The 144,179-nt window shown below is 37.9% G+C and overlaps 4 protein-coding genes and 1 long non-coding RNA gene across 5 annotated transcripts; 3 read left to right on the top strand and 2 right to left on the bottom strand.

Annotated features, from left to right (window-relative positions):
• Positions 1-52,783: 52,783 nt before the first annotated feature.
• On the bottom strand, positions 52,784-65,485 carry LOC149068504 (uncharacterized). Its single transcript, XM_089251570.1, has 2 exons — positions 64,444-65,485; positions 52,784-52,830 (listed from the first exon to the last, which is right to left on the bottom strand). The coding sequence occupies exons 1-2, from the start codon at positions 65,483-65,485 to the stop codon at positions 52,784-52,786; spliced, it is 1,089 nt and encodes a 362-aa protein (XP_089107696.1).
• A 3,148-nt stretch (positions 65,486-68,633) lies between these two features.
• LOC149068503 (uncharacterized) lies at positions 68,634-87,470 on the top strand. The gene is made up of 3 exons (XR_016195228.1): positions 68,634-68,739; positions 75,416-75,592; positions 85,292-87,470. It is a non-coding gene; the product is annotated as an uncharacterized LOC149068503 (long non-coding RNA).
• Positions 87,471-102,174: 14,704 nt separating this feature from the next.
• LOC149068502 (uncharacterized) lies at positions 102,175-104,523 on the top strand. The gene has a single exon (XM_089251569.1). The coding sequence runs from the start codon at positions 102,175-102,177 to the stop codon at positions 104,521-104,523; it is 2,349 nt and encodes a 782-aa protein (XP_089107695.1).
• A 5-nt stretch (positions 104,524-104,528) lies between these two features.
• Positions 104,529-105,167, top strand: LOC149068501 (uncharacterized). Its single transcript, XM_089251567.1, has one exon. It carries the CDS (start codon positions 104,529-104,531, stop codon positions 105,165-105,167), a length of 639 nt encoding a protein of 212 aa, XP_089107693.1.
• An 8,527-nt stretch (positions 105,168-113,694) lies between these two features.
• On the bottom strand, positions 113,695-138,875 carry LOC149068500 (uncharacterized). Its single transcript, XM_089251566.1, has 5 exons — positions 138,587-138,875; positions 123,432-126,394; positions 120,994-121,090; positions 115,133-115,190; positions 113,695-114,482 (listed from the first exon to the last, which is right to left on the bottom strand). The coding sequence occupies exons 2-5, from the start codon at positions 126,284-126,286 to the stop codon at positions 113,923-113,925; spliced, it is 3,570 nt and encodes a 1,189-aa protein (XP_089107692.1). The 5' UTR covers positions 126,287-126,394; positions 138,587-138,875; the 3' UTR covers positions 113,695-113,922.
• Between the last annotated feature and the right edge of the window lie 5,304 nt (positions 138,876-144,179).

Here is a 144,179-nt window from a genome sequence, read left to right as displayed (position 1 = left end):
GTTGAATTTAGAAATCTCCAGCTTGACGGGGGCCGTAGCTCCGACGTACAATCTGTCGCTAGACGTCTGAAACTTCCACGCCGAAGCGTGATTTTTTTTTTCGAATACGATATACTTTTATAAAGAGGTTTATTTTTAGAGGCTAGCAAACTTTTGTTGACGATTCTTTTCAAAACCAAAAATTCAACATAAGGCACGAACTGTGTTTTCACATGATGCTGTCGGCAGCACGTTGGAATAAAACAGCACCCAATCCGTTTTTTTCGTCCCCAGAGCTCGTCGTAACCGCTCGAGTTCATGCGCCATCGCTCGATTTAGCCCCTACCATCGCCACCCGGGATCGCGGCAGAGCTCGTCGCAACGCACGTCCGCTCGAGTTCATGCGCCAACGCTCGATTTAGCCCCTACCCTCGAAAAGACGAAAAAAATGTCACCCGGGATCGCGAACTATATAATATAAAATTAAAGCAATTTGCTATATAAGTAATCGAAAACCCCTCCCCCGATGAGCCGGGGATCGTCTTTGAGCCGCCCGTCCGATGAGCCGTAGCCTAGAAATTTAATTACTTAAATATAACACGATAAATTAAACATCAAGGGATAAAAAGGATTATAATATAGTATAATATAATATAGTATAATATATTTGAATCGAGGAGAAGGCCCGGCAGTCGCAACCGCTCGAGTTCATGCGCCAACGCTCGATTTAGCCCCTCTTTATAGGGTACGGCGGACAAAGCCTATTTAAAAAGAAAAAAAAAAAGCCACCCGCGAACCATATATAAAATCGATAAACCCCCCACAAGAGCCGAAGTTTTATTTTATTATTTTTACCGTGTCGCCTACGTAAAGGGGTATCTTCCGTACTTCAGGGACCGCAAGTACTTCGGGGGAGTGTAAATATACTTTGTGGCATAGGGAAGACACCACGACCGTCCGCCGCTTTGCACGAAACGAATGGAGCATAGCATTGATGGTTCCGAGTGTGGCTGCTCCCAGCGCAGTCTCAAAAAAATAAAGCGTTAAAATATTATCCATCTCGCCAGGGTAGAATATTTTCGATCGCAGGAAAATTAAATAAGGGATTCGGGGGAAAAATATAATATTAAAACAAAACAAAAAATCTCAATGTCGTGCGCGCCAATTGTTTTTTTTTTCTATCGCGGTTATATAAACGCCGTATTTTTGTTTTCTCGACGACATTATGGAAGCTGTATTAGACGTTCAGGGGGTCTATTACGCTCACGTCGTTATACAACGAGGTCGTTAGTGACGTCACGCCCTTAACGCAAATTCTCAACGAGCCTGATAACGCAAATCTCAGCGACCATTGTCAAAAACTTGATTTTTCTCAGCAACCCGGGGTATGTCGTTATCTATTTTACGAAAAACTCCCTGGTGCGAGAGTTGCGTTAGCTCCGAAAGGGATGGACCAATCGGATAATTTTTTCCGCTGCTGATAATCATCATCACTATCAACGAGTGCTGCAGCACGTGCGTTATTATTATTTTATTTACTCGTGCGCGTTGGTTGTCCCTAATTTTCTAAGCTACATTTTTTTTTAATTCATCCGGATTCTTTTTACTTTCATCAAATATTTGAGAAAAAGGTAGGCTATACACGCACATGATACTGGCGCGGGGAAATTTTCTAAATTATTACGTTTAAAAAATGATTTTCTATTGAAGTTCAATGATGTTATGAATTTGCAAAACGACTATCAAAAATATCATCATCATACATTACCATGTTTTTAACACATTTAATCTACCGTCTTGATATTAAGTCGAAATCAAGAACAAGTAACCTTTTATTTACATCATCAATTAGACAATTGGTTTCCTTATTTCACACATAAGAATGAAGTGCCACTAAATTTACACTGTTGTTGACATCTTTTTTATACTCCGATCAGAAAATGCACTCAAGGATTAGAAAAAATTTATTTGTTGATTAATAAAATTTACTTTGATTTTTTATATTGTACTTAGTGCGCAGAGTATAGTGTGTGTGTAATGGTGTTTACTGCATTACGCTTCTGTGTACTGCACAGAAAGTAGCAATACTTAATTGATATCACAAAATATCAATGTTATTAAACGAATTAAGAAGGGGAAAATCTGGAGACGTTTAAATATATATTAACGTCGATTTTGAACGAGATGTAAAAAAAATATTATAGTGAATTTCAAAATGTCTTGAAAACATCGCGATAGAGAGATTTACCAGTTAAATAATATTCTTATATTGAGATGAGTTTAAGATTAGAATAAAGGCATTTACATGCAAGATTTAAAAAAAAAACCGTTTTGTAGAGTGATTTATGTTTGTACCGAGTATAATAATTTATAACGATTTACCACTATGAATAATTTTTTCCAATCAGTATGTGTACAGATAACATTTTAAACGATAATCCTGTCTCTAAATCATGTTACTAAATTAAGGAACGTAATTCAGAGAATTATTATTCATTATAATGAACAATTTGATAAATTAATAATGAATGAATAATTTCCAATTCTAACTAATTTGTCTCCGTTGCTCTCACCTTCATCGAAAAATGTACGCGCGAGCGGCCATGTTTATTTCCGTAACGCGAACATAACGAGTGGTCTCCGGTTCTCGTTAGTTAACGTTTTACGTAGCGATGTCGATAGCGAAAATCGCTAGTAACGATGTGAGAAAAATCAACCTTTAGCGATGGTGACGTAAATCTATCCCACAATGCATCGCAAACCCCAAACACGTTTGAAACGCGGGCATAACGACATGAGCGTAATAGACCCCCAGTTCTTTTACATTCTGAGCAGCAGAAAATGGATATCGAAGGAGCTCTGTTTGATAGATCTCCATAACGGTAGCGTGTATCATAGCATATACGAGCCACCGTACGAAGAAAGGTTTCTGTCGAATAGGGATTACAGATGCATGCACCGCTACGTGAAAAAAGTGCACGGAATATCGTGGGAAGCGGGATTCAATCCCTTTTTCCGAGGAACGGTGGATATTCTGGGTATCGAACGTTCTTACGATCGAATTTACGTGCACTGTGCGGAACTTGAAACACGTCTCTATGCGTGCGGGTGGTCGCACGATTACCCGTTCAAACTAACAGCGTTTCCGACGGCAGATTTGGAACCCGTCACGCCCGTATGCCCCATCATACGATTCCTTCGTCTACGGAAATATGTCTTTGCGGCCACGACCACGGACGTATGCCAAACGATATACAGGTGTGCGCCCTCGCGAGGGCGAAGGCTCTAGCTGCCTGGTTGTTAGAAGATCCGAGCAGACTGGTAACTATCTTTTTGTTTTTACGACTCTTTTTTTTTTTTTATATATCGCGATGATAATTGTTTTGTTTTTATTTTAGAATGACGTGTAATGAAAATCTTAGCGCCGTCCTCTCGGGAAAAAACGTAAGTTTATTTATTTCATGTTAAAAAAACCCGTTTTTTTTTACGCGCGATCATTTTATTTCTTTTGATCCCGGGAATATTTTTATTCATGTTAAATTTTTAAAAATCGTATTTTTTTCTCTAGGATCTGGTGGAGTGATCTCCACGCTTCCGGTCCCTCGGCAGAGCTCGTACTGCACGTCCTCTCCCGCCGATGGTCAAAATGCAACTAAAAAAAAAAATCCGTCAACTATATAAGTAATCGAACCCCCCCCCTCCTCCCCCGATGACCAAGGGACGTCCTTGTGTCCTAGCCTCCTCCCGCCGATGACCGGGGACGTCTTGTGTCCGAGCCTCCTCCCGTCCGATGACCGGGGATCGTCTTTGTGTCCGAGCCGCCTCCTCCCGTCCGATGAGCCGAGAATCGTCTTTGTCCCCGAGCCGCCTCCTCCCGTCCGATGAGCCGAGAATCGTCTTTGTCCCCGAGCCTTCTCCTCCCGTCCGATGAGCCGTAGCCTAAAACTTTAATTACTTAAATATAAATATAACATATAAAATGATAAATTAAACATTAAAACATTAAAGTGATAATAGTATAATATAATATAGGATAAAAGGACCATATTATAGTATAATATAATATAGTATAATATAATATAGGATAAGAGGACCAAGTATATTATAATATAGTATAATATTGCGCTGGATCTATTGACTTTTTCCCATCTCGGAGCCGAATTTGTTTTTTTTTACCATACCCCGGGACATGACCGCTGGCTCGCTTTGCACGATGGGTGTGGGTAGAAAATTAAATAAAGGGAAGGCCGCAACGTCGCAGAAGGGTTCGTGCATGAAATATTCCGGGAGGGAAAATAATATACTGTATGACAATTCTTTATTTTTTTAGATATGGTCCCGTGATTCAATAGCAGCGTTTGCACGCAGGCCTCCTCGAGTACGAAAGTCTGAAATATAATATAATACAATATTATATTATATTATATTATATTATAGACTCGCGTGAGGTTAAATTAAGTATATTCACGCGGGGTAGAGGTAGACTCGCGTGGAGTAGTCGCAGAGGGACTCGCAGAGATTTAAATTAAGTATATCGTGCGGGGGGCAGAGGTGGACTCGCACGGGGTAGTCGCGGGGGCAGAGGTATATATGGACTCGCGTGGGGTATATAAGTATATCGCGCGGGGGCAGAGGTATATATGGACTCGTAGTCTCACGCGCGGGGCAGAGGTATATCGCACGGGGTTCGCGCGAGGCAGTTGCAGAGATTATATTAAAGATTAAATATATATAATTAAATATAAAAAAAGTATATATGTGTCGCAGAGATTAAATTATTCCGGGGGAATTTTTTTCTTAAAACACGCGATCCTCAAAAAAAAAAAATTGAGAACTGCCATAAAAGTTTTGCGCTGGAGGTGAAACGCCGTCGGGAGTAGAACTTCATCGAGCACAAGGTCGAACGCGGGGGTGGTACTATGTAATTTTTTTATCTGTGGGTGCTTAAATAAAAATCCATTGGCTTGTTCTAAAATAATATAGTATAGGACCAAGTATATTATAATATAGTTGCGCTGGATCCCATTCTATTTTCCCACTGTCGGAGCCGAAGTTGTTGTTTTTTTTTTTTACCGTGTCGCCCGGATGACACAGTTGATAAATGTGCAAGGATCGCGTGAATTCAGCGCCGGGGTGTAGAATAAAAGGATCAAGTATATTATAATATAGTTGCGCCGGATCCCATTCTATTGACCTCTCGGAGCCGAAGTTGTTTTTGTTTTTTACCGTGTCGCCACGACCGGTCCGGACCGCCGCTTTGCACGAGACGAATGGAGCATGGCATTCTCTCATACGAGTGTGATGGCGGAACAGTCTCAAAAAATAAATAAAGCACACCCATCTCACGAGGGGTCTAACTTGTAGAAATTAAATATCGCAGGGGGGGGGGAGGGATTCGCCGCACCGTCGCAGAAGGGTTCGTGTATGAAATATTCCGGGGATATAATGTAATAATTGTGACAATTCTTTATTTTTTTTTAGACGTGAAAGAAGCAGCGTTTGCACGAGGAGGCCCTCGAGTACGAAAGATGTCTGAAATATAATATAATATTATATTATATTATAGACTCGGTTAAATTAAGTATATTCGCGCGGAGTAGTCGCAGAGGTATATATGAGCTCGCGCGAGGTAGTCGCAGAGATTAAATTAAGTATATATGGGCTCGCGCGGGGTGGGCTCGCGCAAGGCAGAGATTATATAAGAATTTCCGAGTTGCAGAGAAAGACTATAATATAAGCGGGGGGTCGGACGTCTCGGTTTCCCGCGCGCACGTTCTCCTTGCCGCAAACGCCGCAACTGCCATTGCTAGATCCCTGCTCGGGGGAAAACTTCTGCTGGTGCGCTCAAAATAAAAATCCAAGGCTCGGTGCGTCTCGTCGGGATTCGGGGCACCTCCCGCGTATAGCATTCCGGGTGCCGCGAATAGTATGGCATAACAGGGAGATGTCCGGCTCTCTCCACCATTTTTTCTATAGGGTGCGAAAAGCTTTTCGCCGATCCGCATTTTTTTCAAAACACACAGACCACTGGAAAAAAAAATTGCTGGGTTTTATTTTATATACGCCTCGTCGCGCTCGAAATTTATATTATATCACTACTTGAGGCTCCATACCTTCAAAGTGAATACAAAAAAGTTTTGCACATCAAAAAATCCCACCCAGATACATGGTGGTTATAGTGCCGGACCCCACAGATTTCTGTGGCGCGTAAGTATATTCGCGCGGGGTACCACCTGCGCTCAAAATAAAAATCCTCGTTCCATTTTTGGTGCTTTTCTTCCGGGCGCGCGCTGTATTCGGCGGGAGCTCGTCTGTAAAAACAACCCTCGTGAAGCCCCACAACAACACTGCCGCCCTCAAAAAAAACGCTACCTATAAAAATGAAAGTGGAGCCGGGGGTATGTATATGAGACTTTATACCTTAGAGATTTAAAGGAAGCAGGTGTAATATTATTGAAAAAAAAAAAAAAAAAAAATTATATATATATATATATATATATATATATATTTTTTTTTTTTTTTTTTTTGAGAATTCTGCAACGTACCTTAGATAAATTTGTACCTTTCAAAGTGATGGCCCAAATACAAAGGTTTGCACCTGTTAAAATTAAGTATATTCACGCGAGGTAGAGATTAAATTAAGTATATTCGCGCGAGGTTGTATATATGGGCTCACGCGAGGTAGAGATTAAGTATATATGGGCTCGCAGAGATTAAATATTATATATATTTCCGAATTGCAGAGAAAAAGAAAGACTATATTATATTAAAGCGGGGATTATCGCGTAAAAAATATATCTCGGGGAAACCACCTCGTTCTCCTTGCTGCAAACGCCCGCAACTGCTTGGAGCAAGATCGGTGCTCGGGGGGGTGCACTCAAAATAAAAATCCATTTTCGGTGCGAAAAGCTTTTCTTCCGTCGGGGCATCGTTTCAGCATGTTCTCCACAGTGCCGGGTGCGAGCCTGGCGCCACCCCGGAACGAGACGTCTTCCGGGACGGCGCGGGTGCGAAAAGCTTTTCGCCGTTTTAAAAAAAAAAAAAAAAAAGAGGCCACTGGCGCTGGTTTTTTTTTTATCTGCGTGGCGAAATTTATATTATTATAGTAATCGGAACTTGAAGAAAGATCGATTTTCCACTGATAATCAAAGTGATGGCTCAAAAAAGTTTTGCACCTGCATCCCTCTGACAAGAAAATTGTTAAGATGCCGCTGTGCCGGGTCCACAGTGGCTGATTTTCTGTGGTTCGAGCAAATATGGACTCGCGCGGGGTTATGGAGGGGTGTTCGTGGTAAAGAACGCTCAAATCCAAAAAATCCATTTTTGGCGAAGGTGCAGACGACGCTTTCAGGCGCGCGCTTCAGCTTCGAGCATGTCGCTGTGAGCTCGTCTGCAGCACCACGAAGCCGTGAATTCTGCGCCGGGGTGTAGAATAAAAGGATCATATTATAGTATATTATAATATTGCGCCGGATCCCATTCTATTGACAAGTTGTTTTTGTTTTTTACCGTGTCGCCACGACCGGTGGCTCGCTTTGCACGAGACGAATGGAGCATGGCATTCTCTCATACGAGTGTGATGGCGGAACAGTCTCAAAAAATAAATAAAGCACACCCATCTCACCAGGGGGTCTAACTTGTAGAATCGCAGAGATGGGGGTAGAAAATTAAATAAAGGGAATGTGTGACTATTCTTTATTTTTTTTTTAGACGTGAAAGAAGCAGCGTTTGCACGCGAGCCTCCTCGAGTACGAAAGATATCATGTCACAAATATAATATTATATTATATTATAGACTCGCGTGGGGTTAAATTAAGTATATTCGCGCGGAGGTATATATGAGCTCGCATGAGGCAGAGATTAAATCAAGTATATATGGGCTCGCGCGGGGTTGTATATATGGGCTCGCGCGGGGTTGTATAAGAATTTCCGAGGTGCAGAGAAGAAGAAGACTATAATATAATATAATCGGGGATTATCTCGGGGGGTCGGACGCCTCGGTTTCCCGCGCGGACGTTCTCCTTGCCGCAAACGCCGCAACTGCCATTGCTTGGAGCAAGATCGGACAGCCCACTCTGCTGGGTGCGCTCAAAATAAAAATCCAAGGCTCGGTGCGTCTTGTCGGGATTCGGGGCACAGCTCCCTCCCGCGTATAGCATTCCGGGTGCCGCGAATATAAAAATTAAAGTAACAGGGAGATGTCCGGGAAGAACGCTCGTTCCACCATTTTAGGGTGCGAAAAGCTTATCCACATTTTTTTTTATAAATGTGGCGAGCCTCGTCGCGCTCGAAATTTATATTATATCACTTTGACCTTCAATACAAAAAAGTTTTGCACATCAAAAAATCCCACCTTAAGATGCATGCCGCCGTGGGGTTCGAACCCCACGGTGGCTGAAGTTGGTTGTTCCCAAGCCCCCGTAAGTATATTCGTGCGGGGTACATCTGTTTGGATACGCTCAAATCCTCGTTCCATTTTTGGTGCTTTTCTTTCGGGCGCGCGCTGTATTCGGCGGGAGCTCGTCTGTAAAAACAACCCTCGTGAAGCCCCACAACAACACTGCCGCCCTCAAAAAAAAAACCAAAAAAAACGCTACAAGTGGAGCCGGGGCAATGAAAAGAACGCTCTCTACCTCGTGTTCCACCATTAGGCTTGCGCGCGGGGGGGTGCTTTTCGTTGTTCCGCAAAAGGTCGGACCGTGTTGGCGCCGGGTTTTTTTTTTATACACGAGCGTCGCGATGTAGTCGCGATGCGGGGCGCGCTCGAAATTTACGTTCTTCGAAAGAAAAAAAAAATGGTCTCAGACGACGTTTCGATCCAGTCGTCACTGGAGATCTATCAAACAGAGCTCCTTCACTATACATTTTCTGCTGCTCAGAATGTAAAAGAACTGAACGTCTAATACAACTTCCATAATGTCATCAAGAAAAAAAAATACAGCGCTTATATAACCGCGATAGAAAAAAAAAAACAAAGGGGTTGTCCACGACACAACTCTATTGAGAGGGGGGGTTAGAGACTCTCGTATCAAAAATGTAGGGAAAGGTATCGTCAGTTTCAGAATTGACGTTGGCGCGCACGAAGGTTTATCTTTGAGATTTTTTGTTTTGTTTTAATATTATATTTCCCCCGTGCACGAACGGGGCAAATCCCTTTCCTTTATTTAATTTTGAAATTTCTGCAATCGGAAATATTCTACGATCGAATCTATATATGGTTCGCGGGTGGCTTTTTTTTTTCTTTTTAAATAGGCTTTGTCCGCCGTAGCCTATAAATAGGGGCTAAATCGAGCGTTGGCGCATGAACTCGAGCGGTTGCGACTGCCGGGACTTCTCCTCGATTCAAATATATTATACTATATTATATAATACTATATTATAATCCTTTTTATCCCTTGATGTTTAATTTATCGTGTTATATTTAAGTAATTAAATTTCTAGGCTACGGCTCATCGGACGGGCGGCTCAAAGACGATCCCCGGCTCATCGGGGGAGGGGTTTTCGATTACTTATATAGCAAAATGCTTTAATTTTATATTATATAGTTCGCGATCCCGGGTGACATTTTTTTCGTCTTTTCGAGGGTAGGGGCTAAATCGAGCGTTGGCGCATGAACTCGAGCGGACGTGCGTTGCGACGAGCTCTGCCGCGATCCCGGGTGGCGAGGGTAGGGGCTAAATCGAGCGATGGCGCATGAACTCGAGCGGTTACGACGAGCTCTGGGGACGAAAAAAACGGATTGGGTGCTGTTTTATTCCAACGTGCTGCCGACAGCATCATGTGAAAACACAGTTCGTGCCTTATGTTGAATTTTTGGTTTTGAAAAGAATCGTCAACAAAAGTTTGCTAGCCTCTAAAAATAAACCTCTTTATAAAAGTATATCGTATTCGAAAAAAAAAATCACGCTTCGGCGTGGAAGTTTCAGACGTCTAGCGACAGATTGTACGTCGGAGCTACGGCCCCCGTCAAGCTGGAGATTTCTAAATTCAACATATGGGCTTGAATTTTTAAACTTCGGGAGATCCGGGCGACCGCACTCGATGTCGCTTGAACGTGTGTTCCGTTAATTTTAAAGATTCGGTCACCGTAGACTTCTAGAGACGTACCGATGTCAATTTATCTAAAGGGCTTTGTATAAAAAAAAAAAAAAAATATATATATATATATATATATATATATATATATATAATTTTTTTTTTTTTTTTTTTTTCAAATCCCTGCACCCGCTTCCTTTGTATAAAGTCTCATGTACCTCTCTAAGATTACATCCTTCTAACAATATCTTTTACCAACCATGCCTCGATCATTAGCTTGCGCAGTTCGCCAACACGACCGCATCGGTGGAGGCGATTACGTTGTTTACGAAATCATCACCGACGATTTTATGGCAGGTGGCATCTCCAAGTTCTCCGTGTCTTCCTACGACCTGCCTGATTACGTCTCCTATTATATCTCGGCGGAACAGGTTAAAGAAGTGGCGTTTCTCAACCCCGAGTACGACACCAGAAATTTCGTGAGGACGAAGTTCGACGTCCCTTCGTATTTTTTAACGGCCATCGCGCATTTGAGCCCGGATTACGTCTGTACGTATTGGATGAGGTTTTGCCAAGTGATGGCTTTTCTACGAAAGCAGAAAGCACTTGCAGCGATGCACCGTTACTTGGACGGGCCGAAACCCAGTTCGTTCGGCGTGATCTGGGAAGACGCCCAATGTAAACTGAGGGGCTATCTCCCGATCTTGGGAGATTACGAAGAGGTCGTCGTAACTGAAAGCGAATTCTGGCAGGCGTTTGGCCATCCACGACCTTTGATGATAACGAGCAGTAAGTGTTATTTCTCGTTTTTTTTTTTAAATTCAATTTTAAGTTTTTTTCTTAAATTTACGGTTTCGATTTTGATTTGTTTAGGGAGATGAACGATTTTTTGGAGAGGGGAACGAGTAAGTTTATTCCCATAATTTTTATCCCGAGTTTTATATGTATATATATAATATTTTTTTTATCCTATCTGGTTTCTCTCTTTTTTTTCAGCACTGTGGCCTTTGATGAAGGCCACCAAATTGCAGACTTTGATAAGGAATTAATTTTAATTTTTCCTGTCGTTGTCTGCATTTCGGTAGCCAGAATGTTCCAGTTTTAACGAAAGCGTAAAAGGAGAGTTTTGAATCGATAACCTTGTTCGTTTATTATTGGAACAGACTGTAATCACTGCATTCCAATATGCAATAGAACACGTATGCACTGCAATACGTAATGCATAACAGTACGCAACCAGCAAAATCAGCAATGCACTGCAATCGGTGAAGCACCACAATAAGCAATTCCCCACAATACGCAATACAGCAAAATACGCAATACGACTACGTTATAATAAGCAATACAGCATGCGAGGCACTAAAACCAGCATTGTTCCACTATTTGCAGTGCACTACAGTAAGCAATACAGCACAATAGCAATAACCACTGCATTTTATTAAGCAATACAGCACGCGATGCACTACAATAGGTGATGCATAACAAATGCAATGCAACAAACAGCAATGCACCATATTTAGCAATACAGCACGCGGTCCACTATAATACGTGATGCATAACAAATGCAATGCATCACAAACAGCAATGCATAACAAATGCAATGCATCACAAACAGCAATGCATAACAAATGCAATGAATCACAAACAGCAATGCATCATATTGCAGTGCACCACAATGCATTGATGCATAAAAATACGCAATGCACCACAATAAGCAATACGGCGTAATAAGCAGTAGGCACGATATGATAATAAGCAATACGGCACACAACGTTCTAAATACGCAATACAGCACAAAGCACAATACACCACAATACGCAATATAGCACAACACACCACAATACACAACACACCACAATACGTAATGCACTACAATATGCAATACGTACTTCATTATATTAAACAATAACGCACGCGATACACTACAACCCAACAATACGCAACACACACCACAATAAGCAGTATAGCTCAATACGCAATACATCACTATACATCGTAATAAGCACCACAATACACCATAACCACTGAAATACGATAAAAAAAAAGCGATGCACTATAATCAGCGATGCACAATTATTTGCATTGCATTGCAATGAGAAATACAGCACGCGATTCACTATAATGCATAATGCATAACAATGCGCAACGCACTACAATCAGCAATGTACCACAATAAGCGATACAGCACGATACGCAATACGCACTGCATTATAATAAGCAATACAACACGTGATGCATCACACATTCTAAGCAATGCACCACTATTTACCGTGCACCGCAATACAGCATGAAACGTAACGCACCGCAATACAGCATAAAACGTAATGCACCGCAATACGCTATGTATCGCAATAAGCGAGGCTGCATTGCCGAGGGTGGTGTATTGCGTTTTGTGCTGTATTTCTCATTGTGGTGCACTGCATATAGTGGTAGTATTGTGCTTTATTGCCGATGATGGTGCTTTGAGTGTTGAAATTCACCGCATATAGTGGTGCATTACTTATTGTGTATCGCCTATCGTTGGGTATAACGTATGTATTGCGGTGCATCGAGTATTACGCTGTATTTATGGTGGCAGTGCATTACTTATCGAAATCAGAGTGGGAAACTGGCAATTGAATGACTATTTTGCAGGCATTTAAAGTGCCCGAGCAATACTTTGCTTGATAATTAAAAAAGATGTTATGAGTAGTAAGGTCCATTGGAGGAGTTTAGGGGAGGGGGGGTTGGACGCCGAAGCCGTCAGATGAAATAAATATTCTTATTCGTAGTTGTAATTATCGCAATGTAATTTCTGAGTTGGGAAGATAATTGTAATCGTTGACTTGAAAGAATGAAAGTCAAGTTGGCTTCGTTGAAATTCGGTAAAAAACCGGGAAATTTTTGAAGAAAAGTCGGGACAGTGAGAAAAACAGAAGAAACCGGGACTGTCACCTCACTAAAGTAATAAAAGCCCAATGCTCTTCTTTCACCTTATGATGATGTCTTAGGACGACCCATAGAGAAGATCATGGGGGCCCCCACCTAGCCTGCAGGTGACTGCCTATAGTTAATACTTACTCTTTGAATTAATTGTACCAAATTTCATTACCACGAGGCCGTCTATGCACTTTCGGCCGTGTCTGGGTTTGTCCTTGCGTTAAAACCCAAGAGAGAATATCGAATAGGTAGCCTGGACTTTCATTTTTCCCAGAAATAAATTTATTCAGTAAAAAAAAATGACTTAATTTTCTCCAGAATGGGACGGGGGAACTAGCCCCACAAAAAACGTAGTCATTTCGCATAATATTAATCTGTTCAAGGAGGGGACACTAAGAAAAAGTCTGCCCATAGCCAGGGCCGCAACTAGAAGCTAGGTCACCCAGGGCAAGGACGCATTTTGACACCCCTTGTAATGTTGAAGGAGAGGTTTCAGAATAAAATTTGCTCCCGGGGCATGAGACCCACTTGCTTCCCCCCTCCCCCAGTTGCGGCCCTGCCTATAGCCCGCTACGCCATTGGAGAGAGGGTTCTGATAAAATATATCTGCTTTTTGTAGGACAGATCACCGCGCAACTGTAGTTCATATTTTCCTTCCTAGATGTCAGCACAAGCTCAAATATTTTGGACTACTTTTTAGGATGATTTTGGCTGGAAATTTTTGAAGGATCTGGCAACTCTGCTGAAAATCCTTGAAATCAAGTCAAGATCCTGACTTTTTTTTGAACACGCCCTGCTGCATGTTATAATTGTTAGTAGGAATTGTGACTCAAAAAACAGTATTTAAGTGTCTTTATTGTCGAGATATTCAATCAAAATTGTTGTATCGAGATTTCGGATTCCATCATGACGACAACCATCGAAGATTTGTTGCCAGAATTGCTGCTGAAGATTTTCTCGCATTACATGGAGTCCGAGGGACATGCGAAATTCTCGAGGAATGTCGTACCAGTGTGCAAAAACTGGTGGAAGCTTTCGTCGACGCCTTCGCTCTGGGAAAGCATGGTCGTGGAGGATTTGGGCTATGTAATGTCTCTCTCCAACAGAGGGTTACTTCGCCATACCCGGAGCCTCAGGATATCAGATCCCAGCGACCCTGGATTCAAACGGGGTTCACTCGACCCCAACAGTCTATTGGCCGTGCTCTCAAACATCCGCGACCTCAAATCTCTTGAAATTTCATGCTGCAGCATCGACTCAAATACGACGCAAATACTAGATTCGGCCAAACACTTCCCAAATCTGGAACATTTACATATGGAATACGGGAGCCGTGCTGAATATAAGCCAATAACGCTCAATGAAGTGGACCCAAACTGAAAGAACTAAGCATTAGCGACTGTTCTATAGAGAACGGTGAACAGCTGGTTACAGAAATAGCTGCTAAATGCCCGTCACTCGAAGTGTTTGAGTGGAACGATTACTGTTCCAAGTTTCCGATTTATAAAGTCATGAGTGGATGCCCCCGATTACGAGAACTGGAGTTGCATATATGTGAGCTTGTTACCACAGATGGAAACGATTGCTTTGGGTTTGAAGATTTGACAGTGTTCAAGGCTGCCTTTTGTGATTTCCGTGGATTAGACGTGTGCAATTTACTAAAGAATTCAAACAATTTGGAACATTTAAAGTTGTTTTCCAATGACGGTTTGATTTTCAGTGACATCTCAAAGATCCCATCCAATAATGTCAGATTTCTTGACATAATGCTCAAAAATGGTAAGGATATGAGTTTGGAGGCTCTTGAGCAGACGGTGGACAAGTGGAAGCACACCTTGTTGCATCTTGAAATCCAGGGATGGCGAGGTGATATCACCAGTGTACTCAAAACATTCTTAGATGGTAATCGGTGTCCTAAGCTCGAACTTTTGAAGATTGGCCAAGGATACGTCGATCAGAGTTTCCTCACGGTATTCTTACAAAAGTGTCAAAATTTGAAAGAATTTCAAGGTTCTAGTGTAGATTAAAAAATTGGTATTGGTGGCTAAATTAATATGTGTAACGAATCAGAATCTGAGACAACACAAAGCTTTTGGTAATTATGTCTGCTAACATGGAAAAAAGTCAATGTGAAAATTATTTCAGGCTGTTTCTATCGAAATAAAATGTTTGGCTTATAATTTTTGTTTCTGATTGTCGTCAAGCCTTGCTTATGTACTGCTAGCGGATGGTGATTGGTGACTAAGGCCAGTACTACACTATAAAAGTTCCATAAAACATCTTTTAAAAAACTTGAAGAAAATAACACAATCCTATTGATTATATTTGCTTGAATGTAACCGATGCAATGGCTGGTTGTGTTTTTCAAGTTTTATAGAATATCATTTTTCTAAAAGTTTCCGAGTGTAATCCTAGCCTAAGATATCGGCATCTCAAATCTGGTATTTGGTTGGTTATGGGGGATGCCATTAACAGAATTTATGGTAGCCTGGCATTCTTGTTTGGGTTTATGATTAAAGCTGCAAGCTTTTTTTTTGTAAACTGTCAACAACACAATCCCACATAGAACTTGGCGAATTTTCTTTGGTAATTGGCGGTCTTTCAAATCACTGACTAGTACCTAAATTTTTCTATGTGTGATTTCTGAAGGCAACAGTATTTTTCTGGATTTATGTTTGTCCATCAATAGGACGAGATAAATCCCAGGTCACGGTGACTAAAAAATTGACATTAGTGAATTTTTCTGTGTGGTTACTTTACCCTAGATCAGAGGCGTAGCCAGAAATTTCGTTCGGGGGGAGGGAACCAAAGTGAGAGAATAGATTTGGCCATCTTTTTCTATTTTTTGGTAATTTTCTCTCATTTCGGGGGGGGGGGAGGCAGGCAGATCCCCAAGTGCCCCTCACTATGCCCTTACCCTAGATTACTAACTCTACGTCTCGGAAACTTATGAGTATGGACACTTAACAAACAGGTTTTATCATATCAGTTTTTTTATATCTGTATTCTTGGGCATGACCATTAGTGTATGCGGGAGTAAGCTGAATCCCCCCTCCAGAGGCGGATTTAATGGCGGGTGCACCGGGCCCCGAATGTTAAAGGGCCCAAAAAGTCCAAACTTCCCATTATTTTCTTTTGCGCCCGGGGCCTCGACCGACTTTAATTCGCCACTGGGTGCGCCAACACACCCACGGAATCACAGGTAAACGACAGAAGTGCATGCACATGAATTGAGAGTATGTGCAATAAATGTAATATCCAGTTTTTTGGTGAATAAAATACTTTCCACCCTGTGCCTGCATATTTGTGCCAATCATATGAATTATGCCTATAAGAAATCTATCCTGAAAATTGGGAGAATAATTTTTAGCATTTGAAAAGAGCTGGGGCGACACACAGTTAATATCTGACAACTGATAAATATTTTAGGGACCATATACAAGAAGCTCAATGTTCCTCCTAATTTTTTTTTTCTATGTACGATTTGTAAAGATTTACAAACAGTGCGGAAAGTGGTCATTGCATGATTTATTTTCCAGCTGTAACTGTGAAGCTATAGTCGTTCAAAAAAATAAAGTTAACTTGATTTTCTTACTCTGTGATTTATTCCTCCATTGATAATGAGAGCGGATACATTTTCTCCTTTAATTTTTTCTCAGCAAATTTCTGACTGATTTCATAGTTTCAATTTACAAATAACATAACGATTATTTTATAAACTTCCATAACACTATTTGAATTCACTAGTGTTGAAATATGATACTCTGTATATTTTGCACTTGAGATTAAATTAAGACCCTTGCTAGTTTGGCCAGGTGTCCAGTGTTTTCACTTTTAATGAACCTGTCCACATCATAAACAAACTTTGCCCACCAGGGGGAGCTAGCAATACAGATATTTTAAAAGGAAGCAACATTTTAATCGCAATGAACGCCCAGAACAGTAAAAAAAATACCCTAATAATTTGACCTGTCCCCGAATGAATCCACCCAACTAATTAGTGAATGCACGCAAGTTGGAATCATAATTGAATCCCTTGATGACAAGTTATGACAATTTAACGATCAACATAGGAGAGATCACGATCTCAACTGCCATGACCATCGGGTAAATATTGACGTATGTGACTCTGGAGATAAACAAAGAATAATGTTCATAGTGGTTGTCAGTTTTCTGATGCATCATTGTTTTCTTTTCGGTTGCTTATGACATTGCTTTCGTCAAACTCTGCAATTTTATCTTCATAGAATGTTCTTTAAAATTGTTCTTGTCAGGATTAATCTAATCGAATTTTTCCAAAAAATATTTACTTCCTTTTGAAAGAACAACCACTACGAACTTCATCCTCTGTTTATCTTGTGAGCTGAGTTCAGTCACAGTCGACTATATTTACCTGAAGAGCTTGGCCGATCCCGCTGTTTCGCTGATCCCCGGGGTAAGCTTTGGGTATAGAGGACATTAATCAATAGGATGCTTTCTCCGCTTGTATTCACTAATTCCTTGGGCGGATTCATTCTTGGTCAAGTGCAGGTCAGTAGTTGTAGGCTCGGGAACAGCTTCGGTATAAGGGTCGGCTTGGCGATTTTCGGTGCCAAAACACGTCCGACGACCCGATCAAAAGTCGCCAAGGCCGTTAGACACATTATGGGCGCCGAAAAAAAAAAATCGTCAGCATAAAAAACAACGGAAACCAACAAGCACATAATATAATTCAGGGCTCCCACTCGTCCTACTTTTCCTACTTTTTGGTAAAATGCCCTACTTTCTAGTTTTTGTCCTACTTTACCTACTTTTTTACCAAATTCTATCGACAAGATTTGTGTAATTGGTTTTAATTGAGCAGGAAATTATTGATATATTGCCAAATATTACAAATGTTGGAGAATTAATGATTATGATTCAATTAATTAACAATTAATGATTCTGCCAAAGTAGAAATAGTATTATTTTTAAGATAAATTAGAGGGGGGGGGGGGTTATGTGGACCATTTGATTGATTAATTTTTCATTTGTTTAGTTTGAGGGTTCAACAAGTATAGTAGTCATTAAAAACTTCTGTCTGGATGGAAAAATAATTTTGTATATTACTTCGTGATCTTGGACAGTAGTTTTCATCATTCAAAATTATGGTGCAAATAGGTGAAACAACAGTTTTCATTTCAAAGCAGTTGGATACATAGGCCTATTCTAGGTTTGGTGATTCTGGTGCTACCCTATAGCATTCAGTTGTCTCCTGTATTTTTAATTCATGAAGAGGCATTATCAATATTTACAATTCTCAGCAAAGAGCTAGAAATGGAAGTGCTTCATTTGTCAAAAATGATTACACTGGCATTGAACAGTAAAATGTGAACAAAACAGAAAAATTTAAATAATGATGAGCAAACGCAGTAAAACTATCTGGTTCACCTTGTCTTATATACGTCGGATCTTGCAATTTACACATTTTGCATTGTGCTTTCGAAAGTGGTCTCGAAGGTGCGTCATTCTTAAAAAATGTATGTCTTCGAAATTTGCTGTGCCTTGTCGAAGAGAGTTGACAAGCTCGTCACTTTGGAAGACTCCAAAAAAGAATGTAATATATATGAGGAGAGACAGCAGAGAATTATCTGTGGTTGCTAGTACGCTGTTTTGGCCAAAAATTGGTTTTGTAACCAAGTCATTTGTCATTTTGTTTTGCCTTGACTGAAATAGTGCTAGGGGAAAAAAAGTTAATTCAAAATTAAATTTTTTTCTTTAATTATTTAAAACTTTTTTTTAGGGATTTTTTTTCATTATGCTATGATTATGTTGTCTAGGGGGGTTACCCCCATCCTACTTTTTAGTCCTGCGTTTTCCTACTTTATCTCATTTTTTGAGTGGGAACCCTGTATAATCACTAAATATAATAATAATAATTAAAACAACATAAGGTATACAGACAATTTTAAATAAATAACAGCCCTTTCTGTTGTTTAAAAAATAAATCGCGCACGATCAGGGTTTAAATAAAACCGGGACCCTTGTTTAAATAATAAATCTATCAGGGTATAAATAAAATACGGGCACTGTTTAAATAAAGAAGAATATTAAAGGTACAACCTGAGAGACGATAGAAACATCTGATGTTGGTTTCTGTTGTTTTTTATGCTGGCAATTTTTTTTTTTTTTTTTGGCGCGATATATCCAATAATTAATCCGATCCACATACTACATTGTGAAAATCAAGAAAAAAGATCTCGTAGAAAAGAGGGAGAGAGAGAATCACACACACAGTTACAACAAAATGGCAGTTGGAAGTTTCAAAAGACGTGCTAGGAACAAGGAAAAACAACAACCAGCACTGTATCTGGCTGTATTTTTTTATCAGAAAGAACATTCTAAAACAATGACAACCCAGCAGGCCAGGGCAACGCAGAACAACACAGCGCGTCGGCACTGGCGACTTATCGTCGGGAAAAAGCCGCCAAGTTGGCACGTCCCTTATACTGAAGCTGCACCATCTTTACATCAAATATACCACTGTGTTGAGAAATGCAGTAGTAATATGAGTAGCAGTAATTTTAAGTATGTGGTGAAGAAGCAGCGTAAACACCCTTCTGAGCTCTAAGAAGTGGCGACTCCACTGTAACTCCGCGAAGAAAGGGAAATAAAAGCCCTGAGAGATATGCATTAGAGCCAACATTTGAGTCTGGTTTGGCTAGAAAATGTAGTCCACTCTGCATCTATTTACACAGTTTTCTTCTTTGCTGACTTCACTGTCTATGAGAGAACATATGAATACTCTTTTTCAAAAATGAAAAGTTCAGTTAATAATTCATTAATAATTATTTATAATTAGTATTTAATAAAATGAAGAGTGTAGTTAGTTTGTTAATAAATAACATCAAAATTCTTTTGGCCCGCGATGCCATAACTAGAAATTGTACTGGATGCGACTTTTATGCAGGTGTTTTGTCCCTGGTGCGTCTCGGACCATTAAGTTGGTCCTCAAACAGAGAGAAGTTGGCCACCCAGATCTAGATAATCTGATACTTGAAACAATACTCTTATTGTGCATAACATTCGAATATATCTAGCAATCAAAATACTAAATTGTAGGACTAGAATGTATAGGTGGCAATATACTTGAAAGTTGGGGGTATGATGATGTCAATTCGTATATACTCATATATATTAGATCAGTCAGTTTCACCTTTGGCACTGGGGGGCAATGCCCCTGGTCCCCCTCCCATATCTCCACCCATGCTAGAATGTTCTTTAATTTAGCCTCACTAGCTTGTATATGGTGCTTAAGAAACTCCTGTAACTAGAGATGTAAAATTCTCGAGATTATTCTTGAGAATATTCTCATCGAGGAGAATATTCTCTGGTAGGACTACTATTATAAATAACTTGAGAATATTCTTATAAGTTCTTGATGAGAATATTCTCCCGTTATTTATAATATAGTTACATATAATATCCTTGAGAATATTCTCTGGAAGGACTACTTTCATAAATTACTGGGGAATAATCTTATAGAAAATAATAAGAATTATTCTGAAGTTATTAATAATAGTACTTCTCCAGAGAATATTCTTGAATATTCTCCTCGATGAGAATATTCTTCAGTTACCGAAATCTTTCCAGAGAATATTATCAAGAATGTATGTATAATAACACGTATTATAATAATCTTGATAAATAACTTGAGAATAATTATTTTTTGATAAGAATATTCTCTTGTAATTTATAACAGTAGTCCTTTGAGAGAATATTCTCAAGAATATACTCTGTCCTTGTCTCTCTTCTTGTCAAGAAGATGGGAATATTGAAGTCTGTAGACCACAATATTAAAGTTTGAAAGCAAGAAAATTAAACCAACAGGGCTGAATTTCACAACTTTTAAAGAAATGTGGGTGATACAGAATTTAAGCGTATGTACACTGAAGTAAACAACAGTTCTGTATTTTCTCAGAATGAAGGTGATTATATAACAATATCTTCTCCTTTATCAATCAACTTTGATTTAATTTCTTTTGTTGTGAACTTATTTCTAAAAATTTATCTTATTTTAAAATAATTTTTTAAGGTTTTAATCTAAAGGTTTCTAAAATCTCCATAACCAAACTTTTAAAACCTCTCATCATGACCTGGAGAATATTCTTGAACTAAAAGTTACATTGGGGAATTATTATACCAAAAATTGTTTTGTTGTAAATGTTTCAGGCAATAAACACTGATTTATATTTCACAAAATATAAACAAAATTATTAAAAAATTTAAATTATTTAAATGAAAAATGAATATTCTCGATTATTCTCCAATTTTTACATCCAGGATATTCTACGGAGAATATCCTCACCTCACATCTCTACCTGTAACTTATTCTTAGTATAAAAGTAAGAATAACTAAGTTTAACTATGATATGGTTATTGTTCCAGATAATTTCTCACACAAGTCCTAGAGATGAGTAGAAATGGAAATAAAATGTGGGACATCACAGATTTATTCACAGAACAACTATTACGAACAGATTTCTTGGCAGAACGTGACCTAAAATTAGCGAGTGCTATCAGGCCTTTGTTTTTCAATACAATTTTTTCAACTCTTCGTCTAGTTTCAGCTGCGCTACTTATAAGGTAGAAACAGATTTTTGTTTTTAGAATGATCTTGACAATTCAAGTAATATCTTTAGATTTCTGGTTTGGCATTAGGTTGAGATGTCACCAAATACGCCTAGTTTGTCATAATTTTGAGGGGTTTCCAACAAATGTGTAATGTTTAATTGATGGATTAACCGATGCTACGTGAGAATTTTTACATGGAATGAAACTTTGGGCAGATCAGGAAACTTAAAACATCAAATTTGATATTTATACTCAGTAATTATGTAATTTATTAATTATTATTTATTTAATTAATTCTGGAATAATTTCCTTTGTTCATTATTATTTCTTTCTTTAATTTTTCATTAATTCTGGAATTTTCTGTCTATAATTCTGGAATTATCTCCTTTATTAATTATTATCTCCTTCATTAATTACTATTTCCTTCATTAATTTTATTTTTTTCATTAATTTTGAAATTAATTCCTTTATTCATTATTATTTCATTCATTAATTCTGGAATTTTCTTTCAAAAATTCTGGAATGATTTCCTTTAATAATTATTATTTCTTTCATTACTTCTGGAATAATTTTTCATCAATTCCAGATGATTTGTTTTTTTCGTTAATACCGAACTTATTTCTTTTATAAATGCTGGAATTATTTCTTTCATTAATTCCGGCATTATATTTCATTAATTCTGGAATTATCTCTTTCATTAATTTTGGAATTATCTCATCAATGCTGAGATTATGTCTTTCGTTAATGTTGAAACTATCTCTTTCATTGATTTTGGAATATCTCATGAATGCTGAAATTATTTCTTTCATTTATTGCTTTAAACTCTTATTTATGCCATAAGAAAATAACGGGGGGTATTGTGTGTGGTTTCACAGAGTCACGTGATCTTCCAACGAATGATGTTGAGGACAACGTTCTCAGCACTGTCAAGGTGACGACTGCTCTGACATCATACTTCCTCCAGTAATATAAGCTTGATGGTTAAAAAACTTGGCCAGACCACGTGGTTCTGAAAGGACGCTCTTCAGTCTCTCTTCTTATCGTTGTAGAGAGCAACAGGCCTACAACGATAAATCATTCAATCATTACACTTCACTCATAGTTAGAAAAAGTGGTGGCAGATGGCAGCACTACACATAACAAGCATTACACAGAAACAAACTTAACACATGTACACGCACATTCCAACATGTACCAATTCGTTAGAGGTTCCACAGAGAAATATGGACGAGGTGCATGTCTGGTTTAGTGGTAGTAGTAGTCCCTCTACTTAAAAATATGTAATCGTTCTTATAATTATATTTAAAAATTGTTACAGTAGTTGTAATTTAGAAAAAGGCTGGCTTTAGTTATTCCGATGCCGATGAAACACAATAAATGCTTGAAAAATAGTCAAAAACAGAATTTTTCTGTACAACAGTTATTGTATGTGGATGATGTCTTGACATTTCTTCATAGAAAGACAAATATTTTTGTAGTAATTTAGCATTGCCAGAATAGTTACATTTCTCATCAACAGATGACACTGAATATTTTTTAACTTCAGAGCCATCTTTCGATAACAAATCGTAACTACTTTAGCAATAAAATTTTTGACACTTAATGAAAAATCCTGTCTTTCTGTGCAAAACTGCATCGTCTTATACTTTTCGAATTGTTGAATTTTTACTTGTTTTTATTTCCTTGTGATCTTTTTATTGTTGATGATGATGGAAGAACAGTTGTAAATCAACTCGGTCACTGTTGAAAAGTTATGCTAATTCAAGTGTATTATTGATTGATGACGTGTATGTAAAATTCATAAACATCAGTGGGTTTTTTTTTCTGAATTTTTAAATTGTACATTACCGTCAACTTGAGAGGGAAAAACTGTTAGCATAAGATCAAAAAAATCATTAACATTTCCCGAAATGTATGCATGCTGTTGTATATCTCATTTTCTAGTACATTTCCAAAACTTTTTAAGTATTGATCAAAAATTATAATCATACTATATTATATACATCATAGGGTCGAGAGCATTTTACTAGCTTTTAGCTACTGCTCTCTTCCCTGTCCCAGCTTTCTTCATCACATTATGAATTAACTGTTCTACAGTGTCCATTCAAACATTTTTTCTTTCTCTTTGCATTTTCTTTCAAATATCGTAAAATATTTAATTTAATTGTAAACTGTAATTTGTATAGTATTGTCATAATTGGCTGGGGACAAATAAATTATGTTGTTGCTACATAGGCTAATTTCAACGCCTCGCTTATAACATACACGTCGGTTATTGCATGAACTTTTCGAATCACCTAGGGCTATGTTATAACCGAACTAGACTATTTACATTTAACACAATGTCAGAGGGGCAATGTCAAAAGTACTGAGCAAAATTACGACTTTCCACTTCAAGAAATGTAAATTACCTAGGTTTCACTAAATTTTACTAATTTCATGGATGTAAGGGGACAGTTGGCCCCCTCTCGATAGGAGGCTCTAGGGTAGAGAGCAATGTAGGCATGTGTAGTGCTTTCAATGACTTTTTCGCTTCGGTTTTTAATGGAGATAATGATATTCGATATACAGGTGTTGCATGGGGTAATAAAACCCTCAACGATATTCAAGTAGAAGACGTGGAGGTCCTAAATCTTCTAAAAAATGTATGTGCAAGCAAAGCACCAGGACCAGATGATATCTATCCCAGGGTCCTCAGGGAATGTGCTAATGAATTGTTGGGGCCAGTCGCACAGATATACAGGAGTAGTGTTGCTGAGGGTATCGTCCCAAGATATTGGAAACTTGCTAACGTTGTTCCGATATTTAAGAAGGGTAGTAGAGAAGCTGTGTCCAATTATCGTCCAGTGAGTTTGACGAGCTCCCTCTCGAAAATTTTGGAAATTATCATCAAAAGGCAGTTTCTGAAGTGGAGAGACGAGAATAATGTATTGTCGGATAATCAGCATGGGTTCAGGTAGGGGAAGTCATGTGTAACTAACTTCCTTTGCTTCTATGATTACGTGACTAAGGCTTTGGGTAAGCGCAAAAATATCGACGTTGTTTACCTTGATTTCCAGAAGGCATTCGATCGGGTCCAACATGGCAAACTCTTGAAGCGTTTACACGAGATTGGAATAGGGGGCAATTTGCTGAATTGGATAGAATCGTGGTTCAGAGATAGGTCGCAACGAGTTATGGGGAACGGGGAATTCTCTGGTTGGACAGACGTCTCAAGTGGAGTTCCTCAGGGAAGTGTCCTTGGCCCCATACTTTTTTCACTTTTTATTGACAAACTCTATCAGGGTATCGATGGGATTACTAGCAAATTTGCAGATGATGTGAAGCTAATGGGGGTAATCGGGAATGAAACCGATTGGGAGTTGCTCCAGACCAACTTCAGGATTTCAACAACAGGATTTCAGCATGGGCAAATGAATGAGCATGACGTTTAGCGTAGATAAGTGCGTTGTCGCTCATTTTTGTTCGAACAACCCACGGTTCTCTTACGAGTTGAATGGTGTCACTATCCCGGATGAAACTAGGGTCACCGATTTGGGAATTCTCATTGACGAGCGACTTAGGTTTTCTGAACATTGTTCAGCGGTGGTCATAAAATAGAATGCTTGTGGGGTCTCATTTTCAAAAAGGTCTCTTCGCGTTCTCCTAAAGTCATTCTTCCGCTTTTTCGAGGCTTAGTTCGTCCTGGACTGGAGTACGCTGTAAGGTTTTAGATCATACCTACAGAGGGACATAGACTTGGTTGAAGGGGTGCAGAGAAGAGCTACGCGTGTCCTTATTGGCACACAGGGCTTGAGTTATGGAGAGAGACTTCATTTTTTGAATATGTTTACATTGGATGAACGCAGGTGTCGAGGAGTTATGATCGAAGTGTTCAAAATTTTGAAAGGGATGGATAGGATGGACCATGAACTTTTAGTACACCGCCAATCGACTGCTTTTACAAGGGGACACCAGTATCGATTGGTGAGGGACAATGCAAGGCTGTGGTGTCGCAGGGAATTTTTCTCTAATAGGGTTGTTAATAAATGGAATAGCTTACCCCCGGAGGTAGTAAATTGTAACACAATTGACACGTTTAAAAAGAAATACGATAAACATGTTGGGGTAAATCGAGAAGCTCTGTCCATTCTTAGAATATGACAACCATAAGTATTCTTTATGGGCGTTGTATAATATTTTATCATGTGTATATATTGTTTATAATTTGTGCTAATTGCATTTTTAATTGGGTTGCTGTGTTTTTGAAATATATGACAACCATATTTTTATGGGCATCTTTTTATCAGCCACCTCGTTGGGCATTTTTTCTGTTGTGGCGTTGTATTTGTATAAAAAGTTGTAAAAAATCAAATTTATCATTTATTCGTCGAAATTGGCTAATTTCGTATTTATTTCATAAATTTCGCATTTATCGCGGTTGTTACGTAAATACGAAATACTTAATTATATTATATTAAGTTTATTAATATTTTCATAATTATTTTATTAATTTTTGTAGTGTGAACTAAAAAGCGCCTAGCGAGTTATTTTGCGAAATTTGGTTACGCCAAAAGCTCCGCCCCTCGTGACATCTTGCTATCTTTCTTGCTCTTAGTAGCCAATCACCTGCGTGCTGACGCCTATTGTGTCGCTAAGAGTGTAGGAATTGTAAATACGCGTACGGGCCGCTTAAGTGCTCTTAAAACTGCCACGTGTTATTTAAGACACCTCTAAATCTACCACAGACCACTTAAGTAATATGTAAATGTGCCGCGTGTCACTTAAGTGATCTTTGAATGTGGCATGAGCCTACTTGAGTGATCTTTGAATGTGCCATGAGCCTACTTGAGTGATGTGAAAATGTGCCACGGACCGCTTAAATGCTCTGGAATTGTGCGATGGGTCACTTAAGCGATCCGTAAGTGTGTCGTTTAGTTATTTTTACAAAATTATGTTTGGGTGGCTAGTCACATCAGATAACCCAGAGGGCCACATTTGTCCCTCTGGCTTTGGATTGAGCATATATAGCTAAAAGCAGCGGTCGGCAACCTTTTTTTGGCTGCGGGTCAAAATCAACCAAAATATGTGTATTAAGAAGACGTTTGGGGTATATCTATCTATCTATATATATAAAATTGATTTTCTGTCTGTCTTTCTGTGTGTGTGTGTGTGTGTGTTTTTCTCTCTATACAAATCTACAATTTTAGAACGATCGTCGCCGAATTTTGCATATATATATACCAAATTGGACCCGACTTGAACGATAGGCTACTTTAAATTTTTCTTCAGAGCAGGGCAAAAAACTGTCGGGCAACAATGGTTTCTGGGCCTCAACAATCACTTTCCGAACGTTCACTTTGAATACCGTGGTTCCTTAGCAATGCGTTTAAGACGTGTATATGCCTTTACAATGGTTTGTCATTTCTTCAACACTGTCAGTATATGTATAATATTTATGCCTTTATAATGGTTTGTCTCATTTTCAATACTCCCAGTAATGAGGTTTTTTGAATGACGTCATAATCATTATCAGCATTGCTTTGAGGGTCAGGAAAAGGGTGATCCTCATAGAAATCAGTGTTAAAATTGCCGATTTTAATGCAGAAATGAGGAAATTTGGTAGGGTTTTCGGTCACATCAATAATTTAAAAAATTGTATTAAATACTCGATTTTTGAAATATTGAGTTGGCTTAGAGATATACGAAGCCCAGAAAATTAAATATCAAGTAATTAGCCGGACCTACTTTCGAGTTGAACATTCACGCAATAACATGGATTTTAACTTTTTATTTATATCTTCTCAAGCATGAAAATTAATGTCTCCGTATTGTCTTTTAATATTCAACTGCATAAATGGATATAGTTTAGGTTTTTTTTAAATTAATTATGGGCCCGTAAAAAGTACATCGAAAAAATTCCACAGCTTTAATTAAGCATTTTTGAAGCAGAAACAGGCAGTGATGGATAACTTGAAGTTGGGGGGGAGGGAAGGGAATCGAAATGTGCCTAGAAAAATATATATTTATTTTTAAGGTTCTTTAAATCTAGATTTGTTTCTTTCATGAGTCGCAGAGGAAGTCGCCATATTGCTGAATTTAGACACGGTTTGCATGTCCCTCAAAGAGAGAGGGAGATATCACGTGATCCAAAAAAAGCCTCATTGAAGAAAACCCGAGCAACGCCGGGTATTATAGCTAGTGTTATATATAAATGTGAAAGTATGTCTGTTCTTTATACAAATCTACAGTTTTAGACCGATCGTCGCTAGATTTTTCATATATATCAAACAGGACCGGTATTGAACCGTAAGCTACTTTAAAAGTTCGTCAGAGCTGGGCAAATGCCCGAAATGGGCGAAAAACTGTCTGGCAACAATGGTTTTGGGGCCTCAACAATCACTTTCGGAACGTTTACTTTGGTTACCGTGGTTCCCAACAATGTGTTTCAGACGTGTATATGCCTTTAGAATGGTTTATCACATTTCTAATGCTGCCAGTATATGTACAACAGTTTATTCCTTTATAATGGTTTACCATTTTTTCAATCCTCCCAGCAATTGAAGAAAACCCGGGCAGCACCGGGTATTATGGCTAGTACTTAATATACCCGAATATAATTATACTTTATTTTACAAAACTCAGGTGTGTCATTTGGTGACCCGCGGGTCATAGGTTGCCGAAGCCTGGCTTAGAGGGTGGGTCGCAATGAATTAAAGAGAAATTTTGAGTTCTTAGCCTTCAAATAGCATTGAAATTAACAGAAATTTATTATAATAGCATATAAAGGTATTTTCTGATATTCTAATTTCTTTTTAAATATCCTTTGCATAAAAAAATTTTTTTTGTTGATCGTCTGGGGTACTTGAACACAAGGACGATGGTCTTGTTGAAAGGATACTACTCGTATATGAATAATGACGATGGTCTTGTTGAGAGGACACTATATGAATAATGACGATGGGCTTGTTGAAAGGATACTATATGAACAATCTATTTAATATCCACTCTTTCCTCCAGCATACTTTTCTGCACTTATAAAGCAGCCCCAAAGAAAAAGAAGGGGGTGGGGGATGCTGAATATAGGAAAGCGAGTTTCAGCTTGTCATTCAGGGCACAAATGGTTTTTTGGGGGAAGAAATTGGCTTTCATGAATGTCTTCAAACATTCCTGCCGAAAATGGGTACAGTATTTTTGAGCGTCTTCAAAAGCTCTCGCCGAAAAATGACATGGCCAGTTTGAGCGTCTTAAAAGGTTCTCGCCAAAAAGGGAGTTAAGATACAAAATACATAATTTATACTTATTAGTATTAGCTAACTTAGCTAGCTATCTTATTATACTAACACTAAAAACAACGCGACCCAAAGCAAAACAACGAAAATGACTATTTGGGGGAAAAATTCTAGACTGTTTGATAAAACTAACGCTAAAAACCCGCGAGAAAAATACATCAACAAAGCAAGGAAAACAAGCAAGATGGCCAATATATTTATATATATACACCACGAGATATTCCCTCTTACACGAGAACGTGGGCAAAAATTTGATTACTGACAAAGTGACAACAGAAAAATCCCTTTGAAAAGTACAAAAATAATGAAATGATAGCGAGAGACAAAATAAATTCGAACCGATCGGAAAATATGAAAATAAAAATTCTCTCACAAATCCAAAATGGTGGTTATATTTTCAAAACAGATCCGGTAGCTGAATACCAACTAAAACGAACACAAATCAAGAAGAAAACAAAGATAACACTGAAGAGATTAATTCGAATAAACAAAAATCACACTAATAAAATCACCGGAAACAAGGGAAATCACGAAAATTGCGACCTAAATAAAGACCCTACGAGCGAATAAATGAACGTAAGAAGACCTGTGTCCGATGCCGTGTACTTATATGTACGATTCCGTTGCTCAGCTTTGCCAAGCTGCCGACGAAGGGAGAGAGGGAAATAGACATCCGTACGTGGCAACAGCGAGGCGTCGAATAGGACGATTTATTTTTCACTTTATTTATAAATCAACTCTATATTAGAAGTGTTGAAGGTAATAATATCAATATATTGCTTACTGTATTGGTGATATATATATATATATATATATATATATATATATACATATGACAGCACAATCTTTTTCCAGGTAACTGAAGATACTTTTCAAAATCTGAAGAAGAATACTCTTAATTCTGTACAAGTCGAAATGCAACGATAATATTTGCAGCAATATTAAATCTGACGAGAAACATGGAGAACTGCAATGAATCTCTCAACTTGAATACATCTTCGACATTCTTCTAACTCTATCTAAATGGATGAACCATCATCTATGAGATCACATAATAAACAGGAAGTGAATGGAGACAATTCTAGTCGTATTCCAATCTCGGTAACATCGATTGAGAGGTATTCCGAACCTATCTCTAATGTTCTTTTCGATACCAAAGGCTTCCCGCATAAGTGTAAGTACTGCAGGAAAACATTTTCGAAACAGTCTGAGTTGAATGTTCACAAAAAATTTCACACTGTAGAGAGGTCAAATGAGTGCAACGTTTGTGGCAAAATGTTTTCTCGAATTGATAGTTTAAATCAGCACAAAGGAGTTCACACTGAAGAGAAGCCGTATGAGTGCGATGTTTGTGGTAAAATGTTCTCTGAAAGCAGCAGTTTGAACAAACACAAAAGAGTTCACACTGGAGCGAAGCCATATGAGTGTGATGTTTGCCATGAAACATTTTCTCAAAGCGAAACGTTAAAGAGTCACAAAAGAGTTCACACTGGAGAGAAGCCGTGTGAGTGTGATGTTTGTGGTAAAACATTTTCTCAAAGCAACACTTTAAAGACTCACAAGAGAGTTCACACTGGAGAGAAGCCATATGAGTGTAATGTTTGTCATAAAACATTTTCTGAAAGCGGAACTTTAAAGCATCACAAAAGAGTTCACACTGGGGAGAAGCCGTATGGGTGCGATGTTTGTGGTAAAATGTTCTCTCAAAGGCACAGTTTGAACAAACACAAAAGAGTTCACAATTGAAAGAAGCTGTATGAGTGTGATGTTTGTGGTAAAGCGTTTTTTTCAAATCAAAAGTTTAAGAAAAAACACACAAGAGTTTATACTGATAAGACTGCGTTTCTTATTCGGAAAGTTTTCTCAAAAATCTGTCATTTAAATACTCACAAAAGACTATGTTGAAGGTAAGCTGTCAATCAGGACTGGACAAATCCCATGCGCCAGATCACCATGGCGACTAAAATAGTGGTATTGGCATCTAAAGCTTTCTTTGTGTAGTTGTTAAATTGCAGGCTGAAAGCACCACAAAATGTTGAGAATTTACTGCAGCATATCTGCCAACCGGAAAGAGGGCCACTATGCCTTAAAAAAGTATAAAAAAGCATTATTTTGGACGTTTTAGTTCAGGAAAAAAAAAACTGGGGCCTAAATATCTTTTCTCTGGCGTCTAGATTTTTTTTTGCAATTTGTCCAGCCCTGTGTAAACCGTAAGTGTGATTTCTGTAGTGAAACATTTTCCCCCATTGGTGGTTTAATGAAGCGCGGAAGCGTCAGTCATAGACATGTGCCGTTTTTCATTGATAAAGATCCTCGATAATGCAATTTGGACAAGAAAATTTCATTTATTTTTTGTTTTTGAATATAAGCTTTGCCTTTTTATGCGTGTTTATTTGTACATAAAACCCTTCATTTGTCTAACTAATTTAAGGTTGGACAGGCTATGGGTTGTCATTTTAATTCAAATTTTTTTTTAATACAAATACAAGGCCACAACAGGCTGAGAAAAAGATGCCTATAACAAGTATGGATGTCATATTACTAAAATACGGCAACTCAATTGAAAATGCTATCAAAGAAATTATAAACAATATACAAACAAATACAACGCCACAACAGGCAAATTGCCCAACGAGGTGGCTGACTTAAGAACATCATGGATCCCCGAGCCATTTTTGGAGGCCCTACCTACTACTGCTGCTACACCACACCCCCCGCCCGCGGAACCCCCAACGAATCGGTACATGCGGGAATGTGCGTGTACGTGTAGTTAAACCTGACGTGCAGTTTTTTTGTTTCTCTGTAATGCTTGTTATGTGTAGTGCTGCCATCTGCCACCAGTTCCTCTAACTATGAGTGAAGTGTTATGATTGAATGATTTATCGTTGTAGGACTGTTGCTCTCTGTGGCGAGACTTTTTAACGGGAAGATCTCAGCTCGCATTTGCGCCTTGAAGTTGGGAACCACAGAAAACCAACTTCAGCCGACCACCACTGTGGGGTTCGAACCCGGATCCTCGCATCGCGAGTCCGTCACTATAACCACTCGACCACCACAGCGGCCATGTATATGTATATATACATGATAAAATATTATACAATGTCCATAAAATGTATTTATGGTTGTCTTGTTCTAAGTATTGATAACTTCTCGATTTACCCCAACATGTTTATCGTATTTCTTTTTAAACATGTCAATTGTGTTAGAATTTACAGCACCCGGGGTAAGCTATTGCATTCATTAACAACCGTATTAGAGAAAAATTCCCTGCGACACCATAACCTACAATTGCCCCTTACCAGCCAATACTGTTGTCCCCTTGTAAAATTGTAAAAGCAGTTGATTGACGGCGAATTGATAAATCATCATTAATAAATCCGTCCTGTTCATACCATTGAAAATTTTGAACACTTCCATCATATCTCCCTGACACCTGCGTTCATCCAATGTAAACATATTGTTACGATCTGTAGGCGATAGATGGCGCAATTTGTTCGATGGCTCTCAGAAATATCGAAATCGGTTGATGCCGGTTTCGGTTTATCGGAAAGGGATGCTATTGCTGAGAACATTCTAGAAAGTCCTACTCCTTCAGACATTGGTTCAACCCCTCCGTACGGTGGCGCCGCCGACTAGGAAGCTGTAAAATAGAATTTTGTGGAATGTTCTATTTCTCGAAGTTTCTATCAGGGTTATAAATAGTGCGGCGCTCACAAGATGGCAGGCTAAAAGACACTGGAATAGAGAGATTCGTTGAACAGTCAGTTGTGTTTAAACTTTACGAAAAAGTTGTTAGCTCTCTGATTAGCTTGTAAATTGCTGTTCTGTAAATAAATCTGTGTTTGTCCGTCGAACCGCTTCTTGTTTTACAATCCCGAAGTCTTGTGGAAAATTATCCGCAACAATATTCAAAAAATGAAGTCTCTCTTCATAACTCAAGCCTTTTACAGCATGGCCCAGCCGCAAGGTATCCTGATTATATCTCAAAAGGGACAGCGGGGGCTATGTTTGGTGTTTGCATAACTCAAGACCGTGTCTCAATAAGGACACATGTAACTCTTCTCTGCATCCCTTCAACCAAGTCTACGTAGCTCTGTAGGTATGGTCTGCAAAACCTGACGACATACTCCAATCCAGGACGAACCAAGCCTCGGAAAAGCGGAAGAATGACTTTCGGAGAACGCGAAGAGGCCTTTTTGAAAATGAAACCGAGCATTCTATTCGATTTTTTGACCACCGCTGAACAATGATCAGAAAACCTAAGCTGCTCGTCAATGAGAATTGCCAAATTGGTTACCGTAGTTGCATCCGGGATAGTGACACCATTCAACTCGTAAGAGAACCGTGGGTTGTTCGAACTAAACTGAGCGACCATGCATTTATCAACGCTAAACATTATGCTCCGTCCATTTGCCCATGCTGCAATCCTGTTTAAGTTGGTCTGGAGCAACTCCCTATCACTTTGATTCCCGATTACCCACATTAGCTTCACATCATCTGCGAATTTGTTAGCAATCCCATCGATCCCTGATCGAGTTTATCGATAAAAAGTGAAAAAAGTATGGGGCCAAGGACACTTCCCTGAGGAACTCCACTTGTGACGTCTGTCCAACCAGAGAATTCCCCGTTCACCATAACTCGTTGCGACCTATCTCTTAACCACGATTCTATCTAATTCAGCAAGTTGCCCTCAATCTTGTGTGAACTCTTCAAATGTTCACCATGTTGGACCAGATCGAATGCCTTCTGGAAATCAAGGTAAACAGCATCTACATTTTTTCCCTTACCCAAAGCCTTGATCACGTGATCATAGAAGCAAAGGAGGTTAGTCGCACATGACTTTCCCTTCCTGAACCCATGCTGATTATTCGACAGTACATTATTCTCGTCTATCCACTTCACAAACTGCCTTTTGATGATAATTTCCAAAATTTTCGAGAGGGAGCTCGTCAAACGATGTAGTCTCTGGAAGATAATTGGGCTCAGCTTCTGTACACTACCGTTCTTAAATACAAATACAAATACAAACACAACGCCATAACAGGCAAAATGCCCAACGAGGTGGCTGATAAAAAGATGCCCATAAAAATATGGTTGTCATATGTTTCAAAAATACAGCAACCCAATTAAAAATGCAATTAACACAAATTACAAACAATATATACACATGATAAAATATTATACGATGCCCATAAAGATTACTTATGGTTGTCTTATTCTAAGAATGGATAGCTTCTCGATTTACCCCAACATGTTTATCGTATTTCTTTTTAAACGTGTCAATTGTGTTACAATTTACTACCTCCGGGGGTAAGCTATTCCATTTATTAACAACCCTATTGGAGAAAAATTCCCTGCGACACCATAACCTTGCATTGTCCCTCACCAATCGATACTGGTGTCCCCTTGTAAAAGCAGTCGATTGGCGGTGTACTAAAAGTTCATGGTCCATCCTATCCATCCCATTGAAAATTTTGAACACTTCGATCATATCTCCTCGACACCTGCGTTCAAATATCCGAACATTAGCAAGTTTCCAATCCCTTGGCGCGATACCCTCGCTACTCGACATTACGCCTATAGATCTCGCGGCTGGCCCCAATAATTCATTAGCACATTCCCTGAGGACCTCAGGATAGATATCATCTGGTCCTGGTGCTTTGCTCGCACATAAATTTTTTTAGAAGATTTAAGACCTGCACATCTGCCACTTGAATATCACTGAGGATTTTATTACTCCATGCAACACCCGTACATTGAATATCGTATCGTATTCTCTATTAACCGGCCGTGGATCTACGCTTAAAAATACGTGTGGAAAAAATCCTTTCTACGGACACTTTCCCACGGAGCGGACGCGGGTCCGGAAGAAGTTTTAACTATTGGTATATAACCAGAGAGTAACAATAGTAGTATCTTATATATCTTTAGTCTATGGTATATACGGAGCCTTTCAGACGATGCGGAATTCGCCCGCAACTTCGAAGTGTTCATGCGGGTCCGGATGGCTTCCGTATGTGTGAAAACCTAAGTGCGGGCTTCGCATCCACACATACAGGTTTTGTACACCAACAGTGTGTAGGTTATATGGAGCTATTCACACGACGCGGGTCCGGCTGGAATTCGCCCGCACCTTTGGCTACTTTTAAAGATGATTTTGCGTGGAATTTTTTTAATTATTTGCCATAAATACCCTTATAAACACCATATAAAGGTCCCTGTTCATCAATAGGATGTACCCACATACGTCTATCCCTCCGTTTCTTTCTGAGATAAAGGAGATATAGCAACTTTAACTGCCTTTTGTCCACACTAGCAACGGCCAATGACGGGACCATGAAAATGTAGCCGTTATTGGGAATGAAATTTTATTTCCGAAAGAAAAAAAAAAACCGACTATAAAATTTGCGATCTATATAACACTTAAATTTATAAGCCGTTCTGTAATTCATTGCGATAATTATATAATTGACTAAATACTTTAATCATTTTTTAATTTAATTTAAAAGAAATTAATTTTTTTCTCTTTAAATTTTTAAAATTATTAAAAATATATAAATATTTAAAATTATTTTATTTTTTAAATTTTTAATCTTTAACTTTTATACATAAAATACTTTTATTAAACAACGTTATCCACGTACGGTGTTCACTCGACCGGATTAAGACGTTTGAAGGCCCCAAGCACTTGAATAGTTTTGGTATCCCCCCCGATACCTGCAAGTATATTTTCCTCGATATTGAGTACATAAACTAAAAGAAAAGTGAAATTTTACATTTAAGAAGTAACTAATCTAAGGATGGGAATTCACTTTAAAAGGTTTATGAAAGTTATTTTATAAAACTTGGAAAAAAGCAACCAATAAATTTTATCGGTTACGTTCGAGCAAATGTAACCGATCAGCTTATTGGTTGCATTTGTAAAAGAATTATTATAAATTTTTTAGAGTGTAATGCGGGCTTAAGACAGAATTGTGATGTGAATATTTCTAAGCCCAGACATTTTGAATGTCTCCACCCCTCCCCACTTTTTCTACTTGCAAAGTCTTTGATATCCCCTGAATTTTTTCTTTTTTTATTTATTTTATTTATTAATTTATTTATACAATATTGTTGGCCCTTGGGCCTATACAAGAGGATGCGATTGAGAATGACAAAGATATTGTTTGATGTTGGATAAAAAACTAGTGATAGAGGGAGATTCAACAATAGAGCTTGGGAGTTTGTTCCATTCACCAATGGTATGAGGAAAGAAGCTGTATTTTTTAAAGCAGTCAGTGGAAGCAAAAATAGGTTTTATTTTAAGGGAATGGTCGAGTCTTCTAGAGATGTAGGATGGTTTGGCTAAGATACCAGAAGTATCCATGTTGAACTGACCATGGAAAATTTTGTAAAGCAATGTTAATCGAGAGATGAGACGAAGAGTAGAGAGAGGGAGGAGATGAAGTTCATTTTTAAGTTCGGACACAGAAATGAAAGATGACCAGCAGTCGTGAACAAATCGGGCGGATTTATTTTGAATTGATTCAAGTTTGTCTATATTACTGGAGGTGTAAGGGTCCCAGATTTCAGCGGCGTAGGAGAGGACGGGGGATATATAAGTTTGGTAACAGAGAAGTCTGATATCCCGAGTAGAGTGTTTAAGATTGCGGCGGAGGAAGAAAAGTTTGTTAAGACACTTCTGGTAAATGTAGTCGATGTGTTTGTTCCAACGTAGGTCGGCTGAAATAATGACACCAAGGTATTTGATATGTGAAACTTGGGATAACGGTAAATGATTGATGGAGTAGGAGTATTCAAGAGGAAGAAGTTTGCGGGTAACTTTCATGTGAACCGTTTTTGAGATATTCATTGGCATTTGCCATAGGGAACACCAGTCGGCGATGGAAGCCAGGTTATGTTGGAGAAGTTCTTGATCAGATTGATGGTGAATGATACGGTAAATTACACAGTCATCAGCAAAAAGTCTAGTAGTGCAGTTGAGGGATTGAGGAAGGTCATTGATATAAATTAGGAAAAGTAACGGGGAGAGGACCGATCCTTGAGGGGTCCCAGACTTCACGGAGGCGGATGATGAGTTATGATCATTAAAATGAACAAACTGTTTACGGTGTTTTAGGAAAGCCTCCACCCAATTAAGTAATTGAACGTTAAGGCCAAGGCGGGAGAGTTTGAGGAGAAGTGTATCATGGGGAACTTTATCAAAGGCTTTAGAGAAATCTAGGAATACGATATCAGTTTGTAGGTTTTTATCAATGGCTTCAGAGAGGTCGTGGATGAAGAGGGCCAGTTGGGAGGTAGTAGAGAGAGATTGTCTAAAGCCGTGTTGGTTGGGGAAAAAGAAGCTGATGGAGTCTAAGTGGATACGGATTTCTTTTGCTACAATATGCTCGAAGATTTTACAGCAGGAGGAGGTGATTGCTATTGGCCTGAAGTTAAGGGGATTGGAAAGTGAACCCGTTTTGTGGATAGGAATAATTTTATTGATTTTCCAGTCGTTCGGGAGGGTAGCAGAATTTAGTAAAACACTGAACAGGATTAAAAGATAGTCGGCGACTTCATCAGCACAGAATTTAAGAATAGAATTTGGGATGTCGTCAGGGCCAACAGAATGGGGTTTCAGTTTTTTCAAAAGTTTCAGGATACCTTGTTTGGAGAAGGATATAGGGGGTGAGTTGTGGATAGAATCAAAAAAAGAGTATTGGGGAGGAGAGGGGTCTATTGAGAAAACCCAGCAGAAAGCTAAATTGAATTCGGTAGCCATCTCTGAAGGAGAAAATGTATATTTATTTGAACTTCTCAGGGAAGTGGGACCAACAGATTTAGGTCTAAGGTAACTCCAGAATTTTGTTGGATTGGTTTTTAAGTAATGGGGTAGAGAATGAGAGAGAGGTATCTGGACTTCTGGACGGAAATGAGGTTTCTGAGGTCTCGGGTGGAGGCTGAAATTATGGATTTGAGTGAATTGGATTTGTTAGTTTTATATTTGAAGGCGATTCGGCGGATTTTCCTCTTTAAATGAATAATATCTCTGGTGATCCACGGATTAAAAAAAGACTTAGGAGAAACATTTTTAATTGGAACTGTAGTTAAGCATTTGTCTATAATACATTTAAAAGAGGTCCAGAGGGTGTGGATATTGTTAGAAGAGGATATGGATAAGAAATCATTGAAGTGAGAGCGAAAAATATTTTGCATAAGTGGATAATTTGCCTTGTTGAAATTACGTTTAGGGGCGAGTTTGTAGGATGGGATAGAGTGGCGGAGGGAAAAGTTAATGACTGGGATATTATGGTCGGAGCAACCCTCAAAGATGGAGGTGGAAAGGACTGAAATTCGATTGGAGGTAGCAATGAGATCTAAGGTAGAGGGTGGTTCTTGTGGGTTCAAAAATGGATTGGACCAAGTTAAATTTAAGGAAGATATCTAGGACTTTGTTATTAATTCCGTGATTGCCGGACAGGGATTCCATATTTTTCCAGTCAATGCCGGGAAGATTCCAGTCTCCGGAGATAAGAATAGAATGTGTGTTATAAAATTTTTCAAGAATAATTTCCAGTTGTTCAAAAAGGTGGAAATCAGGAGAGGGAGGGAAATAGACAGAAAAGATGGCAAGTGGGGGACAGTTGGGTTGAAGCCATTCGGCTCCAACAATTTCGAGTTCGGAATCTAATAGAATTTCAGTTAAAGGGATAGATTTTTTGAAAATAAGTAAGACCCCGCCCCCCCCCCCCCCGAGAGTTTCTATCCTTTCGAAAAGCATTGTAATCGGGTGGCAAAATTTCGGAATTAGAGATTGTATTATTTAGCCATGACTCTGTAACACCAAGAAAATGGGGATTATGGATGAGTAAGAATGATTCTAGAAAATCAGTTTTATTTTTCAGGCTGCGAGTGTTAATAGTTCCCAACTGGAAGGTATTTTTTAATTTGGAGGTTGTGTAGACGGAAGGGTTGCTCGGGGGGAGTAGCCTAAAATGGGGTACCGAGGAAATATGGGAGGAGAGGGAACAACAGGTTTTGGAACATCACTGGATGTTATTAAAATTTGTCTTTCATATTTTTCAAAAAGATGGATCGTAGATCTTTTTCTTCAAAATCTTTTGAAAATATTTTAAGATATTTTCTCCCGTCGACTACTTCTGAGGATCGAACTGAAGGCATCTTTACACCCATACAGAGCCGGTTTAAGATGTTTGCGGGCCCTAAGCACTTAAATGATTTTGGTGCCCCCTTATACGTATATTTTACACAATGTTTAATCTATCCATGGGAAAAAAAACATTGAGTGAAACTTTGTATTTCAGAAGTAACTAATCTAAGACCAGCAGTGAATCCAGAAGTAGGGTGGAGAGTAATCACCCCTCTCAAAATCCGGCTAATTAGCCACCTGACTCATCGCTGTGGATCCGTTACTGTATCTAAGGTTGAATATATGATCTGGATATTTCTGAGCACTGACTTTATTTATCTAAAAGCTTTCTCTAGCTCAAAGTCTTTGATAACATCTTTAAAACTAATGCTACTTTTACCACATTTGTGTCTATACTTAGTAGAGATGAGCCATCATATATTTTTATATACTTTAATTCGGGGAATGGACCCTCAATCAAAAAGGTTTTTTCCTCATTATTTGCTTCTTAACTCAACGCATCTTAAATTTTCCTTTCAGTGTTTTGATTCTAGCTTTGAAATTATAATGTTAAATTTCATTGGTTTTCCCATCCCCGAATTCAGCTTGATCTCTCTATACTTTTCTTGATTAAAAATTCTTATGAAAAATTTATTAAAAGATTAATTTTTAAAATTATGCAAGATAGAGACACGCATGTAAATTTTACCATTTTTTTTGAATTGCTAAAAAAAAAAAAATTCACGTTTTCGAATTTTTTTTTTTTTTTCATTTTTTAGATAGACCATGGATTTACTATATAGGGTGGCCTCTTTTAATTCGCCCTTCAACTATTTGTTGTAGAGGTAAGGTTCCGATTTGAAAAATGCTAAAAATGTGTCCAGAAACTGCTCTGTTTCAGTTTTGAGAATGAAAATACAGTGTGTCACAAAATAAAAATAATTGATTTTACATGGACACCCTGTCCTATAAAACCCAATTAGAAAGTTGTTGCAAATACAAAAATCTGCGAAAAGTTGGGAAAGAACATGTAAACTAAGGGACAAGCCTCTTTCCCCTCATTTATGCTGTTCTTTCCCAACTTGTCACCGATCAGGACCGGACTTTGGGGGAGGGGTGCGAAAGGTGCGGTCGCACCGGGCCCCAAAATCTCAGGGACCGTAATTTTTTCAATAGAAACCTGTTCCTTTCTCGGCAGATGCTTTGGAAATTTTTAATTAAAATTTAATTTTTTTCCCCATTATACTATTATTGATTGTGAAAGGAGATTTCCAGTTTAAAGCCCCAACAATATTATTTCTAGCGTTATTAGGTATGGCAGTAGCTTGTTTTCAAAAGAAAGAAGAGTATGTTATGCAAGTGGTCGCATTCTTTATTCCTTAAAAAAGTCTGGCCTTTCTTTCTGCCGTTAAAGAATAAATAACAGGACTATATTAATAAAAAAAAACATGTTTAGAGCATCAAAGGAAAAGAGAGGCTAGAAAAGATATCTAGAAATTTTTTCCCCTTGAAAATCTCCCCTCTCGTTGGAGTTACCATCTGGTCTGGAGGTACCAATAGTGCGCACAAGATGAATGTTTGTTGTTTCATTCGGCGATGCTTCCACTATTGATGTTCCATAGCTGTTGACTGTAGCATGGATATCTCTAGATAATGACTGCCCCGGAGCGAGTCAACTTCGACTGTCCTCTGAAGTGTTAATTGCATGCCTTCCTGGAAACCTCTTAACTGTCATGTTTCCCTAGGGAGGCTTGAGAATTTTTCAGTCGTAAACATTATCATCTGAATTATTCTCTCATATATTCCGGAAGACGGATATACAATGTGGAAATTCTAAAATTGACAATTTTTACTACTGAGCTTCCGAAAAAAAAAGTAAGGCGTTTCTCTCTGATTTTTTTTCTCAATCTAATTATTCACCTAGTACAGTAACAACATTAGAGATATTTTGTTTCATGAACAAGAGCCGGATCTTCAATCCTACGAACTACGCGGCCGCAAAAGGTGCCAACTGAAAAGGGTGACTTTTTTTATCACCAAAACATCATTCGCTTACACTTGAAAAATGTCCAGAACCGACCCTGTTCATGAATAGGGAATTTATGCATAAAAATATTTAAGAGCACAAATTTCCGAACATTTAGGATGTAGGCTACGTTGCTTACAGCCCTGGTAGTTCATTGCCTACTATTAAATAAATTATATCTGAGGTTTGTGCTGATTTTGCAGCTAGTGTTGTTAATATTCGACACAACCTATTCTAGAGCGTCTTTTTGAATTTCGAATTTGAATATTCAAATATTGAGATTTGCAATCTTGGATTTCGTTTGTGACAAGAAACTCTTGGTTTTAAACAAGTTATAACATTGAAGAGCTCATATACAATGAATCCCACTTATATCGTTTTCCAAAAACTCATGAAAAACGTTGTTGGTGGGAAAACGTTTTCAACGAGAAATTTCAATAAGTGTTGGAAGAAGTTAGGGGAGATCACGAAAAGAAAGTCGTACTAAGCGAGAAAACTTTTCAAATGGGACCGTTAAGCGGAATATGCTGTAGTAATTTTAAATTAATCTACATTTTCAAATGTAGTTCTAACGTGTTTCAGAATGTTTTTCTTTATTTTTGTGAATTCCATATCCCCCCTCCCCACATCCTGGAGCAGGACCCCTAGTCTGAGATCTTTAGCGGGCCCCAAGCCAGCTTTTCATAGGCCCTTCTGTAACGAATTTATTGCGTGAAAAAAATTATGGTTATTGTCCCGGATCCCAGGGCTGGAGCCCTGTCAGCAGTGCCGTCTTAACGCATGGACCCACCCGGCCACGGCCCGTGGGGCCTCAAAAGAAAATGGGCCTCACAAAAATGAGATAGAGTTGAAATTTTCGAGGAGCATATGTGTAAATTTGCCTGGTAGGGCCTCAGAAAAATCACTTGGGCCGGGGCCCATGGTGCTCTTAAGACGGCCCTGTCACCCGAACAAAGTAATATATCTGAGCCCCACCCCCTCCCTTCTGGCTGGAAATGCTCACCTAATAATTTGTATGAAAAATGCTCTGAAAAAAAGTTCACCAAATCCTATTATTCTGAGCCCCCCCCCCCGCGGGCGGACCTCGGCCCATAAAAGGACTGGCGCAGCCAGAGTCCTGCCTCGAGCAAATGGGGGCGGGGGGGGGGGCTTACAAAAAAATATACAGTTATTTTGTATGATAATAAATCTTTTCAAGAGATCTCAAGAAAGTCTGCCCCGGGGCCCCGAGAAGGCACGCTACGTCCCTGGGTGGATCCCCCATAGGCCCCTTCCCACTAGCTGGTTCGCAACTGGATCGATGCTTGGTCAGCCGGGCGAGATCACATTTTTGTGCCCTTTGTATTGTTTGGTGCCTTCTGTGGTCCGGTGCAGGGGCACTGGACCCGCTTGCCCACCCCCACGAGTTGGCCCTTCCCACCAGAGTAGGCAGGACTGCAACTAGATACTTAGGGGCCGTTCAAGTATTACGTCATCATCGATGGGGGGGGGGGGGAGGAGGTTTCCGATTTGCTGACTTTTGATGACAAGGGGGGGAGGGTGGGTTTGGATAATGCTTACGTCATCAACCACCCCTTATGAAAATACGAGTTAGGATTCAGAGGGGCAGAGCTGGTGCCGAAATTTTGCTGACAAGGGGGGGGGATCAAAAATGGATCAAAAAGTTCCATGACCCCCACCTTTGTGAGGGTCATGGAACTTCAGTAGTTGATTCCTTAACTTCTATTAATTTACATTAATTAAACAAAAACAGCAATAAAAAATTCGAAAAATGTTATCGAATTGCAACGTATATTTGATAAAGAGATGATGAAGCGCTTTAAAAGCGTGACAAAAATTTGTCTGTTCAATATGGTTCGATCCACGATGAAGTGTCAGCAGGTGGACCACGCTAATTATTATTAATAATTTATGAATTTTGTAAAATTAAATGCCATTCCCTCTCAATGGATCGTGTTTGATTTGGTCCAGACTATCAACGCGTTCCTGAAATAATGAATTATTCTTTGAGTGAAAATGCGTTCTTTCAGAAAAAAAAAATTCCCCCTTCAAGATTTACGTTCGTAGCTCGAAAAGTTTGTAAGTCGGGGAGCAACTACGTAAAATTTTTTTACAGGGGCCGCAAAAATTTTTTTGCATTGGGCCTCGAAATTCTCCTAAAAAGTCCGGACTTGTCTCCGATTTGTGAATTTAAATATCTCAAGGAATAATGCAGTTAAAAACATGTATTTTTTTTTTGTTGCGCTCAGAAGAGAAAGAGCAACAACTGTCTAATTGGATGTTAGAAGATGGGGAAAGGGGCAAGATCGTATGAAAATTTAATTTTTTTTTATTTCGTGTACACTGTATTTTCATCTTCAAAACTCGTACAGGGTGATTTCTGGTCACACTTTGAGAATTTTTAAAATCAGAACCATACCACTACAATGAACTGTTGATGAGATGAAGGCTGCAACAATACTCCTAGGAGAAACCATTGAATGTTAGAATGGATATAATATTACCAATAGGCAGGGCCGCCAGTAGTGGGCGGGGGGCGCAGGCGCGTCTGGTGCCCCGGGCGTATCATAAGAGGGGGCGCAAATTTCACCATTCAACCTATCCTTCAGCATTACGAGGGGGTGCCTAAATGAACGATTGCCCCGGCTAACCAAGTATCCAGTTGTGGCCCTGCCAGTAGGTATCTTATTTCTGACGAATCACCGTTATATTAGGTATTTTTTTTACAAATACAATGCCACAACAGGCAAAATGCCCAAACAGGTGGCTAAGAACAAGATGCCCATAAAAATATGGATGTCATATATTTCAAAAAAAAAACAGCAACCCAATTAAAAATGCAATTAACAAAAATTACAAACAATATATACACATGATAAAATATTATACAATGCTCATAAAGAATATTATGGTTGTCTTATTCTAAGAATGGATAGCTTCTCGATTTACCCCAACATGTTTATCGTATTTCTTTTTAAACGTGTCAATTGTGTTACAATTTACTACCTCCGGGGGTAAGCTATTCCATTTATTGACAATTAGAGAAAAATTCCCTGCGACATCATAACCTTGCATTGTCCCTCACCAATCGATACTGGTGTCCCCTTGTAAAAGCAGTCGATTGACGGTGTACTAATAATTCATGGTCCATCCTATCCATCCCATTGAAAATTTTGAACACTTCGATCATAACTCCTCGACACCTGCGTTCATCCAATGTAAACATATTCAAAAAATGAAGTCTCTCTTCATAACTCAAGCCCCGTGTGCCAATAAGGACACGCGTAGCTCTTCTCTGCACCCCTTCAACCAAGTCTATGTCCCTCTGTGGGTATGGACTCCAAAACCTTACAGCATACTCCAGTCCAGGACGAACTAAGCCTCGAAAAAGCGGAAGAATGTCTTTAGGAGAACGCGAAGAGATTTTTCTGAAAATGAAACCGAGCATTCTATTCGTTGATAAACACTGTTCTACATCATTCAAGTTACCCGCGGAACATTCCCAGATTACTTAATTGATACGTGGCATAGTTACGGATCACTTGAGTGATACGTGGCACAGTTCCAGATCACTTGAAGGACCCGGGAAACATATATTTAGAGATCGTCAAAGTGGCTCTGTAGGAAATTTATCAATAGGGAGAAGTTTAGTTGAGGTGACCAATATAACTATCGAAAGTTTTTTCCGTTTTTGGGGCACCGAATAAGATGCCATTAAGAATATTTCATATCTTTATAAAGGGTTGTTGATGACGTAAGCATCATCCGAAACTCCCCCCCTACCTGTCATCAAAAGTCAGAATATTGGAAACCCCCTCCCCCATCTTGCTGACGTAATACTTGAATGACCCCTTACTCTTAATTTTCCACTTTTTTTTTAATTTCCTGTGCACCGGAATTTAACTAAATCAGTTTTTCCCAAAGTGGGCAATATCATCCCCCTGGTGGGTAATGGAATGGCCTGGGGGGGGGGGGCGATGAAAGGTACAGATTTGTATTTTATATATATATATATACCATTTTTAGTGTATTTTCAAAAGCCACCCCCCCCCCCTAAATGACGGACGTGATAAGAAGTACTCTGTATCTCTCCTTTTTGTTCCGCTGCCCCTTCATCAAAATTTTTTTTCTCTCATCGCCCCCTTAACTCAAGTGAACCTACAGGATCCTATGTTAACTCTGTAGCTTCTATTGCCCCTCTGGACTATTATTCCATCACCCACCGGAGACAATATCGCCTACTTTGGGAAACACTGGTGCATACCTTCATACTAGTTATGTTAACCGCGTGTCGATTAAAATTTCCCTCAAAATTTTCGCTTTGGAGTAGAATTTCCCCACTCATTTAAAAAAAAATTCTGCCATCAACCAGTAAAAACACGTCAAGTGTAAAGCATTAGTAAAGTACATCAATGGAACTCTATGTTTTTTTCAGAAAACGTTTCTGATAAATTTCCCACAAGTGCCAAAAAAATTCTCATGAGGACCAATGCTGGCTAATTTTTTTCACGAATATTGGGAAATTTTTCAGGATAGTTGGTAACAACCATCGCTGCTTTTTATGTTAAGAAAGTTTGAGCCTTGCATAAAGCCCATCAATACATAAGAAGTTGGCTGACCATATTTCCTTCAGAGAAATACGGGAAATTGCGATGCCAAATACGGGACATCGCCATTTATCACCAAAACCAAACAAATTTACCAAATATTGCTGAAGTTACGAAAGAAATCACTATGGCGGAAATGAAGCATTACTGCAAATTGCAGTGGATTAAAATGAATTTCACGAAAAAAAACGTTCACCAAGACAAATGTGGGAGATTAATATTCTCATTTATAGTTTTAATTATCATAACAATTTATGACTTCAATAAAGATTCAAGTAGGCTTCGTGAAAAACCGGGACACTTTTGCTAAAAAGTCGGGACGGCCAAAAAAACAGAAAATAATGGGACTGTCTCGAGAAATACGGGACGTATGGTCACTTTGATAAGAGGCCAAACATGACATCGTAGTAACTTTCCGATAACTCTCACGAAAATGTTACGATAAAATTGTATTCGCCTCCCTTACGATCCAAAGTCTTAAGCAGACGATAATTCGGTATCTCGAAAGATGGCGCTTGTGAAGTTGAGTTGAAAAAAAATACTGAAGGTCAACGGAAAAAAATTAAATCTTTTAGTAAAATTAAAACTAGATTCATTCCAACAAGAAAAATTTTGATGAACTATTTTTGAAAAACAATATCATACTAATTATAAAAAGTTCAGAAACGACAACCAGTACAACTTTTTTTTTGTTTATGTGGTGTTGAGTTTGGTCAAAGTCGACTATGTTTACGGGATTGGTCATTCCTCTTTTGCTGATGTTGATCGTTCAGTGGTCATAATTGGCCATCAAGGGATTTAATTAGGATCCCTTCTTGGCTTGGATTCACTAATTCCTCGGACGGATTCATTCGACGTGAACTTCATATTCAATTACATGTCAGTAGATGCATGTAGGGCCTTTTTTAACTGTTCTTGGAACGGCGATAACATTTTTGTGGAAGGTCCGGCCTGAGCTTAAATTAATTTTGTAAGAATTTGTTATAAATATCAATGAAAGAAATGTTCAGTAATGCTCATTGCCTGAGACCTGTTGAGGATGTCCTATCTCTGTCTTGGTGCTTATGTCAAATCTGTCATTTAATATAAAAATGCAGAGACTTCTTTTTCATAATTAATTTCTGCTAAGATTCCGTAACAAGTTTGCGCCAAATTTGGCGATTACTTTTTCTGTCGTTAAACTGATTACCTTGGCGCTAAATTTTCATTAGCGACGTAATTTATTTTTTTGAAGCAATGTGCTATCCTCATCTATTTTAGCGACATTTTGATTTCTTAGGCTGATTTCGTGACCCCCCCCCCCCTCCACCCTCACATCTTGGAGTAGGGCGCCTAGGCTGTGATCTTTGGCTGGCCCCCATTTCAGACTTAGAAAACCAGGGCACTGCGCCTGGGTCCCGAGCCGAAGGGGGGCCCCCCACAAAAGTTTACATTTGTTTTGCATAATAATAACTTTTAAGAGAGCTCCCAAGGAACATTCTGCACCGAGAAGGCACACTATGGCTCTGCCGGCCCCTGTCAGCCCTACTCTTGTGGGGGCCATGGGTGTTGTCCACTGGCAGTGGCTTGAAGCGATAAAAAGTCACACCCGGTTGTCTGTATTTGCAAGACTGATTCCCCAAGTCAGCCCTTGGGGGTGGGGGGGGGGGTCATAATCATTACCTGGGCTACAACTAGCAAGAAATTTTGCAATGTCACTCAGGGCCAGTATTCCCTTCGTAATTTTTGATGGGAAAAAAGTAAATTCTGCACCTTTTGTGATCTGTGCGGGGCATCAGATCCTTTTGATTTTCCCCAGTTGCGGCGCTGATCATTACTTACACTTATACCATAAAAAAAATATAACGAGGCAATTTTTATTAAGGAAGCTCCAGAGTACATTCTTGCTTCTGGTATAAAAATTTTCAAAAATGTTAGTGTCTAACTAAAGCCTAAGCTGCCGCCCCTTACAACCTGCCGGGTTCACTGCACCCCTTACACCCTCTCTTGAGCCATCCCCGCTTTTACCGCTCTGCCTAATATCTTGTCAATCTTGACTATTATAGATGTAGACTTTCACATGACTTTTCATCATACTTTTTCTCTTGCAGAAAGTCGAAGTGGAGAAAAGAGTATGAAAAACATTGAACTTCACAAGAATCCCAGAAACTATTAACAGCTGTTCAGGTTGTCTGCTCTACGTTCAACACATCTTTAAGAGTATCGGAGTATTGCCTGCAAGATCACATAACTAGGATAATGTGGATGAAAGCAATGCCACTTTGGTTTCAATTCAGACACAATCTGTTTATATATAGTTTCAGATTAATTTCTTTGTATAGAAACCTTGCATGATTGACAGTGCTGCAGAAGAACATTGACTAATGGGAACGATTTAGACTACTATATATTGAATTATACATACTGTAGAGAACCCACATCAGTGTGATATATGCAGTGAAACGTTTTTTAACCGCAGAAGTTTTAACTAACACAAAAATATCCACACGGGAGAAAACCATGCGAGTGATATCATGAGTGGTGAACCGTTATCCCAAAATAGCAGTTCAAAAATTCCCAAAAGAGTCTACATGGGTGGGAAGCCACAGGAATATAATGTCTGTAGTAAAGTATTTTCTGGCCATAGCCATTTTAAGCAACACAAAATAATCCACACTAAAAAGAAGCCTCACGAGTGTAACATCTGTAGTAAAACTTTTTCTAGCCGCAGCTATTTGAACTTGCACAAAAAAGTGCACACAGGAGAAAAGCCACACGAGTGCGAAATGTGTGGTAAAAAATTCTCTCGAGTAGATGAATTAAAATCGCACACCAGGGTCCATAGTGGAGAGAGACCGCACCAGTGTGATATCTGTAGGAAAATGTTTTCTAGCCGCAGCAATTTGAACATGCACAAAAAAGTGCACACGGGAGAGAAGCCGCACGAGTGTGAAATCTGCGGTAAAACATTTTCTCAACTGGTCCATTTAAAAAAACACTACAGGGTGCACACCAGAGAGAAGCCACACGAGTGTGATACCTGTGGCAAAACATTTTCTCGATTAGACCATTTACATGTACACAAAAGAGTCCACACCGGAGAGCAGCCACACGAGTGTGAAATCTGCGGCAAAACATTTTCTCAATTAGGCAATTTAAATATTCACAAAAGAGTCCACACGGATGTGATTTTTATTACCAGAAGTTTTCAACCGGTTCTTATCTGAAGCAGCACAAGTTGATTCATTCTAAAGCAGTGTTTCTCAACCACCGGGCGATAGCATCAGTCAAACTGGGCCATCAAGAGCTCACCATTTTATTTACCTATGGCCGGGCCTTCCTCTCACGAGAAAGAAATCAACTTAGCCGCAGACTTCCAAAAGAAGAGAACCACTGATCTGAAGGGAGTTCAAATGAAATTGCTAGTGTCAAGCAAATAGCTTAGCATAAGAGTATGTCTTACCGCGATATCTCAGTGGAAGAATCTGTGCCACTTTCATGATAGAGAGGGTGTTAGATAAAAAAAGAATTAGGAAATGAAAGATTCTAATAAGAATCCTCTTCCAAAATCTGTTTTGGAAATAAGTGAATCTTTTTGTATTATTATTATGTGAGAAATTTGCTGCATGGGATTTTCCCAGTCGAGAAGGTTCAGTAGTTTTCTGTGAATTTTTCATAGATTGATACAGAAACTAAATTGTCTATCTTTTAAACTAATGAGACTTTCCCAATACACACTGCTGCTGACCACACCGTTTTTGGTTTTTTTTGAAATTACAATACACAAATACCAAGATATGTACTTATGCAAACATGTACACATACAAACATGCAATGCGCAAACTATTGATCTTCAAGAACATGAATATCCTTCCAGCCTGTCCACAAGGTTTATACTCTACCTACAAGATGATTCCACAAACCCCCTTACCATATTTTACTGGCAAACCGTTTGATCCTAGAGGCATACTCCGAATTAGAAAAATCATCCAAATAACGTGTAGAACTCAGATGCATCATTCATGTTGCGAGAGGTAGTATAGTTGTTAAAATATAACTTTATTATACAGTCACCCAATCTTGAAAGTTGTTTCCCTTCATCTCCTGAGCAACAGTCGAGGAAAAAAAAAACACTTTTCCAAGTACAGTGTTCACTGAGATATTTTAATTTAAAATCGGAGAAAAAAGGAAAAAGCAACACAGAACGCTGTTTTTTCCCAACTTTCCTCCGATTGGTGAATTTAAATAACTCGACGAATATTGCATTTAGAAGCGAGGAATTTTTTTCCGTTGGCCTCAGGAGAGACAGTGCAGCAACTTTTTTATTTGGTTGTTGAGAACAGGGTGGTTATAAATAAACTGACACTTCTGTGGCATATGTAGCCCCCCTCCCCATTCTGATGGAGATACAGTATTTAGATGAAACTTGTTATTGTACACCCACGCTGAGTTGGCCTCTAACCACGTTATGAAACGTCACGATGGGCGATTCCATTCATCTTCTTTAGGTAAAAAGGCCGCAGGCAAATGGAGCATGTTGGTCATTTTCCGTTGGTTTTGTGCTATTTTAGCGAGTCCCCCCCCCCCACCCCCCCTCAAAAAATTAATCCTCCCTTCACGCGTCAAGGTCAGAAGTCAACTCAGTATGGGCATACAATATGAAGGATTGAAATAGTTTTGGTAGTACAGCAGTTTCTCACTAATCCGGCACATGTCTGACCAGGCTGTGCCGGATTATCGAAACCACCGGATTACTGGGAGTCAGTTGAAAAAGCCCATTTAGATAATACAATCTTCTGCTTACAGACACAGTGACACGTTTTCCTCTTCTATGCTCCAGATTAACACATGATCCAATTATCGAGTGAGCGTTTACTGTTCTACAAATTTCCCGAACTGCGAGAGTTTTCCAAAACTCTGACTAAATGGTGCTTCTGATCAACTCTTCAAAAGCGGGAGCTTTGATAGAGTGCCGGTTCATTTCAGTGAGCGAGCGGTTCAGAGCTGCTCGCAGAAAAGAACCGTTTTGCCTATCTCTACACTCAACCCCGACCACTGTAATTTTATTTATAAGCAGGGACTCAACCAGATCGTTGGTCAGCCGGGGCAAGCACGTATTTTGGCGCTCCCTTATAATGTTGAAGGAGAGGTTGAAAGTGGAAATGTGCGCCCTCTCTGGTTCTGCGCCTGTTGCACCAGATCCGCTTGTTTCTCCCCCAGTTGCGGTTCTGACTACAAGTCACGATGGCAATGCCCAACTATCTATTAGATGTGTTTTCAAATATCTGCGACCTCGAATCTTAAAATTTCATTCCAAAAAATCGACGCAAACACGACGGTGATCGTAGCTAAACACTGCCCAAATCTGGAACATTTGCATATGAAACGCACCAGATCTGATTTTTATAGGCTGATAAAGCTCAAAGAAGTGCACTCGAATCTCATCATGCACCGATGAATGTCTGATTTTTATGGATTTAGGTCAGGGCAGTAACTAGGCTAAGTCAACCAGGCCCCGAGCCGAATGGGGACCATAAAAAAAGTTTAATTTGTTTTGCATAATAATACCCTTTTAAGAGGAGCCCCACGAAAAAGTCTGCCGTGGGGCCCCGAGAAGGCACACTACGACCCTGATTTAGGCTACTACTACTAAACCAGACATGCACCTCGTCCATATTCCTCTGCGGAACTTCTAACGAATTGGTACACGTTGGCATGTGTGTGTATGTATAGTCACACAGGGCCGTCATTTCAACTTTTTCCAGTGGGCGGGGGGCAAAGAACATGTACTCAATGTATGTATAAATGACGGGCCTGTGTATAGTGCACCTTCCGTGTAGTTTGTTTTTGTGTAATGCTTCTTGTGTGTAGTGTTTTGCCATCTGCAATCAATTTTTTTTAAACTGAGTTTTTTCTCAACTTATAGTGAGTGAAGTGGTACAATGAATGAATAATTGTAACGTTGTAGGCCTGTTGTTCTCTGCGGCGAGACTTTTTAACGTGAAGATCGGCTCGCATTCGTGCCTCGACGTTGGGAACCGCAGAAAAGCAACTTCAGCTGACCACCACTGCGACGACAGTGGGGTTTGAACCCGGATCCTTGCGATGCGAGTCCGTCACCATGAGCACTCGACCAACACAGCGGTGTCTTGATTTAGGATGAGAAACCACAAAAGTTTTTCGCCGCTGATCGATCTGTCGCGAGATGAGCAATATGAAAAATTTGGCGACGATCGGTCTAAAGTTGTAGATTTGTATAAGGAACAAACCTATAAGATGCAATACACTGGTGAAATAAATTAAGAGAATTTGTATATTTTATCGAATTTCATGAAAAGAACTGAACTGAATGTAAAACCACTGCTTCTAGACAAAAATGCAAATCTTGTACGTCAAATACATAAGCGTACACGTGTGTGTAGGCGGAGCCAGTAGAGAAACAGGCTTTATTAGCGCGCGTAAGTTAAGACGCATTTCGTTCGCTAGCACACCTCGGCGAATTTCTTGGTGTTATTTTGCAGCAATCGGTTAATTTCAAATTGTAACAGTAAAAATGAGTAACCACCAACGTTTAGATGATGGAATGAGGTGGCGAATTGTGGGGAGGCTAGAAGCAGGCCAATCTCAATTACAGATTTGTAGAGAGTTCAATTTAACGCCAACGTCGTGTGTAACTTATGGAAACAGTTCCAGGATACCGGGTCCATCGAGAGAAAGCCTGGGAAAGGTCTTCCAAGAGCCACCACGGCCAGAGAAGATCGCCATTTGTCGATTTTAGCGAGGCGTAACAGGAGTGCTTCTCAGCTCTCTCGCGACTTGTATGCAGCCACAGGAACCCGTGTATCAAGGGTGACTGTTTCCAAAAGACTTCATGAGAGATGGTTGTTTGCAAGAAGACCTGCTGTTTGCGTCCCACTTACTTCTACGGACAGGAGAATCCGTTTATCATGGTGCAGAGACATAGGCGTAAACTTATTAAAAATGTTGGGGGGGGGGGGGGGCCTCAAGCTCAAATAATGAAACCTCGTTTATACGACGCGTCGTATAAATGCGAACACCGTATAACTGGAACTTTTTTCGAAAATTACTTCCCCCCCCCCCTTTTTTCACAGACGTTTCCCAAAAAAAAAAATTTTGGTAAAAAATCTGTCGTTTTGATCCAAAATCTTATGCTTGAGGAGAAATATTACACTATCATAACATTACTGTTGCTAAAGTCTCAAGCAATTTTACGGCATTCATTTCAAGATTCGTAGATGATGTATTGAGTTCCGTTGTTGAATGATTTTTCTGTTAAAGAAAGAACTAATAGTGTACATGTTTGCTATCAGCAGGGTCGGAACTAGAGAGGAGGGCAGGAGAGGGAACTGCCCCGGGTGGCAAAATTTACTGGGCGGCAGTTTTAGGTTTAAACAGAGAACACCGTTACAAAATTATCGAATGTGGGGGCGGTAAAATCATATTTGCCCCGGTCGGCAAAAATCCTAGTTACGGCCCTGGCTATCAGCATACCATAGCCCGTTCAATAATTATTTCAATTCCTGTCAAAAGCCATTGAACCAGTCAATCATCTTAAATTTTATGGCTTTTTCAATAAAAAATATGCAAGAGAAACTACAGTCGATCCCGCTTAGTTTTTCCGCTCACAACGTTTCTTCATTATGCGTTTTTGAAAACCGGGAAACACTGTATTTCAATGACACGGTTTTACCAATTGAAATATTATTTGATATTCGATTGATAGAAATGGCGTTTTCCAAAATTTGCGAGTTCGAATCGATGTGAAAACGTTGATTAATTGAAGTGTATACAGGCAGGGCCCTGGGTAAAGCAGGAATTAAGAGGCTCTTGCGACAAGAGTCAAAGTTGTTAATTCGTCAGTGAATGTATGTTGTTTGAATTTTGGGGGCTCAAAGTTATAAAGGCTTCATTTGCCCTTGCAGAAATTAGGCCCTGTATACAGGGATAATGTATAGGAATATATAGCAACTGAAGTCAAACGTCATGCAAATGAGTAAGGTTAGAAACGTAATAGGGAGACGTATAGGAAGGGTTCCATTATATTTTCCTAAATGCAGTAAAGTCTCCGCAAATGATCACCTGTACTCAAACACAAATATGCATCAATGGTCGCCTCTATTTGGTGTAAAATTTCTATGGCGGAGCCCCGAAGGCTCGTCTTTTATTCATTTATCAAATTTACTGATTTATTTTCTTTTCTTAGAGTGGCGGCAGAGCCCCCCGGGAAGTGCACACGGAACACCGGTTGAGAACCGCTGCTTCAGTGTAAAGTTTCCCAAACTTTTTGTGTGTGTTCCATAGCTCTTCTTTTAAAAAAAAATTCTTTTTCATCTCTCCCAACTCAAGCCCCACCCATAGGATCCTATACTAAACCCACAGCTTCTACCGACCCTCAGGACCCTTATCACCCCCTTCCCCCAGGGGGGCGATATTTTACACTTTGGAAAACACTGCTTTAGTGACCATTCTTGGTTATTATACAACTTGATTTAATGAAAGGTCACCCAGTGGGAGAAGGGAAATTTGAAAAAACCCCAGTAGAGAAGGAGCCTTTTTATTTTTGATTTCTTTTGCACTATTTATAAATTTGTTGTGAATAGTGCTGTTTTTAGCATTTACATATTTTCAAGGGTGTAGCGGGGGGGGGGGTACTCGAGGGGTCTGCCCCCACCCCCCCGAAATGTGAGGAAATGACCGAAAAGAGGGAATAAGATGGCCAGATCTATTATTCTATCACTGATCCCCCGAATGAAATTTCTGGCTACGCCCTTGCAATTTTAACCTCTTTTTAGCATTAATGTGTGTGCAAATGTATGTAATTGAAAATTTTTCAGAATAAGTGCTATTTTCAAGTTGTGCGGAAGATTAATTAACTTTTCAAATTAATATTGCTCATAATACAATAAAAGTTCGTTATAACGAACCCAGGATTCCCTGGGTTCCCCCCCCCCCTCCAGATCTCATGAATCCCGAAATCCCTGGGTGGGGTTACGAAAACGAGTGCATATACAAAGAATGCAAGTAAATCCAAAAAATATATATACAGTATATACATCTTTAGAGAGATATAGATGGCTTTTTTCTCAGCCAGAGATATCAAGGAAACAGTTATTTTCCGGATATTATGCTGAGGTGAGCTCGGAAAGAAAAGTCATCACGTCTCCGCCCGGGACTCGAACCAGATTCATGTGTCTCCAGTGGTGTAGATGGTAGCATGCTTGCCCGGTATGCAAGAGGGCCTGGGTTCGAGTCCCGGCGGAGACGTGATGACTTTTCTTTCCGAGCTCACCTCAGCATAATATCCGGAAAATAACTGTTTCCTTGATATACATCTTTATTTATTCCAGGGTTGACCAAATCCCAAGCGCAGGTCACCATGGTGACTGGAAAATGTGTATTGACGCCTAAAATTTTGTATATGTGATTGCTAAATCAGAATCAGAGATGGCTCAAAATTTTCTGATTCCATAATTAACTGTCTTTCAATATGGAAAGGAGCAGAGCCGCAACTGGAGAGAGCAGGCGGGTCTAGTGCTCGAGACGCTGGACCAGAATGGGAGTCGAATTCACCTTTTAACTGTTTCTTTTATTAAGGGGAGCCAAAATTCCGGCTTGCCCCAGGTAACAAAGTATCTACTAGTTGCGGCCCTTTGAAGTGGTCTTCAATTCCCAGAAAGGTTGAAAAAAGATTATTTAAGACACTTTTCTCATGAAAAAACCATGCTTGGCTCGTACGGAATTTGGCTGGCGATTACATTTTTTTCTGATTTGTCAAGCCCTGTATTTATTTATATTTCGTGATACAGCGTATATATTTACCTCACAATCAAATTACATTTCACTTATTTAGGATTTATTTTACTCATATATTGAGTTATATATCAGGTTTTAAATTAGAAAAACAAATTTATTTGCATAAATTTCTTAATAAAAACTCGATTTAAATATTGTTACTGTCCCAAGTACGCCAGCCAAATGGAGTTTAAGTTTTTCTTAGATAAATTTTAAATATGGTTGAAAAACAAAGCATGCGGTAAGTTTTATTAATTTATTGATATGTCTAACAGGAAACACAAAATTCTTTTACTACGCTTTATTGATTATAAGTATTAGAGAGGGCTGAAAAATGCTGTATCTAGATTGTTTTTGAAGCCGGGGGGGGGGGACTTGGGGGTCTGGTCCCCCCCCCCCCGAAATGTGAGAAAATGACCGAAAAAAGGGAAAAAGATGGCCAAATCCATTGTTCTGTCACTTTGGTCCCCCCCCCCGAACGAAATTTCTGGCTACGCCCCTCCGGATGCCTCAAGGTGACACATTCCCCACGTAGGCGACACGCTATATATTCCCTGTCCTTCTAATTAGGAAATAGTGCTTGTATTCAGAAAACCTACATTGTAGCAGCCGAAACTGAACGCTATTGAAATGCTCTTTGTCAGCTGCAGACGGTGCCGCCCCCTTTATCATGAAAAAAAAAACAAACTCAAATACATGGAATAAAAAATTTTCAAATGTTTGGAACAATTTCGGAAACTGTTTTTTTTTTTCTTTTCTCTTCCCGTCGTCTTTCTCCCAAAAATTTAGGCCCTGGGGCCACGGTGCAGAGTTTTTCAGGGGGGGGGGCTCCCTCGAAAGGGTTATACTCAAAACAGGAAGGGGGGGTTCGTCCCCCCCTTCTCTTCCCATTTTGCAGAATAAGAAACTGTCAAAGATTTCAAGAAATGTGCAAAATAAGTGGGTTTTTTTTGGGGGTGGGGGACCAGCCATTTGGCTCAGGTTCCCGTAGCCTGGTTACGAGCCTAAGACAATTACCATCATTTTTAGTTTTTCATGCTATGAATACATTACCTGTGAAGAGTTTGGCTTCAGGGGCTCGCCAAAGATTCCAGGCTAGAATCCCTTCTCCAGTAGGTGGGAGTCCATGGCCCTGCGTATAGCCCGCTGAGTGCCCTTCCCCCCTCCGGTAAACACGCCACTAGATGCCACGGACGGGCTATAACTAGGAGTGAAGATCATTTTATTGTCGAGGGGGGGAAGCATCAAAATGACTCCTCGAGATCGACTGAGATGCCGCAAGATATTTGAAATTTCTGAGTGCTGCGAACGCAAACAGGGTATGTAAACCCCTACCCCCTCTTTGCGGTCATCGGCGGGACAAAAATAAATTCGTCCGTAAAAAAGAAGTGACCGTGAGAGGAGGAACCCTATTAAAACCTTGAGAATAATTCTTAATTTTGAAATAAACGCAATTTTGAATAACATATAAGTAAGAAATACTACATACTTTTTAGAAATTCCCCAATTTAATTTACAATGGAACATAGAAAAAGTTACAGTATTTTCCGATAAATAGAGGACGCATCCTGTAAAATGGCCGGAAAAAAGTTTTTGTGGGAAAATCGCCACTTTTTTTTTTACATTTCACAGCTTCGTATAAAGGCCGAAACTCACTGTACTGACGTGACGTGATTATTCCGAGTCTAGGTGTGGAAAACGTATCCATGCGATTTTCTTTTTTTTTTTTTGGGGGGGGGGGGGTTGAGCCAGCTCTTCAAAATTAATAGGGGGGCCCCTCGATCCCATTGGCCCAATACAAATTTACGCCTATGACAGGTTCAAGCACTTCCCTGTGAAAAATCGGGATCCTCGCGAAAGATCTCAGTTCAATAGCGACAGGATCATTTTTGTCGTGGAGGGAAGAATATGTATGATCGAAACGGTATTTTTCGTCCCCCCTCCCCAGAATTCGCAGCCCGTCAAGATTTCCGCCTGAGACAACTGCCTTCATCCCTAGTTCCGGTCCTGGCTATCTCAGTGTCGGGGTACTGGAAACAGGGCTGCAACTGGGGAGGGGGGGGGGTCAAATGTCCAAAGTGCCGGACCGGGGGGAAGGGGTCACAAATTTCATCCTTTAACCTCCTTTCAACATTACTTGAAATATTTAAAATTTATATTATATATATAAGAGCAATGCTAACGTAAATAGTTTGGGAATCCCTGATTTTTAAGGAGGAAATTTCATATTCCTAGTTTTAGAATGCAATGGTACCCGGTTCAGGGGCTTTGAAATTTTCCATTCATTTCTTATTTTATTTTTTTTAATGTTAATTTTATTTTACTATTATTTATTTGATTCCTCATCAAAGGCACCGGAATCTAGGAACGGAGGTTATTTGAGCCCCCCCCCCCAACCCCAATAAATTTTGTAAGGGGGCTGAGCCAACACCTAGTAGAGAATTTTCAGTGGGTGTTGGCTGAGCCTCTCCCCAATAATTTTTAGAAAAACAATGCATGCAGTGCGTCCTCTGTTTCCTGCGTATGCACTTCAGCCTCGTATATACGGGACGGCCAGCTAGGGCCGTCTTAAGAGTATCATGGGCCCCCGGGCCAATTGATTTTTCTGAGACCCTACCAAACAAATTCTCGAAAATTTCAACCAGATCTCATTTTTGTGAGGCCCCTCTTCGCTTGCGGTCCCCGGGCCGTGCCCAGGTGGGCCCATGCCTTAAAACGGCACTGCGGCCACCAACTTTCAGCGCTCTCTCCCCACCCATTGTTAATTTCTTCATGTCAGCGCCTCTGTTGTGAAGGCTCGAAAAATGTTTCAGGCCTTCCATCTTGTTAATAAGCTTAATAGTTGTTCACTTTACCACCTCCCACTTTTTTTCTGTTGTCTCATGTCCCCATCTCCAAGGTCACACTCAACAAAAGAAGAGATGCTGTTGAGCTTACCGACAGTACAAGCAAGAGAAAGGATCCCCCCCCCCCAAGTTATCTCCAGGAGGTGCCTTCAGGCAGCACTCTGGGAAGATGCAATTTAGGATGGATGGATGCCGGGGTGATTGCGAGATAAGACTACTATTGTCACAGAACAAGTGCATTGAGATTCTAAAGAAAAATAAAAAAATGAAATTTCGAGCAGATGATTTCTACTATTTAGAGACATTTTTTTGTCAAAAAGTTTTTTCTACGCCAAGTGCGCGAAACATATGCACTCGAATTTTTAGGGGGGGCCGAGCCGGCTCTTCAAAAATGTTGGGGAGGGGGGGGGGGGGCTCGGGCCCATGGGCCAGATACAAGTTTACGCCAATGAATGACTCCACAAAATAGTTCAGCATGTATGTCTCATCCTCCAGAAAAATTCTGATGACATGGCAAAAAGTTTCAAACACGAAAAACGGTAATTTTGTGTGTTTCCATCCGCAAAAATAAACAAAAAAAAAAAATATTCTCTCCTCGTCACCTTCGAGATCGGAAACGAAAGTTCGAAAAATGGCCATCTCCTGCCTTACTATCCTGGAACAAATTTAAATTTTTACAAACTCTTAATTTCTCTAACGAAGATGCCTCAAAATCGGCTCACACTTGACACCAAGGAGCAAAAATTCCAAAGGATTAATTTAGAATAATCGATCAAAGTCTAGGATATCGGGATCATATCGAAAATCAAAAATTTTGAAAACACATACTGTGTGTACTAAAAATAGGTGTGTAACCTACTCGTTTTCCCAACTGAAAAAGGACAAACTAATTTTCTTACAACACAAAACACATGACACATATCTACTATTTGACACAAAAATATCGCACATAAATATGATATGAATAACTCTCGATTACAAAAACTCTATGTCATATGTTAAAAGAGGGGGAAAAGTGTGCTATGACTTTTCCACCTTGACAGACTCCTATGTAAAATTCATAAATTTCCTTGTTTCTTAAAAGAGTTAATATGTCGAGATTTCTTTTATCCGGAGGTATGATTGTATCTCTTTCACTTTTCCAGTAACGGCAATCGTACAGGTAATGTCTTCTTCTTGCACACCTTTCACCACAAAATACACAAGAGTCATCTTTCTGGTGTCTCCACCCTTAATAATAACCAAAAGCGCCGTGTTCGGTCAGTATCTGGTTAACATAAAAGTTGCCTTTAATCCTGCTACAGCTTACCTTCGGGTATCTTATATATAAATGTGAAAGTATGTATGTATGCTCTTTATACAAATCTACAGCTTTAGACCGATCGTCGCCAGATTTTGCATATATACCAAACAGGTCCGAGATTGAACCGTAGGCTACTTTAAAAGTTCGTCAGAGCTGGGCAAATGCCCGAAATGGGCAAAAAACTGTCGGGCAACAATGGTTTTGGGGCCTCAACAATCACTTTCGGAACGTTTACTTTGATTACCGTGGTTCCCAACAATGCGTTTCAGACGTGTGTATATGCCTATACAATGGTTAGTCACGTTTTTAATGCTGCCAGTATAACAGTTTATTCCTTTATAATGGTTTGTCACTTTTCCAATCCTCCCAGTAATTGAAGAAAACCCGGAAGAGCCAGATATTTTTGCTTGCCAAGGGGCCATTCAAGTATTAAGTCAGCATCGATGGGGGAGGGGGTTTCCGATTTGCTGACTTTTGATGACAAGGGGGGGAGGGGGTTTGGATGATGCTTACGTCATCAACCACCTTTTATAAAGATATGAAATATTCTTAATGGCATCTTATTCGGTGCTACAAAAACGGAAAAACCTTTCGATAGTTATTGGGCACGTGAACTAACATTCTACCTATTGATATAAGTCTTCTACAGAGCCACTTTAATGATCTCTAAATGTTTCACGGATCCTTAAAGTGCTCTGGAAATGTTTCCGGGCCGCTTAAATGCTCTGGAAATGTTTTATATAAAAATTATTCCAGGAGACTCCACATCTTACAAATTGGTTGACACTGTCACAGACACGGCGCAGACATTTAGTTCTGTATCCTGCAGAATTTCGGAACTCCTTTGGATATTCCGGGTGTGCCACCACACAATTTGGCCCTCAAAGTCGGAGCACCTATAATGCTTTTAAGAAATTTGGACACACCGAGACTCTGCAATGGCACCAGACTCTGCGTGAAGAAATTGCACAATTGCATCATTGAAGCGACGATTCTAACTGGATGTGCCAAAGTAGAGAAGACGTCTTCGTTCCACGTATCCCAATTATCACTGAAGAAATGCCATTCACTTTCAAGCGATCACAGTTCCCGATTCGTTTAGCTTTTGCCATGACAATCAACAAAGCGCAAGGCCAGTCGTTAGCAGTGGCAGGTATCAACTTACTTGAGCCCTGTTTTTCACACGGACACCTTTTCGTCACCTGTTCGCGTGTTGGTAATCCCAAAAATTTGTACATCTACACACCAGATGGACAAACAAAAATATTGTGTATCCACAAGCGATTGCCTGAAGTTTTTAATTAAAATATTTAAAAATAAAAGTAATTTTTTTTTACTTGATGCAGAAATTTTTTTCATTAAGATATAATTATTAAGCTATACATATATAAATTTTTTACGGGGCGGGCAACGTCACCGGGTATCAGCTAGTCTTATATATAAATGTGAAAGTATGTATGTATGTATGCTCTTTATACAAATCTACAGTTTTAGACCGATCGTCGCCAGATTTTGCACATATACCAAACAGGTCCGGGATTGAACCGTAGGCTACTTTAAAAGTTCGTCAGAGCTGGGCAAATGCCCGAAATGGGCGAAAAACTGTCGGGCAACAATAGTTTTGGGGCCTCAACAATTACTTTCGGAACGTTTACTTTGGTTACCGTGGTTTCCAACAATGCGTTTCAGACGTGTATAAATGCTTTTACAATGGTTTGTCACACCTTTAATTCTGTTATTACAACAGTTTATTTCTTTATAACGGTTTGTAAGTTTTCCAATCCTCTCAGTAATTGAAGAAAACCCAGGAAGAGCACCGGGTATTTCTGCTAGGCTATATACAGGGTATCCTGTAAGTGCTAATGCGGTCTTTATCTCATCAACCGCCCATCGTAGAGGTATAGTTTCAAACTAAAAAATGCTTAAAAGGCGTGTGAATAATATTCGCTGCACAAGCTGGACGTATGACGTCGCTAACAACAGAGGACAACAACTACGACGACAAAATTGGGAATAAAAATGTTTAACGCCAGCTGATGAACTCAATGCTTGCCTCAAATCATCAACACTCTGGCATTAAGTTAAAAAATTATCATTATCCACCAACATGCGAGTTCAACTGCAAAATGACTCAGCACTGCTATCATTTTCACGTCAGTTGATCAAACTTGGCAATGGAAGAATTCCCGTAGAGACCCAAGCACTGGACTCATTACGTTCCCAAATGGATTGTGCCAGTTGTTAAACTTAGTTCAAGAACTTGCAGAAAAGTCTTCCCAAACATTGAACAAAGCCACCGAAACCATGAGTGGCTTTGTGAGAGAGCGATTCTGGCACCGAAAAATGACAGTGTGAACAAGATCAACGAAAAAATTATTCCAGGAGACTCCACATCTTAAAATCGGTTGACACTGTCACAGACTCAGCGCAGACAGTTCTGTATCCTGCAGAATTTCTGAACTCTTTGGGTATTCCGGGTATGTCACCATACAACTTGACCCTCAAAGTCGGAGCACCTATAATGCTTTTAAGAAATTTGGAGACACCGAGACCCTGCAATGGCAGCAGGCTCTGCGTGAAGAAATTGCACAATTACATCATCGAAGCACCGATTCTAACTGGATGTGCCGAAGGAGAAGACGTCTTCATTCCACGTATCCCAATTATCACTGAAGAAATGTCATTCACTTCAAAGCGATTACAGTTGCCGATTCGTTCAACTTTTGCCATGACAATCAACAAAGCGCAAGGTCAGTCGTTAGCAGTGGCGGGTATCAACCTACTTGAACCCTGTATTTCTCACGGACACCTTTTCGTCGCCTGTTCGCGTGTTGGTAATCCTAAAAATTTGTATATCTACACTTCAGATAGAAAAACAAAAAATATTGTGTATCCACAAGCGATTGCCTCAAGTTATTTAAAAATAAAAGTAATTTTTATTTACTTGATGCAGACATTTTTTTGATTAAGAAATTATTAATAAGCTATACGTATATATTTTTTTTTACGGGGCGGGCAACGTCACCGGGTATCAGCTAGTCTTATATATAAATGTGAAAGTATGTATGTATGTAGGTATGTATGCTCTTTATACAAATCTACAGTTTTAGGTCGATCGTCGCCAGATTTTGCATATATACCAAACAGGACCAGGATTGAACCGTAGGCTACTTTAAAACTTCGTCAGAGCTGGGCAAATGCCCGAAATTGGCGAAAAACTGCCGGGCAACAACGGTTTTTGGGCCTCAACAATTACTTTCGGAACGTTTACTTTGGTTACCGTGGTTCCCAACAATGCATTTCAGACGTGTATATGTCTTTACAATGGTTTGTCACATCTTTAACGCTGCCATCATTACAGTTTATTCCTTTATAATGGTTTGGCTCTTTTCCAATACTCCCAGTAATTGAAGAAAACCCTGGAAGCGCCAGATATTTTTCTTTGCATGTATACAGGGTGTCCTGTAAGTGCTAATGTGGCCTTTATCTCATCAACCACCCATCGTTGCGGTATAGTTTCAATTTAAAAAGTGCTTAAAAGGAGTTTGAATAATATTCGCTGCAGAAGCTGGACATATGGCGTCACTAACAATAGAGAACAACATACATACTACGGCGATAAAACTGGGAATAAAAATGTTCAACGCCAGCTGATGAACTCAATGCTTGCCTCAAATCATCAGCACTCTACTTCACCAAACACCAACTCTGGCCATATCGCTACATTGCAATTTACTGCCATTAGTGAGATGGGTTGGAAGTGAAGGTGCTGTCTATCGGTGGTCGCCTCGAGTTTGTTAGGACATCAACACTCTGGCACGAAGCTAAAAAAATTATCATTATCCACCAACATGCGAGTTCAACTGCAAAATGACTCAGCACTGCTATCATTTTCACATCAGTTTATCAAACTTGGCAATGGAAGAATTCCCGTAAACCCAAGCACTGGACTGATAACGTTCCCAAATGGATTTTGCCAGTTGTTAAACTCAGTTCAAGAACTTGCAGACAAAGTCCTCCCAAACATTCAACAAAATCACCGAAACCATGAGTGGCTTTGTGAGAGTGCAATTCTGGCACCGAAAAATGACAGTGTGAACAAGATCAACGGAAAAATCCTAAAAATTATTCCGGGAGACTCCACATCTTACAAATCGGTTGACACTGTCACAGACACAGCGCAGACAGTTCTGTATCCTGCAGAATTTCTGAACTCTTTGGATATTCCGGGTGTGCCACCACACAACTTGACCCTCAAAGTCGGAGCACCTATAATGATTTTAAGAAATTTGGAGATACCGATACTCTGCAATGGCAACAGACTCTGCGTGAAGCAATTGCACAATTACATCATTGAAGCAACGATTCTAACTGGATGTGCTGGAGAAGAAGACGTCTTCATTCCACGTACCCCAATTATCACTGAAGAAATGCCCGTCACTTTAAAGCGATTACAGTTCCCGATTCGTTTAACTTTTGCCATGACAATCAACAAAGCGCAAGGCCAGTTGTTAGCAGTGGCAGGTATCAACCTACTTGAGCCCTGTATTTCACACGGACAGCTTTACGTCGCCTGTTCGCAATTTGGTAATCTCAAAAATTTGTACATCTACACACCAAATGGAAAAACAAAAAATATTGTGTATCCACAAGCAATTGTTTCAAGTTTTTAATTAAAATATTTAAAAATAAAAGTATTTTTCTCTTACTTGATGCAGAATTTTTTTTTGTTTAAGAAATAATTAATAAGCTATACGTATATTGATTTTTTACGGGGCGGGCAACGTCGCCGGGTATCAGCTAGTAAGTAATATGTAGCACGACCTTTAGTAGAGTTGTCCCATAGGTTTTGCCACTGGATCATGTTATCGCGATTTAATAAAGTTCGAATCTGGAACTTTGAATATTTACAGTATATATTGATGGTAGTCTTCGTTGTACTTTCTTTAGCCAGTCTGTCTACAAGTTCATTACGAGGGTTGCCTACATGGGCTTTTACCCAATGTAATCTTATTCTGATCTTTTCTTGCAGTTGTCTAATATTTTTGATAATATTATCTGTCTTCTTTAATGATTTCAATTTTTCTAAGGCTGACATCGAGTCGCTGTAGATGTCGATTTGAGATAATCCTATCTCAATTGCTTTTCCAATTGTCAGCTTTATTACAAGCAATTCTGCCATAAAAACTGAAGTATTATCTGACAATTTTATTTTATCCTGATATAAAATGTTCTCTCCTTCAAATATGATATAGGCCAGGCCAGTCCCAAAGTCTGTTTTTGATCCATCTGTGTATGTTGAGTATCTGTTAGTGTCTATTTCCTCTCTGTCGTAGTTTAAGATTGTCATTTTCCATGGTTCGTCAAAATCCTGATCTTCTTCTTGAACCTCGTTGGCTTGTATTTGTCTCGTTCCTATTTGAATGGGCATTCTAAGTTTAAACAAGGTGAACATCTTGTGTATGCTTCTTGCTTTGTAGAAAAGGGGCATGCAGCCGGAAAGAACCTGTAGAGCATGACCTGAAACATTGTCATAACATTTAGTGACGATCAACAATGCTGTTCGCTGTATCTGTTCAAGTTTTGATTCCAAGTATTGTAGTTCCTTGAACCATACTTCTGCTCCATAGAGCACCATTTTTTCCACGCAAGTAATGTATATCTCTTTCACCACTATTGGAGATAAGCCCCACGTGGCCTTAACAATTCTTCTTAGTTTTTGAATATAATCATTCACTTTATCTAATTTCATATCTAGATGGTCTGTGAAGTTCATATTATGTGACAGCAAGACACCCAAGTAATTTATCTTATTGACATGGGGGATACTGTTTCCCATTAGTCTTATGGGAGGATAACGTCTCACTTCCTGGCCTTGTTTGAATATTGCGTATTTACATTTATCAAAGCTGAGAGTTAATCCATGGATAGCAAGACAGAATACTGAAAGATACTGAGTTTTGGCAGCAGTGAGAGATGTCATTTCAATCTAATAAGATGTACAAAATTTTTGGTAGTTGCTCCAGGAGGGTCCGGAGAAGTTCACGGCGGCCCAAAATGCAATGAAATCGATGATTCTCTTGCGTACGCCTTAAGCGAAGCAATCATCATCAGCCAAATTCTTCTCACATAAAAGGCAAGATCGAAACTTTGGACTACATGGGTACTTCCCGTTGTGTTGTACGTGTGCCAGTACCACTTCGCCTCGTTTTCATCATCTCCCTCCAAGTTTGTGGTAACCCCTTCTGACTTCCTCTCAACAGCAGGATAAATAGATTAACTCCTCACCTCTGCAAAATGGACTAAAAGTGCATTTCTCATGGTGAGTATGAACACCTAGGCAACTTCGGAGTCAACACCAGCCTCATGAATTCAGCGGCAGCTAGATAAGTTAAAAAACTTTTGATTGGTTTTTTTTTTTTTTGGTTGGGGGGCCCCCAACAATAAACGAGAAAAAAAAATGTAAAATTTTAAATGAGCATACGTTCTAAAAATTATCTAAAGGTGCACCTAATGTTTCATGTTTATATTTTGATGTGTGAATAACAGACTATATGTAATTGTTAAAAAATATGCTACTCCTGTAAAAGAAAAAACAATGTCTAGAAATGACTATTTACTTGTCATTAACAACTTAAGTTAATAATGGATTAAACATTTCAATTTTTAAAATTTAATCTGCCTGTCTATCGGCCATTCATTGTGTTTGGGTCCCTTAATTTTTCTTTGTTGCAGCTTTCCCTTTTAGACCTATTCGAACCTGGGTGTCAACGATCACGATGGACTCTCACGAATTTTCCCCTTTCAATCTACCACACTAAGAGTTGCACAAGTCATTTATAGCATAAGAGTCATTGATAGCACAGTATGTCTCACTAATTATAACTAATTAGAAGTGAGATAAATGCAGAAATATGTGCGTATGGCTAAACAATGTGCTTATGTATGATATTTTCATTTGTATTTGTGTGTTTGCTTCATTTTTGATTTTAAAATGGCTATGAAAATGCTTACCTATATCTCAAAAATGTGATTTTGGAGTTATCGTGTTCTGACCAAACACCACAGATATGTTTCCAGTATTTTTAAACATAATCTATAAATCTTCTAGTTCCAAATATATATATAATTACATATTATGAACAGGCGAAAAAATGAGAAGTAATGAAAAGTTTGAAAAATATGGATCAATGAGGAGGTCGTTCTCAAGGGGGAACCCCCCCACATTGCTCCAAACTGCAAAAATGTTTCTAATGATGGTAAGCCTAATAGGCATAAAATTACCATCAGTTCCCCCGACATTTTTGCGATAAACAAGCTTTGGAAGTCAAAAGGCAAAAATGAGAAATACACAATTATAACCAAAAAATATATATGAAAATCAAATGAGTAGCACAATATAAAAAGATATTTACACAAAGTGTGTTAAAAATTGAAAAAATGAGAAAAATTGAAGAGTGAAGAAAACATACCAAGAGTTAGACCTTTTAAGACACAGCCGACTGAATTATTAAACTAGGAAAGCGTGGGTAAAATTTTGAATCCCAGAATGATATAACGACCTCCCCCCCCCCCCCCTCATTGATCCATAGTTTTCCAACTTTTCAATTACTTCTCATTTTTTTCGCCTATTCATAATATCTAATTTATAATTTCAAGTTATGTGTATAAGCAGCCTTTTTTGGCGCTATACTCTACTTTTGAGGTTTTTCATTAAAATCTGATTTTTTTTCAATTAATTTTTTTCAACTACTTTTTTTTTGCATACTATATATATATATATAAGGTGGCCGCAGCCAACGAATGTATCTTTATGAAACGATGTAGAAGTACGTATAGTTGAAACATATTTGTCTTCCCAGATAAGGTAGCCATGTTCATTGGCGTACGCAAAGGGGGTGTGGGGTTCTAACCACCCTTTGAACCAAGATTATAGTGTTATTTTACAGGGAAAAAAAGTAAACCCCCTCAGAAGGAAAAAAAAACTCAAACCCTCCCTCGAGAAAGTTCTGCGCACGCCTATGGCCATGTTTGTTGTGTTTCGCGATGTCAAATAAACGATTTTTAGACTTATCAGATGATTTGGCTGAACTTATAGATATATTAGCACACGATTCTTTGTCAGAGTAATCTGATTCAGATGATCCAGAATACCACCTCGCTTGTATAAGGGATTCAAAATCGCAGTAGTGTACCATACCAAATCAAATTTTACAAGATATATTTTTTTTAATAAAAACTATTTTTAGATATTTGTTACGGAACTTCTTTAAAACTCTAAAACATCCGTTTTGTTAAATTATTTCTCATTAAATATTAATTATTAGTACCTTTTAATAATTGCTATATTATGAAAAAAAGTTTGAAATTTCTAGCTAAAAAAACTGTCAAGATGTATATATTCTAAGTATTTTTAAAAAAATCATGATAAGTGTCAAAAACACTCAGTCCACAGCAGTGGCGGATTAAAGTCAGTCTTGGCCCTGGGCGCAAAAGAAAATATTGGGCCCCTTAAATTAGAAAGCGATGTGAAGTTTGGTTTTTTCGGGGCCCCTTAGAAGTCGTGGCACCCGGTGCACCCGCCGTTAAAACCGCCTCTGGTCCACAGGGACAAACATAGTCGAAATAGCGCAGACCAGAAAGTGTTAAAACGGGCCTACAACTACTACTGACCTGCACTTAAAAATGAACTTGACCACGAATGAATCCGTCCAAGGAATTAGTGGATCCACGCCGAGAAAGGATCCTATTACAATACACTAAATCATCAGTCTTGACTTGAATGATTAGTGTCCAATAATCATCAGTGAAAGCACGATCGGCTTAGTTCATAGGGTAAATATTGTCGACTGTGGCTGAACTCAGCCAACACCACACTAAATATAGTGTTATATTAGAATATATATATAGTGAATATATATTTCTAGTGTGGTGTTGACTCAGCTCACCAGATAAACAGAGGATGAAGTTCGTAGTGGTTGTTCATCCCAAAACTAAAAATTTTTTTTGGAGATATTCATCTTAACAAAAAAAATTTTAATGGAAATGAAATCAGAAAGTTTGATAAAAGCAGGATCATGAACAATCGAGAAGAAAACAATTACTTTAAATTAATTTTTAAAAAAAAACTGTAACAACCACTACGAACTTTGTTCTTCGTTTTTCTCGAGAGTCGGTCCCGAACGACAATGTTTACCTGGTTTACCCGATTGTCATTGTCGAGGAAAACAAGCGATGGTGAGTTCGTGAACGGACGTATTGTTTTTTGCTCTTCGTGATTGAATTCATTTTGATTTGTGAATTTGTATTTTGGTTCTAACAATTATCAAGTTAAGGAATATAGCTTGAAAGACTGGCCTATTGTGGCTAACATTAGAGGTACCTGCGTTGGGTGAGTTCTCATCGAGCAACGTCGGAAGGCATTTCCCGAAGCCAAGGTTTTCTAACATCATACCCGTTTTGAATATTTAATTTCAAGTCGTCTTCAGTCACCTATATGGCAGCGTGAATTGAGACCACCATATCTCTGGCGATAATGGCGGCAAGTTTAATGGAGACTCAAGAAGGGAATAGTTGTGCAAATCACTAGTGACATCACTAGTTTCACCTTAAAATATCACGGAATTACTAGAATTCCAACGTCCAGACCTAATGATCTCAGAAGGAATTTTACTAATGTGATTAGTAATTCAGACCAAATTGCTGAAATAAGGGTGGCCAAGAGTGGTGATCTTTTTGTTACTACTAATTCTGCATTGGTGGCCAAGGAGCTTCTCAACATTAAAACTATCCTTGACATTCTAGTTGCTAACTCACTTCTTACTGATATACTATCCTCAAAATATATTGTGAGGAATATTCCAGTTGAGATTACATTAAATGAAATTGCTAATGAGTTAATTCTAAATGGTTTTTATCCTTCGAACATCCGCCATATTCTATGAAACAAAATTCAGACACCAACTATTATTGTTATTGCACTAGGGACTTCTGTGCCCATTGAACTTAAATTATGGTATCAGATCTTTAAGCCACAAAGATTTATAGAACGACCTTCCATGTGTAACAAATGTTTCAGTTTCTTTCACAAATCTAAATTCTGCCCAGTTAAGTCTCAAATCGGAACAGCTTCGATATAGGGGACAGGTTGGCGATTTTCGGCGACTTTTTTTTCCGGCGCCAAATATGTCCGACGACTCCATCAGAAGTCGCCAAGGCCGTTAGACACATTACGAGCGCCGAAAAAAAAAATCGCCAGCATAGAAAACAATATGAAAAATATCATGAAACACAAGAGAAATGGAAACGTAAATAACAGCTGAATTGGGCGAGCATAAAAATGCTAAAACCAACAAGCATAATTATAATAAAAAAATAATTAAAACCCGGACTCTCTTTCCGGGAATCCGGGTTCTTATAAATAAATAACGGTCCTGCATGTTGTATAAATAAATATATTCTATGTATTATAAATTAAAACCCGGACTCTTTTCGGGAATCCGGGTTCTTATAAATAAACAACGGTCCTGCATGTTGTATAAATAAATATATTCTATGTATTATAAATTAAAACCCGGACTCTCTTTTCGGGAATCCGGGTTCTTATAAATAAACAACGGTAAAATAAATAAATAAAATAATAACGATGCCTGCATGTAGAAAAGAATAAATATTGGAAAATATTAAAGGTACAACCTGAGGGAAAATATATCCAAAATAAGGTATTCCAATTAATCCGAGACACACACTACATCGTATATACGGAAAAAAGAGAAAATATGAAGAACTATCCCAACGGTTTTTCAAAACGCCGCGGCTATAAGGTGACGTCATTTGGAAGAAAAAAAGAGAGAGAATATAATGGAAAAAAGAGAAAACCAGTTTGAAAATGGCAATAAAACCCGTTTGAAAGACGCGCTAGGACGCTAGGAACACGGAAAAACAACCACCAGCGCCACTCCCTCGCAGAATTCTTCGAATATTCTGGAACAACGACAACCCAGCAGAACAGCAACAAACCAGAGCGCGCCAATGATGGCAACTTATCGCCGGAAAAAAGTCGCCAACTTGGCGTGTCCCCTATATCGAAGCTGTACCCTCAAATCTGTTTATATTGTGGTGGTAACCATATTGTCAAAGATTGTGATAGTGAAAAGAAATGCATTAATTGTTCATCGTCAGATCATCTTCCTACTGACAGAAATTGTCCAAAATATATCCATGAACAAAAAATTCTCAATTACAAGTCTGAACATAATGTATCTATTCATATAGCGAGGAGATTCTGTAAGCCAAATGAGATGTCATATGCAACTAGAGTGCAAGCTTCATCTCAAAACATAGATTTATCTAATATCAAAAAAGATATCCAATCTCTTGTTGTAAAAGAACTGGCAGAAATAAAGGAATCACTAATGCTAGAAATTAAACAATCTGTAGCTGAAATAGTTTCACAATCATTGAAAGAAATTGTACCAGAAATCATCTCCTGCATATCTAACCAGCTTCAGCCCATGTTGAAAGATCTCACTAATTCCTCAAGAAAAAGATCGGCGTCTTCTGATGATCAATTGAGAGATGCAATTAGTTTCAATAGAAGCATTTCTGAAGTAGTTAAAGAAAGACATGGTTCAAAGAAAAAGACTTAACCTGTTCTTATATTTGATTTTACTCATCACCAAACTAATTTATAAATACTGCTTACTTAAAAATTTACTTAAAGATTTGGTTTGAATCATGGCTAACATCCATAGAATTCTTCAATGGAATTGCAGAAGTATTAAAAATAAGAAATATCACATTCTTCGTTTCATGAATGATTTTGATATCATGTGTTTCCAAGAAACATTTTTATCTGATGATGATTTATATTATCTACCTAATTTCCAAATATACAGATGTGATAGACTTGATAGTGGTAGAGGAGGTGTAGTAATGGCTATCAGAAATAAGTTTCCATCAAACATTCTTTTCAAATATAACTCGTATGGAGTTGAAGCTCTTATTATCAAAATTTATTTGCAGAATTTTCATTTCACCATTGTAAACTTATATATAGCAGATACTTCAAATATTATTAACGTCATGAATGTGCTTTTTGATAAAATATCTCCACCTTTTGCTATTTTGGGTGATTTTAATAGCTCACATCCTGCATGGGGTTCATCCAGAACTGATAATGCTGGTCGTCAGCTGTATAATTGGTATCTTCAGAATTCTATTGGGCTAATTCAACCGCTTGCTCCAACTCATTACTCTTCACAATCTTCTAACTCAATTGATTTAAGTTTTTGTAGTACTGATTTAATTGGAAATTTTACTTGGTCATGTGGCAACTCTCTGTATGATAGTGGCCATATTCCAATAACATTAGAATTGAAAACTCAAGCAAGATCTACATCCAGTATTAATAAATATTCTATTTGGAGAACATTTAATGACAGTTTGAATAACTATGATGAAAATATTCCTTACTTTCATTTTGTTAAAAATAAACACATGGAGGCTCAAAGATTTTCAAATCATCATCATTTCAAATACAATGACTATTTTGATGCTAATCTACGTATGCTGCTAATAGCAAAGAAAAGATCATTTCGTTAATACCGTAGATGCCCATATCAGGTATGCTGGATTATTTATAAGAAAAACTCAGCTATTTTTAAAAGAACTCTGAAAAATCAAAGAAATAAATCATTTGAAGATCAACTCTATAAACATGCTGCCTATCCAAAAATGTTTACTATTTTAAGAAGACTGAAAGTTATTCACTCCAAAGTATATGAAGATAATAATTTGTTATTTCATCATAATAATACAGTCATCAGTGATCCTTACAAACAAATTGAACTCTTACAGCAAACCATTATCAAACCTTATATCCATAAAGACTTTGATTTTTTTTTTGTGGCTCTTGTCAAAACTTTGACACAGATATGAATTCTCCAATACAAATTTCTGAATTGAAGACATCAATTATTAAATTGCCACATACAACTCCAGGTCCTGATTCAATTAACAGCAAAGCCTATTCATTAATTCCAGATGATGATCTAAAATTTCTCAATTCTGAACTTAATGAGATTTGGTCATTGGGCACCATTCCTTTGGATTGGAAGAAAGGAAAGATAATCTTTCTCTTCTCAAACCCAACAAGACACCTACTTGCCCTTCATCATATTGACCACTTACTCTCACAACCACAATTATGAAGATTTTTGAACGCATTGTTTTATCTAGATTGAACTGGATATCATTGAAATATAAACTGTTCCCTTCAAACACATATGCTTTTAAATCTGGGACACAGAATTTATTAAATGATTTAAAGTGCAATATTGTCAATACTTTCAAATCTAAAGAGATTGGAATTTTAGTTTCTCTAGACATAAAGGGTGCATACGATTCTATAATACATTCTGCTCTTATATATGAACTTCAATCCACAGGTTTTTGGGGTGAATTTATTGCTTGGTTGAAAAGTTTCTTATCTGAAAGAAAATGTTATATTAGTTGGAGAAATCACAAGTCAAATCTAATAAATTTTGACAGCGGATTCCTCAAGGATCAGTTTTATCACCATGGCTTTTCAATTTATATATGAATGATATGTTTGTTCAATTACCAAGTTCTATCCATCAGTTTGTTTATGCAGATGACATACTATTGTGGTGTAGTAATAAAGACATTAAAATCTTAGAAAATAATATCAACAATGCATTTCTGAAGATTACTGATTGGTTAGGAAAATGGGGCTTTACTCTGTCAATTGAAAAATTTTCATATAGTATATTTACAAAGAAAAATGTTATTGGTACTTGTAATTTAGCCATTAATAGGAACCCTCTGTCATTAGTTCAAAACATCAAGATTTTGGGTGTCATCTTCGACCAGAAGCTTACTTGGAATCCTCAGGTTGATCACATTCTAAAAAAAGGCATAAAAACATTAAACATAATTTGAATCATTACTGGTCATCTTAGAGGAGCCCCTGGTAGTAAACTTCTTGCTATTGCATCAAATATCATCTGTAGTTTTTTCAATTATAATTCTTTACTCTGGCACAACTGCTCACAACAACAAAATTTAAACAGATGTGCAGTATTATATCGTCAAGTTCTCAGAATTGCATCCGGATTACCCATTTCAACTCCAATACCGTTATTATTAAGTATTTGTGGCAAACCTCATTTTGAATTAATGATTATGAAATCTGTATCAAGACAAATTATTAAAGCCAGAGCATCAATGTACAACACCAGCTACAAATTCATTAGTGCCAACTCAAATAATACAGCTTTGAATTCTTCTCTACTCACGTTTAGTTCTTCAGTCATAAATTTCATCCAGGACAATCATCTGCTCATACCAGTTCAACCTATAGTTTTTGCTAATCTACCCTGAATCATCTCCAACATATCGTATACAACTGATGAACTGCCATTCCAGGTTACGACAGATCCAAACTTGGTCAACCCTTTATTTCAACAATACGAACAATTACATTGGTCTAACTCAATTATAATTGCTATTGATGCATTCAAATCAATTCATACAATGGTAGGAGTCTTTTGCAATAAAAATATGAGAACTTTCCAGGCTACAGTTCATGACTCTTCTGCTGTTTTTACAGCTGAGTATCTTGCCATTGCTGTTGCTGCTTCAAAATTTATATCTGAAAAACATCATTATGTTATATTATCAGACAGCAAATCAGCAATTTCTACATTAGCTTCCATAAATCCAAAGTCACATTCAGCCATTTTTTACTACATATCTCTCTTCAATAGATGCTTCTAGTCGGGCAGAATTCATTTCAATTGTCTGGTCACCTGGTCAAAAGAATATCTCCTACAATGAAAGTGCAAATAAACTGGCTCGAACCGCTGTTAATAATGCAAATCCTACTTTTCCAGATTTCTCATATGTTGAAGATGTGTTGAATTTACTTGTGAAGTCTTGGAACATCCACATTGATCAATATTTCAGATATCAGTTTCTTTATCCACTTGCATCACGTTTTTTTAATTCTATGAATAAATATTCACCTTACTTTTGGAAGAGAAAATATGAAACATTATTTTACAGATTATTGTCAAACAGAGCCCTGACGAATGGTTATCTGTGCAGAATTAATCAGGAAGACTCTGCTAAATGTGACTATTGTGATGATCAAGAATCAAACGATCACTTCTATTTTATATGCAAACATTGGAACAAATTTCGCATTACCTTTTTCCAAAGTATTGGTATAAGAAATAATCAGAATTGTAATTGGAAAGCTATGTTTATTGCTCCTCCAAAATTATTTGTCAAAGGATTGGAAGTGTATTTATCTAAGTGTAATAGATTCTGATTTCTTTTAAATTTTGGTGCATACATCCTTTTTTTTGAATGGTCAAGGTGTTTTTTTTTTGTTTTTTTTGTTTTTTTTAAGTCCCTGATTTGATGTAAATATCACTTATTTGTTTTTCCATCTACTCATATCTTGCAAACATTGTTGTAATTCTTGCTTGTATATATTTGTATATAATACATTTGTTTTTTGGAATTTTTTGCTAAATGTATTGTGATTTTTGTTATGTGAATAATTCAGTTGGATCATGCAAGTATGATTGTTTTTCTTGTATGTAGTTATTCGGTTTGATTTGAGAAAATTTTTTGTGTTATATATACTATGAATCTGACTTAATATTTGTACAATTTGTGAAAAGGCTGTGCACCTGTAGGGATTTAGTATATGTGGTATCACATGAATGTGTAGAGTTATATATATGTTTCAGATATTTTACAATCTTCTAATTGTATGGTATTTTTCATATATGTTGATGCATCAAGTTTTTTTCTAAAGAACTAACAATCTAACACACTAACTTTGTATGTTTCTTTTTCTCCCCTCGTCCTAAAACCTTAGGTTGGTACAAAAGGACGTAAAACAAGTCAAGTCATTGTTGAAATCATGCTCATGTCAACATGGATCGTTAAATGGTCATAACTTGTCATCAAGGAATTCAATTAGGATTCCACCTTGCACAGATTCACTAATTCCTTGGGCGGATTCATTCGTGGTCAAGTTCACGTTCGAGGACAGGTCAGTAAATTATTAGGGTATTTTTTACTGTTCTTGGGGGGGGGGGGAAGTGGAAATAATGTTTTTTGAAGGGTCCCTTGAGTTCAAATTATTTTATAAAAATTTGGCTACACGTATATTAATGAAAGAAGTGTTCATTATTCCTTATTGTTTGGCTCGAAACTTAGGGTCTTCTCTCTGTTGGCCTTCCACATGTCAAGGATTTTGTTCTGTCCTGGTGCCTATTGTATGTCATTTGATGTTGAAATGCAGACGGTTTATTTTATAATTGATTTCTTTCTTTTTTTTTTTTGCGAAGAATGATTTATACTCTCCTTCAATATTTGGCCCCATGCTGAAAAAAAGAAAAGAAAAATGTGTCATCTGACTCCTTCAAGGAGCCCATGATAAGAACGGTTTCATTAAATATGGAAAGAAAAATTATACAAGGCAACCATGCATTGTGATAAAAATATTGCTTCCTTTTAAAATACACTGCTGGCCACCGTAAATGCAACACCCTGAAGGAAGCATGCAAATAATATGAAATTTACAACATGCATTAGCGGAGGTGAGATATGCAAATGATTAGAATTTCAGTGCAGACGCACATCACGCGCGCCTGTGACACCACTTCAAAGCGTTATTTAAGGCTTGGAGATTTCGACGATTTGAAGTACGGCAATTGTGTTTTTCTTGTGGTTTTTTCAAAAAAGCGATGAATTATGCCTCGTAGAAAACAGCGATCATCTTTTGATCAAGTATCCGAGTTCGACAGAGGAAGGATAGTGGCCTACCGAGATTGTGGATTATCTTTCAGGGAAATCGGTAGTCGTGTTGGACGAAACCAACACCCTGAAGGAAGCATGCAAATAATATGAAATTTACAACATGCATTAGCGGAGGTGAGATATGCAAATGATTAGAATTTCAGCGCAGACGCACATCACGCGCGCCTGTGACACCACTTCAAAGCGTTATTTAAGGCTTGGATTAAGGCAACTGTAATGCGGATATGTGATCGTTGGATGCAGGAGGGTACGACGGACCGACGTGTTCGATCGCATCCACCTCAGTGCACCACTTCACGTGATGACAGGCGTATGGCAGTGACGGATCGCTCAGCCACATCACGAACCATAGCACAGCACATTCAGTCTGTACCGCATCATCCAGTGTCTGCGCGTACCATTCAACGCCGTTTACAGCAGAGTGGTCTGTCAGCAAGACGTCCATTGCTTCGTCTACCCTTGACGCAGAACCACAGACGTCTCCGACGCCGATGGTGCGATGAAAGAAGGGTATGGACGGCACAATGGAATGAAATTGTCTTTACTGACGAGTCACGCTTCTGTCTGCAACACCACGATGGTCGGATTCGAGTCTGGAGACACCGTGGAGAGAGGATGCTGAACAGCTGCGTTATGCACCGCCACACTGGTCCTGCACTGGGTATTATGGTATGGGGCGGTATTGGATATCACTCTCGCACTCCTCTAGTACGCATTGCCGGTACTTTAAAAAGCCAGCACTACATCTCCGAGGTGTTGGAGCCAGTTGTCCTTCCTTACCTTCAGGGCTTGCGCACAGCCATATTTCAACAGGCTAATGCGCGACCACACATGGCACGCATTGTCCAAAGGTTCTTCGTCAATCGCCAGATTGAATTGCTTCCCTGGCCAGCTCGCTCTCCGGATCTTTCGCCGATAGAAAACATGTGGTCCATGGTTGCTCAACGATTGACCCAGATTACATCCCCAGCTGCCACACCAGATCAACTTTGGCAACGCGTGCAAGCTGCTTGGTCTGCTGTACCCCAAGAACACATCCAAAGTCTCTTTGAATCAATGCCGAGGCGTGTGGCAGCGGTGATCTCCAACAATGGCGGCTACTGATTTTGGCAGGAACCACACTTCACAGAAGTCTATAAATTTAATCATTTGATGCTTGGTCAACATGTTATCTACAAAATAAATATTGTTGCGATATCTCTTGTCTTTCTTGGTGTTGTAATTTGGGTGGCCAGCAGTGTACATTTTAACCTCGTTGTAATGCCACCATCCGTCCCTAAAACTTTTGGGAGAATAACAAGTTTGGCATGATATCTGTTCATCGTCAGAATAGCGTTTGGAGAGACTTCATTACATAAATTCACATGTTTATTATGTACTGCTGTATCTCAGTGTCTTATTTTAGTGTTGCGCCATATATAAAATAACCTGTTTTATACACATTCAGTTTTAAGATGAGAAAATTCTTAAAATTTTAAAAACTGTCTAATTACTTAAATATTTCTTGATGTAAAACTTAAGAGATACCTATTTTACACTTACCTTGGAAGTTATTTTAATTCTACATAAATTTAGCGATGCATTTTATAAGTACAAAAACAAAATAAACAAAGCAAAACAATGGCAGCACTGTTTTTTTAGTCCAATAATCACAAATTTCTCGTTTCTCAGATATTGAAAGAACAACACCTTTCGACGTAATTTGATTGGAGCAATTCATAGTACTAGAAATGTAATGATCATTGAGTAAAAACATGCACTATTAAAAAAAGTTGTGCATTCATTTTCATCACACTCATTTTTTGTTCACTTTTCCCTATCAATAAATGTTTCGTTGAAGACGTTGATTATTTTGGTCCCTACACGCATTCAGGTATTCAATGTTCTTTTTAAGACCACTTGACCACACCCTTCTTAATTTTTCAAATCATTTGCTCTAAACTATTTTCATGTTGACTGATAATAACAGTGGAATGAAAAAACGTTGAATCCTCAACTCCTTTCAGCAAAAAAAAAGCAAAATTAGAAATGTTGCGGAAATGTTCTTGGAAAATAACACATAGACTTTATATATATCCAAACAACAGTTGATATTAAAAGAAGTTGGCGCTATAATCGGTTTTTAAATTATGATCCCTATATGAAAGATTTGTTCACTGAAAATTTGTGGCGGTAAGCAGGGTTGGCACTATAACAGGGTTCAACTGTATCTGTATTGATAGCTCCCCTGGTGGGAGAAAGGCAAAGTTTGTTTATGATGTGGACAGGTTCATTGAAAGCGAAAACACTTGATACCTGTCCAAAACTAGCGAGAACCTTAATTTAATCCCAAGTGTAAAATATACAGCATATCATATTTCAACTCTAGCGAATTCAACTGGTTTTATGGAAGTTTATAAAATAATCGTTATGTTATTTATAAATTGAAACTATGAAATCAGTCAGAAATTTGCTGAGAAAAAATTAAGAAGAGAAAATGTATCTGCTCTCATTATCAATGGAGAAATAAATCACTGAGAGTAAAAAAATTGAGCTAATTTTATTTTTTACATTTGTTTTTTCGAATGACGATAGCTTCACAGTTACAGCTAAAGAATAAATCATGCAATGATCACTTTCCACACTATTTGTAAATCTGTACAAATCAGACATAGAAAAAAAAAATTAGGAGGAATGTCGATCTTCTTGTATGGTCGCTAAAACATTTATCAGTTGCCAGATATTAACTGTGTGTCGCCCCAGCTCATTTCAAATGCTAAAAATTATGCTCCCAATTCAGAATAGATTTCTTACAAAAATGATCGACACAAATGCAGTCGCAGGGTGGAAAATGTTATATTCACAGAAAAACTGGATATTACATTCATTGCATATACTCTCCATTCATGTGCATGCACTTCTGTCGTTTAGCTGGGAGTTTTCAAACACCTGTGATGAACTGTTCCGTGGGTGTGTTGGTGCACCATCTAGGGACAATAGCCTGCAATACCCTATTACATCACATTTGTTGACCTCACACGTTGTCCTTCATGTTCTCAAACATAATGTAGTCCCAGTCAACCAGATTGTGCGAGTGTAACAATACGGTCGGCTCCCCCGTATTCGGGAGGTTACGTTCCGGGAGTGACCGTGAATAACAGAAACCATGGTGTTTTTTTTTTTGCATATCTCGTTTATTGAACATCATGAGAAGGAGCAGGGTGACGCAGAGGTAGAAGGAAAAGTAAAAGAGGGTGCAGCAATTGTTGGCGATGTTTTTGAAAGAATGTTGTGATTTTTCTTCTTCATATCATAGAGTATGTTCTCAAGGCTTCCTCTACTAATTTTTCTATATGTGAAGAACGTAAAGTAGAGGGATCTATGTTATGAAAATAATCTATTGCTGATTTGAGCTGGCGATTCCCTTCCGCTATGTCACTTGTGATGAACTTGTCTTCTACTTCTTTACCTCGATCTTCTTCATCTGGTACCGCTTCAGTTTCAGGACCAGTCAACTTCATTGACTCCACCTCGGCAGTGCTGTCTTAACGCATGGGGCCGCCCGGGGGCCTCAAGAGATAAAAGGCCTCAAAAACATAAGAACTAACTGAAATTTCTGGGAATTTTCCTGGTAGGGCCTCAGAAAAACCAATTGGCCTGGGGGCCCCTTTTTGCTCTTAAGACGGCCCTGCTCCTCGGTCAAGCCAGTATCAAAAGAACTTTGAGAATAGCATGTATTCACTCTCAAGGTACCTTTTGACTTCCGGAACGAAACACCGTTTAAACCAATCCAAGAAAAGTGTTTTCTTAGTCCATTGTTCATCCAAAATACTGGGAGCTTTGGCTTATCCTTCCCTTCAATGCTCGCGGATTCGCAGATTTGAAAATGATTTATCGTGTGCCCATTCACATTTGCGCAAAACAACATAGTAAGTCTATTTCTACTTGCCTTAAAAATAGGAGCTCGTTTTTTTTCTCTTGCTTAACTTCTTTGCGGTATTTTCTTCCAAAATAGTGTAGTTTCGTCAGCGTTAAACATCTGCTGATGTACAAGTACATAACCGTTCTCTTCAATAATTTTCTACAAAGTCTGGAAATTTTCTAGCTGCTTCCTGCTCGGCAGAGGCTTGATCATCAGTGCTTTTTACATTGCGCAATCCGAACCGTTTCTTAAACCTATGAAACGACTTATACTTGCATAAAATTCTGATGAAATAGACATTTCACCAGCCCCTTTCCTTATGGAAGAATAAAATTTTTCCCCTTTTCTGTTATAATATTACAATCAATTGGAATACCTTTTTGTGTCAGTCTTGTACCCAAAAAAAACAGCATTTTCTGTACGTGACACACATGAATCCCATAGGCGCTGCAAAGTTTTGACTGCCACAGGTGCAGATAAAGCTATGGCTGAACGAATTTCAGATTCTTTTTTCTTGATATATCTCACCGTAGATTCGTTGATTCCGTAATGACTATGCTTGACTTCGCCAAGCATAGTCAATATATCCAATTTTTCTTGTCAAGTTTTCACTTTTATTTTTTCACTCTTTTCAAAGCATTATCAGTAGCACTAGAAGAATGAGCCATCCTAAACAAGCACAACTCAAATTTTGTAAACAAAATAAGTGAACGACGAGTGCTGAGTGTTGTCAAAAAAAATTTTCCAATAAAGGAAAAAAAACCTGGGTCTGATGGCTGTTGTGGGGATATGCATTGCCATGTTGAAGCAAGACTTTGCGGGATCATTCATTCTGGGCGGAAGCTTTATAGCAATTTCATAATACCTGTCCTTGTCAACAATGTTCTGACAGCAGCCAGTACACCAAAAGAGTGCTTTCGGTATCCAAGCAGTTTTTTGCCAATTGTTTCTTTGTTTATGGTCATGATAATTCCCTTCTATTTTTGCTATCTGTATTTGCAATGACAACGACGGGAAGAACAACCACTCTCCTTAATCATTCGTCAGTTGGTAGCGTCGTCTGTGCATTTCGCATAGATCACTGATCCCTGGCATCTTTTTTTTTTTTTTTTGGTGTTAAGCTGTCATGCTGAGTTTTTTATGATGTGAGAGGGCTTGTGTCAATCACTTATGCACAACCCAAGTAATTGTCAAGTCCCTCCTATAACAAGGAAAGAAGTCATGTATAACATAGTAATTAAATGATTGCAGTTAAAGCTGTCTATAACGAGGGGCCTAGAAAATATATTATAGATATACAGTCGAATCCCGTTATAACGAACTCCAAGAGATCGGAGAAATCACTTCGTTATAATGAAATTTTGTTATAAAGGAATTTCAGGTTGTTTGCATTGTTCCTATCTAAACTTATTTGAGGGATTAGAAAAGTGTTCATTAAAATGAGATTTTCGCTATAATGGTGTTCGTTAAAACAGGCTTCGACTGTATATTTATATAATATATTGTTTGTTTATATATATTGTTATCAAAATTTCGCCCCTGACATTTTGCGCCGATACATTTGGCCCCTGGGTCGTTTTGCCCCTGAAATTTTCGCACCTGATATTTCACCTGCTCTGCACGCATGAGTGACTGATTCTGTAAGTGAATATATAAATGGGTGAGTGTAAAATTGGCTTTATGAGTGAGTTAGTGACCATGACTATGTGAGTGACAGAATGGCTGACCACGTGAGCGGCAGTATCTATGAGTGTGGAATTGACTGTATGAGTGAGTGACCATATATGTGTCCAAATGAGTGACTGACCATATGAATGATTGTATAAGTGACCAGGTGAGTGTCCAAGGGAGTGACCGAGTGATTGACCATATGGGTGACCGAATGAGAGTTTATTTGAGTTTCCAAGTGAGTGACTGTGTGGTACACTGTATGAGTGACCATATGAGTAACCGTAATAATGACCAAGTGAGTGACCGTATGAGTGACTGTAATAAGGAACAAGTGAGTGACAGAATGGGTGACCATGTGAATGAGTGACCAAGCAAGTGACAGTATGAGTGACCATATGAGTAACCGTAATAATGACCAAGTGAGTGACCGTATGAGTGACTGTAATAAGGAACAAGTGAGTGACAGAATGGGTGACCATGTGAATGAGTGACCAAGCAAGTGACAGTATGAGTGACTGTAATAATAACCAAGTGAGTGACCAATAGAATGACCAAGTGACCATATGAGTGATCCAGTGAGTGACCATATGAGTGATCCAGTGAGTGACTGTATGAGTGACCATATGATTAACCAAGTGAGTGACCTAATGATTGACCGGGATTATACACGTAGTTACATAGGTGTACGCAGAATTTTCTTCAGGTGTGTTTCAATTTTTTTTTTCTTCTCAAGGAGGGGATTTTTTAAGTGTTTTCCTGCAAAATAACACCATAATCTCGGCTTGGGGAGGTTAGAACCCCCCCCCCCCCCTTCATATACCAATTCATAGGTATAAAGCATCAAGTCCTATTTCAATAAATAACAGAGGAATTTACCTTAAATCACACTCTTTGTAAATTTCCCTTTTGGCACATGGTGTCAGTTATCTCCGATATACAGAAATATTTCAAAACTGCAAATGTAAACTATTTACCTGTCGTGTTTGTTACACATCAGAAAAGGAAGTAAGATAGGACAATATAAAGATTGGAGAGAAAACACGATTTAGCTGTTGTTCCTGTATTAAGACCAGGATGTTAGTCAACTACAAGTGGTTTCGCACCCAAAATGAAACAAAAATACAATAAATATTAATTTTTACTTTAATTTCTTAAATGAGCAACAAACACTTCAAACTAGCTCAAACGTTTTTCAATTTATCTATGCATCGTATAAAACATATGTGTCTTATACGCCATATTGAATACAAGTATTACAGAGGATTCTAAATTACCTAAGATTAAATTGTCGTGATTTCTTCACAAATTATCATTAAAGATAACTCTCACAAAATACAAAATATATGAATTTATTAGAGATGAGCAACTATGTGTGATATTTGCTTGCTTTGTTTTTGTCGGGAAAGTGTATAATGAAGAGATGCTTTCTTCCATTTTTCTTGTTGGTAATCCTGCGTTTATAACCAAATCTGGTTTTGCAATACTATATACAATTCATGAAAATGTGGGTCCTGCCAACACCCCCTAAAGAAGAAAGCCCTCTCACAAAGGTAAAGGGGCATTTCCCTATACGCTGTTTTCTCTTCTTTCGCTTTTTATTTTTCTTCAAAGTGCAACTGTAATCGCAAAAAAGATTAAAAAATAGCCTATTTCCATTTAAAAGTAATTGATTTTTTTTCCATATTCCTTTAAAAAATAATTAAAAATGAAATTAATAATAATAAATAAAAATAATTAAAGCAGCCTTTGATAATCTATGAAAATGCAGTATACATAATCAGACACATATTTACATGCACACAAAATTATTTCTTTAACGTTTCTAATTTCCTATTTTGCTTACAGGCAATTTTTTTTTAATCAAATCATCATTGACTTTTTTGCAATAATTTTGCAATAGAGTATTTGTTAAGGAAAGAACAATAGTTTTGATGACATCATACATATTATGTTTATGACATTCTGAATTCAAATATATCTCTGATAAAGGCTGGTTTCGTAACGTAACATTACAAGCTACATTTCGGTGGTTTTTGCATTTAATGAATTCCTTTTCAAATACAGATGACAACAGTTTTGTGATGATCACATAATTAAATTTTACAACAGTTATTATTTCATTAGATGGATATTTTAATCCCCCTTTATGGAATTCCATTCCATGATTTCTTTATATTCCAATTAGGGACTGCAAACAGATGTTGTTCTGGATTGACCACCTTCATTCCATTTGGGTTCCCAAACAAGTTTTAAAAAATTGTATTGTAATTAAATTACAAAGAAGATACCCCTTGTTTAAGGGATGTTGGCTGAACTGCCTTTTTTCTAACATCTTCAGTAACCTGAAATGAATGCTGCTTTGCTGGATGCCTACTCGCTCTCCCACCTCTACGTATGACAGTACTATTTGGGAAGGCAAGGAATAACACAGTAAATACGAAGGTTAAGTAATCATATATTTTTTACTTCAATGGCAGTCTGTGGAAAAAACACAAACAAATAAATAAACAATATGGTTTATTAATTACAAATTATTTATAACAGAAATGACACATAGCACTTCCACATGTGTACGAAATGTGAATTTGGAAAAAAAAAATTTCTCTTCCCTTTTTCTGTATTCAAAAATTTGTTACCCCTCCGAATTTCCACCCTGGGCTATAGCCTGCTTAGCCCCCCATTAATGCACTACTGACAATAGCCTAAGTATTGTGCCCGAAAACTGGTTAGCAACATTTGGTTGTGCTAAAACCAGTTTTCCTAGGAGCAAGTTTCCTTCGCCACGTGCAACGTCAATTGCCCAGCCAGACACGTGTCCTTTCACCAATAGGAAAAGCAGTATGATTGTTTTCCTTTAGAGCGCAACACTGCTCACACCAGTGCTTCACATCTGACATGATTGACTGACTGCTCCTGGAGGAGATGAATGCTTTGTGCGCCGCACATTTCGCAGATCTTCTCTTCACTTTATTCTCGTACCCTTCTTTTTCGGTTCATGAGGTACAGGAAAATATGCTTCTAGGAAAACCTGGCTTTACTCCATTTTAATTACAGCTTAAATAACTGCATTATTTTCAAAATTAATTTTATGCAAAAAATAAAGTGTTTGTGGTTTCACAGGATTAGGCTGATTCAAGGCCAGTATTGCCTTGTAAGCATTTCCTTCTTTTTATTAATATGGCCCATTATCTTTACTTTGATCTTCATTTTTCATGTATGAGTTTGAAGCAGGTGTTGTGGACATTATGGTAAATACCAAGAGTTTTACCGTAATAACCAATAACCAATTCCTCGCCAACCTTGATTATAATATATTTAGAGTTAATGATGATGATGATGCTTTCTTTTTTTTTGCAGATAAATCAAAGATTCCCATCATAATATGCCGGGTAAAACAGCAGAAGAGCTTTACAAGTGGGCATGCTGAGAAAAGATTAAGAAAAACATCGGCCTTCAGAATAATTCCAGCTCTCTGTTCAGACACATTTTTAAGATTATGGATGCATCATCTGTTAGATTACATAATGAAGATGATGTGAAGGAAAAAAATGCCAGTTTTGTAATGATTTAGACATAATTTATAGTTTGTCATCAATTCTAAAATTGACACGAGTCACAGTGTTGATGAAGAACATTGATGAAAATCAATAATTCACACTAGTGTAAGTAAAAATATTAGACTGAAATGTCCACAACACATCTGTGGAAAAACGTTTCATCAGATCAACAGTTTAAACAAGCACACAAAAACTCACACTGATGAGCTGTCATATGAATTTTGTGGGGGGAAATATACACAAAATGCTTCATATATGATGCAAGCGATATAATTGTGATGAAATATTTTTTGACATCAGTAATTTGAATTGATGCAAAAGAGTCCATGCATAGAAGAAGCTGAACAATTGTGCATTCTGTGGTGGAATGTTTTTTTGAGTAGACAATTGAAGTAATGAAACGGATCTATTGTGGAGAAAAGCCATATAAGTTTGATATTCTGTGACAAAAATTTCTGACAGTTTTTACCACCACAAAACAGTCCATGCTGTGAAGTCACATGATTATGAAATCTGTGGTAAAACCTTTTCTCTTGTAGGTAATTTAAACATTCACATTTTGCCATATTGGTAGTAAAATATTTTCTAGCTGCTGCAATTTGAATATGCACAAAAGTGTCCAAACGAAAGAGAAGACACATGAGTGTAATGTCTGTCATAGAACATTTTCTCAAAGTAGCCATTTAAACACTCACATAAGAGTCCACACTGGAGAAAAGCCATTCGAATGTCATATTTGTCATAAAACATTTTCTCGCAGTAACAGTTTCAATAATCACAAAAGAGTCCACACTGGAGAGAAGCCACATGAATGTGAAATCTGTGGTAAAGTATTTTCTCACTATAGCAATTTTGGCAGACACAGAAGAGTCCACACGGGAGAGAAGCCACACAAGTGTGAAATCTGTTGTAAAACATTTTCTCAACTTGGCCATTTGAAATTACACTATAGGGTCCACACTGGAGAGAGGCCACACGAATGTGAAATCTGTGGCAAAGTATATTCTAGCCCAAGTAGTTTTAGCCATCACAGAAGAGTCCACACGGGAGAGAAGCCACACGAGTGTGATATCTGTCATAAAAAATTTGCTACAAACAGATATTTAAACCTTCATAAAAATTTACACACAGGAGAGAAGCCATATGAATGTAATTTTTGTCACCGGAAGTTTCCAACCGGTTCTCATCTGTGGAAGCACAAGTTCATTCATTCTAAAGAGACTTCAAATGAAATTAGTAGTGTCAAGCAAGAAGCTTGGCACACACATGAGAATATATCCTAACTAGGGCTTGACAAAACCCAGGTTTTCATGGCGACTAGATAATTGGTATCGGTTCCCAAATTTTTTTTTTTTTTTTTTAATTCAAGTCAGAACTAAATGAAATTTTTTGAACTTATATGTATGAACATGGAAAGGAGTCACTGTGTCCATTAAAAGTTAAAAGAAAATTTTTGCTCAGGAAAAAAAATTTTGGTCCCTAAAAATTGTTCTGGCCCCTAGGTTTTTCCTTTACAGTTTGTCAAGCCCTTGTCTTACCAAAATATTTCAGTGAGAGAACCTGCACCTCTTTGAAGTGATGAAGAGGGGTCTTATGGGGGGGGGGGAGAAGAGAATAATGACACAAAAATCCAATAAGAACTCTTCCAAAGCTATTTTCAAAAATGAAGTGATTCTTTTGTGGAAAGTTTGCACAGAGTTTTTTCCAATTGACGAGGTCAAGTAATCTGTGAAAACTTTATGGTTTGACATGGAAACAAAATTATTAAGGAAACTCTCTTGATGCATACTGCTAGCTACACTGATGGAGTTCATTTTTCTCAGTATCCCATGTGAACAAACAAATAGGTCGCTTATTGAATGTATTAACACTTTTTCATTGGATCAACATGTTCTTTGTTTGTTATTGTGTCAAATGGCTCGAGAAAATTGAAGGATCAATTCAAGGACATAATAATAAATAAATGCTCAATGAAAATACCTGTTGTGTGTATTTTTGAAATAAATGTGTCTTTATAGGTTATAGCCAATATCCATAGTCAGGGTCATAATCACCACAGTGCTGATTGGCTGAAGTTGGTTTTCTGGAGTTCCCAACTTTGAGGCACAAACGCGAGCCTATCTCCCCGTTAAAAAGTCTCACCGCAGAGAGCAACAGGCCTACAACAGTACAATTATTCATTCATTATACTTCAATGGGGGGTCATAACTAGGATTTTTGTGAGGAGGAGGGAAGGGGACAAGCATAATTTTTCTGACTTCACCTCTACGTTATTCAATGATTTCATGAAAGTATTTTTTTAAAATTTGCTTTTCAGGGCAGTTGCCCCCCCCCCTCCCCCACTAATTCTGGCCCTGGCTATAGTTTTCATACTCTGATATGTATGAATAATATATTAGTAATTTTAATATAAACTGAACAGCCAAAAAAACTGGTACAGGCATGCGTATGCAAATAAAGAGATATGGAACCAATCAGAGTACGGCGCTGCGGTCGGCAACGCCTATATAACACAACAAGTGTCTGGCATAGTTGTTAGATCGGTTACTGCTGCTACAATGGCAGGTTATCGAGATTTAAGTGAGTTTGAACGTGGTGTCGGCGCACGAGAAATGGGACATAGCATCTTTGAGGTAGCGATGAAATTTGGATTTTCACGTACGACCATTTCACGAGTGTACCGTGAATATCGGGAATCCGGTAAAAAAAATTAAATCTACGACATCGCTGCGGCCGGAAAAAGATCATGCAAGAACGGGACAGACGTGCAACCCTTCCGCAAATTGCTGCAGATTTCAGTGCTGGGCCATCAACAAGTGTCAGCGTGCGAACCATTCAACGAAACATCATTGATATGGGCTTTCGGAGCCGAAGGCCCACTCGTGTACCTTTGATGACTACACGACACAAAGCTTTACGCCTCGCCTGTGCCCGACAACACCGACAGTGGACTGTTGAGGGCTGGAAACACGTTGCCTGGTCTGACGAGTCTCGGTTCCAATTGCTTCGAGCTGATGGACGGGTATGGAGACAACCTCATGAATCCATGGACCCTACATGTCAACAGGGGACTGTTCAAGCTGGTGGAGGCTCTGTGATAGTATGGGGCGTGTGCAGTTGGCATGATATGGGACCCCTGATACGTCTAGATACGACTCTGACAGGTACGTAAGCATCTCCTGTCTGATCACCTGCACCCATTCATGTCCATTGTGCATTCCGACGGACTTGGGCAATTTCAGCAGGACAATGCGACACCCCACACATCCAGAATTGCTACAAAGTGGCTCCAGGAACACTCTTTTGACTTTAGACACTTCTGCTGGCCACCTAAATCCCCAGACATGAACATTATTGAACATATCTGGGATGCCTTGCAACGTGCTGTTCAGAAGAGATCTCCACCCCCTCTTACTCCTACGCATTTATGGACAGCCCTGCAGGATTCATGGTGTCAATTACCTCCAGCACTACTTCAGACATTAGTCGAGTCCATGCCACGTCGTGTTGTGGCACTTCTGCGGGCTCGCGGGGGCCCTACACGATATTAGGCAGGTGACCAGTTTTTTTGGCTCTTCAGTGTATTTAATAATAAAAAAAATTGAGCATGTATCGTAATCAAGATATCCATTCATGACTTCAGAACAATGATAAACATTATTTTTTGTTGTCACAATCAAATATTTCCCATGTTTGAAACTGTTTTCATCGGATAACGTTAATTTTGTTTTTCCTGGTGATTCCTTATGCGATACATGATAACTTTGGTAATAATATCATATTAAGGCATTCGAATGTTTAAAACATCAGTTTAGAAGAAAATTATATATATATACACACACACACACAGGGGTGTATAGGTAACAGGGTGCTGGCATTATGACAGTTTACTGGCGAACCGTTAATCGTAAAGGTACTTACAATTAGAATAAGTATTCAAATAATGTAATATGTCATTCTCAGACATCATATACTGACGTGTTATTCATGTTGCAAGAAGTTGTACAGGTATTAAAATAAAAATAACTTTTTATATGAACACTCTGTGCTGAAAAACTGATCTAATGAAGTTGTTCCCAGTCTCTTTTGATGACAAGAAAATTTCCATGTTTTTAAGTGTTATTCACAAGTGTATATTCACTGAGATATTTGAATTTGAACAGAAGAAAACAGCATTAAACACGGGTAAACCATTTTACCTGCATTTAGTGCTTTTTTTTCTTTTTCTTTCGTTTTTTTGAAATCGAATATCTCAGCGAATATTGCACTACAACAGAGTTTCTTGTTGTCATCAAGAGAGATAGGGCAACAACTTATATATTAATTTTTTTTTTAAATAAAAGCTTTTTCGATTATACTCCCACTTTAGTGTTGTGGTTTTACATCAAGTAATCTGTGAATAAAAATTTTGAACACGTTTTACGAAGGATGGTATTTTTCACATTTTGAGTTTGAAACATTTCTAAAAATTAATAGATTTTCATTACAAAATTTTAATATAATATGCTGCTATACATCGTTGAGGTTATGAACCAAAATCTAAGGCCTAACATACGTATTTGTCTTATTACAGTGTTTTATATACAATATATGAAATGAAATTTCAAAAAATCCATACGTACAATCAACAGATTATGGATGTAACATAAGAATATCATACTATCCTTTGAATTTTGGTTCGCAACCTGCACTTAATGAATGAACTGAAACTAACAAAACATTACGTAAAATAGAATTTTAATGCAATCCATATTTTTTAATATTACATTAATTGTGCTTAAAATTAGACCTAAAAATGACAGGTGCTCAAAAAATTGTAACCATACAGGAAATTTGCCTTATTCATTGGCGATTTTGTGAGTATTGGGCAAAGTCATCTACTCTTCCGTATGATGTAGGTAGCCCAAAATTTGGTATTGTTTTCACTGTTTTGAGATGCTTTCAATAAAATAATGTTTTTAAGTTCACTCTGGTATATACCATTTTATAAACAAAAATACTAATAAAGGTAGTTGGATACCTTAAGAATGTTAAAGGAGATTAGTGAACATATTTTTTGTACTTTTTCAGATCAGATGATTGTTCTTTTTGTACTTGAGTATACCGTAGCGTTGAAAAGTCTTTTGACAACAATAAATTTGACTACAAATTTTGTCTTTGAACTTTTCAATGAAATCAGTCCTATGAAACAGACACTGAACGTCATTACAAACTAGTATAACCAAGAAATTGCTCATCTACACTTTTTAAAATCAGGACCTGAAGAAGAAAGCAAACACCTAATAAATAGTTAAATCCGCCATATGTCACGGGCATTACAATTAATTAGAATAAGTCCAACTAGGTGGCATGTCTTTGACATATGGATTGAATGAGCTTGCTCGATGGCCAGGTTGTGTTAAAGTAAAAAAGACACCTTTAGCAAAGAAGCATCCCCCCACTGTCGTCTTTGTGTATAACAGTAAGAACTTACAAACAGCCCATGGCGAAATCTTCACGTTCTCCTGAAGTCATTCTTCCACTTCTCAGTAGCTCAAGTTCATCCTACAGTGGTATTAACGTTTTTGGCTCCATGCCTACAGAGGGACATAGACTTGGTTGAGGAGGTGCAAAGAAGAGCTTTCGTGTTCATACACAAGGTTTGAGCTACGAAGAAAGACTTGATTTCTTCAAGATCAGTAATGCAAGTGTCGGGCAGTGCCGTCTTAAGGCATGGGCCCACCCGGGCACCTCAAGAGAAAAGGGGCGTCACAAAAATGAAATCTGGTTGGACTTTTCAAGAATTTGCCTGGTAGGGCCTCAGAAAAATCACTTGGCCCGGGGGCCCATGATGCTCTAAAGACGGCCCTGGTGTCGGGAGGATATAAGATCGAAGCGGTTAAAATTTGCAATGGGATGGATAAAATAGGCCATGAGTTATTAATACAGGCAATTCGACAAAGAAAACCCCAGTACCGTTAAGTAAGGGACAATTCCATGTTGTGTGGTGTCTCGGACCCTCCCCCCCCCCGGGGGTTGTGAAATCTAACACAATTTACACGTTTAAAAACAAGTATGATGGGCATAGTATAAATCGAGAAGCTATCTGTACTTAGATAGGACAACCATAATATTTTTTATGAGCAGTGCCTTATGTAGTAGTATTAGTTTTTTCTTCCGTGATGTATGTCTTATATTAGGTTACTGTACTTTTATGCTTGACATCAAGGGCGTAGCGAGGGGAGGGGACTTGGGGGTCTGGTCCCCTCCCCCCGAAATGTGAGAAAATGACCGAAAAAAGGGAAAAAGATGGCCAAATCCATTGTTCTGTCACTTTGGTCCCCCCCCCCCCCCGAGCGAAATTTCTGGCTACGCCCCTGCTTGACATCCATATTTTTACGGGCATCTTTTATCAGCCTCCTCGTTGGGCAATTTGCCTGTTGTGGCCTTTATATTTGTAAACTCGCGTGCAAAATTAAGAGAATTTGCACATTGTATCGATTTCCACAAAAAGTATTGAACCAAAAGTACTAATAATGCCACCGAAGAAGTATGCAAATATTCAGGGTCGAATAGGTAAGCGTACACGTGCGTGTGGGCGAAGCTGTGACCACGGAGTGGATGATAAAGGCACGAGGCGTTTTCCATGATAAGCTATCAGATAAAATGAGTAGCCACAAGCCCACAAACGTATGTATGATGGAATGAGTTGGAGAATCGTCGGTAGATTAGAGGCAGGGCAATCACAAGCAGGGCCGTCCTAAGAGCATCATGGGCCTCCGGGCCAAGTGATTTTTCTCAGGGACTACTTGGCGAATTCTGAAAAATTTGAACCGGCTACAGAGCTCGATGTTACGCCCAGTGTCGTGTGTAATTTGTGGAAACAGTTTCGAGACACAGGGAGTGAACTATCTCTGCAGTCCTTATTAACTACTAGTCCTAATGAACTACCGGTCGGAGGACTGAAGCTAAGGACCGCTTCAACTACCAGTCCTTAAGGTCACATGATGTGAAACAGTAGTTAGAAGGGGAGAAAATTTTTGGTTTTGAGAGTAACAGATCTCTAACCAATCGGGATGCCGTTTGAAGCCTACAACTAATAATTATTTAACAATGGTTTTTCCGCAGTGGGTGGTGGCAGCGATTTCATGTTTACAACTGATTGTAAACAAACTTTTTTTCCCGAGGGACTCGCCGTACATTTTTTGTCACCCGTGCTTTGCAATTTTTTTTTACTGTAATACCGCTAGCTAGTTTAATTATTTTGTAAACGTATGAGGACGTTGCATTTTTCATCTTGCGACTTTTTTTTAGAATAAGATTCGGTATTTTTCTTGTCCGAGCTCATGGACCCCACTTATGGATGCTTGAAGAAGCGAGTATATGGGACCCCAGCTGCATATAAGTGGGTCGCATACTGATGAAATCAAAATTTGGGAAAAAAAAATTCTTACAACAAAATGTAAGATTTTAAATTAAGGTTACTGGCACTAGTTGAGCCTATGGCCATAGTGTGCCTTTTCGGGGCAGACTTTCCCCTTTTTTTTTGGGGGGGGGGGGCTCTTCTTGAAAGGGTTATTATGCGAAATAATTGTAGATTTTTGGTCCCCCTATTCGCTTCGGGGCCCCAGCTAAATACTATTTTTAATATTGAGTGCCACTTTTTTTGAAAGACCAATTTGTTAAATGATTTTTTATTATCCATTTTTATTCCTTTTAAATTCATTGAAACAATGAATTGCAAATTATTTTTGGAGCAACTAAAATAATAAATTATTGATAATTTATAATTAAAAGAATTAACTGCTTGCTGCTATTGTAGTTCTGTATTTTAAACTATGGGTTTCTCCTCAGTATTAAAAAATATTATCAGAACATGATTTTCTATGAATGAGCACTTACCTTCTAATGCAAGTGAATACTTCAATATTTAAAATATATATACTTCTATATTAAAGATCTTTCATCAATTTATCTGTTTCATATTTAGCTTCCAACAAATAACTTCACCTGATAACTTTCATTTGACCGTATATTTCATTTGAGTTGATTAGAAGATGAATGATTGATTGAAGTTAATTAATAGAAACATGAATTAAATAACAACTTGCACACATGATTTGTCATACAAAAACATTTTATTTCAAACATATGTTCATAGAGTTATCATAATCACAATTTATTTGTTGTACTTTTCCTAGAAATCGCACCTTTCAAGAATATAATTTTTTGAGATTCATTAATTTTCATCTGCATCTTCAAATGTTGATTTACCTGAAATTAGAAAGAGGAAGAAAAAACCCTTTTATTATGCTTATCAATCTTTAAATGTACTGTATATTTTATTTCAAATTATAACACAGTCTTTAGTTGTATAAGTAGAGATAATTCGTGCACAATAGCGAGTCGGCATTGAGTCGACTCGCCACCATTTTATCACAGTAGGATCCAAAATGTATCAACTGTGTTTTGCAAGGTGTAACATATCTACTACTTAATACCATTTATAGATGGATATAGTAATAAAGAAGGGCAGTCATGTTCTGGATGCCATGCTAACTGGTTGTAGTAATCCATGTCCATCGCTATAGTTAGTGGACCAAACAGTGAATAGCCAAGCATCAATATATATCATGGTGTCAGTTAGAGACATACGTATTTTTGAATTTACGCTTCAAAGAAGATCTGAAAAAGATGGCGAACAGCCTGCCGACCATCCAGCCATTCGATGCCGGAGCAAACCCGTCCGAAGCATAGAGGTATTGGAAGGAAGACTTCTTGGATTATATAGAAGCGCTTAAATACAGCTCGGAGCCAGAAACTACGAAAACTGCTCTTTTTCGTCATGTGTGTGGAGAGGAATTGAAGTAGCAGTTGCGATCTTTCGATATTACGTCCGCAGCGGCAAGCACTGCGATATCGCTCGAACAAATCCTTCGTGAGTTCGACAAATATTTCTCGGACTATCAAAATGAGATTCATGCATCTTTCAAATTCCTTTGAATAAAACAAGAAAAAGGCGAAAAATTTGCCGACTATTATTCGCAACTACGATGCGCGGTCGTCGAGTGTAATTACGGGCAGTCGATGGAAAGAATGCTCCGTGACAAGATCATCCAAGGACTGAGTGACAAAGCACTACAAGAAAGACTGGTCCGAGAAACGAGTAGATCAACAAAAACACTGCAAGACATCATTAGCGAGTGCAAAACGTGGGAACATTGTAAGGCACAGGCAACGGAGATGGGTGAAAGCAAAATAACGGTCGACGCCTTAAGGAGAAACAAACACCACACAGCAGGGTCGCGGCCAGCAAACAACGAAAACGCCGAGCAGAGAGATTGTAAACAGTGTGGAAAAAAACACCGTCCGAAAGAGTGTCCAGCCTTCGGAAGTAAGTGCCGCAAGTGCGGTGGAAAAAATCACTGGGCCAAAGTTTGTAGGAAAATGACTTTCTATAAAAGAACAAATACTCGCCGAGTTCACACAGTAGATCGTGCCAGTGACGACAGCGGCTCATATACTATTTATTTAGGTGAATTAAAATCAATTGATACCTTAGATAATGAAAAACCAAACTCTGTGTGGCTTCAGAAGATCCTAGTTAATGGGAACGAAGTCAAACTTAAGCTGGATACTGGAGCACATGTGAACATTATACCTAAGAGTGAACTGCTAAAATGGGAAATAAAGCCAACTGTAAGGAAAAGTAAACAACTAGTGCTAGACTACAGTGATAATGTAGTTCCAATATTGGGTGAGTGTTCGTTAACTTGTGAGGTTAAGAATCAGAAGAAAAGTTTCAAATTTCTGGTAACAACTCTGAATTCCTGCCCTATATTAGGGCTAGTTTCTTGCAATGAATTAGGACTAATTAAAAGATTGAGTGACCTTATGAAATGAACAGAAATTCACATAAGAGTGATACACCGGAGGAAGTTATGAAAGAATTCTCAGGTGTTTTTACTGGTGTGGGACGACTCAAACGTACTGTAAAAATTAAATTGAAAGAAAATTATGCACCAAATGTGGCAGCTCCACGAAAAGTGCCATTGGCTCTTCATGGCAAAGTGAAAGAGGAGCTCAAACACATGAGTGATAATGGAATAATTGCAAAAGTAGAGGAACCTACTGAGTGGGTCAGCAACATTGTTGTGGTGAATACACCCAAAAAATTACGCATTTGTCTTGACCCAAGGCCATTAAATAATGCCATACAAAGACCTCACTATCAAATACCAGCAGCCGATAACCTGATAACAAAGCTGCAAGGATGTAAAGTATTTACAATCTTAGATGCAAAAAATGGATTCTGGCAGTTACCACTTTATGAAGAATCATCATTTTTAGCAACTTTCACAACATCTTGGAGAAGATATCGATTTTTAGTTTTACCATTTGGACTAAACAATGCCCCAGAAGAGTTTCAGAGGGCCATGAATGAAATTTTTGAAGATGATCCAGAAATAAATCCATACTTTGATGACATAGCCCTTGGATCTTCATCCATGAAGGTCGAACCCTGACACGAGCCAGAGAAGCTAATCTTAAGTTCAATATTGAAAAGACACAATTAGCCAATCATTTGGGACATATAACTCCAGATCCCAAAAAAGTTAAGGCCATTAACGAGTTTGCTGTTCCCAAATGTTGTGAGGATCTACAAAGATTTCTTGGAATGATAACTTATCTAGCCAAGTTCACTCCTCACTTGTCTAGTTTGACTCACTCGCTACGTCAGCTATTAAAACAAGATACTGAGTGGCTGTGGGATGAAAATACTCAACGTGATTTTGACAAATTAAAACAAATGATAGAGCAAGCTCCATGTCTACAATATTTTGATGTGAAAAAGTCAGTGACTGCTTCAGTGGATGCCAGCCAGCACGGATTAGGAGCAGTTCTCCTACAAGATAACAAACCAGTTGCATATGGATCTGCTACACTTACAGCAGCTCAAACACGCTATGCACAGATTGAAAAAGAACTGTTAGCTGTGATCTATGGACTTGAACATTTCAATTATTATACGTATGGAAGACCAGTAGTTGTTCAAACCGATCACAAGCCCCTTCTACGGTTGAGTAAAAAGCAATATGACACAATCTCTCCCAGACTTCAGCGCATGCTGTTGAGATTGAACAAATATAATGTTGAACTCATGTTCATACCTGGTAAAGAGCTAAAGATTGCAGACGCCTTGTCAAGAGCTCAATCGCCAAATGACAAATTTGAAGAGGATTACGAGCAAGAAGCAGCTGTCTCAATTAATCTCCTTGCATGTGCTACACTCAATAAGTGGCACGAATATGCTTTGATGACAGCGAGTGATGCAGAGCTGCAGGATGTGCTTCATTATGTTCAAAAGGGGTGGCCAGAAAAGAGTAGAACCACAGCAGCAGCTCAGCCTTACTGGCACTGTAAAGATGAACTGTATTATTCTAAAGAAGGAATAATATGCGGAGGCCAGAGACTTGTTGTGCCACAAGTTGCAAGACCAGAAGTATTGGAAAAACTGCATGTCTCGCATCGAGGTATTATTGCTTGCAAATCGAAAGCTAGCGAATATTTCTACTGGCCGAAAATCAATGGCGATGTGGAAAACTACATCAATAGATGTAAAATCTCAGCAAAATCAGAGGGTAAATTCTAAAGAAGTCCTGTTCAAACAAATTCTGCCTGGAAGACGATGGGACAAAGTGACATGTGTTTTTTTCTACTTGAGAGGTCAACAGTATCTTTTGACGATAGATTATTTCTCAAAGTACATAGAAGTTAAAAACATGAAGAGTACTAATGCAAAGGCAATAATAGAAGTGATGAAAAGCATCTTTGCAAGGCATGGAATACCAGAAGAATTGGGGAGTGACGGAGGGCCACCATTTAATGCAGAAAGTCTTCGAAAATTTTTCAAAGAGTGGAACGTGACACACAGTATTACTTCACCTCACTTTCTCAGAAGCAACGGACAAGTTGAGATAGCTGTACAAACTTTGAAGAAGTCTCTCACAAAAGCTCTAGAAGAAGGTAAAGATTTACATATGGTCCTACTGGATTATAGGATTCAACTTACACAGGATCTTCCTTCTCCGGCTGAACTGCTGATGGGCAGACGATTAAGATCCTTTTTGACAACTCATCCTCATCAACTTAAGCCAAAGTTTTCTACAGCTGAAGCCAGTAAAATCTTGAAAACTCGAAAAGCATATCAGAAGGAAAGATTTGACAAACATGCAATGCATCATTCCGAACTCAAACAAGGCTCAAGGGTCTGGTTCAAGAAAAGACCTTGTGAACCGTGGCAACAAGGTGTCATAACCAAGACAGGACCGAAACCTCGTTCCTATATCATCGAGGGAAAAGATGGAGGTACATATCGAAGGAATAGACACCACATAAGAGAAGACAGAACAACTAATGAGAAGATCACCAGAACCAGAACAGTTGAAGTCGTTTCCCAGTGTTATTCCTAAAACATTTGCATCTAGTCTGCTGGTGAGAAACATGTGCAATATATGAGTTCGTTCTTTCATTTACGGTAGAATTTCCTTTGGTTGTGGTATCTCTTGCTTGCTAGCTGGCTGCGTGGAATTAGATTCTATTGATTTCTGAAAAAAAAAAAAGCCCCCCTTCCCTCTTGAACGTAAAATGAAAATTTCAACAAAAAAATCTGGATCTATGAAAGAGTGAAACTTGTGAAGAAATTAAATATGCCGAATTACTTTTAGAGACGGTTGCAAAAAAAAAGTAATAATAATAATAAATCTGTAAATATATACAATATTGTTCGCAGAAAATCTTACAAATTTGTTTTTAATTTTCTTATTTTTTGTCATTTGTATAATAATCGTAAGAATCCTGAAGAGAGAGAAAGTGAGAGATTTTAAAGTAAAGGAGCAAAGTCATCACTGGATTAAATTTGTAAAAAAATAATAATCTCATGACCTTTCTTTGTTTTGTTCATATTCAGATAACTTTTAAGAATAATGTGAAAGTTAAATAATAGTTATGGGAGAATCACGGCCAAATAAAAACTATGCTGTGATTCCGTCTGCGGAAAGTCGTATAAACATGGTTCTCTCCTAACACTTCTTTTTTTCTTCGTTCCCTTTTGTTGGGATCTGGAGATCACCCAATGCCCAAATTTGAATGGTTTTGTGCTACTACACGGAAGTGTATCTAACTATATTGCTCTAAAATAGAATTTTTTAACCCCGGCATCTGATGATAACCTGGTAACTTTAGATCCTTTCTACTCAAAGGGTTATATAACTACATCGTTTTCACTTCAATGAGCATCAAAGAAAAAATAATCAATCAATGGTCATATCCTTCGCCTCGGCCATCCTCCATCTGTTCTTCGTCGGACTTTTTATGAGAGCAAAAGACCTATTTCAGAGAAGTCAGTCCCTGGAAAACTTAATCTTTTCAGTTGAACTTTCCTTTTCCTTCTTGAAAAAAAAATACCAGTCATAAAAATCGGTCTCGTAAATGGCGAAATCTTTTGTGTGAGTTTTTTCTTTGACTCCCTTCATATTGGTAGGGTTTAAAGTTGAAGCTGCTTCAGGAAAACAAGAAAAAGGCTTTGCCCCACCAGTGGTCATTTTTTATCTTCATTGGTGGAGCAAATAGAAAGGTTAGTGTGGCAAAATCCCTACCAGTTAAAATGTAAAAAAAGGATTGATAACTCTGGAAAAACAAACTTCTGTCATTTAAACAATATATTTTTTTTTAAATTCAGCAGTGGCTCCCACAACGGTGCGGCTGGCAGGGCCCAGGACAATTATCATTACCTATTGTTTTTTCATGCTATTAAATTCACTACAAAAGGGCCCGTGAAAAGTGTGGCTGGAGAAATTGAAAAAGATCCCAGTCTAGGGGCCCTGTTCCAGGATGTGAGGGCTATAACTCCCCAGTAAAATTTTACCTACATTGCCACCTACTTTCCTAAATAAAATTTGATCTCAAAAGGAAAAAAAATAAACTTTATTTTTTAACCTTCATATTGACTAAAAAAATTAATATCTGAATAAGAAAATTAAAATAAAAGTCCATTTATATGTTGTTCTTGAAAAAAAAAACTGTGGTTGGATTTCCACTATTCATTTGAGTGCAGAGAGGGAAAGAAAAGTGAAAGGATTTTCTTTTATCAGTTTTTTTCAAAAATACTTTCAAACTTTTCATCTGACAGCAGTGCTATGTATAGGTGTCCTTGGCTAGAGTTTAAGCTCAAATGGCAATACAGCCTAATCATGGATTACGGCATGATTTCTACCAGAGTTCTGATGCTCACGACCAAAAAGAAGCTCTCGTACTGCTGTCAGCAAATGTTTTGGCTTACATAAGTTGATGGAACATTTTTCCCAACACAGCCCAGATGCAGGGGCGTCTTAACAGCAACATGCCTCCCCCACACCATAGGGCAAGTAAAGTTCTGTGAGAAGTACGAAAGTTGGATAACAGAGGAATGTGAATTTTCTTTCCGAACTACATCTCGATCTCCGCTTGGTTATCCAGGCTTTCGTACTCCGTATGAACAGCGGAGAGTGACATCGTTTCTCTCTATAAAGTTCTGTGGCTCCAACCAGGCTAGAGTTATCTCCGTACCAATTTCACTCTCACTCACGAAAAAACCATAATAAATTACCACATCTCATTACCATAAGCCCCCCTCATATGCACTTGAATCCCCCGTCCGGTGCTCGAAACAATTCTTTACACAATTCTTTACCCTAGTCGTGGAGGGAGGGCTTATTGCTTGGAGCAGGGTAACCTCACGTCAATATCAGGCCCTGCAAGATGTGGTTTATCATCGTTTCGGGGGACCCCCACTCTTCGGTCAAAGCCGTGGTACCCAGCATGTTCGAATTCAGTGGGGGGGGGGGGGGCACCGCTCGACCCAAGATCCGGATAACATTGAGAAAATTTGTCGTTAAATACAGGACGATCATATGTACCTACACATTTAGTCGCCCCTTCCGCCACGTCGGATGGATGTGCTGATCATCGGTCTGCGAGTAAAATTCCATATACCCTGTTACCTATGCTCCGTATATATAAATTAAGGAAAGGAGCATTGCCTATTGGTTAAAGCTGTTCGTCCCTACTTTTCTCCATTTTTGAATTCAGTTATCGCGAATATTGAGCGAAATATTTCGCGATCTCTGTGAAATACGAGACACACAACCGTACCTAAATATGAATTGCGCGGATCTCTTGCAAAAAAAGGGGGGGGGGGGGAAATTGAGAAACCCGCAAAAAATGATTCAGTTCAATTTATTCCAGCTTTAGAGGTAAAAAAAATGGTTCATTTTATTTAAAGGCTCACTTTTACAATGAGAATTTTTTTAACATAATGTCCCAATTAACATGAATGCCTAATGCGCAGAGCTAACATCAGTTGAATTTCTCTATGCCAGAGCTTCTCTTGAATGGCCAGAGTGGCAGATTACGGGTGGAACCGGAAAGGCGTTAGTAATGAAGTAACAAAACTATTCAAACTTTCCGGGTTTTCCTGTTGTGAGCTACTGCGGCGAAAGTCATCTGTACAAGTGACGGCAGGAAAAGAGACGATGCGACATATTCGGATATTACTGGTAGAGTTGGTTGACATGGCACTCTTGATTGATTGGGGGGGGGGGTCAAAGCCGTATTAAACAGATCCGTCAGAATTGGGGGTTCTGTGGGTGCTCGATCACCTGCGGTAGTTTGTGACATAGGTCCGAATAAACCCCACCCCCGGACTGATTCAGAAATCAAAATTTCCTCTATAAGAACAAGAATACACAAGTTCAAAACACTTCCGAGGTTCCTGGTGTTAAAGATACGGCCTTGGTTGGGATTGAGAAGCTGTTGATTTTTGCATCAATTCACTATAGAGGGGCCCCGAACGCCAGACATGACTCCCGCTCTGTCACTATAGTAAAAAGTCTAGTCTGCGGCCCGTCTAAGATCCCAGTCTAGGTGCCCTGCTTTAGGGTCGGGGTTCTACGAATAAACCATTCAGACGGAGAACTCCAATTTTCTTTGGAACCTCAGAGATATATGAGCGAGGAATGGCGAAAAATGTGGAATTTGAATTTGACGAAAAAGCCCGAAAACGGGACATTTTTCTTGAAAGCAAGACGCATGGTCACACCATATATCGAAACCGGAAGTTGAGTGGACGCAGCGAGCAATACCAATCATTTTTGACTTCCGGCGTCCCTGACTTTCATTGTTTACTAGTACGAAAAAAGCATGTAAAGAAGCCCACTAGCACTGATAATTTAATATATAGAATTTAGCACATGTAATAAATCTAAAACAAATATACAGTCGATCTCGCTTATAACGTTCCCATTTAGAACGCTTTTCCACTTAGTACGACTTGTGTTCGTGGTTCCAACTCCAAGTAATTCTCATTAAGATTTTCCCATTTAAAGTGTGTTAGGCCGATACATCAAATTATGTGAGTTGGCGGCTATTTTGTACGCCAATTGTAGCGAGCGTTTTTCTGTGACTGTATTACGAAATAGGTCGTTAACCAGGAAAGGAGACGAGCAGTAGGCTCTCCCTTTAAAAATAAAGTTAGTACTATAGGAGTACGTGTTTAAGTTCAATTGTGTGATTGAATCTCATTAATGCACAGTAGTAGCATTTTTAGGTTACATTTTTAACTGAGCTATTGAACAGTTGGTCCGTCGAGCCGGAGGGTAATTGAAAATGAATGCTAAATATAATCGTCAAAAAGGAACTGTAAAATCTAAAGTTACTCAACTAGAAAATTTTGCTAAGGACTTTGAGCCATCAGTGGATTCAAAACAATTACTTGATGTGAAATTGAACAATATCGCCGACATAAAAAAAAATGTTGAAGCGTTGAGGAAAATATTATACGCTCAACCAGAGACTATAGACATTAGCGTGTTCGACGAAGAGCTACTGCACATAGATGAGCGACTAGAAACTCTGGAGGTAAGATTTCCTTTCTACCAAGAGTCGATGAAAAGTCATCATAAAGTTAATGTTGATGAGCGTAAAGAAATTTCACGTATAAAATTGCCAGACATTCCTCTACCAGAATTTTCTGGCAAGTATGAGGAATTTAGTCAGTTCAAAAATCAATTTAAGTGTTTAATTGAAGGCAACGAACAATTAACCGACGTACAAAAGCTGTATTATTTGCGAGCATCATTAAAAGGGGATGCAAAAAAGCTTGAAACAGCTGACGAAAGCTATGCTTCTTTGTTTGAGGCGTTAACAACTCGTTATGAAAACAAAAGAATAGTTGTTGACACTCATATTCAAGCTTTAATAAATTGCGCTAAAGTTCAACATGAGTCAGCTAAGGAATTGCGCAATCTAATTGACAATGTAAATAGAAATTTAAGAGAGTTGAAATCATTAAAATTTGAAAGAAATGATTTATCAGACACCATGTTACTGAATGTATTACTTCAGAAAATAGATAAAGAATCCAGAAAGGAATATGAGTTAACATTAACAACTACCGAGGCTCCTAAACTGGACAATTTTCTGGAATTCATTGAAAAAAGAAGTATAATGCTTGAAAGTGTCGGAAAAATAAAGAATCGTCAGCAGCAGCCTGACCACAGAATACAACCGAAAGCAAAAACTTTCATAGTATATGATAGTGATAATATCAAAGAATATACAAGATCTTGTGTCTCTTGCAAAGGTTTTCATGCATTATTTAAATGTGTAAAATTTCAAAGAATGAGTGTTTCGCAAAGATATGAATTTGTGCGAAAGCATAATTTATGCTATTGTTGCTTAAAAATTGGCCATATTACGTCTCAGTGCTTATCAAAGGTCATTTGCTCTATTTGCAATTTGAGACACAACACTCTCTTACATCGGGGAGAAACGGCGTCTCCAAAAAGCAATAAAGATGTCATCCAACGAAAAAGCGAAAGCGCTTCCCTCATACCCTCAGAGGGAGGAGCAGTAGGGGGCCAACAACCAGATGTTCTTCATAGTCTGAGCAATGTGGTAAACACAAATTCAACAGCACTTCTCAGTACTGTGAATGTTTACGTCTGCGATTCCCAAGGAAAAGAGACTCGAGTTAGGGCCATACTCGATAATGGTAGTCAAGTGAACATGATGACAACAAGCTGCGCCGAAGCCCTCGGGTTAAAGAAAGAAAAAGTTTATGCCCCAGTTTGTGGCATTAATGGCTTGTCACATACCGTGAAAAACAAAACTACCGGGGTAGTCGCAAATAAAAGCGGCGAGTTCAAGAAAGAATTGGATTTTTTGATTGTACCCAAAATAACAGATTTCACCCCATCGTCTCCTCTTGATTTATCTGGCTTGAAGTTTCCCGAAGGAGTTGAACTTGCTGACCCACATTTTTCCAAGCCAGGGAAAATACAACTTTTGATCGGAGCAAAAATATTTTTTGAGGCATTGAAGAGCGGACAGCTGTATCTCAGCAACGAAGTGTTGCTTCAGAATTCTGTATTTGGGTACATAGTCTCCGGGACAATTTCTCACTCGTCATCTCAGCAATGCTGTTTTCTCTCGAGAGAAGTTGAGGTGTTAGATCAATCCATTAGAAAGTTTTGGGAAATTGAATCTGTGGAGGAGAAGCTACCCCTGAAAAGCAAAGAAGAACTTTTTTGCGAGGATCATTTTGTAAAAACCCATCGTAGAAATGAAAGAGAAGAATATATAGTTGATCTTCCGATGAAGGAAAATGTTGAACCTGGGGAATCCATGCAATTAGCTGAGCAAAGGCTGAATTGGCTGTGGAAAAAATTGGATAAAAATCCCCAAATGTCTGTTCTTTACAAAAATTTTATGGCCGAGTATGAGGACTTAGGTCACATGCAGGAGATGATGGAGGGACATGAGGATATAAAATATGTTATGCCTCACCATGGAGTCTACAAACCTGATAGCAGTACCACTAAATTAAGAGTAGTTTTCGACGCATCAGTCCCTTCTACCAATGGGTTATCACTTAACAACTGTTTGTTAAATGGGGGTGTGGTCCAAGAAGACATCTTTTCGATACTGCTAAGATCGCTTTCACTGCCGATGTGAAAAAGATGTACAGGCAGATCTGGGTCAATCCTGATCATTGCAACTTACAATGCATCTTATGGAAAGAAAGTCCGTTAGATGAACCCAAACTGTATAAGTTACTTACAGTAACATATGGAACAAAATGTGCACCATATTTAGCCACTAGGGTGTTAAGGCAGTTAGCTTATGACGAACAGAAGAAATATCCTCTTGCTGCTGCCGCAACTCATACTGATTTTTATGTTGATGATATTCTAACTGGTTCCAACGATATAACAAGTGCCATTGAATTGCAGCAACAGCTGATTTCTATGTTAAAATGTGGAGGCATGGATTTACACAAGTGGTGCTCCAACGATAATGCATTGTTGAATAATGTCCCTGTTCATGAACGAGAATATTGCTTTCAGGATCCTGAAAATGACTCGGTGAAAACTTTGGGTTTAAGATGGAACCCTAAAGAAGATTTTTTTGGTTTCACTGTTGCTCCTGGTAACAACATACCTACCAAGCGTGCTGTGTTGACAGATATCGCAAAATTATTTGATCCGTTAGGCTTGCTTGGTCCTGTTCTAGTACAAGCAAAGATTTACTTGCAGAAGCTCTGGCTGTTGAAAATCGACTGGGACGATGAACTGCCGTCTCAACAATCAAAAAACTAGAGAAAATTCCGAGAAGGCCTTACAAAGTTGACAAACCTCCAGATTGATCGTTTCGTCTTATCAGACTCTGCTGAAAAATTAGAAATTCATGCATTTTCAGACGCGTCAAAGGATGCATACGGGGCTGTTGTATATGTGCGTTCGATTGCTGCTGTGGGTGACGTGAAGGTGGTGCTTCTTTGTAGCAAATCCAGAGTTGCACCTCTCAAAGTAGTAACCATACCACGTCTTGAACTTTGTGCTGCAGAACTGCTCTCAAAGCTTGTTGAGAAGGTGCTATCTTTTCTGCGTGTAGAAGTGAACAAGGTGTGTCTGTATACTGACTCAACAACAGCGTTGGGTTGGATCATCCCGGAGTTCAAGAAATATGCTGATGTGACTTTGACTCTAAATCTGAACGAAGTTTTCATGGATTCTTTATTTCGCATTACAAATGATTATGCTAAATTAATTCGCATTCTTAGTTTTGTTTTCAGGTTCATCCATAATTCGAGAAATCCACTTAATAAGCGAAAGGGTCCTTTGTCACATCAGGAACTTCAAAGTAGTATGCAATACCTAGTTCGTTGCGCACAAGAAATAGAGTTTAAAGGTGACATATCCAATCTTAGAAAAGGGAAATTGGCAACAGACAAGATAAAAAACTTACTTCCATACTTAGACGAAAAGGATATTTTGCGAGTAGGTGGTCGTTTACGGCACAGTCAAGTAAGTGATAGCCAAAAACATCCGATCATATTACCATCAAAACATAAGCTCACTAGAATGATCATTGAGCATCATCATAAAAAATATTTCCACATTGGTCCGCAAAATTTATTGTATTCTTTGAGGAGAGAATTTTGGCCATTACGTGGCAGAGATATGTGTCGTAAGGTTGTACATGACTGTATCACTTGTTTCAAGATAAAACCTGTAACAGTAGAACAACTCATGGGGGATTTACCTAAAGAAAGAGTCACTGTGAACTATCCCTTTAACTGCTCTGGTGTCGACTTTTGTGGACCGTTTCTGATAAAATATAAGGGCCAGAGAAAGGGGATCTACCACAAGGTGTATATTTGCATTTTTGTATGCATGGTCACGAAGGCCACTCATTTGGAAATCTTTGGTGTCTGATTTGACATCCGAAGCATTTATCGCTTGCTTGAAAAGATTTGTTGCCAGGAGAGGCAAACCTCAAAAAATGTTCAGCGATAATGCAAAAAACTTCGTAAGTGCTAATAAAACTCTGAAAAATTGGTATGCCGATATTGTGCAGAGTAATAACAATCTCGTCAACTACTTATCAGCAGAGGGTATTCAGTGGCAGTTTATACCTCTCAGAGCACCCAACTTTGGTGGTTTGTGGGAGGCCGGGGTTAAATCCTTTAAGCACCATTTGAAACGTGTAGTTGGGAATTCGAAACTAACATACGAAGAACTGTTAACTATTGTCAATCAAGTAGAGGGAATTTTAAATTCACGTCCGTTAACACCCCTATCTAGTGATATAGATGATTTAGATATTCTTACGCCTGGTCATTTCCTCATTGGTCGCCCAGTCACTGCCATTGTAGAGCCATCACTGACTGATGTTAAGGAAAACAGATTGAACTTATGGCAACGTACATCTAAATTGGTGCAAACAATCTGGAAGCATTGGCAAAACAATTATTTGAGCACTTTACAACAACGAAATAAATGGAAAGGTTCCAAGCCCAACATCAATGTTGGAGATATGGTTGTCATGAAGGAAGAAAACCTCCCAAGTTGTAAATGGATTTTGGGAAGAGTCGTAGAGGTTTTCCAGGGTAGGGATAATAAAGTGAGAATTGCAAATGTAAAAACAATGAATGGAGTCTTCAAAAGATCAATATGTAAAATCGCGTTGTTGCCATTAGAAGGGTCTCGATAGAAAAAAAAAAAAAAATCATTAGGTTTCCGCCTTGAAATTATAATTGTATAATATAGTACATTTGTGTATGTATATAGTGCATTTGTATTTTATATAATTAATTTTTGTTTCGCAAATATGATATCTGTACTGCATCGAATTTTAGTTATATGTGAATTTTGTTTATGTATTCAAGTTTTATATTGTCGTATTTATTGAAATTAATATTTCAATGCCGGGCGGCATGTTAGGCCGATACATCAAATTATGTGAGTTGGCGGCTATTTTGTACGCCAATTGTAGCGAGCGTTTTTCTGTGACTGTATTACGAAATAAGTCGTTAACCAGGAAAGGAGACGAGCAGTAGGCTCTCCCTTTAAAAATAAAGTTAGTACTATAGGAGTACGTGTTTAAGTTCAATTGTGTGATTGAATCTCATTAATGCACAGTAGTAGCATTTTTAGGTTACATTTTTAACTGAGCTATTGAACAAAGTGTTTTTCCTACTTACATCATTCTTTATGACTGTTTTTTGAAAAACGCCATAAGCAGGATCCACTCTATTAAAAGCTAGAGGCACACATTTATAAATTTATTAATAAATCAATCTACAAATTCCCCTTTTGATTGGTTTTCCATTTCGTTAAAAAAAACGTAGCTCTTTCAATAATATCTTCTGATTAAATTTGAAGAGCAAATGAGATTCCTTTTTTCTCTGAAACTTGCACTGCTCTAAAACCGCTGCTGTACCCTATGCCCGCCCACATTCAGCAGCAGCTCCCTAGAACAGACTTTTTATGGGACGTATTCCCCGTCAAAAAAACGTTATCAACGTTAAAAAACACAAAAAATTGACAAAACATTTTAAGATCTAAGAAATTGTTCTCTAAGTGATGCGCGGTGATCAGCTATTGGGGGCCACAGCGACATGTTCTGCCAGTGCTGGAACTGGAGGGGCAGAAGAGGCAACTTCCCCGGGCGGTAAAATTTTAGGTGCCGGAAAGAAATTATCGATTGTAGGGGCAGCAAAATCATGTTTGCCCGGATGGCAAAAATCCTACTTACGGCCCTGCGTTGTGCTAAGTAGATCCTCTAATTCAATGGCATGATAGTGTCATTAAAATATGTACAGGGTGGGTGAAAAGTCCGTAGAAACTTTAAAAACTCATAAATACCGGAAAAAATAACCGAAATAAAAAAACGGTTTGCATGGTTAGCATCACTAGGTCACGAGAATTTTTTTTAGGAAAAAAAAATAGCCGATAGATGGCACTAGTACAAGCGATTTCGGTGAAAATATGCAAATGATACGATTATAAGAACTTGCGATTCTAATCCACAAACAGTTCATCGTTGTAAACCGTGTATGTGAACGAGGATGTTGAGTGCGAAGGATAAAGCTTTGTTGGTGAAGTGGTTTTTACGTGAACCAGGAATCAGCGACCATTGCCTTGCGTAAATTTTGAGTTCAGTTTTGAAGACTGGAAAACGACCTTTAACAGCGACAGGCCTCATAAAGCTTGTTCAGCGGTTTGAGGAAACTGGAACCCTAGAGGATCGTGTAAGAGCCGGACGACCACGTTTAAGGAAGGCACGTTTGCCGCGTGTTGCAGCCGAAATGGAAACGTTAGCGTCCGAATCAGCTGCAGGGTCCAGCAGTGCTCGTGAAGCTGCCAAACGCTTGGGTTTACCACCATCTTCGGTACGCAATATTCTTCATGGAATCCTTGATCTGTACCCATACAGATTTCAGTTGCGCCATGAACTTTTACCAGCGGATACCGTACAGAGGGAGGAAGCATTTGCAGAATTCCACCTGGATCTTTAACATCTTGTGGACAGATGAAGCTCATGTTTCGCTTCATGGCGACGTTAATACCCATAACTGTCGCATCTAGGCGACGTCTAATCCACGTGAGTACACGCAGAAACTATTGCATTCCCAAAAGTGACAGTGTGATGTGGGGTGCCCGAGTAGCATGGTGGTAAGATGCTCGTCTTCCATCGTGAAGGTTGTTGTCAGGGTCCCGGGTTCGGACCCAAGGGTATTATATTTTCCCAAACGAACTCGAGGCAACCACCGGTAGACAGTACCTTCACTTCCAACTCATCTCACTAATGGCAGTAAATTGCAATATAGCGATATGGCCAGAGTTGGTGTTTGGTGAAGTAGTAGTGTGATGTGGGTTCACAGGTTCGTTCATCATAGGACCTTTCTTTTTTGCAACGCAGTGCCCAGTAAATGGGTGGAGAACGGCTACGGTGAATGCGCAGCATTATTTAACGCTACTGCGCGAGAAGGTCGTGCTATGTTTGCGTGAAAGAGATGCCATATTTGATTGCGACCCGGCCCTAAAGCCATGCGCTTAGTCTGATGGTCAAAGTTCGCACTAGGAGACCTTTACTTAGCATGTTTCTTTCATTCGGTCAAAACTGTCCATTCAAATTATACTGTTACAATTATTATGCTACTATCTGTGCTGTCGTCATTACGCTTCTCCCATAAATATTCATATACATGCTAGGACAAGCAAACATAAATAACCAGTCAATATAAGAGGAAAAAAAATTAAATTACTTGAAGGAACTATCTGCTCCCATCAACTAAGATAACCTATACAAGGCTGCCTAGCCAAAAAATAAAATAAAACACAGCATTACCAATCAAGGCCACAAACATCAAGGAAAAGATCGCAAATCCATACAGTTCTATTCAGCCCTTCACTTGAGAGCTGATTCTCAAAAGAAAAGGAAAATAGACAAAAAGGAAACAAAATAAGCAGTTCTGGGACAATCTGTTCCCAGTAAATGAAGCAGAACGGTTTGCAACACAAATTCATATCGATTTTTTAAACTAAGGCAACAAATTCGCCAACAATATAGTTATCAGCTTTTCCTCTTAGGGGCAGCTACCCCACTCTTTTCTTTCTTTCCTTTTTTGAACAAAGGATATGAGTCTTTCATGGCCAAAATTCCAGATAGATTTTTGTAGCTTCTTGTAATATCTCGATGTAGAGTTCTCGTACCTCTGTTTTCTTTATCAGTGTTAAAAAAGGAAGTTGTCGATTTAATACGGGGATAGTCTGATCTCTTCTTTCTTTCCAAAATGGGCACTCATAGATATAGTGTTCCCTTTTAATGTTTGGTGTGTAACAAAATACACATGAGCTGTCTCTGCCGTGCTCCCACCCTTGATAGTGTCCTATAGATCCATGCTCTGTGAAATATTGATTTATATAGAAGTTTGACTTTAATCGTTTATTGCACACTGTCGGGAAATACTTATATACTGGTCTTCCTTTTTCGGTTTCGTTCCACAGTTTTTGCCAGTTTTTGGTGTTTTCAGCTTTCAACAATGTCTTTATCTGTTTCTTTGTGTATTTTACATTAATGTCTATGTTGTTTTTGCATGTGGCCTCTTTGGCCATGCTGTCGACAAGCTCATTCCTAGGGTTGCCCACATGGGCTTTGACCCAATGCATCTTTACGTTAGTCTCGTTACACATCTCCAAGATCTTATTCTTTATATCTGTATTATATTTACTTATGTCCAGTGATTGAAGCGCACTCATTGAGTCACTGTATAAGTCAACCTTCTTAAATTGTTCCTCTACTGCTCTAGCCAGGGCGCATTTAATTGCCAGCAGTTCTGCCATAAAAATTGTAGCGTTGTCTGAGAGTCTGTATTTTTCAGCTATTATTTTTTCAGGGCCCCTATATGATATAGGCAAATCCTATTCCAGCTATCATTTTTGAGCCATCTGTGTAAATCGAAATATTCTCTAGGTTTTTTTCTTCTTTATCCCATATTAGATGTCTTCTGTCCCATGGGTTCGTTATAGGAATGGTTTCTTTATAGACATTATCATAGTTTATAGTCGTCCCATTAATTATGATGTTTTTGTTTCTTTGGATAATATCATAAATTTGTTTTGCAGTTCTGGCCCTGAATTTCAGTGACATACATCCAGATAGGACCTGCATGGCATGGTTGGACACTGTCGTGTAGCACTTTGTTATTATTATAAGAGCTTTCTTCATAAGAGCTGACTACTAGAATTCTAAAGAGCTTTCCTGAATGCATGTATCAACTACTGGCTGAACTAATTAATAATTGCATTGAAAGGGGTGAATTTCCTGAATCACTCAAATCAGCCATAGTTGTTCCTATTTTTAAAAATGGTAATCAGAATCTCAGCAACTATAGGCCCATCTCAATATTGTCGCCTACCTCGAAAATAATTGAAACACTTATTAACACTAGGATTTATTCTTTTTTAAATAACAATAATTTCTTCTCCAATAATCAACATGGTTTCCTACCGAATAGAAATATAGAATCTGCTCTTTTAAACTTTTCTGAATATGTCTACAAGAATATTGACCAATCTAGAAAAACAATAGGTATCTTTCTGGACATAAGAAAAGCATTCGATAGCGTGAATCATGAAATCTTGCTCTCAAAATTGTACTCCTATGGAATTAGAGGAAATACTTTTAATTTTATCCATTCTTATCTCACTAATAGAACTCAAAAAGTTAAATGCAATAATTGTTTAAGTAAGGCCATGAAGATAATCAAAGGAGTCCCACAAGGATCTAATTCAGGATTAGGATCAATGGTAAAATCATCACGTTTGCAGATGATACTGTAATTCTTTATTCAGGAGATGCCTACCCAACACTTATCAACAATATAAATACCGATCTTTTAACAGTTCGTAATTGGTTTATTGCTAATGAGCTTCATATCAATATTTCCAAAAGTAAATTCATCAACTTTTCCTTACACAATATTCCACATATTGACTATGACATAATTTTCCATGAACCAAATTGTACTATTAATAATTCATGTGACTGTCAACGTATAGAACAAATATCCTGTGTAAAATATCTAGGTATTTATATTGATCAAACTCTAAAATGGATATCTCATTGTAATCATTTAAAATCAAAACTTCGTTTCATTTTATACAAATTCTTCAACCTGAAACCATATGTAAACCGATCTTTCTTGTTAACCTATTATTATTCAATGTTTCATTCAAACTTACTTTATGGTCTGTCACTCTGGGGAAGTGATTATGTCACCAATATTGCACCCATTATTTCTTTACAAAAAAAAGTTATTAAAATTTTGGCAAGCAATTACATCACTCCAACAAATGAACTTTTTCTTCAATTAAACATCCTTCCTTTAAGACATCTATACTTTTATCGATCCATACTTACAATTAAAAAAAACCAATTCTCTTTACCTCTGAACTCGTCAAGAACATCTAATAGACACAATTTTATTTACTCAATGCCTTTAGTTCATAAAACTATCCTCAAAAAACATTTTTGCTTTCTCATTCCTAAATTTTTTAATAGCCTTCCAAATGATCTCATACAGTCCCCCTCATTTTCAATTTTCAGAAAAAACCTCAAAAAACACATGCTACAAATTTTCAATATTGAAAATTATTTCTGATTTCATCCACGGAATCTCAATCACTCCCTGTTGTGTGTGCATTAATGTCTTTTCACCTCCAGCTGTCGAATTATTCATTAAAATACCCTTGCTGTCAACTCTGCTCTGCCAGTCCAATTCTTACATAATCATATGTTGATTTATAGTTGTTGTTTATTTATGATCACTAATGCACCCCCTGTGACCGTTGCATTATTTATATATACTTGTATTTTATGTGTTTGTGTAATCACATTCCCCCCCCCCCCTCCTATTTTGATGTATTTTTCATGATTTTTTGTTTTCAATCTCAAAAATCAGTACATAGTGACTATTTTACACTGTATGATAATTGAAATGTTATTGAATTAACTTCATTGTAACAACCAGTATGGGACCTTGGTGGTTAATAACATTGTTGTCTATGAGTGGTGGAAGGGCCTGAAGAAAAATGACGACTTAATGAGGTTTTACTGTATATACATACAAATACAGTCAAACCTCGTTAATGAGTCACTCTTGGGAGAGCAAAAATATGACTTAGTAAGAGGAGTGACTTGTTAAATGGAGTAAGCCATAGCTATACCAATTCCTGCCTGAGTAATTGCAATGAGACTTCCAAAAAGTGACCCGGTAAGCGGAGTGGCGTGTTAATCGGGTGACGCACTAACGAGGTTTGACTGTATATATACGTACATTGAGTACATGTTGTTTGCCCCCCCCCCCCTGAGAAAAGTTGAAATGACGGCCCTGGATAAGGTCCTACACCCTGATAAATACTTCTTCTACTTCTTTCTACTTCTACTTACTTTAATCTTCTACTTATCTTTTTTGTGGCAAAAATTGCGTTCTGCTTATACGCACTATAATCCTGTCTCTATACACTGAGTGACGCCCCCAATCAGCAGTTGGTAACTTTCCCCCTCCTTCCATCACCCACAAGGATTAAAATCAGACTGGGCGCAATCAACCTGTTGGGGGAGGTCAAAACACCCCCATTTTTGGCGCAATCGACCGAGCCCCGAGCACCTAATGGTCGAAAATACTTATATTTATACGGGATGTCTGCAAATCTTTTTTTTCCGCATCGGTGCCCCTGACTAACGAAAACCATCGAGGTATGTATTTCTTATTACATGTATATCGAGTTATTGAGTGTTTATTGCTCTTTCATCCACTTAAAAAAAAAATAGAGCCAAATTTTCTACTTTTATTCCGTTTTTCGATAATAAATAATTATAGAATACTTAAATAATTTTTTCATTAAAAAAATCATATGCATTTTTTGAATTCAGAACACAACGAGTCCAGGATGTGGTCGATGATTCCACTCTACGGCTTGACCAGATTTGTAAATTAACTGCTACTCAAAGAAATTTCATGGCCTGTTAATATTATTTAGATTTTACCCGTATTCTTTGGGCTCAAACGCAATGCGAGCTTTCTCCGCCATGTTTTGCTCTCCTGTGAGTGTTCAAATGGGACTTATCAGAAAACCTAATACTACAAACGTCACATTCATGAGGTTTCTCTTCAGTGTGAACTCTCCTGTGCCTTTTTAAATAAGACGTACACAAAAATTTTTTACCACAAACCTCACATTCATGAGGTTTTTCTCCGGTGTGTACTCTCTTGTGCCGCTTCAAGTAAAACGATTGCGAGAATTTTTTACAGCAAACTTCGCATTCGTATGGTTTCTCTGTGGTGTGTACCGTTCCGTGCCTCGTCAGATCGGGTCCACGAGAGAACCTCCTGCTGCAAATCTCGCATACGTACGGTCTTTCTCCGGCGTGTATCATTTTGTGTTGGTTTAAATGGGATCTATGCCGATAACTCTTACCGCACAACTCACACTGATGAGCTTTCTCTGTTGTGTGCATTTTTCTATGCAAGTCCAAGTAATCTATTTGCGAAAATATTTCACCGCAAACATCGCATTGGTGTGATTTCTCTCCCATGTGCATCCTCCTGTGAGTCTTTAATTCTCAGTTACGAACGAACTTCTTGCTACAGACCTCACATGTGTACGTCATTTCTCCGGTGTGCAATCTTTTATGCGTTTCCAAGCGCACTCTGCAAGTCTTTTACCACAGACGTCACATTCATGCAGCTTTACTCCATTGTATACTATTCCTTTGTGCTTTTTTCAAACGTGATATGTGCGCGAATTTTTCATCGCAAATATCACATTCGTGTGCATTTTCTATACAGTGTGGATCTTAACATGAGCAAAACCAAGTAAGCCTGTTGCGTTAATTTTTTGCAGCAACGAGCACACTCATGTGATTTTTCTCCGATGTGGGTCCGATTATAAATAATTAGGCTGAAACGCCGAGCGAGTGTCTTGTAGCATCAGGTTAGAGATAAACTTTTGAATGTATTTTTCGCCGCAGACATCACGTTCAAACGACTCTTCTGATTGAGACAGCCAACGAATGAATGGAGTTGAAAAATCGATAAAAATTTGGATACCAAAAGGATTCACAAATTAAACATGAGCTCAACACTTCCAGGTCATACGCATGAGTATAAAATTGATACGGACACACTCAAGTGTCTTTGAGTTATTGCCTTTTTTGGATGAAGACGTGATTGAGAGAACATCAGGGACTGATAGAGACAACAGCTAGACACCATTCTCTTCATCGAATACAAGCTTTATGTTTCGATTTTCCACGATTTCTTGAGATGCCTGCAGATGAAACAAAAACAGCAGTCATTTTCAGGAAAAATGTCTGCCATTTATTAAAATAATTCATTTGATTATAAGCAGATAAGATTATTTATTCAACGAGTTCAAGTATGAACTAGTTACATTAATGATAAATTTGTGTAATACTGATAGGTCCACATTTTTTTTTATGAACAGTTGTAGAACTCTAGGTTGGTACACTAGACAATGTCGATGTGGAGGTATTGAAAGTAACTCGTCTTATAACAGACGCAACAAATTTGTGAGAGCGAGCATCACATGAAACGAAAATTATTATTCAAGCCGCCAAGCCAGCGTTTTTCATCATTTTAAACCCGCGGCAAAGTAGAACTTCCACAGCACACTTAATTTGACATTTTGAAAGTTGCACTTTTAATTATTAACAATAAAATGATTAATCGTGAATAAATTATCATCAATAATCCGTTTACAAACCAGTGTATTACTATTTTTATAATGAAAAATAATTTAAATTCCTGAAACAAGACTTAATTGATTATGAGTTTGACAAAATTGTAGACTATTCTATTTTCTCGACGGAAACTACTACCTCTTTTAACGGACACCCTTCCGGTGCGGTCAACCCTCTTTTATGGCCGAATAACAATTTTCCCTTGTGTAATATATATATATACATTTCAAACCCCAGATGGTGATCCCTAACGGTCACCTCTCTTTTACAGACGAATTTCTTGTTTGGTATCCGCAAAAGAGAGATTTTATTGCATTAAGGCTTCTAACTTATGTGATTAGTTATTTTTTATATTGCTTATAACAGAAAAACTGGCTTCACACAAATTTGATGTTAAGAAAAGAATTACAGAAGTGTCTCAATAATCCGAGGTGAGCGGGACCGAGACTACCTCAGATTATACACAGGCTGTCCTGAAGTACTAGCACAGCCTTTATCTCATCAACCGTGCGTCGTACAGGTACGATTCCAATTTGAATAATGCACAACAGGCGTCCAAAAACTACCCTGTACCAGTTTTGAGAGTGAAAATACAGAGTGTAACAAAATAAAAATCTAAATTTTTATACTGTCCTCCCTGTGCTTTAACTTTCAATGAGAGGAAGTTGACGCCCTGTCTCTCCTGATGCCAACCAAACAAAAAAAGCTTTTAAGTGCAATATTCGCAGAGGTATTCGAATTCGAAAAACAGGAAATTTAGCCAAGAACAGCGTTAAATGCGGGTAAAACGGTTCTGCCGCATTTAACGCTGTTCTTGCTGCGAGACAACGGGGTGGGTGGACTGGATACATCGTGTAAGTGAAATACACTAATCACACAAGGAAACGCACGTCCTTCATCATCACTCTTTATTTACGGGAGACATTTCACTTAACATGTCGCCAAAGGGCGAATTACAATACTCTTCATGCTTTTGGCATAGCCAGCCATTTTAAAGGCTTCACTTTTATATCGTAACAGTTTTTAGGACGGTTGCTGAGATAAAGACCACGCTAGCACTTACAGGATACCCTGTATACTGAAAATTCAGATTATCCGAAAAAAAATGGGGAAATCTTTCGGGGGGGGGGGAAAGAAGACCACCCTACATTTAGTTTTGGAAAATATACCTTATTTGGCGTGTAATAAAAATTAGGAAAATACAGGGTCTATTCCTGGTTCACTGGACTGATTGGAACTTATTCCCATCTGATGACATTGTTATTGTTTTCTTTGGACCTACGCATTCGCACTTACTCTCTTACCTTTTCAGTTTTTGAGTCACTGAATTGGGGCTGCAAAGACCCATGTCCTCTTCATAATTTGAGCAGACCAAGGCTCCAGCACTGGGTACCCGATATAAAGATATGATTTTGTTTTTCTACACATTTAATTTACTGCGGAGGGGCCCAACGAAGACCCCTTACCCCCAGCCTAGGATTCGAGACCCTTCATTCCCTGGCAAAAAAAGTCTTCAAATTAAAATCACTGGCATTAGTAGGAAAACTGAAGCAAAATACGTTCTTCGCGAAAAACTGAAAGAGTGAGCGAGGCTTTGAAAAATAATTTTGAAAAATTCTAGCATCTTGGATTATTCGGAATCTCGAGCTTTCGAGAACGAAACTCTACTGCATTGCTTTTTTTGTAGCATTTAAGAATGTGCCATCAACCAATTCCCAAACTTAATCAAATGAAAATTTGATATCAGTTTTTTTCACACAAGTATAACCATTTCATATTTATCATTTCAAATTTATCATATACATTTATTAAATATGCTGTAAAAATCAAAGTAATTTAAAAAAAATTAACACTGTTTTGGTAAAACAACTTATAATTAAGCAAGTTAAAAAACTTCAAAATACATCTATATATATGATTAATAATATTATCTGGATTTATCAAATACAAAATAATTCTTTATGCAAAAATATAATATCATGATTGCGAAAGTTTGTCTTTTTCACATCATAAAAAATATTTATAGATAAATTAAAAGTGAAATTAATTATTCTTTTTAGAGTATTTGGGATTTTAACACTTTTCTAAGAATCTGAACATGAAGGTTTAATTTAAAAAATTATTTTATTCAACAATAAATGAATTTATTGTAAGTATGAACTTTTAAACCAAAAATATTTTTTTCACCAACTCTGATTTGACACACTGAATTGACACTCTGATTGAATTTCTAATTATTTCATGAATTCATTTTAATCCTAGAATTTAAAATTTTTTTAATTATTTTGAATTATTGCATTAACTACTCATGAAACTTAATTTAGTGAATATTGTAATAAATGTATAAGGGTACATGAAAAATAAAATATAAAATTTCTTTTTATTAAGCATGAATCATTATATTAAGTCAAAATGTACAAATATAATTAATGTATAGTCATATAAGTACAATTGTGTTTTGTTACTTAAATGTATTAGGCTAACTGTCAAAATAATGTTTACTCTTCTACAGTCTTCTTAACATATATTACTAGGATTAAATTTTTTAAAAAATTGGAAATTCATGCTGTGCATCCAAAAAAAAGTGTTTAAAAAATTGTGTTTTGCAAAAAAAATAAAAATTAAATGATTTTTTTCCTCTAAGGTTTAAATTTTCTTTTCTATTCATAATCCACATTTTCTTTGTGAGCATTTTAGTGAAAATTTCTTTTGAATGTATTGAAAATCTGCAAAGTTACGATATATATTTTCATCATTCTGTTATGATTCCCTTGAAACTCGCCGTCTCAGGGCCCTTACTAGGTTTTTTGTAAAAATTATTCATTCTGATATTGATGCACCTGATATTCTAAACCTTATTACTTTTTATTGCCCACGAATCAATCTTAGAGATGTCGTAATCTTTTTTTATGTTCCTCCATATCGTTCTGATGTTTTGAAAAATTCTCCATTGTACCGATTTCTGAGATGCAATAATACTGATGATGTATATTTTTAACTTTGAATTTTGTATATACTTGTTTTTCTTGTATTCATATATGCAAACTGTAACTGGGCTTTTGCCTGTAGTTTGTATTTAAATAAATAAATAAATAATATTGCTTGAATGGGGTTAGTCTTAGAGACGTCATTTGTGGGGTACGAAAAATATTTTTTTTTCTCAAAAAGTTTTTCAGATTTGTACATGAAACTTTGCACGATCAACAAGGATGGTAGAAGCAATAAACAAAAAATAATAATTGGAATCCGGGATGATGGGTTACATTTCAGTATCTAGTTGAATGATTTGAAATCAGAGAGATCCAGTCTTATTCCGATGAATTTTGTGTTGCGAGCCATAATAAATATATTAATGGTCAAAAAACCATTATTTTTTTCTCCAGTATTTTACTTCATATATTTAGGAAAAATTTAAAATAAAAGTTGTTTTGGTAACTGCTGTGCCTCTGGTCTAAAAATAAGTTAGAAAATTATATTTTTTCTAACGAAAAATTCCACAAAAACAAAGTTTACATAATTTTTTTGCATGTAAATTTCAAATATAAGTGTATGAATTATTTTTATTCATATTCTGTATGTTCTTGTGAATACTTCAGTGAAAATGTCACTTGAATATATTTAAAATTGAAAAGGTTATGATTTATTTTCTCAAACAATGCCGCTTAAAAATTGAACCTCGGAAAAGTCATCTGCATCATTTTTTTGATAAATTTCAACATTTTTTTCTCAAAAAGTTTTAGAGATATGCAAATAATATTTCACGCGGTTAATAAGGATGGTAAAAGCAACAAATAAAAAAAATCATTGAAATCTGAGACTATTGGTGTCATGGCTGGGTGATTTGACATGGAATGACCCTAATTTTTTCTTAAAATGTTCTATTTTGAAAAAAAAATGGTATGTTGGGACCGCCTAAGCATCTTTTTTCATTTATTCACTAAATTTACTGATAAATTTCATTTTACCAAAGAGGCCACGAAACCCCAAGAGCACTGGTTGTGCACCACTGCTTTAATCAATCTGATTTACAGAGAAATGCGTTAATGACTATTTACAGGTTAAAGATGATAAATAATGACTATTTACATAATTTTCCTAAGAATATGAAATTCGTCCTCTATTAATAATGCAATATTTCAAAATATACCTGACAACGTGCAACTCCACGTTAAAAAACTCCAACATCCATTTTCAATAAAAGAACTAAAAGATACATTATCTTCACTATTAAAGTTAGCTAAGGATATTTTAGCAATAGCCTATGGTTACTTTAGCATGAGTCCCACGCTTGGTGAAGCTGCTTCTGATGCTTGCAGAACTTGTTCCGTAGAGAGCACTTCATAGTAGGAGGTCCCATCTATCAGCTGATGGCAGCACCATAACAAGCATTACATAGAAATAAACTTCATGTTACAGGTTCACAATACGAACACGCTGATTCCAACATGTACCAATTCATTAGAGGTTCCATTGGGAATATAGACATGGTGTATGTGTGGTTTAGTAGTAGGAAGTGCTGTAGAAGCTCTGATACGAACAAAATATTCGGGCGTGGGTCTTACGGTTGCCAGACGTCCATATACACAACCCCCTAGAGCAGTGGTTCCCAACCGGCGGTGCAGGAGAGCATTTTTGGAGGTAAGAGATGGAGAAAAAAAATTCAACATGTTCACTGATTATTCAGAAAAATTAAAATGATGATAGAAAAACTGAATTTTTTAATTTCTAAAAAAATATGAATCATACCAATATTTTGATGCCTCACCTTCTGAATTCTACTCTCAGAAATGTGTCATACAACATTTGCGTGGTAAAAGTTTCATTATCGATTAATCGCACTTGTTTTCAATTTTGGTTGAAAAAAAATACCATTATTTACTTAAACTATTTCGTAGTTTGTTTACATTGGTACTTTGTGTTATTAGCTCGTTGTGTATAGATTTGATGCTGTCGTGAACACTCATCACTCAGGAAAAACATTAAAATATTAAGTCACGTTCAAAGAAACATTAATTTATAGTTGTTGCGGCTGGAGTCAATAAAAGAAGAACTATTCAATGTGAATCTGTTTTTCCAAATCTCAGAAAAGTACGTTTTTTAGTTTCGTTTTGAATTAATTTTAAAAAATAAAAAATGAAATCAAAATTACACATCATCTATAGCCGGAAAAACATTATAAAATAGGTACAATAATTCATAAAAATTAATTATTGGATAATTAATGTAATCGATCACAGAAAAAAAAGTATCATCTAAGGGAGTGCGGGAAGGGAAAAAGGTTGGGAACCACACTGCACTAGAGAGTATGCAGGGATGGATTTTGCATTGAATATTCATAAAGTACAAAGTTACTTGGGGAAGGGGACTCACGTGGCCTGAGCCCCTGGGTTTCAGTACATGTGGGGAGAGCCTGAGTAACGTGGTGGTAAGATGCTCGTCTACCACCGTGAAGGTTGCTGTCACGATCCTGGGTTCGAACTGAACAGAGAATATAGATAAGATATTTTCTCCAACGAACTTGAGGCGACCACCGATAGACAGCCTAGCGCCTTCATTTTCAACCTATCTCATTAATGACAGTAAATTGCAATATAGCGATATGGCCAGAGTTAGTGTTTGGTGAAGTTGTACCTATGGCGAGTGCTGTATTTAAATAAACTTTCCATTTGAACTGTTTTTTAAATAAAATTAATTTTTTGAGTATTCCATTTCACGAAAATTATTGCATTGTCACAGGGGGGGGGAGGCACCACCCCTCCTCCCGAGGTGAAAGCTTGACATTCTTTGTTATTGAGAATCTCCACGCCAATGTTGGCATATCTGTTTCATTCTATACATCTTAACCAACGGCAACAACAACAATCCATACAGCAACAACTTTTTTTCTAGAGTTACATACACGTAATAACCTCGTTTTGGATATCATGAAAAATTTTGGTAAGCTGCACTGATATTTCAAAATAAACGAACAACAATACTGGAGAGATGTTAATCTCCAACACATTTTACCAGACAAGTGACCAGAATTTTCAGCATCCCCCCCCCCCAAGCTTTCTAACATTCCATCTGTGAAGAAGATGAGAATCCGCACACAAAAACTTTCATATAATATGCAACATCATTTGTCATCGGCAGGAGCTAATGAAGTCATCAAGAGAGAACTCCAGCAGCATACGGAATAGCAGAAACCAGTATATGGAGCTAGTAATAAAGATACTGCTTCATACTTTAACATAACATCCATAACAAACAAGTTCGAATTTGTTGATTGTAAATTTTTTTTTAATGTTTTAACGTAGGCTACCTGTTGCATTTGGGAAATGATCAGTAAATCACGGAATAAAAAACAGGTGACTCAAAGTTAGCCAGAAATTTAAAAGAAAAGAGACATTTTGCAAAAATGGCATATTTGAATCAAACTATCAAAAACATTAGAGGAAAATATAATTAAACAAGTACAGTAGAACCTCAGAGTAACGAACCAATAGGAGCTGAATGTCGTCCGTTTTAATGAAAATGCAGTTTATAACAAATAATTCTTATAGGGGGTGTAATGCAGCAAGGTGAACATCAATGAAAATGCAGTAGTTACCTACAAAAAAATGTTTATTATACATCAAATAAAAAGTAGTCTTTTATATAGGTTGAATTTAAAAAGATGTGTTCATATATAATGCATTAATTTCAATTTTCCGGCTGGTGAACAAATGAGTCATGCGGCACATACATGTTTATGTATAACAACACAACAATTGATATTTAATAGCTTGATTGGAAATTTAATTTGCTTATTTTATCTGATCAGAAAAAAAGATAAACATCCTTTATTATTATTACAGATTTTTTTAACTGTCTGTTATAATGAAGTTATATTGTAATTTTTCACATTAAAATTTAATAACAAACCGAGAGAAACTCCTAAAATTGAATTGACCAAGTTTTTATGTATTTCGAATGTGGGGGACTAAAGTTTTGGTTGATTAGGAATAATTCTCCATTTGTGTTGCAAGGAATTTTTTCTAATTGGATTGAAAATTCATGGAACAACTTACCTACTCTTAACATGAATCTCCCATGACAGACACCTTTGACAGGAAATTTGATACCTTGGTGGGAATAATCGCGAAACAATCTTCACTTTAATGAATGATGACCATGTTCTTATATGGGCAGTGTATAATCTCTTTTAGCCCTAAAGCGTTTGTATTATATGTATGTGTATTTTATGTTTGAACATTATATGTGTACAAACGAGTGCAAGGCAAACTTCAAAGAATCAGCTGGAATACATTGTGGAGTACCAGCTCATTTACATGAAGACATTTCTTGAGTTTTAGTTACAACACAGAGAAGATTGTACTTAGTCTGGTGTAACGAGGTATAAAATCCATATAACTTTTCAAACTTGCTTTCCTTGTAAATGATACAGCCTCCACCTATTTTTTCTGATGAAAAGTTCTACCTAGAAAGTGAATCTCTGACTTAACCAAGTTTCAAGATCTGAATTATCACACAATCATACTGAAAAACATAATGTTTGCGGCAATGATGTTGAAAATCGCTACAGATCAGTCATATCCATTGACGATAAGATATAGCTTCTACTGGTCCATTCAATCAAGGGTTCGCTGTATATCCAAAGAAACAAAAATCACAAAATTTTTATACATGAACATGTTAAAATAAACGTTTCCTTGCACAACAATATTATGGAAAATTTTTGATTTATACTATGGAAAAATGTATTTCTATGGATTTCCCCCATTGTGAACTCTTTTGTGCTTCTTTAAAATTAGGTTTTTGGAAACTTTTCATCACAAACGCCTCTCTCATACAGCGTCTCTCCAGTGTGAACTCTTTTGTGAGACTTTAAACTTTTGTTATAAGAAAATTTTTTATTACAAACATCACACTCATACGGTTTTTCTCCAGTGTGAACTCTCTTGTGAGCCTTTAAATTTTCGATTCGAGAAAACGTTTTATGACATACATCGCACTCATATGGCTTCTCTCCAGTGTGAACTATTATATGAGTTTTCAAATAGCTGATATGAGAAAATGATTTATCACAATAATCACACTCATATGGATTTACTCCAGTGTGACCTACTTTGTGAATCATTAAGCTTTTGTTATAAGAAAATTTTTTATTACAAACATCACACTCATACGGTTTTTCTCCAGTGTGAACTCTCTTGTGAGTTTTTAAATTTTCCATTCGATAAAACGTTTTATGACATAGATCACACTCATATGGCTTCTCTCCAGTGTGAATTATTTTATGCGTTTTCAAATAGCTGATATGAGGAAATGATTTACCACAATAATCACACTCATATGGATTTACTCCAGTGTGACCTATTTTATGAATCATTAAACTTCTGTTATAAGAAAATTTTTTATTACAAACATCACACTCATATGGCTTTTCCCCAGTGTGAACTCTCTTGTGAGTCTTTAAATTACCCATTTCAGAAAACGTTTTATGACAAAGATCACACTCATACAGTTTCTCTCTAGGGTGAATTCTTTTATGAGTATAGAAAAGGTGAATCTCAGAAAACTTTTCACCACAAAAATCACATTCATATGGTTTCCCTCCAGTGTGAACTCTTTTGTGAGTCTTTAAATTACCCATTCGAGAAAATTTTTTATGACAAAGATCACACTCATACAGTTTATCTCTAGGGTGAATTCTTTTATGAGTATAGAAAAGGTGAACCTCCGAAAACTTTTCACAGCAAAAATCACATTCATATAGTTTCCCTCCAGTGTGAACTCTCTTGTGAATTGTTAAACTTGTGCTGCGTGCAAATTTTTTATTACAAACATCACACTCATATGGTTTTTCTCCAGTGTGAACTCTCTTGTGAGTCTTTAAACTTATGTTATGAGAAAATTTTGCATCACAAACATCACACTCATAGGGCTTTTCCCCAGTGTGAACTCTCTTGTGAGTCTTTAAATTACCCATTTGAGAAAACGTTTTATGACAAAGATCACACTCATACAGTTTTTCTCTAGGGTGAATTCTTTTATGAGTATGGAAAAGGTGAATCTCAGAAAACTTTTCACCGCAAAAATCACATTCATATAGTTTCCCTCCAGTGTGAACTCTCTTGTGAATTGTTAAACTTTTGCTGTGCGCAAATTTTTTATTACAAACATCACACTCATATGGTTTTTCTCCAGTGTGAACTCTCTTGTGAGTCTTTAAATTACCCATTTTAGAAAACGTTTTATGACAAAGATCACACTCATACAGTTTTTCTCTACGGTGAATTCTTTTATGAGTATGGAAAAGGCGAATCTCAGAAAACTTTTCACCGCAAAAATCACATTCATATAGTTTCCCTCCAGTGTGAACTCTCTTGTGAATTGTTAAACTTGTGCTGTGCGCAAATTTTTTATTACAAACATCACACTCATATGGTTTTTCTCCAGTGTGAACTCTCTTGTGAGTCTTTAAACTTTTGTTATAAGAAAATTTTTTATTACAAACTTCACACTCATACGGTTTTTCTCCAGTGTGAACTCTCTTGTGAGTCTTTAAATTTTCCATTCGAGAAAACTTTTTATGACATAGATCACACTCATATGGCTTCTCTCCAGAGTGAATTATTTTATGAGTTTTCAAATAGCTGATATGAGAAAATGATTTACCACAATAATCACACTCATATGGATTTACTCCAGTGTGACCTATTTTGTGAATCATTAAACTTTTGTTATAAGAAAATTTTTTATTACAAACATCACACTCATACGGTTTTTCTCCAGTGTGAACTCTCGTGTGAGTCTTTAAATTTTCCATTCGAGAAAACGTTTTATGACATAGATCGCACTCATATGGCTTCTCTCCAGAGTGAATTATTTTATGAGTTTTCAAATAGCTGATATGAGAAAATGATTTACCACAATAATCACACTCATATGGATTTTCTCTGGCGTGACCTCTTTCATGAATCATTAAACTTTTGTTATAAGAAAATTTTTTATTACAGACATCACACTCATATGGTTTTTCTCCAGTGTGAACTCTCTTGTGAGTCTTTAAATTTCCGTTTCGAGAAAATTTTTTACCACAAAGATCACATTCATATGCCTTCTCTCCAGTGTGAATTATTTTATGAATATTCAAATAGCGGATTTGAGAAAACATTCTACCACAAAAACCACACTCATGTGGCTTCTCTCCAGTGTGAACACTTTTGTGAAATGATAAACTTCCTCTTCGAGAAAACCTTCTACCACAAACATCACACTTATACGGCTTTTCTCCAGTGTGAACTCTTTTGTGCTTCTCTAAACATTGGATTTCAGAAAACGTTTTGCCACAAAAATCACATTGATATGGCTTCTCCCCAGTGTGAGCTCTTTCATGAGTATTTAAATGGTCGATTCGAGAAAACATCTTAGCACAAAAATTGCATTGATGTCGCTTTTGTTCAGTGTAAAAGCTTTTGTGCCCATTTGAATCAGAGCTGTTTGAAACTTTTTCCATGCAGCAATCACCCTTATGTGGATCTTCAATATGGAAGAGATCATCAGAGATTGGATCGAAATGCTTCACACTAAATGCCACCAGAATTGGAACACAACTGGAATCGTATTCATCTACACCATAACCATCATGTAATCTCATACAAGATGATTCTTCCATTTCAAGAGAGTAAGAAGCCTGTCAAGGATGTTGTTTCACAGACAGCTGGGGATAAATACGGAATCAAAAAACTTTCCCCTTAACACTTTTATGAGGATCTTCCATTACCTGAAAAAGAGAAGAATTATATCTTCTATCAGTGAATGCATATAGCATTAGAAGTGTGTGTGTGTGTGTATATATATATAGGGGAAAGTAGCATAAATTGGACCACTTCACACATTTTGCTAAATTACCGTCATACTATTCGTCAAAAAATCACCAAACTGACTAGGATATTAGGTACTATATTTATGTTTAAAAATATGGTTACTAAAACTTTATATCATTTCATATTTGGACGGTATCATGAAAACCAAAAAAGTGAAATTGGTCCAACTTAGAAAAATAGTTTCCTAATTTGGTTACCCCTAGTTTTTCAAGTTGGATTAGTTATTGAAAAATTTTAAAGCAGGGTTGGGTTTTTGACATGACAAGCATCAAAAACAGGTTTAAACTGTCAAAAACCTAAATGAATGTTTTTTGATAATATTTTGAACACAATAGGTATATAACATGCTGAAAAACTTACTTCTTTGTATATTACAATATTTTATTTTTTAACATTAATTTATTACTATAATTAAAACAAAATATTTAATTATAATTTGCAATTTTGAATTTTTCAACATAAGAGTCTAGAACATATGAAATATAATTTCGTGGTCCATTTGGGGTCATTCAATTATTACGTCAGCATCGATGGGGGGGGGGGATTTCCGATTTGCTGACTTTTGATAAGGGCAAGGGGGGAGTGGGGGGGGGTTTGGATGATGCTTACGTAATCAACCACCCTTTATGAAGATGTGAAATATTCTTAATGGCATCTTATTCGGAGTGCTAAAAACGGAAAAAACCTTTTGATAGTTATTGGGCACCTGAACTAACATTCTACCCATTGATAAGTCCCCTACAGCAGGGTTTTCCAACCAGTGTTCCACGAGAGCTTTTTTGAGGTTCCAACGGAATCAAAAGGGACGGAACCCTGGTAGCTTGAAAAATTTTGTTGTTACTGTTTCACCTGAAGCAATTTTTTATTTTTATTTCTGTTGAGAACGGGTACTCTAAAATAATTCAGAGAAAATATTGGATAATCGACTAGTAGAAGACAAACAATATTCTTGTTGGCTCTTTTCTTTCTTTCTTCCTATTCTCGTACACAAGTCCTTCAGACAACAACAGTCAACATGACTTCCTGAGAATTGGTATTCCCAAAACTCTCAAGACCCACATGAGGATTTTTATGAGGGTCTTCCTTCAAAGATTCAGAAGTATTAAATTGTTCCTTTGCATTCTGTGCCCCCACCAGATTCCTCCATGCTACAAATTCGTTACCACAAATGGAACCTCGTTTACACAACGTTCAAGAGGCCACATCAAGACGTCGTATAAGGGTGAAAAACGTACAATTGAAACTTCTTTGAAAATGACTTCCCCCCCCCCCCATCCCATAGACCTCACAGAAAATATCACAAAAATTTAATGGTTTAATTTCATTTTGTTTGTTATATACTAATAATTCTTGAGCAAAATTAGCCACAATATTTAATTTTTCAAAACAATATTATAAATTACTTAAATAACAAATTTGCATTTCATCACCGTTTCTTAAATCCTGAGTATTCTTATATTTATACAAAAATTGGCACGTTTTCAAAACAAATAACTTCAATTGGTCGATGCGTTTCGGCTCTTCAATGGAGAGCCGTCATCAGGACCTCGTGGTCAGAATTCACTCGAATGAGTCGTGGAGAGGTGATGTTTACGTCTGGTCGTCCGAAGAGTTCGCCTTTGTATTTGCTGCGACCAGACGTAAACATCACCCCTCCACGACTCATTCGTGTGAATTCTGACCACGAGGTCCTGATGACGGCTCTCCATTGAAGAGCCAAAACACGTTGACCATTCGACCAATTGAAGTTATTTGTCTTGAAAACGTGTCAATTTTTGTATAAATTAAAACCAGGCAAAGTTTCTAATTTTTGTGATAATATTCTTATATTGTTGTTCTTCTGAAGATTTGAAAACAAAAAATGCAACTTTTCACTTTTTTAAAAAGTTTTTTTTTTTTTTGTTTTCCATATCTAAGCAAAGCAGATAATAGTTGGACACTGAGTCCAACTCTCTAAAAGTTGTCTAAAAGAGAAGAACCGAAATACTGGATATATATATCGTTTCTCAAAGTCTCTCAGGGGCATTGCCAACCTTTGTCAAGGGCGTCGAGGTAAGCTGTCAACATTGCTGATTGCATATTCAGTGCTTTAAAGGGGTATTTTTTTAAAACTATTCTGAACATGGCTGTAACCAGAGAGGAACTTGGGAGTTCTGGTGACTGGGCACTGGACCACAGGGGGCAAAAATTTCACTCTTTAACTTCTCCCCAACATTAAAAGGGGGGGGGGCTTTTTAATGCACGTTTGCCCCGGCTGACCAAGCATCTGGTTGTGGCCTCTGACACAATACCTCTGTCAACAATCAGTCAATTAGTCTATCATCAAAGTTTAGGGCTTTTTAGGTGACAATATGCAATAAAAAACAATCATAGTGATACATTTTTGTAATCCACAACAATTACATCGATTCAATGCATACAGATGATCATTCTCGGAAGAAGGTCTCGAGAAAGGCATTGACATTGGCCTGCGTTTTTTTTCTTCCAATTATTCCTTTGTTTAATGTTGAAAGAAAAGCGTCAGGGAAATTTCCCACAAGTGACCATCATTGTATGTGGGTGAATTCACAGAAAATATCAATATTCCCACACATAATCGCTCTCAATCTCTAATCAGTGTTGGTCATGTAACATCCCATGACAAGCAAACATTTAGCATGCTCCAGGAAAACAAAATGGTTAAATGCTGAAAACTGACCATCCTTTCACTTTCGTGTTTTTGCTCAAGTTGGAATTTTGCGCTCCTCTGAGGCCGCAATATCAGTTTGTGCTCTCTTTCATCATAAGGGAAGTGATCCAGCGATTTGGCTGTAGTTTCGTTGTGTTCTTATTTGTTTGAAGCCTCAGTTCGTCTTGTTTTACTCTGTTGAAGCTTAAGAATAAATAGTTTTTGTTCATATTCACTATAGCTAGTGCTGGTTTGGCACCCTGGACCAGGGGTGGGGGTTATATTCACCCTTTCACTTACTTTGACCACTCGTTCCACATTTCGGATGAGAATGGTGTATGCCAAAATTCACACTCAACCCATGACCAAGTACAGTGTAGTAATTTTTACAGAGTAATAAGTAGTAATTAAGTACAGAGTAGTAATTTTTTCCTCTTGTTCTGTATTTTGTAATCAATATTATTTATCGATAAAATCATTAAAATCCACAATTTCATCCAAAGTAGTGACTACGATTTTTATGGGGGGGGGGGGGCAAACATGATTTGTCACCCTCTCCACTTAAATTCTGATGATTTTATAAGAGTATTTTTGTCCTTCACTGATATTTGCCACCCTCCTAAAGTTTGGTGACCGGGGCAGTTGCCCCCTCCCCAGTTTGGCCTTGATTTCATCTGTTTTTTTTACTAGTTTCTTGTTCTTTTGACAGTTTCTTGCATTTCGTGAATTTTAATGTGAATACTTAAACGAGAAATCAGTGATATTGTCTAGTCATAAACTAGTTGTCAAGATTAAAAAACCGTGGGTATTTGTGAAATAATAATTACGTAGCAGTGAAATATGGTAGCCCAGGTCGATAATATACTCGCAAACTGTGTCGCAAGATGTTCAGAGATGTCATGTGTTCAATACCCTCTTTTGTCCTTCACAGTGCTTTTTCTGATACAAGGAACTATTGCGAAAACAGCGCCATGATGATCAAACAGCACATTGCTATTGAAGAAAGTGTGCGCACCAAACGTTTGGCATTCAAACCCCTCTCTGTGAGAAACAAAAGAGCCGTTCGGGATCGGCTGTGAACTGTATAAGTAACAGTCTAATTAGTTTATTGAAAATGAGAAAAATGAATGTGGAGGAGAAAACAAGATTAAATGAGCATGTTTTTCGTTATCCTAAAGTTATGTGCATAACTAGGATGACCATATGAAAAAAAAAATGGACACTTCCATTGATCCATAGCTCATGTTAAAATAACGAATTCCCGATTTAAAAATTTCAAAGTGAGTTTTTTTAGAAAGCTTGACAAAATTAACATTTTTATTAAAACGATGAAATAACTGAATATTATGAAAAATAATTCTGCCCCGTAAAATATGGATCATATGGTCACACTATGCGTAACTCACAAATATATATATTTTTAGACACTTTTATCTAATGCAAGTGAGGATTCTTGTTTCGCAGAGCGAATGCGGACTTCTAGGACACCCTGTATATTGAAGAAATATTCAAAATTTGTTAAGGGTTCCACAGAATAGCCTCGTTACCATTAAGGTTTTCGTGCAAGCTTTCACGTTGGAAAACCCTGCCCTACAGAGCCACTTTAATGATCTCTAAATGTTTCATGGATCCTTCAAGTGCTCTGGAAATGTTTCCGGGCCGCTTAAGTGCTGTGGAACTAAGCCACGCATCAGTCAAGTGATTCTTAATTATGCCACGGATCACTTAAATAATTTGGGAATGTTCCGCAGGTAACTTGAGAGATATGTAGAACCGCACTGGGGGCCGCTTAAGTGCTCTAAAACTGTGCCACAGATCGTTTAAGTGTTCTGTAACTGTGTCGCGGGTTACTTAGGTGACCTTTGAAAGTGATCTTTGAAACCTACCTCAGTGATCTGAAAATGTGCCACGGGCCACTTAAATGCTCTGGAATTTTGCCACTGATCATTTAAGCGATTTATAAATGTGCCGCTTAGTTCATTTTTACAAAATTAGGTTTGGGGGGGGGGGGGCAAGCCACATCAGATAAACTTCAGGGCCACATTTGGTCCACGGTTCAAAGGTTTACCATATATGGCTTAAAGGGTGGGTCGCAATGAATTTTTTAAAGAGAAATTTTGAGTTCTTACCCTTCAAATAGCATAGAAATTAACAGAAATCAATTATAATAACACATAAAGGTATTTTCTTCCTAAATTTTAATTTTTAAAAAAATATATTTTTTCGTCTGGGGGGGGGAGGCGCACGAGACCCCTATGCCCCCTCCCATGCACGTTTCTGATCCCAACAATATGCGTTAGGAGGTAGGGGGCATTGATGACAAAATTTTGCTGACAAGTGGGGGGTCAAAAATGGCTAAAATTTTGCTTACGTAATACTTGAACGGCCCCTTTTATCTAAGCTACTGATTACCTGTTTTCAATTTGCTAAGTGGAATAGAGCTGCTTATTCAAAATATGTATGATAGGGGCATCACAGTGTTAAGTTTTAGACTTCAGAAATTATAAATCAGTATTAAAATAGTAAAAAACTTATTGTCAATATTGTCAAATAGTTTTTTAAACCTGATAGATATGCTAAATAAAAAACACTTACTTTTTTAGATTAAAGGGTTTTATATTCGAAATTATAATTACTGAGAATCTATTTTGATATTTTAAATTTTCTGATCCGCCCAAAATTTTATTCCATGTAAAAATTCTCACGCAGAAACTGTTATAATACACTAATTAAACTCATTTATTTTCATCTAAAAATTTTGTAGAGCTCAGGGTGTATAATTTTGCAGAATTTTAAAGAGTATTTTCAACCAAAGCAGAGCTGACAGGACTCGATACCAAAAGCATTTGTTTTGCACATTTAAAATTAAATACAGCTTCTACTGGAAAACCATTGCATTATAAATGCTAGTAAATATACCATATCATAGTACAGAAGTAAGAATAACTAAGTTTGACTAAGGATAAGTTACAGGAGTTTCTTAAGTATCATATACAAGCTAGCATTGCCAAATTAAATGACATTTTAGTTCTACAATTTAGTATTTTGATTGCTAGATATATTTCAATGCTATGCACAATAAGAGTATCATTTTAAGTATATCAGTGGTTATCTAAATAATTTAATAATAACAGAAATCAACATTACATACATGATGTAATAAACTTTTTTAAACACTTATCTGTTGTAAAAAGAGTACAGCAGATGGTTTATATCAAAGCACATATATAAGCAGTTGAAGAAACTTAGGAAGGTCAAGAATCATCTTGAATCAGAGAATGCCAAATCATTCCATAGTTTTCCCTTTCGTGTTTATGCTATGCTTTATTCAAATTGTATATTTTATAAGAAAAAAAAACAATATATATTTTTGTCCAAAATAATTCTGTAGAGAGTAGAAAATTATTTCGGAATCATATTAAATATTTATTCTTTGTATAGCATAATCACTTTAAACGTTACATGCAATTAACGTGCACATTTCCAATGTGTGTGTGGGAATTTTTATATTGAAAAACAATATTTGAGGTTTTTGACAGTGACTTTATGTCATGATCTTCTACTGCCGAAATATCAGGCACAATGAATGAGTTAATCACTTTATTCGATTTTCTTAATAGAAAATTCTATATTGCCTCCCAAACTCTTACCTCTGATGACTTGTCCAACATAGATAATATTTTTTCTAATTCTACCTTTCAAGCCAACTAGGATATAGTCATTTACTTTTAATTTTCTTGTATCAAGTCTCTCATTCCGAAGCAATCTTCATCTCTTAAAGATGAACCATTAGCTTTGGACTCTTCTGAACTATAAAAAAATATCTTGTAGAAGAATGATTGTGATAAATTATTGCCTTTTTCATTTTTCCTCACATTAATGCTCCTGTTGTTTTTAAAAATCAGCTGTTCATTGTATGTAGTGTTTATTGGCCCCATCGCATCTTTTTACTTATTGTGGCTTCGAAAAGGAGCCTGAGGTAGCAGTGAAACAGTTTGAAGTGATTTCACAAAAGTTTCCGGGGCTTCTGCTCTTACCCTGTTATACAATTGTGAGATATTCACACCCCATGCACCACTGGTGGCTGAACTATTCTGGTGATTCCTGTTTGTGCCCATTATCTTCTGGTATTCCTTTTGGACTGTGGTGTAGCCACTCTCATATTCTCATCAACGTTAAATACTCGAGAATTGTTTAGTATGTTTTTTCATAAAATTTTCTAAAAGGTCAAAGAGTCGTGCCACTCTTTTTTCATTGAATAAAATTTAATATAGTATGTATTAAAATCAGCGTTCACCACTGCATGATGCTGTCTGCATAATAGGAATAGAGTACGCCTGAGCAATGGAGGAACTTGACTTACATTTTCCCACTCAAACTGGATGGTCACGTGGTCTGTATCTATCGATATGTTCTTGTAGGTTCTCTTACATTAGTTGTATAATAAATGTTTAATTATCTTTGAATTGTGAAGGAAGTGTTGCCTTTAACAGCCTCATTTTCTTCACAAAAATTGGTGACCCGGCCGATCCCGAATGCTCTTCCGATCAAATTCCATTCTGTCTCCACCGTTACCTGTCATGGCGACGAATGTGAAACTACCACCTTTCTGGAGCCATGAACCTAAACTCTTCTTCAGTAGAGCAGAGTCCTTGTTCTTCATTCACAAGATCAAAGATGATCTCACGAAGTTCCAACTCATCATCAGTGCGCTTGGCCCAGACGAACTGAAGCTTGCGAAACCGCTACTTCAATCCACGGATGCAACCGAATGCAAATACAAGAAACTCAAGGATACTTTAATTTCCAAATATGCCTAATCGAAGCAACCCAAAACCAGACTACTGCTACAGCTCTCTCTTGGAAGTTGACATCCTACAGTCCTTATATAAAGTAATCTTGGACGTTTTGTTTTCACATTAACTGCATTTATCCAACTAGTGGGAGAAAAATCTATGGGTACATTTCTTCCCAAGTCGGACCTATGCAATAAGACGGCTCTTCAGCACATGCCATCATTGAATCACAAAAACTTGCACACGATTTCTCAATTTGGCATGCTGATTCATCGTTTCAAACGCACTCCAACATATCATCAGCAGCCTACCAGCCTAGTTTTGTTGGATATGGGCCTAGTCATCATTGGCACCAGAACTTCGGCGCTAATTTTTTATAAGGACCACTCAAAATATGTGATGCCATTAACTCTGAGTATTACTCTATGGGCATTATCACAAATTATGGACATAGCAGAAAACGAGATAATGCTATCCAGTAGTAATCTTGTGATAGCGTCCGATACAAGACTGGTTTATATGGATGGCACACAGACTCTCGAAAGAACCAGTAGGCATTTGTGGTCTTGCGGCAGGATGACTTTCGTGAAGTAGCTTGGAAGGGAGGGCTTGAAACTGAGAGCAGTGTCTTTCAGGCTGAGATACATGCAATTTTAATGGGCACAATACGGGCAGCATCCAGTGCTCATATTTTTAGATAGTGCATCAAGTCTGTGGGCAATGAAAAAAAATTCACGTTCACCGTATTACAATGTTGGAGAGATTCGCTGCATCTTCTGTGGAAATCCAAGAATATGGCCGGCCTGGGTGAAAGTGCACTCTAGGGTACCTGGCAATGAGCAAGCTGACCAACTCGTAAACGAGGCTACTAACCTTCAAACTCCAAATGAACATTTACGGCAAGGGAGTTTGCCCACAGATTATTGCAGGAGTATCTGCTGAAGACGTAGCAATCTAGTTGGGATTCCAATTTGGCGAAAGACTCCAAAGGCCAATTTGGTCCGGTGGTAACATCATGTTTGGCCTAGAGAAAACCCATTAGTGATCACAGAGCACGGCCTATTTCCGATCTATTTAGAATGGTTTAAGTGCTCAACTCTCTATGCCTTTAATTGTGGAGCTTCTGGATCCATCTGGCACTATGCAGTGCAGAACGACCCAGTTCCACTTCGGTTAGATGTCAGAGCCTCATACCTTAGCCTGAAAGATAAGGACCCTTGGTAGTCCTATGAACTTCTGCTGCCTGATAGGTCTTGTGATTTGTCAAGCTCCCACTTATGGTTCAACTTATCTAAATTCTTCAAAATTTTAAATATTTTCATTATGCACCGTTAATTAATTATTTATTATTTTAGTGGTGGGGACTGCTAAGTTATGCATGGATTATCATGGCCAACAACAAAGAAACAACTGGCAACAAAAATAGGCCTATTCTTTTGATGTAATGGTTGTCATTGGGACATTGTTGACAACAGGTATTATGAACTTGCTATGAAGCTTCCACCCACAATAAATGGCCACGCAAAGTGTTGCTTCAACATGGCAATGCATGTCCCCACAACAGCCATCAGACCCGCGCAACCTCAGGCTTCACAGTGTTGTTACACTCACATGATCTGGGTCCTTGGGACTACATCATGTTTGAGAAAATGAAAACAACTTGTGAGGTCAACAAATGCAATGTGATACAGTATTCTAGGCTATTGTCCCTAGATGGTGCACCAACGCACCCACAGAATAGTTCATCACAGGTGTTCAAAAACCCTCAGTTAAATGACAGAACTGTCTGCACATGAATGGGGAGTATGTGTGATGAATGTAATACCCAGTTTATTTATTTTTTAAATATTTTCCACCCTGTGACTGCATTTGCGCCAATCATTTCTGTATCAAATCTATCCTGAATTGGGGGCCGCTATGGTTGTCGAGTGGTCATAGTGATGGACTCGCATTGCAAGGATATGGGTTTGAACCCCACTTTTGCCACAGTGGTGGTAGACTGAAGTTAGTTTTCTGTGGTTCCAACTTTAAGGTGTAACACGAGGGGCCTGCCAGTTACTGATATTATGATGGAAAGTCCCGCATATTGCCAGCAGGGATTCCGCACGGGATTGTCATTGAACTAAGAATGTGAAAATATTATGCAATATTAAATTGTGATAAATGTTTTGCAATTATACAAGAAAAGATGTGCAATGCCATTTACCTTTATGCCATCTGATGGCCACGGACCACTTTATGGTTAATAACTTCATGATAAAAATCGATGTGCAATAGGCCTATTGTTGTGTACCCTGGATAGGTCTTCAATGTTTACTCCTCCTTGTTGCCAACTTCCATGTGTCAAAAGTTGAAATAGTGTTTTATTACGTATATGCCGAAAAATGAGTACGGAATGAGTTTTACTATTTGTATATGCCAAGTTTTTACAGGCTACTGATCCTGCTATCTGATTGGATGTTGACATGGGAAGAATCCCTTAAAAGGTCACCACTGTGCTGAGAAGATAGAAAAATGCACAAACGTACACAAAAATCTGTTTTTGTGTATGTTTGCATGTTCCGGTGATCCAACAATCTAATCAAGTTTAGGCATAATGGCTTAAGGCCACCAGGCTCTTGTTCCTGTCGGTCTTAGAACGAGTGAGATGCTAGTCTTCTCTTCGAGACACCAACTCCTCACCTATCCTGAAGCCTAGTCATGTATAGCTCACGTGAAGAAAGCAGATCTGTCAGGACGGTGGGGCAGAGCTCGAACCTCGACCACTTGGGACATACGCTGGTGATACTCTTACAGCTGAAGAAAGGAGGCGCTGACACGTAGATGTGACGAACCTCGTCTAACAGACTGACAGATCGTGAGACCTAATCTATTAATGTGCAATATTTACTAAAGTCTTCCCGAGAGAGGCTTACAATGATAAAAATTTTCAATCATAATGAGAAACATTGGTGGCAGATGGAAGTACTAGACATAACAATCATTACACAGAAACAAACTTCACATCAGGTTCACAACACATACACACACATTCCAACATGTACCAATTCGTTAAAAGTTTTGCAGAGGAATATGGACGAGGTGCATGTGTGGTTTAGTAGTAGTATCTTGAAATAGGAGCATAATTTCTAGTATTTAAAGCAAGCATGGTGACAAAGTTGATATTTGGCAACTGATGAATATATTAGTGACAATACAAGATCAGCGTTCCTCCTAATTTTTTTTCTGCGCCTGATTTGTACAGATTTATGAACAGTGTGGAAAGTGGCCATTACATGATTTCTTCTTCAACTGTAACTTTGAAGCTAGTCATTAAAAAAACAAACAAATGAAAGAAATAAAGTTAGCTTGAATTTGTTACTCGCAGCGATTTATTCCTCTCCCTGATGATTTGCAAATTGTTGAACAAGATGAAAGAGCATCGATAGTGAGAGCGGATACATTTTCTCCTTAATTAATAATAATTTCATAGTTTCATAAATGATAACCAATATTTATAAACGTCTATAAAATTAGTTGAATTCTCTAAAGTTTAAATATGATAGGCCTACTATTTTACACATGAGATTAAATTAAGGCCCTCACTAATTTTGGCCAGCTGTCAAGTGTTTTCACTTTCAATGAACTTGTTGACATCATAAACAAACTCTGCCTTTTTCCCACCAGAGGGAGCTATCAATACAGATATTTTAAAAGAAATGAAAATTTCCATCACAATGCATTGTTGCCCTGTAAAATTTTTCTTTCCATATTTATTGAACCTGTTCGGAACAGCTTCGGTATAGGGGACACGCCAAGTTGGCGACTTTTTTTCTGGCGATAAGTTGCTATCGTTGGCGCTCTCTGGTTTGTTGTTGTTCCAGAATATTCGAAGAATTCTGCGAGGCAGTGGCGCTGGTGGTTGTTTTTCCATGTTCCTAGCATCCTAGCGCGTCTTTCAAACGGGTTTTACTGCCATTTTAAAACTGGTTTTCTCTTTTTTCCATTCTATTCTCTCTCTTTTTTTCTTCCAAATGACGTCACCTTATAGCCACAGCGTTTTGAAAAACCGTTGGGATAGTTCTTCATATTTTCTCTTCCATTGCGTATATATATGATGTAGTGTGTGTGTCGGATTAATTGGAATTATTTTGGATATATTTTCCCTCAGGTTGTACCTTTAATATTTTCCAATATTTATTCTTTTCTACATGCAGGATGCCCCTGTATCGTTATTATTTTATTTATTTATTTTACCGTTGTTTATTTATAAGAACCCGGATTCCCGAAAAGAGAGTCCGTGTTTTCATTTATAATTATTTTTTTATTATAATTATGCTTGTTGGTTTTAGCATTTTTATGCTCGCTCAATTCAGCTGTTATTTACGTTTCCATTTCTCTTGTGTTTCGTGATATTTTTCATATTGTTTTCTATGCTGGCGATTTTTTTTTTCGGCGCTCGTAATGTGTCTAACGGCCTTGGCGACTTCTGATGGGGTCGTCAGACATATTTGGCGCCGAAAAAAAAAGTCGCCGAAAATCGCCAACCTGTCCCCTATACAGAAGCAATAAGAAGTAATGAACATTTCTTTCATTTATTTCCATTTTCCCAGAACAGTAAAAAAATACCCTAATAATCTACTGACCTGTGATCGAATGTGAACTTGACACGAATGAATCCACACAAGGAATTAGTGAATCCGTGCAAGGTGGAATCCTAATTGAATCCTTTGATAACAAATTATGACCATTTAATAATGAATATCGACGATCAGGTAAACATCATCGTCTGTGACTTCTTCTTCTTCTTCAATTATACAGGGCTTTATGCCTTCGGGCCATCCCCTGTTAGAGAAAGAATATTCCACAAGAGCATAGAACATGTTATAAAAATATACTAATGAGAGAGTTGCCATCAATCACAGAACACACAGGAATTCCAGCAATTTCCATTCTTCCCTCTTCTTCAGAAGGGTATGGAAGAAAAAAAAAAAAGAAAAAAAAAGGGGAAAGAAAAAAAAACACAAACCAGACGAAACAAACGCAGATGTTATATGAGATGGTGAAGAAGTCTTCAGGCTTAGAGGACGATGCTAAGCCGCTTTAAAATGATATGATCACATGGAGTCCCTGGATGAGTGTGTGGTAACAAAAATGAAACCAAACTACCAAGGCAGAAAAAGACAAAAACCAAACGAGAGAAAGAAAGAGGAGGGGGGGGGGGAGAAACTCACGAGAAACGTTGACTAAGGGTAACAAACCTCTCAAAGCTACAGATAATGCTCTCAGGTCTGCCTGAACAGAATTCGGACCAACAACTAACTGGTGGAGAAAGAGAATTAAAAGTTGAGAACCGAACCTGGGAGAACCTAATACAAGAAAACAAAAAAGGAGAGGAAGTTTCAGGAATCTTGCATTGTAGACAAAGAGGGTTAGCCATTTTCCTAATACGATGGAGGTAATTATTCAAGGGAGCTCTATTGCAAATGAGTTTGTAAAACAAACATTCCAACCTTCTATTCGAAAATAAAGCGGAGAAGTTCTGGCAGCAGTTATAGAAGGAGCTAAACTCAGGAATAGATAAGAGCATTACGGATATTTTCCTTGAAGTGGCGAGAGTAAAGAGAACGAATGTCCTCCACATAAAGGCTAGAAGGTAGAAGATCAACAGTGGAAGAAGCTACAGTTCGAACATGATTGTCAATTGTCTCATTAATGGTAATGCCCGAATGACTTGGGACCCAAATTAGTGATATGCTGTTAACCAAAGAACTAGTATGAACCAGTTGAGCATACAGGAGATGCGTCACCGTAGACGAATGAATAGAAAAATTGTCGAGAGCCATGATGACTGATTTGGAATCCGTAAATATGAATATTGGAGTATTAGAAGATTGAATGAAGGACCTGAGACCTAAAGTAATAGCAAGGGCCTCCGCAGTGAATACTGAGGAGTCTTTATTAATGAACCAAGACTTGATAACTTTAGTAACCAAACAGAAAGCTCCACAAGCCACTTGAGATGATTTAGACGCATCCGTAGCAATTACATGAGCATTCAGCGGCAGAGACTCAATGTACTCTTGGAATATTGCTTGATAAGGGATGGTAGACTTAGTTTTTTGAAAATTAAGACCCTCCGATATGAAATAGATATTCGAGGGTATCCACGGCCAAAAGGAATAAATTGGACGCAACATGGATCTATGGGAAAACCTAATGGTATTATTGAACTGTGATATTTTCCTAGCCAACGATGGAGAGAGGCGACGAAAGCCCGAATCCATATGGTTAGAGTGACCCTGCGTGGGAGAGGCTGTGGCAGAAATACAAGATAACCCAATTCTGAAGAGAATAGAATCCTGAAAGGAGGGTAGGGCGAGAATGGTTCTGAGTTTATCTATGCGAGTTGAAGTAGGGAGGCCTAAGATAGATCTCATCGAGGAATTATAGATGGTGTTGATCTTGGTGAGAGAAGATTTGGCTGCATTAAACCAAGCCACCGCTCCGTAACCAATGGTAACTCCAATGATGCTCATTAGCACAGGTTTGAGGAACTTGCAAGGAATATTTCTTGAGGAGTGAGAGATGGAGCGACAAATGTTTAAAGATAGAGTGCCCTTAGAACGCAGAGATGATAATTGTTTTTTCCAGGTGAGGGTACAATCCAGATAAACACCTAGAACTTTCAAGTACGGATCGAACGGAATGGATTCACCATTAATGCTGAAAGAAGGAAAGTATGGAGGTCGTTTCCGTGAGAAAATAGAAAATCGAGATTTGGATAGAGAAATGCACAAGCCACTATCTTCAGCCCATCTGAGAATGTTAGGCAAGGTGTTCATCAACCTGGACTCAGCATGCTTCCCATCTAACGCATTCATCTGGAGAAAAATATCATCGGCATACATAAACAAATTAATGTCAGAAGTAATATATGAGGTTATATCTAATGTGAACAGAGTGAAAAGTACGGGGGAGAAGGTAGATCCCTGTAAAAGACCACAGTTGGGAGCAAAAGCCCCAGATCTGGAACCCCTCTAATGAATAACATGTTTATGGTTAAAGAGATAATTAAAGAGCCAAGTTAAAAAATTTCCATGGAAGCCCAAGCGAGCTAATTTGGAAATGAGCAAATCATGCTTCACAGAATCATAAGCAGCTCTCAAATCCAGAGCGATAATGTAGCTAGTGTAGCCCTTTTGGAGGGCATATGAAATGGAGAACACCATATCTTTAATGCAAACCTCGGCACCAGTTTTCGGTCGAAAACCATAAAAGTTTTTTGGAAAGAGCTCAAATCGTAATGCAATCCAAGTGATCCTAAAAAGAATGATTTTCTCAAAGATTTTACTAATAGTGTTTATAAGAGTCAGAGGACGAAAGTTCTTCGGATCAGTTGTTGGCTTTCCTGACTTGGGAATAAAAATAATACGTCCTTCTTTAAAAGACGGCGGCACCAGCGATGAAGACCAAAGGGTATTAAAAGCATTCAGAAATTCAATCACCTTATTTGGAAGGAGTTTATACACCTTCAATGGAACACCATCTGGACCAGGGGTCGTTGAACGACCAGAACAAGTGGCTCTACGAATTTCCGTGGAAGTGAACGGTGCATCCATGTATGCCTGGAATTCACGAGGAGGACCATAAAAAGTTACGGTGTGAGACCGGCCAGGTGAAGAAAAGTGGTTAAATTTTAAAAATTGGATCTGTACGAGAGGATCGACATAACTATTATTAGCAATCTTGAAAATGTGCCGGGAATCATCCCAAGTTTTCGCCACGATATAACGGTGTCTACGCAAGACAGAAAAAAGAACCGAGGGCTGAGTAAAAGGATGAAGTTCTTGAGCTAGAGTCTTCAATCGTAGAATGCGAAGGTGACGACGAAAAACAGAAGCTAATCTTTTATATTTAATCCAGTTGTCCTGAGAGGGCACACGGCGAAATAAACGGAAAGCCCGTTTTTTTCGATAAGAGCAATACGCCCTTCTTTATCCAACTTAAGCCAAGGTTGTTTCTTCCGGTACACAGAGTACCTAGCTGAGTTAACAATGGAAACAACATGATTGTAAATATTGTCGAAATCGTTAGTAGCGGGGATGACAGAGAGACCTGCCATTACTGCTGACCATTTAATATAACGGAATTCCTGAGATATGAATTGTTTATTCAAAGAGACGGAACTCTTAATTGGCAAATGATCACTATTGAATAAGGATTCACAGGGAGACCAAATAATATATCTATAAAGACCTGGGCTACAGAAACATAAGTCGATATAAGATTGTGAGTCCTTGCTATAAAAGGGGGGGGGGGCAAAAAGGAGGAACTAGACAAAGGTTATGATTAAGATACCAATTAAATAACATAGTACCTGCAGGAGATACAATATGTCCTCCCCAATTTGGATGATGACTGTTGGAATCTCCGATTATGATGAAATTCCCAGAGATGTATGAGAAAATATTGTCGATAGCAGCGATATTGAAAACACCTGGAGGACGATAAAAATTAACAACATACATAGGAAAATTGTTTAGAAAAACTTGAACAATCATAATTTCAAAAAAGGGGTCAGAAATTTTTCATATCAAAGATGAGGAAAGAGATGAATTCACCGCGGTCACTAAACCACCACCTGGGAGAAGTCGATCATTTCTAAAAATCTGAAAACCAGCAACAAAAAAATGGTCCTCCGGTTCCAGAAAAGTCTCCTGTAAACATAACATATCATAGTTTAAACAAAAATTTCTGATAAAGGTTGATTTGGACTTGATGCCTCGGACATTCCATTGAAGAATTCTAAAATTCATATTATTCATAGGTTTTTTTTTGGAAAGGATTAACTAGAAAAGTATATTTAAGGCCCGTTTACACGAGGCAAGCGCTTTAGTGGGCAACTTAATTTTAACTGACCGATTCTTCTTGAAACTGTCCACACGATGAATGGCAAGAAGGCGCTCATTGGATAATTTTTAAGGAGGTGAGCGCAGTTAGCGCATGCGCGCTTCAGTCTACTCAAATCCACGGAGAGAGACAGACGCAACGCGCGGGAGTATAATAGTAATAATTTTTTATTTATCTGGCATTCAGAGAGGTGCTTTTTTTAAAGCTCATAGCTTTCGTAACGATGGATGAAGATGATCAGGTAGAACTTAAGAATACTGTGATCAGAGCTATTCAATAAAAAAGGGGAAACTTTTTTCTCACTTGCGCGAGAGCAACTCACTGAGCAAGAAGTAGGTCACGCAAGGGAAACAGTTCGCTTGTCCCCTTTTTTCGCCTCTGCACCCGCGTAAGGGGGGCGAGAGATGACGCCACAGGGGAAAAAAGAATACACAATATATTATAAACTTATGTAAGTCATCGAGAAGAAATATAAGATTTCTCTATTTCTCGTCCACGTTGTAAATATCGATTATATGATATTTTAATCGAAGTTAAAGAGGAGATAAATTATGAATTATGTAAGCCGAAAATACGGGAGAAGATTCTTGGCATTCATAGGAAATTCTAAGGGTTAAAAATTAAATAATAAAAATTCATTAAACAAAAATTATTTCCAAATTTTCGAAATCATTATTATTTTTTAATTTAATCTATAGAGAGGACATCTTTATGTTAAATATTTGATCATGTATTTTTACAACAGATGGCAGCAAATTCGTTCTGGACGAGAGAAATATTCGAAACCCCCCTCCAGTTTTTAATATATAAATCCTCCCCACCCGATATATATTTTTGAATCTTCAAATTTTTTCCACTCCTGACATCACTTCGACAGAATATTCCATAGCTTTTTCCAACATCGAATAATTTTTAGCTTGTTTGTTAAGGTAATTTTCATTTCTATAGTTCAACAAACATTCATGGCGAAGATATTTTTCAACAAACTTGAAGCTTGTGTCCTCTGGCCACCTCACCATCCAATATTTCCGCGGAATTCTAGCGAAACTTCAGGAGACGACGGAGTATGAACAGGTTCACACTTGAGATCAAAATAAACCCCTCCGCGAGAGAGCAAAATGACCCCTCCAGCGGGGCAGGTCACGCCCACTGGCGCATGCGTCTACTTAACCGGAAAAAATAGAACCGTTCTTATCTCACTTACCACTAAATCACTTGTGCACTTGCGCACTTGCCAACTAAAGCCGTGTAAACGGCCCTTATCGTCTGCATACATTGTATCGTACTTGGCAACTAAAAATTAAGTTACCAACTAAAGCGCTTGCC

This window comes from Pholcus phalangioides, unplaced genomic scaffold (assembly GCF_987345545.1).
Source record: "Pholcus phalangioides strain wild (caught in Gottingen) unplaced genomic scaffold, Ppha-v1.0 ptg000027l_1, whole genome shotgun sequence".
In the NCBI taxonomy this organism is placed as follows: Eukaryota; Metazoa; Arthropoda; class Arachnida; order Araneae; family Pholcidae; genus Pholcus; species Pholcus phalangioides.
The sequence above is the reverse complement of the archived record's forward strand: the minus strand, read 5'-3'. Positions and strand labels throughout refer to the sequence as shown.

Coding starts and splice junctions, on each gene's coding strand:
- LOC149068504 (XM_089251570.1), bottom strand. CDS start 65,485: ATGACATCTCTCACTGCTGCCAAAACTCAGTATCTTTCAGTATTCTGT. Junction 52,831..64,443: donor AGACAGACTGGCTAAAGAAA/GTACAACGAAGA, acceptor TTTCTTTAACAG/AAAAATCATTCAACAACGGA.
- LOC149068502 (XM_089251569.1), top strand. CDS start 102,175: ATGAATGCTAAATATAATCGTCAAAAAGGAACTGTAAAATCTAAAGTT.
- LOC149068501 (XM_089251567.1), top strand. CDS start 104,529: ATGTACAGGCAGATCTGGGTCAATCCTGATCATTGCAACTTACAATGC.
- LOC149068500 (XM_089251566.1), bottom strand. CDS start 126,286: ATGGAAGAATCATCTTGTATGAGATTACATGATGGTTATGGTGTAGAT. Junction 121,091..123,431: donor AGAGGCGTTTGTGATGAAAA/GTTTCCAAAAAC, acceptor GTTCGAACCCAG/GATCGTGACAGCAACCTTCA. Junction 115,191..120,993: donor AACCCAGGGGCTCAGGCCAC/GTGAGTCCCCTT, acceptor TTTCATCTGCAG/GCATCTCAAGAAATCGTGGA.